The sequence below is a fragment of the Bos javanicus genome, chromosome 14 (assembly GCF_032452875.1).
Source record: "Bos javanicus breed banteng chromosome 14, ARS-OSU_banteng_1.0, whole genome shotgun sequence".
NCBI classification, from domain to species: domain Eukaryota; kingdom Metazoa; phylum Chordata; class Mammalia; order Artiodactyla; family Bovidae; genus Bos; species Bos javanicus.
Genome location: NC_083881.1, coordinates 44495816 through 44639994, shown reverse-complemented (window position 1 = coordinate 44639994; position 144179 = coordinate 44495816). Strand labels below are relative to the sequence as shown.

General features: G+C 39.5%; 3 long non-coding RNA genes across 4 annotated transcripts in view; 2 read left to right on the top strand and 1 right to left on the bottom strand.

Moving 5' to 3' along the window:
* LOC133260582 (uncharacterized) overlaps window positions 1-2491 on the top strand; it is a 13879-nt gene extending 11388 nt beyond the window's left edge. The window contains exon 3 of the long non-coding RNA XR_009740876.1: window positions 1-2491. This exon is cut by the window's left edge and continues 321 nt beyond it. This is a non-coding gene — a long non-coding RNA (uncharacterized LOC133260582).
* A 37939-nt stretch (window positions 2492-40430) lies between these two features.
* LOC133260579 (uncharacterized) lies at window positions 40431-100595 on the bottom strand. The gene is made up of 3 exons (XR_009740875.1): window positions 100522-100595; window positions 99033-99074; window positions 40431-41507 (listed from the first exon to the last, which is right to left on the bottom strand). It is a non-coding gene; the product is annotated as an uncharacterized LOC133260579 (long non-coding RNA).
* Window positions 100596-100619: 24 nt separating this feature from the next.
* On the top strand, window positions 100620-103909 carry LOC133260578 (uncharacterized). 2 transcript variants are annotated; one of them, XR_009740874.1, is made up of 3 exons: window positions 100620-100792; window positions 101039-101346; window positions 103415-103909. It is a non-coding gene; the product is annotated as an uncharacterized LOC133260578 (long non-coding RNA). The 2 variants fall into 2 exon arrangements; XR_009740873.1 differs by lacking the exon at window positions 101039-101346.
* The last annotated feature ends 40270 nt before the right edge of the window (window positions 103910-144179 follow it).

The following is a 144179-nucleotide window of genomic DNA, read 5'->3' as shown; positions in this document are numbered from 1 at the left end:
GTTGGACTGTGAAGAAAGCTGAGCGCTGAAGAATTGATGCTTTTGAACTGTGGTGTTGGAGAAGACTCTTGAGAGTCCCTTGGACTGCAAGGAGATCCAACCAGTCCATTCTAAAGGAGATCAGTCCTGGGTGTTCATTGGAAGGAATGATGCTGAAGCTGAAACTCCAATACTTTGGCCACCTCATGTGAAGAGTTGACTCATTGGAAAAGACTCTGATGCTGGGAGGGATTGAGGGCAGGAGGAGAAGGGGACGACAGAGGATGAGATGTCTGGATGGCATCACCAACTCGATGGAGATGAGTTTGAGTGAACTCCGGCAGTTGGTAATGGACAAGGAGGCCTGGCGTGCTGTGGTTCATGGAGTTGCAAAGAGTTGGACATGACTGAGCGAATGAACTGAACTGAACATTGTGAGATACACAACTTGCGTAATAAAATCTGCCAGTGTGCAAGTCACAACAGGGATTCTCCACCACCCCAGCCAAGCTGGGCAAGGACCAGAAAATCCTGCTGTATTCCCTTTACTGTGTCAATGACATCCTCTTTGGAAAGAAGAGACTCAGAAGCAAAGCTTAATAATTTTCCCACACATCCTCTGATACCTTTGTCTTTCAGTAGAAATTATAAGTATTTCCTGGAAGAAGAATATGACTCTGTTATGACAAGTTTGATTGTATTTATCATACAATACAAAATGTTATTACTTCTGCAGCTATATTATCAGTATATCATACAAAGTAATAAAAACTCTAGTCAGTCAAGGAAAACACACAAAGCTATCATAACAAATCCTCTGAGAAGTCACAGACCCACACCAGTCTTGCAACAGACAGGCCCCTTAAACTAAAATAGACCCTAACTTCCTTTCTTGTCTGCTATTCTAGAATAGGACCAGCTTCTGGAAACAGGAATGAATGTCACTTACTGATGTCCCTTTGAATGTTACTTACTACATGAAAGTCATTTTATGCCACTTACTATATGAAAAACACAGGGGGGTTTTCCCCTATTATATCGTCCATCTTTCCATTTTATTTTATTTTTGCATTTTGGTTGACATAATCATTTCTGAGATATATTTACAGAAACAGAAGTTGGGCTCCATTAGGAACAGAAAATCATAACTGCCTAATATCTCATTTTGAAAGCAAGTAGGGATATAAATTGGGCTTCTTAGGTGGCTCAGCGGTAAAGAATCCGCCTGCCGGCACAAGAGATACCAGAGGTACCGGTTCAATTGCTGGGTCAGGAAGATCCCCTGAAGGAAGAAATGGCAACCCACTCCAGTATTCTTGCCTGGAGGATCCCAAGGACAGAGGAGCCTGTTGGGCCAGTCCACGTAGTCACAAAGAGTTGGACATGACTGAACAACTGAGCTCTCATGCACAGGGATATGAGTCATAACCAGAAACAAAATAAAAATCACTTCAGAATTCAGTAAACCTTTTGTTTATCACTTGCCAGCATACACGGTCCTTGTGAAGAATGAAGCAACAGGCTCCCTTTCACTTTCATCCTTCCCGAGCTAGTGGCAGCCGCCCCGCCATTTGTAGAGCAGGGCTCCATTTCTTTCATACACTGACTTTCTCATCCCCAACCCTGAAGGCCTCTACTCTGAGGAAATTGAAGTCATTTTTGCATATCCAGAAGTTAAACTTGATCTCTGGCTCCCACACCCAAGTCACTGAATTTTTATTTGCACATTTTGGCAGTAATTTCTAGTCAAACCTGATCGCAGTCCCATTAGCCGTCAGTTACGCCAACATGTTATCAGTAAATCCCTGAAAGTCAGACAGTTTCATTTCTGAATGGGAATGTATGATTAGAAATCAGAACTAAAGGAGGATCTTAAAATTTTAGAATTTGGACGAATTATAGACGTCTTCTACTTCAATGTAAGCCCATTCAGATTTCTCTTGCTGCTAAGCTGCTAAGTCACTTCAGTCGTGTCCGACTCTGTGCAACCCCATAGACGGCAGCCCAGCAGGCTTCCCCGTCCCTGGGATTCTCCAGGCAAGAACACTGGAGTGGGTTGCCATTTCCTTCTCCAATGCATGAAAGTGAAAAGTGAAAGTGAAGTCGCGCAGTCGTGTCCGACTCTTTGCGACCCCATGGACTGCAGCCTACCAGGCTCCTCCGTCCATGGGATTTTCCAGGCAAGAGTACTGGAGTGGGTTGCCATCTCTTACTTAAATCCTTCTGGGGACGGAGACGTTTCTTCCCAACAATAAGTCCTTTGTGCATTTAACTGGGGACAAGCCATTATCATTGTGTACTGAGATCTTCTTTCAATGATGTCTAGCTATTGGTCTTAGTTTGACACTTTGAAATAACATAGAATGTCTGCTCACTGATTTTCTCATGGTAGACCTATAAGGTCTGTATGTATTTGATGATGATACTTAACACAGACAGTTGCTTAGAAATCCAAATATATTGTATATAAGGTACTTTGGATAAAGAGAGAACTATAAATAAAATTATATAAAATATACATTGTGTGTATATAAATGTGTATGTACATATATGTATATGTGGGTGCATGTGTATATATATATATATACACTATATATGTATATATATACGTGGAGAGAGAGAAGTATTAATTACAGAAAAAGGAATAGTGAAAAAAATAGTAATTCTAATTACATTTTAAATTTAGACTAAGCTAGAGGCTAGAAAGGGCTTCCCAGGTGATGCTAGTGGTAAAGAACTCTCCTGCCAAGGCAGGAGACATAAGAGATGTGGGTACAGTCCCTGGGTCTGGAAAATCCCCTCCAGTGTTCATGCCTGGAGAATCCCATGGACAGAGGAACCTGCTGGGCTACAGTCCATGGGGTTGCAAAGAGTCAGACATGCCTAAAGCGACTTAGCACACAAGCAGAGGCTAGGAAGGATCACATAATAATAACTAAAATCTTGTTTAGTGTGACTATTACAAAACATTTAGACAAAGAATCATTTCCACTCTACTCAACATAATTAGAGTATTTCATAATCTAACTGTGACTATTGCCTGGGAATGCAGTTTTTCCAGAGGAAGTAAGCAATAACAGCATCCCAAATTACAGGTTTACAAAGAATATTGGATATACTCAGAGATTATTTAAGTATTAAAAACACTTTATAGGGAGAAATATTAAAGTGAAAAGTGAGAAGAGGATTAGCCTAAATTATTTCTATCAATTCATATTTGGCTTATGAAAATAATAGTTAATAATTGAGATTAGAGCAATACTCATGTGTGGATTTTAAATAGCTTTGGGAAACAACACCAAAATTAATTATGCAGTTGTTTAGCCTTCACCCTTATTCCTTAGGAGAGGAATGTATCAAAATGACAATATGCATTGTATAAACACACACATGCTCACTATTTAAACCATAACAAGGCCTTTATGGTTTCTTAGAGAAACGTTTTTTAAAATGTCGTAATTACTGTGGTCTCATTTCTCTTTTACCTTCCCTTCGATTGAATAAGCTTATCTTAAAAAGATTGTTTAAGAATTGAGTTAGAGCAACTTTCGTCTCCTTCTTAACTCTATGCAGCAATATTTTAAGATACGACAAGCATAGAAACACTGACATCACTCATGAAACAATACTTTTATTAATTATCCCTAATGGCACAATATAGATGAGAGAACAGTGTCCTAAAAATGTAGGAAACCCTAGTTTTAGACTCTTTTGTCCTGCTACAAAATAACTGTGTAAACTTAGATTTTTATTTCCTCATCTGAAAAATGAGAACAGAATAAATCAAATTTTCAAGGATATACATATTAATTTCACAAAGCATTTCTTTGACAACCTAAAAGGAAATCTGCATTGACAAAAAAGAACAAAAGAACTCCAAGTTGTGTCCTTTAATCATTTATCAACTATTTTTAAGGGTTAATATAATGATAGGAAAAAAAAATACATGCCATTGGCTGTTTTCAGATCCCACCACCTGGGCAAATCCTTACTATTGTTGTCCAGCCTGTCTACCCAGCAAGAGAGCTTGCTGAAGGGGCATTCCAACCAGAAATTGAAGAATTCTCTGCGTCAAGAAAATTGCAAGTAAGAAATTCTCAGTGATAAGAGGTGGGGATGGATTCTCCAAAGAATCCACAGTTGCATCTTATGTGGGGGGAAAAAAAAGTAGGCAGCTTTAAATACTCACCAAGAGCAATTTGCTGTTCATTTGCCAAGTTGTGTCCAACTCTTTGTGACCCCATGGATGGCAGCACACAAGGCTTTCCTGTCCTTCACCATCTCCCAGAGTTTGCTCAAACTCATGTCCATTGAGTCGGTGATGCCATCCAACCATCTCATCCTCTGTTGCCCCCTTTTCCTCCTGCCCTCAATCTTTCCCAGGGTCTTTTCCAATGACTCAGCTTTTCACATCAGGTGGCCAAAGTAGTGGAGCCTCAGCTTTAACATCAGTCCTTCCAATAAGGATTCAGGGTTGATTTACCTTAAGATTAACTGATTTGATTTCCTTGCTGTCCAACGGACTCTCCAAAGTCTTTTCCAACACCACAGTTTAAAAACATGAATTTTTCGACACTCAGCCTTCTTTATGATCTCACTCTCACTAAGAGCAAACAAATGCCAAATATATTTTACCATTCAAATGTAAATAAGTTTCACCTCTAACTATTCTAGTCAAATAAGATTTTTTTCTACTCTTTTTTTTTTCCCCTCTTTTCCGCAGCATGAGAGCAGCCAGAGGTAGCCTCAAGGAGGCAGGATGATGATTGAGGAGAGGTCTCCATATTAGCCCGTAGAAGTTTTCCAGGCTGTGCAGAAGCTACAAGAGGGCAGGAAACTGCTTTCTTCTTCCACAATGAGAAGGTCCACTCTTTAAACCTTTCAGTTACATGTGTATTCACTTAACACCTGTGAAATGTGCAAGAGTTACTCCCATTCCTCCTCCTCATTAACCCCACTCTCTCTTTTTTCCCATGTAGCAGGAGATTTCTATCATTTCTTGAAATAATTGCCAGGGTTATGCCAGATATATAGATCAATTAAGTCAAATGGTGCCTCTGAAAACAAATGGTAAGAAGACAGTTTCAGTAGATTTGAGCATGAAAGCCTCACTTTTAGGGATTTTTTTTTTTTTTTTACCATCTCCAGACACTTGATGATGGTAATACCATCCTTCATATGACTCCATGTGCCAAAAAAATGGAGTTAAAAATGTGCATGCATGCATGTTAAGTCTCTTCAGTCTTGTCTGACTCTTTGTGACCCTATGGACTGGAGCCCACCAGGCTCCTCTGTCCACGGGATTTCCCAGGCAAAAATACCGAAGTGGGTTGCCATGCCGTTCTCCAGGGCATCTTCCCCAGCCAGGGATCAAACCTGCATCTCTTATATCTCCTGCATTGGCATCAGGTTCTTTACCATTGGTGCCACTTGGAAAGCCCAATTAAGAATGTTGGTGTTCTGTTAGAAATTGGCGAATTATAATTGACCATTCATGTAATTAGAAAAGGCAAGCAAGAGGTTGAGAATAGATTTTGTGATCAAAGAAACTTCGGGTGCTGGAAATACCAATGGAGATTAATGGAGATTAAGCCTCTGTTTATCTTCTGTTTATTAAGGATTATATTACCTTATCTTCTTTACCTTTTAAGACATGGGAGGCTGGGAGGGGACATTCTCTTTCAGGCTACATGTTTAACTTGCTTGAGTTTCTCCTTAACAGTAAGTAACAGGATGAAAAATTGTGTATACATATATAACCTCACAAAAAGAATATCATTCTCTTTTCTTCCTCATACCATCTCCACTCTCACCGAACTTCTCCGAGATGAGCTAAAGTAATAAATCTATTTCATTTTGCAAATGTACTTCTGGAATTGTCCCTGGCATCCAGGATTATCCAAGGTAAATAAGCATCTCTTACAGGTTTTCTCTTAATAAAGTGAAAAGTAAGTATAGTTTAGAAGAATTTCTGAAATAAGATTATTGGGATTTATAAGGAACTTTCATAAAAGAATCTGACCTACTGAAAAGAAATGGGACAGAAGTTTTCGGCACCTTTGTTGATTCAATTAACGCTAGCTTCTAGAATGGTGCATTACAGAAGCCCTGGCACCTTTAGAACGTCCATCCAAACACTGTGATAACCACGGAAACTTTAGGAAGACCTCAGCATTCATTTGTGCTGTGACTACAACACAGTGTCCAGGCTCCTACCTTCTGAATGGCTTACTCTGATGTTGCTGTTTTCAGACCACTGAATCAACAATACAAAGGTGATTTTACACTGGTTACTCACACCTAAGGTCATCACTGGTGCCCTAGATAGGTTATTAATTTTTTCCATTTACAGCATACTCCAGAAAACAGTTCCAGATAGAGGGCCAACCCTTGCAACTAGGGAGTAGGTCACAATGACTAGAGTCCAGGAAAACAGTTGAGTCACTGTGGGTGGAAGATATAAAACCTATACTAGGACAGGAGTTATGCTTCCAATGAGCACCCAACCTTATTAACAAATATCAACACTCAGGACAAAAGGTTAGGGCAGGAACCCTCAGAAGGCTGGCAAGGTTGAACGTCAGTATAACCACTTCAAGTATCTGTTTGGAATTATCTGCTATAACTGAAATTTTACACCAAGAGACATACAAAAATGCTTATGGTAGTGTTATTTGTAACACCTCCCCCAAATGGAAAGAACTCAAAGGTTCACAACAGAAGAATGAGTTTTTTAGTGTGACATACAGTGTCTCCTACAGCCAAACTTTCAAGTTGCAAACTTGCAAAGAGGCAAGCATTCATTTGCATGTCCAATTGTGTAAGTTAGTTCACGCATCTGGTGTACATTGTCATGCGTGGGCGTCCTCTACAGGTGGTTGTGCTTTTGTGTACTTTACTGTACTGTACTGTATAGAGCACTGTAGTGCTCTTTGTTTCAAGCCCAGGATGTCCGGAAGCAAGAAGGTAGGTAGAACTAAATCCAGCAAGGAACCAGATACTGAGCCATCAGTGTCAGTCATGAGTAAAATTACAGCTTGCCCTCCATCTCCTATGCTGACAGTCCTTCAGCTCTACCCTCTCCTACCCCTTCTCCCTCCTCCAGTCAGTTACTCTTCTTGCCTGGTCACTTGATGCCAGCCCCTATATGCCAGCTGTTGTACTATAATTATACTACTGTACTTATCAAGACACTGTCAGACTAAAAATGTTCCCTTTATTTTTTGTGTTTGTTTTCTATGTATTACTTGTGTGAACTCAGTATAAACATATTATAGTATGGTACTGTATAGCCGATTGTGTTACTGGGGCACCTAGGCTAACTTTGTGGACTTAAGAACAAACTGGACTTACAAATGCCCTCTCAGAACTCATTTTTACATAGGGGACTTGCTGTATTCATACCGTGGAATAGTATTCAGCAGTGAAAATGAAAGAACTACGGCTACTTGCAACCACTTGGATGAATTTTGTAAAGGTGTTGAGCGAAAGAATCCACACAGAGACTAAAAATGTAAACATTCTACTCAACTAAAATTCAAGTGAATTCCCTGGTGGTCCGGGGGCTAAGACTCTGCACTGCCACTGCTGAGAGACTAGGTTCAGTTCCTGGTCAGGGAACCAAGATCCCACAAGCTACCTGGCACAGCCAAAAAAAAATTCAAAAATAGGTAAAACTCACCTAAGGAGGAGCTATTGTTAAGGGAATGAGGGGAAATTCAGAATTCAGAGTGCTGGGAAAGCTTTCTGTCTGAATGATTACATGAAAAATTTCATGTTGGTGATATTTCACCAAGCTGTACACATAGAGTCTGTGTATTCTTCTCTCTTTAATGTTAGGCTTTAGTTGGGAATGTTTATTAGTGAAAGAACTATGAAATATCTTGTCTCCAGAAAAAAAAAAATTTGCAAGTGGGTCAATAAAATTCTACATGTATTATTAATCCAAATTATGAAAGAATCCTCATTGTTTTAATTGTTTTTGTTGTTCAGTCGTTAAGTCGTGTCCAACTCTTTGTGACCCATGGACTGCAGCACACCAGGCTTCTCTGTCCTTCACCATCTCCCAGAGTTTACTCAAACTCACGTCCATTGAGTCAGTGATGCCATCCAACCGTCTCATCCTCTGTTGCCCCCTTTTCCTCCGATGAATCGTTTCTTCACATCAGGTGGCCAAAGTATTGGAGTTTCAGCTATAGTCTCAGTCCTTCCAATGAATATTCAGGGTTGATTTCCTTTAGGATTGACTGATTTGATCTCCTTGTTGTCCAAGGGACTCTCAAGTCTTCTCCAGCACCATAATTCGAAAGCACCAATTCTTTGGCACTCAGCCTTCTTTAGTTCGGGGCTATCTAACTTTTTACTTTATCAATTTTAACCTGTCAGTTGAGTACAGCTAGAGTTGGTTAAACTCAGCAGTTAAGGAAGTGTATTTTGAGGGAACTACACAGTACTTGGGCTTCCCTGCTAGTTCAGTTGGTAAAGAATCCACCTGCAATGCACGAAACCCTGGCTCAATTCCTGGATCAGGAAGATCCACTGGAGAAGGGATAGGCTACCCACTCCAGTATTCTTGGGCTTCCCATGTGGCTCAGCTGGTAAAGAACCCACCTGCAATGCAGGAGACCTGGGTTCGATCCCTGGGTTGGGAAGATCCCCTAGAGAAGGAAAAGGCTACCCACTCCAGTATTCTGACCTGGAGAATTCCACTGACTGTATAGTCCTTGGGGTCACAAAGAGAACATGACTGAGCAACTTTCACTTTCACACAGTATCTTGATTTTCCACTTTACAAGGTTACACTGACAACAGTGGGGGTGACATGTGACCAAGAAGTATCTGAGGACTGCTTTTGAAGACTGCATGATAGAGTGGAAAAAAGTTGGAATTTGGAGCCAGAGGGAACAGAGTCTGAATTTTAATTCTGCTAGATAGATACTAGCTTTGTGATCTTGAGCAAGTCACATACTTTGTTTCCTCGTCTTTAAAGAAGATTCGTGATATCCATTTAATTTAAGGCTGTATTACGTGTATGCATGCATGCTCAGTTGCTTCAGTTATGTCCAACTCTTTGTGACCCCATGGATTGTAGCCCTCTGGGCTCCTCTCTTCATGGGATTTTCTGGCAATAATACTGGAGTGGATTCTCATTTCCTCCACCAGGGGATCTTCCTGGCCCAGGATTCAAACCTGCTTCTCTTAAAACTCCTGCATTGGCACACAAGTTCTTTACCACTATCGCCACCTGGGAAGCCCTTTCATGTGTATATTATATGTGTGAATATAGTGCATGTTATCCAGTTAATAGGAACTACCATTAGAAATAGAACTACCTAACCTACTTGTCAACAAAGTAAATAAATGGAACCAACATAAAATGTAAATTTTATTTTGTTCTCAAGGTTTTTACCATAAGATAAAATGTTCCAAAAGCATGATCTTGGGCCCCAGGAAACAACTAGGCTATTTCAGAAGTCTGAAGCTGGTAGTCTCTGTGGTCTCAAATGCTTTCTTCAGGAATCTAAGTAACCAACATGCCTCTGAACCTTGCTTGGCACAACACTATAACTAATGTCTCCCAGATGAGGGCTTTGGAAGCCTGCAGTGATTTGCACTTGAACTTTTATCACAAGATGCCTCCAGGAAAAGGGTAAAATGGAGAAGAGGGCAGACATGAGCAGCAAAGGGGCAAAAAGATCATTACCATTAACATAAGGAGGGACTGGAAAGAAAATATGTAATTCCAACATTTCGATCTAATCCACTGAAAGAAATGTTGTAATATAGGATTTAGTGCATGGTATTTAATTCCTCAGTGGCTCAGGGGTAAAGAATCTGCCTGCAATGCAACAGAAGCTGGTTTGATCCCTTGGCTGGAAGATCCCCTGGAGAAGGAAATGGCTATGCAGTCCTATATTCTTCCCTGGGAAATCCCATGGACAGAGGAGCCTGACGAGCTACAGTCCATGGTGTTGCAAAGCGTAGGAGAAGACTCAGTAACTAAACAATCACAGCATGTTATAGATGAGCTTGAGTATCAACTGTTCAACCAATAGTACACAGCCTAAGCCTTGGTATCTAAAAGTTTTAGTCTCGTATATACAAAACGGATATAATTAGAGCTTTACAATTTTTCCTTGGCAAAAAGAAATGGTTTAATTCTTTAATTGTTCAACAATTATGTTAGTCTTTTATTGCCTGTTTTTTACATTTTCAAAAATATACATAGGTCATTATAAAGAGAGGAGATTTGTGGAATTAATACAGATGACTTCCCTTCCCATGAGCCCCAGGTATACTGGAAGTGATGTCATTTGTCTTAGGGGCCTTGAATTCCATTGAAAGCAGGCCTTCTCATGACCACAGATGTTTACAGATAAAAGAAACTTTAAGAGCTTATTCTGGTCCTGTAGCCAGAAAAACAAGGAATTGTGCTTTCCATCTTGCTGCTGCTGCTGCTGCTGCATCACTTTAGTCGAGTCTGACTCTGTGTGACCCCATAGACGGCAGCCCACCAGGCTCCCTCGTCCCTGGGATTCTCCAGGCAAGAACACTGGAGTGGGTTGCCATTTCCTTCTCCAGTGCATGAAAGTGAAAAGTGAAAGTGAAGTCGCTCAGTCGTGTCCGACCCTAGCGACCCCATGGACTGCAGCCTACCAGGCTCCTTTGTCCATGGGATTTTCCAGGCAAGAGTACTGGAGTGGGGTGCCATTGCCTTCTCCGGCTTTCCATCTTACCTATCTCTGAAACTTCCTCCTAAAACTTTTTTGACCTAAAAGTATTGGTTCTGACATAATTTAATTAAGCGTGTGTGAAACTGCAGTGTTCCAGAGTCTGAAATTGATATAATTAAAGTGAAATGCAAAGTGTGGACTCTCTGATGCCATTTTATAATGTCACACTCCATCACTCTGTTTAATATCAAATCACAAGAGATATTTTTCATCTGTTAATTGCATTTTACATGCCCTTCACATCACTGGCCTCAAAGCAATTAAATTTGAGGGAAAAAATTACTGAAGCAATGAGTAAGGTCCAAAATAATCAAGTTCAGTAAAGTTGCCTTCTCTGAGTGATGTCTCTAGCAGATGAGTTACCATAGTTTCATTCTACTATAGCTATTTCATTCTCAAAAATACATAGATTAAAAACTGAGGGATCTAGACAAGGTTTTATTTCCCAGAGTATTTGGAAATCTAGCAAAAAGAATGAAACCTGCTGATTTATAATACTGTATTATAAAATGATTATTCTTTACATAGAGTGTAAACTATCAGCAAACACTAAAAATGAAATTAATTCTTGGTCAGTTTTCATTATACTTTATCCATGAGTCTCATGAACCACAGTGTTCTTGGCAGTTTTATGCTTCAGATACTCTCTCCTAGACTTGATGTGCATTCATGACAAATCACTTCAGTCCTGTCCAACTCTTTGAGCCCCTTGGACTGTGGCCTCCCAGACTCCACTGTCCATGGGAGTCTCCAGGCAAGAATACTGGAGTGGGTTGCCACCTGGCACCACTGGCGCCACCTGGGAATAGATGACAAAAAAGACTTGAAGATCTGACTTCTAGTCAGTAGGAAACCTAATATATGATATTTGGGGATATTGGGTTAAATAAAATTAAATTATCATATTTGTAATAAAAAATGGTCACATTCAGGAAATTCTTATATGATAACAACCAAAGAGCTGACAGGTGTTGAATACAAGCATCCTTTTCCCACACCCACTTCCTCCTTCATTCCCTTGAGTGGTTACCTTCTAATCTATTAATCCCAAAGAAACTCCTCTCTCCAAAATCAGTGATGATCATTCAGGAAATTGTCAAATCCAAACACTTCTACAAAGTTCATGTCATGCTATGTAATCTAAGTATTTTACAAATCTTAAGTTATTTGATTCTCATAACAACCTTATGATGTGTACTACTATTGCTCTTATTTTTATGTAAATGAGGAAATTGAGGCCCAGGGAGGTTAAATGATTTGACCAATGTCACACAGCTAGTAAGTAGCAGAGGAAAAAAAAACTCTTCAGACTCTTTGCAACCCCATGGACTGCAGCCTTCCAGGCTCCTTCATCCATGGGATTCTTCAGGCAAGAATACTGGAGTGGGTTGCCATGCCCTCCTCCAAGGGATCTTCCCAACCCAGGTCTCCTGCATTGCAGGAAAATTCTTTACCCCTGAGCTACCAGGGAAGCCCAGTAAGTGACACAGTCAAGATTCAAATGCAGAGTCTGGGTCCAAAGTCATTGCTGTTGGCCCCCTCCACAGTGAGCTGGATTTGTTTATCTCTACACTCTCTGTCTGGAACACCATCACCCCACTTCTGGTAGGTCCTTCTCTATTGGATCTTTCTTAATCCCTCACTACTGTAATGAACTCAACTTCTCTCTCCTTTGAAAATCCTCTGTAATAAATACAAACAGACTTACACTTATTTCCATCTGCATTTCCCTTTCATATAACCTCCTTGACACCCACTGTTTTACTATTTGCCATGGTTTTCTCTGACTCTAAATGCTGGATGGTCCAAGGTTAAAGACTTTGAGCTTTTTCTCTATACATAACACTCATCTTCTCAGTGATTCCATTCACTTCAAGCTGCAAACACCATCTGTACAGGACAGCTCCCACATCTATAGCTCCAGCTTAGAATTCTGTCCTGAACTCCAGTCCCCTATATATATAACAGACTTCACTTGGTCATCTAGCGGGATCTCACAGTTAACATGTGCAAACAAAACTCTTAACACTTGCTCCCTCCCATAAACTCCATCTCAGTTTCCAACCAACCAGTGATAACACCATGCTTCCCATTGCTCAGGGCCAAAAATGTTGGCATCAGTTTTTGTATCCCCTTCTCTTTCAAGCTCTACAATCAATCAGGCACCAAGTCTAACTGGCCCTACTTTCAAAATAGATCCAGAATGCAACCGTTAGTCTCCATTGCTATTCAAGACCAAAAATTTGCCTTGAACCATAATCCTTTCTCACCTGAATTAGGCTCCTAACAGCTTCTGTTCTTGCCCCTTTAGTTATTTTTTCCCAATGAAAGCCTAAGTGATACTATAAGAATATAAGTCAGATCATATCAGTCCTCCACTAAAATCTTTCCAGCAGGTTCTTATCTCACTCTTAGTGAATGCCAAAGTCACTTTCACTGGCCCCTGTTCCCTCCTTGACCTCACTTCCTTCTACTCTAACTCTGCCTGAAATACTGGCCTTTTTGCAATTCTTCCAGTCCTCTGGAAATGTTTCCACTCCAGGGTCTTTGCAATAGTGTTCCTGCTGCTACTTGCTGCTCTGCCTGGAACTTTTGTTTCCCACATATCGTTGCTCCTTAACCTGCATCTGGTCTTTGTACAAATATTACTTTCTCAGTGAGGCCTTTCCTGGTCACACTATTTAAAATTGATAGTCCCTAATTCTAACATTCTCTATCTTGCTTTCTAGCCTTACTTTTCTCCATATCACTACCTAACAGGATATATTTTACTTATTAATTTATTTTCTATCTCTCCCACCAGGATCTAAGTTTCATCAAAATTCACTATTCCAATCTCATGCCAGGCAGTGCCTATCATATAACAAATACTCTAAAATGTTGGCAGGTGGTGCTAGTGTTGTTAAGAACCTGCCTGCCAATGCAGGAGACATAAGAGACATGGGTTCAACTCCTGGGTTGGGAAGATCCCCTGGAGGAGGAAACGGCAACCCACTCCAGTATTCTTGCCTATAGAATCCCACGGACAGAGGAGCCTGGCAGGCAACAGTCCATAACGTCTCACAGAGTTGGACACGACTGAAGCAACTTAGCATGCTTGCATACAACCTACTCAGCCTGTAGCTCAGAGCAGAGACTACATCGGTCTTTGACAAATGGTATTGAATGGATCTGTTCATTTGTGATTGAATATATTTTCTTTTTATCATATATCTGAGCTATCCTAAGATCACTCTAAAGGAAACTCCAATCCCTAGTTTTATTTCAACTCTCTATTTTCAAATTTCCAAACCTGAAAATTGTAGTACCAACAGCCTATTGTTTATATCATCCTAGACAGTATAGATCCTCCAAGTTCTAAAGGTAAACACATCTCTAATCACTCACTGCCCAAGCTCAATTAGCTTTCTACTATTTTTATCAGTGCTCAGTCAACAGTCATTTTTGTATCTGCTGAATTCTATATCCCTGTATCCAAATAATTAGCAAACCCTGAGAGTCTAGCTGTATGTACAATGCTTCTTTACTATGTCTCTTTCTTTCATTCATTCATTTCATACCCCTTCATCAGACTTCGACTGTTTCTTTATCCCATCAATTCAATCAGTTATTCAGTCCTTCATCCATCTCTTCATCCATCAGCAAACGTTTATTGAATCTCCACTGCACTAAGCATTTGGCCTATACTGAACAAAATGCACAATCAAATGGTGTCCTTGATCAGAAAAAGTGTCACTTGGTAGGACAAATTGATGCAATACCATTTGCTTCAATCCTTTAACTGTATTATTTACCTGATAAACAAAGCCAAGTCCTGAATCTGTGCCAGTCATGGGTTTTGAATTTTCCTGAAGGTAAAGCCAAGGGACAGTACAGTCCACTTGCCACCTGTGTGCTGGTCCCTCACCCATGGGGATATCCTCTCTGGCATTGTGTAAACGTTCTCTTTCTTGCTAACAAACTGAGTAGTTTGATTAACACTTCCTACTTCCTCTAGTGTTATGGTAAAAAAACATCATTCAGTTCAGTGCAACATGCCTCAGTTCCTCCTGTGACCACTCATATCATGTACCCAAACGGCCACTTCTAGGAAATGTACCGAAACATCTACTTGTTGCATCTACCTCAGTTCCTCTCTGATCTTGGTAAGGGATCCTATTCTATATAATTAGATTTATTTACTTGCTTCTGTTACACCTGCTCTCCCCAGAATCATATATTTACTGAGAACAGGGTCTGCGTTTTAGGAGTCTCTTGTACCATCAACATTGTTTAAATAGATTAGGGGGTCTGTGAATGTTGGAAGTATTGAAAAGAATTGCTTACAGGTTACACTCAGTTCAAATATATCATACTGCTGGCATTAGAAAGAGATGTATATAACATGGACAGTGGAAACTATACATCCAAACAATAATATTTTATTATACTCAAGGATGATTTAAGAGGTGGTTCTTTGAGTCAGCCAATGGGAAAGAAATTCCCCTGATATTTAAGGATTAGAACACCAGCTCCCTCTGTTGGTCATTTTAGAAATGACATGGCATTTGAAATTAATTTGAGTAGCCATAAAGATAGACTCCCCAAAAGTAAAATATTAAACTTGAATAATCCAGTAAACATACACTTGAAATTTTATTTATCCAAGACTGCCATTCTGAATATGTGGAAAAGAAATAAACAATACCATAGTAAGTGACAATTTCATCCAGTGTCTCCTTTCCAGTTGATTATTATGATCAACAAACATATACTGTGTTCAGGAGATCAGTAGTAAAGGAATCAAACATATGATTTCAGGCTCTTTGAAGATAGTGGTTACCAAGTTTTAATCTGCATAAGGAAAATCTGAATGAGTGGTTCAAAAGCTTTGATGTGCTTCAGAAATCACCTGGAGGGCTTGATACAACATGAGTTGTTGGGTCCGGCCCACAGCATTTATGATTCTATACGTCTGCCTTGGAACTGAGAATTTGCATTTATCATATTCGCAGAACCACTTCTCTGGGTCAGGCTACTAACTGTGATCTGCAAGGCGGCGGCAGCAGCATCACCTGGGAGCTGTGAGAGACAGGCCCACCCCAGACCTTCTTTCCCAAAGAAATCCTGAGTGATTTGCATGAACATTTGAATTTGAGAAGCATTGGCTCAGAGTAGGGGTGGCAAACTTTTTCAGTAAAGGATAGTAAACATTTTAAGCTGTCTGGGCTGTAGAATTGCTGGCACAGCTACTCAGCTCAGCTCCTTAGCACAAAAGCAGCCACAGACTATAAATGGCTTTGTGTCAATAAAACTTCACTTCCAAAAACAGGCAGTGGGCTGGATTTAGTTCAATGGTTGTAGTTTACTGACCTCTAGCTAGTACATGTCTGTGTTGTTACGGTTTTTTTGTTTATGTTTTTTTTTTTAAGTAGTTTTATCTCTCACAGTCTCTGTTTCTGTGGTTCTAGGGTTGGACCTGCTATTTGTATTTTTAACAAGCACCTGAGGAAATTTTGATTTATGTTGTCAGCACCCCACACTTTGAAAAAAGTATGCTGCCATCATTTTCTCTTATGTATTAGATGTATATTGTTTTCTTGTAAATAGCTCACAACAAGAAAAATTTAAAGTTCTGATCCATTATTTCTTTCAGCAACACCTTCTACATTCTTCCAAATGCTTCCCACACGGAGTTGAACTTGTTTGTTTCAGTTCAGTTCAGTCGCTGGAGTCATGTCAGACTCTTTGCGATCCCATGAATTGCAGCGCACCAGGCCTCTCTGTCCATCACCAACTCCCAGAGTTCACCCAAACTCATATGCATCGAGTCGGTGATGCCGTCCAGCCATCTCATCCTCTGTCGTCCCCTTCTCCTCCTGCCCCCAATCCCTCCCAGCATCAGGGTCTTTTCCAATCAGTCAACTCTTGTTTGTTTAGTCGTATCCAACTCATTTGCCACCCCATGGACTATAGCCTGCCAGGATCCCCTGTCCATGAGATTTTCCAGGTAAGAATACTGGAGTGGGTTGCTGTTCTCTTCTCCAGGGGATCTTCCTGACCCAGGGATCGAACCCACATCTCCTGCATTGCAGACAGATTCTTTACCGCTGAGCCACCAGGGAAGCCCCTGGACTGGTGTTAACCGTTTGCATTTTTCCCCAACAGAGCAAACTGAACTCCTGGAAGAATTACTACTGCACATATTTGTCCATCAGGAGCGAGGACAAACTGCATGTACATTTAAACAGAAAATTCATTACAGAAGGAAATTAGAAGCCACGAGAAGGAAGCATTCTTCTCCTTTATTGCTTCTCTAAATTTTTCAAACCAAAACTCAACTGCTCTAGCTAAACTCTTCAGGGAATAGTTTTATGATTAAGGCCAAAAAGAGAGAGAGAACAACAGAGAAAAGGAGGGAAAAAGCCAGCTGTGAAATGGACTTTGTGCTTATTCTCTAAATGGCTAGCTGTTTCTTTCATGCACATGTATACCTGTGATGGATTCATTTTGATATTTGGCAAAACTAATACAATTATGTACAGTTTAAAAATAAAATAAAATTTTAAAAAAAAAGTAGACTTGAATTTACTTTTTCTTCCCAATTATCCCATCCCTTCTCATCAACTCTCCTTTCTCCCAAAGACACAAACTCTAAACTCTATGACCTTTTCTGCTGCCATTCTTATTTTGCTTAAGGGTTCTAGGAAGCAATACATGAAAAAACTTAATTGCTAATGAACAGAGATGCACATTATAAATGTTATGTTTTTAACATTTTCTTCAAAGATGTGTTTTTCTCAAAGTGTATAAAAGGATGTTTAGGAGAAGGCAATGGCAACCCACTCCAGTACTCTTGCCTGGAAAATCCCATGGATGGAGGAACCTGGTAGGCTGCAGTCCATGGGGTCGCACAGAGTCGGACACGACTGAAGCGACTTAGCAGCAGCAGAGTTTTCTTAGCCATTTTTTTCCAGTTGTCTTAAAGTATAGCTTTAAATTTTCAGGCTCTTGGGGAATATTTTCAGTTCCGTTGCTCAGTCGTGTCCAACTCTTTGAGACCCTAAGGACTGCAGCATGCCACGTTTCCCTATCCATCACCAGCTCCCAGAGCTTGCTCAAATTCATGTCCATTGAATCAGTGATGCCATCCAACCATCTCATCCTCTGTTGTCCCCTTCTCCTCCTGCCTTTAGTCTTTCCCAGGGTTTTTTCCAATGAGTCAGTTCTTCGCATCAAGCGGCCAAAGTATTGGAGCTTCAGCATCAGTCCTTCCAATGAATATTCAGGATCGATTTCCTTTAGGATTGACTGGTTTGATCTCCTTTCTGTCCAAGAGGCTCTCAAGAGTCTTCTTGAACACCACAGTTCAAAAGCTATTTTATGTAATTTTTTCCCTAATGATTAAAGCAATACTGTTCATTGATGAAATTTTTCAAATACAGATAAGTGATGAAAGAAATCACACATATGGGACTTCCCTGGTGGTCCAGTGGTTAAGACTCTGCACTCCCAAAGCAAGGGGCCTGGGCTGGATCCCTGGTCAGGGAACTAGATTCTATATGCCAAGGAGTAGATCATGGAGGCAGCAAGGAAGATCCCCTGTGATGCACTGGCACAGCCAAAAAAATATAAATTAAAAAGAATAAATCATGCACAACACCTCTACTTAAAGATGGTCTCTACTAACTTTAAAAAAATAATTTGAGATAAAATTCACAAAACATAAAACTAAATATTGTTTTAAAATTGTATTGAAATTTGATGTACTGTATGTTTACAGGTGTACACAACAGTGATTTACAATTTTTTTAAGTTATACTCCAGTTACAGTTACTATAAAATTATCCCCATTCCCCATCTCATACCCCCTGCTGCTGCTGCTGCTGCTAAGTCGATTCAGTCGTGTCCGACTCTGTGCGACCCCATAGACGGTAGCCCACCAGGCTTCCCTGTCCCTGGGATTCTCCAGGCAAGAACACTGGAGTGGGTTGCCACATACTCCCTAACAACCACCAATCAGTGTTCTGTCTCTGTGGGTTTATCTATTCCAGATGCTTCATACGAATGGAATCATATATATGTGACCCTGTGTGTCTGGCTTCTTTCACTTAGTATATTTTTTAAATTCATACACATCACAGCCTGTATTACTAATTAATTCCTTTTTCTGACTGAATAATATTCCATAGTAGGGATATACCACATCTATTCACTCATTCATCCACAGATTGGATGTTTCCATCTTTGGTACTGTGAAATAATGCTGCAACGAATATTGTGTATGCAAACGTGTTTGAGTAAATGTTTTCAGTTCTTTTGGATATATATTGAACAGTGAATTTGCTATGTCATATGGTAATTCCACGGAGAAGGCAATGGCACCCCACTCCAGTACTCTTGCCTGGAAAATCCCATGGACGGAGGAGCCTGGTGGGCTGCAGTCCATGGGGTCGCTAAGAGTCAGACACGACTGAGCGACTTCCCTTTCATTTTTCACTTTCATGCGTTGGAGAAGGAAATGGCAACCCACTCCAGTGTTCTTGCCTGGAGAATCCCAGAGACAGGGGAGCCTGGTGGGCTTCTGTTTATGGGGTCGCACAGAGTCAGACACGACTGAAGCAACTTAGCAGCAGCAGCAGCAGCAACACGGTAATTCCATGTTCGACGTGTTGAGGCACCACCAACTGTATTGTTGTCAGGGAAATCCCATGGAGAGAGGAGCCTGGTGGGCTACAGTCCATGGGATCTCAAAGCCTGTTTAGTATAGTTCTCCATGGTTTTATACATGAGGAAGCTGTAGCTCAGTCTGGTGATAGAGGTTAACAGAAGTCATAGTGAGTCAGGGGCAGATCCAAGATACCACCATACTTCTAATAGGCTAATGTTGTGGTTTGTATAGCAAAGGAAACAGTGAATGAGCTTCAAGACTATATACTCCTTCTATAGGTCTCAGAGGCTAAAAATGTCTGCCACAATCCAATCATTAGAACAAGTAATGGGGAAAATTATGGACCATTTCAGCTTTGCTAAATGTGAAGTGAAGCCCCAAGTGAAGGCTATGCAGAAATTTCAGGTCCTTCAGAACAAATAGTTCTTCTAAATATTTTTTCCACTTATACTAACACAGGAAGTAAAGAAAGCAATGTGTTGTAGTAAAGAGCTTAATCCTAGATTCAGAGATCCTGAGCCTGACTGACTCAGTCTTTTGCTAGCTAGATACACTTTAAAGCAATCGTTTCTCCTGTAAAATGGAGATAATACTATTCATTGTATCCACAACTAATAGGATAGTTTGCAAATTTTAAAAGTAATGCCCATAAATGCTTAATTAGCAATTAGCATATGATGATAGTGAAGACAAATGACTAAAAGGGCTCTTTAAAATATTTTAAAAATTGCAGAATGTATGCAGTATACAGTTCATTCACCTAATCTTATTGGTAGGGGAAAATTGACTGTTTCCAATTTGGCAACATGTTTTTATTTTGTTTAGACTCCTTGTAGATGGAGCATTTTAAAAGACACATGTCACTTGGGTTTTTTCTTCAACATAATGTCAGTTTCTTTAGCAACTTTGGATATGGAATAATATTCTCATTATAAAATTACTCAAGACATTACATGGGAACAAAACTATTTTAAAAATCTACAATGCATGTTTGAAGATGAAAAAAACCTTTGATAATAAGTTTATTAAATAGTTGATAAAGTTTATATATGTCATTTTAATTGTAATTTGGAAATACATTTTAATAAAATGATAAGAAATTACAGACTCAAGAATTAGAGAATTATGAAAAATATTATCTTTACATTTACTTATTAATATAGAAAAATGTCAGACAATAATTAATGGAATATGAAACAAAGGTAATAAAGAGAAATTATTCTAACATTTGAAGCTAATTATAATTTTTTTAACTTTCAGATCATACCAAAATCCATAGTTAATTAAAGTGAAGAGTTTTTTTTTTTTAAAGAAGTGATAAATAAGCTTTTGGAATTTTTAATAGTGAAATTAGGTAAGAAGAGTAAATTATACCAACACATTGTAAAAGATATAAAATTCTTGCTATATACTAACATTATAGCAAGAATTTGCTATAATGTTATAGCAAATACTATACTATAATATAGTATAGTATTTGTACTATAATGTACAAATATACTATAATGTACTATAGTATTCATAGTACAATGTTAATTTGAAAAATTCCATTGTTTTTGTAGATTTTGTGATGTTTGAAGTGTATCTCAGATTTTTTTAACATGTAATTTGTTGTGTTTTTCTCCTCAATTGAAATAAATATTCATTTTCATAGCTAATTCTATATTTGTAATTTGTATTATCTTTCATAAAGAAGAATTTCTGAATTGTGTAAGTTTCAAGCCCACAAAAGCCAGATCTGTACCTAGGTAGAGATGTGAAGGTTCAAGGAAGGAAACTGAGGGGCCTGGATTCTGGAGGAGTCTCAGATATCAGCTGAGTCTACACAGCTGCTAATGCAACTTCCTTGGCTGTTAAGTCAGTGACGTGCTGTGTGCTTTTCACAAGCTCCCCACTTTTTCTTCCATATTTGCTAACAACAGTTACAACGGTAACAACAGTTACTGCTGTTACATAGATCACTGTTTGCTAGACACTGAGTCACCTCAACCACGTCTGACTCTTTGCAACCCCATGAAGTGTAGCTCGCCAGTCTCCTTTGTCCATGGAGTTTCCTGGGCAATAATACTGGAGAGAGTTGCCATTTCCTACTCCGGGAGATCTTCCCCACCCAGGGATCAAACCCACATCTCTTATGTCTCCTGGCTTGGCAGCAGGTTCTTTACCACTAGCTCCACCTGGGAAGCCAAATTGTGTGTGGGAGGTGGAATAAGAGTACCTTTGGCTACAGGTAAGTGTAAAGATCAGTGCCAAAGAGAGTGTTTAGCGGAATGTAAGAGGACTTGGCCTCTTGAATGTTTGAAAGAGCCTGGGTAAGGCAGATGGGACAATATGAAATAGGCAGTGACAGATGGAATAGTTCCTGCCATATCAGTGAACAAAGATGGCATAGTCATCAGCAACTGCAGCCACAGCCTATGGCAAACTGGTGAGCCCTGAGAGAACTTAGAAAGGAAAGAAGATCTACAATCTAGCAACCGTTACTTCATGGCAAATAACTGGGGAAACAATGGAAACAGTGACAGACTTTGTTTTCTTGGGCTCCAAAATCACTGTGGACAGTGACTGCAGTCATGAAATTAAAAGATGCTTGCTCCTTGGAAGAAAAGCTGTGACAAACCTAGACAGTGTATTAAAAAGCAGAGACATTACTTTACCCCAAAGGTCCATACAGTCAAAGCTATGGTTTTTCCAGTAGTCATGTATGGATGTGAGATTTGGACCATAAAGAAGGCTGAGCACTGAAGAATTGATGCTTTTGAACTGTGGTGTTAGAGAAGACTCTTGAGAGTCTCTTGGACTGCAAGGAGATCAAACCAGTCAATCCTAAAGAAAATCAACCCCGAATATTCATTGGAAGGACTGATGCTGAAGCTGAAGCTCCAATACTTTGGCCACCTGACGTGAAGAACTGATTCACTGGGGAAAAAAAAACCTGATGCTGGGAAAGAAGGCAGAAGAAGGGGCCGATAGAGGATGAGATGGTTGGATGGCATCACTGACATGAGTTTGAGCAAACTCCAGGAGATGGTGAAGGACAGGGAAGCCTGGTGTGCTGCAGTCCATGTGATTGAAAAGAGTTGGACATGACTGAGCGACTGAACAGCAAAAAACAGGCATCAGGCTGAAGCCTCTCCCTATGCTGATCCTTGAAGAAGCTCAGTATGTGAAAACAGGATACTGGCCCCAGATAGCTGATGCACATGTCAAAGAAATTATATCAACAAGCCCAGACTCTTGTATCTTCTGATGCATAAAAAAAGCGTTAAAATCCTTAACTTCGCATAGCTGGGTTTTTTTGTTTTTGTTTTTGTTTTTTTTTAATTTATTTGGCTGTGCCAAGTCTTTAGTTGTAGCATGTGAACTCTTAGTTGTGCCACTGGGATCCAGTTTCTGACCAGGGATGGAACCTGACCCCCCTGCATTGGGAGCAGGGAGTCTCAGCCACTGGACCACCAGGGCACTCCCTGACTTTCTTTAACTAACAATAGTCTTTTGGAGTTCAGATTGCCTGCCCTTTGTTGCAAAACTCCTATACAGCCTGGCTCTCATCCTCACCTCCCTGAGCAGTTTTCTGAGGGTTACTTGAGAGGGGGCCTCTCAGCCTTGAAGTCCCCTAAATTTCCACCAAATAGAACTCTCAACTTTTAGGCTGTGAATAATTCTTTAGTCAACTGCAGTAATGGATCTAAAGTTGACCAGTGAAGACTACTGAATTTCTATACAGGTTGATTATCTTGGAAAAGTGAAGATAGGAGACATGTAAACTCAGTTTGCATAGATAGATCTATCTGTGATTTAAACAGTTATGTTGTTGGGAATGGTTTTCAGCCTGGAGGCAGCTGGTGAAAACTCTGTGGAATAAGGGGTGGGGTAAAGGACCTCCTTGCCCATCCCAGGGAGCCTGCCCTGACCTCTGGCTGCAAGATATTAGCTATAAGTCATCTTTGCTGCTGAAATTACTTATCTTGTTTTGTTTTGTTAACCAAATGTAAGACCTCTAAAATGTGTATGAACACAGAAGTTTGAGAACCACAAAACTATAAAGAAATTATTTTGCCTTCAAATGTAAGATTTCACTTTCTTCGGAGCAATTAACTACAGAGATGCCTTCAGTTCATGCAAAGTTCTCTGTTCCTTAGTAAATGATGGACTTTACAAAGTAATTCAACACAAATTCATTTGTTATACACTTAGTGGACCCAGACATGGTCCCTGCAACTGAGTGTACAAAGAACAAGATGCAATTAATTGAGCTTTTTCTACCAGACCTCGTTAAGCAGGACCCAAATAAGTAATAATGTGGCAATAAACATTCAGAGCTTTAGGAAACACAAGGCTAACAGGAATGTTACTGTGTTCAGTCTGTTCTGGAAAACGACGGGAAGAAAAAGGGCTTTTGTTTTTTATGGAAGCAGAATCACTGCCTAAGAGAAAAGGAACAGGAAGGAAATTATTCCATGGTGAGAATGAAGGTTAATTGCTTATTTCTCCCTCTGGGAAGTCTTTGTAAAGCAAGTAATTTTTTTATCTTCAGGGGCCTGACATATTTTAATTAATTTATACTAATGTCCTAGTGTTTTAATGTATTTTTCTTCTGCTAGAAAAAATTATGCTTTATTAATGCCTTGAGGCCATACAGGGAACAAAAACTAAGGAGGGCCTCAAAAACATCAGGCTAGTAGAAAACTAACTTGTCTCACCTCATGATTTTGATGAAAATCAGCTAAGATTGCATCTTCTTACTTCTATTCCATTAAAAAAAATTTTCTGTTCCATTAAGTTTTAAAAAATAAACCACCTTATACTTTTATTGATTTAGACAAAATCCTCCAAAGTTATTTTTGAAACCTGATTAAGGTTTAATTTAAGCTCCTACTTTTAAGAGACAAGCATTTTTTTTTTTTTTTTTTTTGCTGAGTTTCAGCGAGAGTTTAGCAATCTCCTTGATATTTGTAAATCTCATCGAGATTATCACAGTAGGAGACGAACCATGCCTTGGTTTGCATATCATTTTCTCTGCAGCTAATAACCAGCACAGTGAAGAACTAATCATCTCGGCAGGGCTGTACCTGCTGTTCTAAGCTTGGGAAGAAGATAATTGCAGCTTAAAGTATCAGAGGAAAGAAGGAAAGAAATGTCATATTATTTCCCTTTGTAGCGAACAGAGACAGTGGCAGGAAAGAATTAGAGAACTGTGGTTTCTGAATTATTTATCTGGTGTCACAAATGTCACAGGACTTTTTAGTGAAGTTTTTGGTCATTACTTAACAGGAGTGTTTAAGATGCACAATCTCAAGACTCGCTTAATAAAATTCAAGTCATTAACTTCCCTTTTAAGAATGGAAAATAAAGAGATTGCCGCTGAAAACGCCGCATGGCTTGGAAAGTACAGCCAAGTAAAGAATACACAGAAGAAAAGAGCCGGGCATTTCCACAGAAGTGGGGGCTCAGTTCCATATGGCTTGGCGTGGTGCGGAGCAGATGGCCTGGGCAGCGTGCTGGAAGAGATGACGGGGCCAGCAGGCAGCTCATGAAGCCTGCCATATGAAAAGGGTTTCAATCAGTTAAGGCAAGGAAAAGTGACGATTTTTATGTTTATGATCCTTCACTTTATGCTTTTCTAAGAGTGAAATAAAATGGCAGGAGGACAGATGTGAGGATAAGATAGGATTATCTCCTGATAGGTGGACTGGTGCCAGATGGCCAGGAAAACAGCTCTGGGTGCTAAGCCAGAATCTTAAATGTCTCCCAAATAACAGCTCACTTTTGTGTGGTGCTTTTTATGCCAAGCTTTTAAAATGTCACAACCTTACTAGGTAGGTTTGAATTTTGTTCTTCATTTAAATTGAGAAAATGGGGCCCTCAAAGAGATAAATTGATAATTCATCCTTAGTGAGTTGTGGAGCTGTTTCTGACTTTAGGCTCCTTCCCTGATGCTAAGAGCCAAATAACTGGAAAAGAATCTGATCCTGGGAAAACTGAAGGTGAAAGGAAAAGAGGCCGAGGATGAGACCATTGGATGGCATCACCGACTCAATAGACATGAATTTGAGCAAACTGCAAGAGATAATGGAGGAGAGAGGAGCCTGGGGTGCTGCAGTCCGTAGGGCCAAAAAGAGTCGAACACGACTGAGCAACTGAACAACAACCACAACGTCTCTGGAAGACGTGTACTTGGTTAAAGGCAGGTCTCCTCTATCACATATATAGAGGGAAGGACAGACATCGTTCCTTCATTCATTCAACAGGTACTTACATCTGCAATGCGCCAGGTGCCATCAACACTTTGTGGATATTGGAGGTGTGAGGACTCACATGGATTTATAATCCAGTGATTCTCCATAAGTAGTTTTCCTCCATATAGAGAATTTACCGTCATGGTCCTTCTAAAGAGTGCCCAGCACTCTGCCCTGCACTGTAACTTGTAATGACTGGCTTTGCCATTCTGAGGCCCGGCTTCTCTCCTGCCTTGCCCCCTCCCTCACCTGTACACACCTTCTGAGCCCCCTAAACAGGACCGCACCTTGCTGTCTGCTGGCATGCCCAACAGCCCAACATTTGCCTTCTTAACTTTCTGCCTGGAATTCCTCACCTCTCATTCACCTCAAAATCCTTCTTGTCCAACTTCAATGTAAGTTTCCTCTAACAAGTGCCTCTGGGCTTCGCCCATAGGCTACAACCAGAAGCACTGTCCCCTCCCTGGGAACTCCCTGGACATCTTGACCACATCTCTGGGGTCACTGTGTCAGCATTGTGGTTATTTTGTACTGATCTTATCAACATTTCTTGATAGAGAGCTTTCGAATAAAAGGTTTTTAGTTCGTCCAAGTTTGTGGACCCCAGGATATAGCAATGTTGTGAATAGATGCCCTGAAAACAATTGTCCTTGAACACAATTATCTGTATGTTAAAGATGATCCTATGATTAAAAACTAAATTATGCCATTACATACTGTAGCAACTCTAGATACTGATCCCCCCAAACACACACACTTCAAGGTTTTCTTGTTGTTGCTATTGTTTCTGCTTGCTTCTTCATTTGCTTTATGCTTTGCTGAAATTTTCTATTTTTGTTACAACCATACTCAGAATGGAAACATATCTATATTGCTGCTTTAAAATCTTGATCACATAATTCTAACATTGTCTTCCTGGCATTTTTAAGAATAAATTATGAGAATATGGGAAAATATCTATAAAATGATCTAAAAACCCCCCTCCAAGCAAAACTAAGAGATTTTTTAGAAAATCAGATTTTGAGAATGAATGTCATTATCAAAAACCAGATTTTGAGAATGAGTGTCATCATCCAAGACCAATCAGAGATGGATAACTTTCTTCTATAACTTTATAAGAGTCCTTGAAAGTCAGTACCACAAATGGGGACATTTTCAGTCTTTTTAGTGAAATTTATCTTTTTCCAGAATTGCAGTGATTTTCTTTTTATCTAAGCCTTCTCCCTGTGGCTATTACTTTTATAGCCATTATCCCCTCCGTGTTCTGACCTCATCACCTCAGTCCTGTATTCTTGCAACATCTTCACAAATGGACCCTCTGATTTGGGACTCTTTATCTCCTATAAATCACCTCTGTCCAGAATCCAAAGTGATCTTTCTTAAATATAACTCTAAAGGTGCAACAGACCACAGTGGTCAAGAGGCTGGGCTCTGCGGTCAAGGATACTCAGGATACTCAGAGATACTCTGTATCTCTGGACACTTAGGAGCTGTGTGACTTTGAACAAATTACTTATCTTATCCAAGTGTCATTTTGTCCTGTTCCGCATTATTCAAGAAAACAACTGTACTGTCTGATAGCACTGATGTGAAAACTTCTCTTGTAAAAATACTCAAGCAGCATGCCTGGCCTAAAGTTTCAGTTACTTAATGCTGTAACTTTCATGTCATTTGTTTACTTTAGGAGGAGGAGAAGAATAAGGAGGAGGAAGAGAAAGGGCAGGAGGAAGAGAGAGGGAGGTGAAAGGGGAGGAAGAGGAAGAAAGAGGGGTTGGGGAAGAAGAATAGGAAGAAAGAGAAGAAAACTTCAAATGGTTCCTAATAGATTGCAATATAAAACGCACACTTCTTGGCTTGGAATTTTAAAATATGAAACACTTCATAATTTAACTCATTCTATCTCTACAGCATAATTTCTTGCTCCTTCTTTCGATGGAAACTCTCTCTTCAGTCACAAAAAGACCTGCACGCTTGCCATTCTTTCTCATACCCATGAATATGTTGGTCTGCCTGACTGTAACTCTTCTGAAGCCCACCTGTTAAACTTCTACATCATTCAAGACTCAAGTATAAGCTCCTTGGTGAAGTCTCCTTATTACCCCAGATAGAATGAATTCCCCATTTTGCTCCCAAAGCCATGTTATTCTTACTTCTGTAAGGTAAGTTACATGTGGCATGAAAGTGAAAGGGAAATCGTTCAGTTGTGTCTGACTCTTTGCAACCCCATGGACTTAGTCCATGGAATTCTCCAGGCCAGAATACTGGAGTGGGTAGCCTTTTCCTTCTCCACAGGATCTTCCCAACCCAGGGATCAAACCCAGGTCTCCTACATTGCAAATGGATTCTTTACCAGCTGAGCCATAAGGGAAGCCCAAGAATACCGGAGTGGGTAGCCTATCCCTTCTCCGGTGGATCTTCCCAACCCAGGAAACGAACCGGTGTCTCCTGCATTGCAGGCAGATTCTTTACCAACTGAGCTATGAGGGAAGCCTTATATGGCATGGTCATAGTCTATTTGTCTTTTTCTCGTTAATCTATAATAATCCTTTCAAGAAATGTCTCATTAATGCCTGGTTAGACAACACCTGACAGGAGTGCCTGGCATAGAGTCGACGTCCATCAGTGTTTTTAAATGAATAATAAATGTACAAATGGATAAATTTAGGAACCAAAGCAATCATTCTTTGTGGAATAAAGATGTAAATTTGGCTAACACATATTGTTGTGTAGTTGCTCAGCAGTGTCCAACTCTTTGCGACCCCATGAACTGTAACCCAACAGGTTCCTCTGTCCATGGGTTTTCCCAGGCAAGAATACTGGTGTGGGTTGCCATTTCTTCTCCAGGGAATTTTCCCAACCCAGGGATCAAACCCAGGTCTCCTACATGGGCAGGCGGATTCCTTACTGCTGAGCCAGTGGGGAAGCCTAACACATATTGGGCCTGAGTATTTCACTTATAAAATGAAACAACAAAATACACACACACACACACACACAAATGTGCAAAGAAACAATGAATAACTATACATAAAATACATAAGCAGCAAGGAAGTATATGTAATATCTTTAAATTATAATGGAAAATATTCTGGAAAAACGTTTCTATATAACTGAATCACTTTGCTGTACACCTAAAACTAACACAATATCATAGGTCGACTATACGTCAATACAAAATTTAAAATAAAAAACACAATTTAATATCAGGGAATGGTTTTAGAAAATAGTGTGCTTTTGTGCTGGCTCAGTCTAATCTTATAAAGCCTTTCTTCACATCTTCAATAAGTTCTGAGAGGTCAAAGTTCATAATGGGAACCAAGAGCCATTAAGTCTAAACCCATTTTCTGGTTATCTTTCTATTAACAAGACATTCCGTTTATTATAAGATTCCAATTCTTGGTCTATCGGGGCTCACTATGAAAAGAAAGGCAATAGAGATTTTACTTCTGGGACTTATAAAAGCAAATAATCCTAGCCAAAGAAAACCTTTATGCCCAAAGATATATTTTGTGTTATTACAACTTAACAGCCAAAAAAGATATATATACAAACAAGCTTAATGCCTGAAATATTATGATGTTAAGTATACTTTGACACATTTATTCAGTGAGATTCTGCTTTTTCAAATGATGATGCCTTTAATGTGCAAATAGTTTAATGTGAAAATATTTTTAATATGCTAAATTTAAAAATCAGGGTATATGATTGCAAATAAACAAGGATCACAGTTATGTAATGAAAGCATTGTATAGGCAAAATATTGAAAAATATATCAAATATTAATAATATTTGGGTAGTAGAGCTTTTTTTGCTTTTTGGTAATTTCAAAATGTTCTTTAATAAAAATCTATTATTATTATAAATATTACTTAATTTTTAATCCTAAAGCATATAATGATGGACTACTGCCAACTAAGACCATTAAGCCAATTTAGTCCAATATACATTAGAAGATTCTAATAGTCATTCAGCCTTCTCAAAAAGTTGCTCTACGTATTCACTTGCCAAACTATGATTTCAATTCAACAACCTTCTATGGAGCACCTATTGTGCGAAGTCTTTGTGTTACACATTGAGTTGGGAGAGAGAAGATAACAAAGAAAACACGTAAGACCTCACAGCAAGCACCTCACACTCTAGTTATGGGACTACATACACCTGGGTCCCAGCTCTCCCCAGCACAGTCTGTCTGTGTCAACCTCTCTAATAGAGATGAGAGTAAAGGGCTGCGTGAGATTTAACCCTGCAACAACACTAAGGAGTATGTACAGAAAGCTACACTTTGAGTTAGGAGTGAAGGATTGAGAAATGTAAAGATGTGAGAGAGGATAGTCCAGAAAGAGGAAGAAAGGCGTTAAAATGTGAGCAGAGTACTGAGTTGTCTGCTGTGTTGAAAGCATTCAACATGAGGTGGGAGAAGACTTGGGAATGAAGCTAGGATAATTGCAATAATGCATTTGTTGGCAGTGTATACAAAACACCTAAATAAACCTGCTTCTCTTCCAAGCTTCAAATATTATGCATGCATGCTAAGTCGCTTCAATCTTGTCTGATTCTTTGAAACCCTATGGACTATAGCCCACCAAGTTTCTCTATCCATATCATTCTCCAGGCAAGAATACTAGAGTGGGTTGCTATGCCCTCCTCGGGGGATCTTCCTGACCCAGGGATCGAACCTATGTCTCTTATGTCTTTTGCAATGGCAGGCAAGTTCTTTACCACCTAGGAAGCCCATAAATACTATAGAATTAATGTATTCTGAAATACTCATATATCCATAACTTGATTTCCTATGTTTTGGCTTATTTTTGTTTTCATATTTAGACTTGCATCATTTTAATTATAATAATAAGAAATATAATAACAGCATCAAACCTTTATTCAGGATTTACCCTGTGCCTAGGCACTCTGATTCTCATTTTCCATATATTGTCTCACGTGAATCTCATGAAAATCACAGGGGTAAGCCCTTCTCCCCATTCTACAGATGAATAAACTGAGTCTCAGAAATATTAAATAATTTTCCCAAGGTCACACACATAGTAGGTCGAAATGAAAAGACTCGAAGGCCCAAACTGATCACATAATTCATTAAATGAAAATTCTCTGGGCTTGAGGAGGCCAGAGTAGGCCATGCCCTACCGATGTAGTTTGTCAGGGTAGTCGCTAGATGGCAGAACCGGCCCACTTTGGACAGAATTTGGACTGGGCACTGTTGAATCTTGGAAGCCTTTATGGGATCTTTAGAGCTTGTTAGAAGTAACTGTTTCTCTTCAAATTAAGTAAACTGGAGCAGAAATAATAAGTCTCACTCTGTAGTTAAGCTGTAAAAGGAAATTTTTTACTTTTTAAGATGGAGAATCACAATCAAAATCCTTTCCCACATATTTGGAGATGTGTAGTCTACAAAATAAAATTAAAAAGGATGCACGTCTTCTCATTTCTTCCTTCACAGAGGAGGGGGATATTGTGAGCTGACAATTTTAGATGAAGCTCTCTCTGGTTTCAGGTTATCGTGCCTTTGTCTGCTACAGTAAATCTAGAGAATAAAGAATCGTGAGGGACTGAGCCAGGTCCTTACTACCCCCAGAGGTCTGACTTGGGCACAACGTGTCTACCTGGAGTGGACTTTTATATATTACTCCACCCTGTCAGATTTGCAACTATAATAGGTACAAGTATTTAACAGGGATGATTAAAGAGAAACAACATCCAGAAAATGAATTTAGGGCCGAACTTAATTTTTATCTTTTGTCGTGTTTTTCAGGTTGAAATCAAAACTCAAGCAGGTTTTACCCAAAGAGCTAAAATAGTCATATCTATGAATGGCACTGACTCTAAGGAAATTCACTCATAGAAGTGCCTGGCCTCCTCATGGGAATAGATCAAGAGGATCTATTGAGATAACAATCCTTGAGATAACACAGACTCCACCCAAATCATCATAGTCTGAGGCTTTTATGACAACTAAAGGTTTACAATAGAAATACTCTAAATATGTGATGGATATATGAGGTCAAGTCACGTCAAGTTCACATGACAGCTCACCTACAAACCATGAAAATCCTAGATGACCAATTTCCTGTTTTCTAGAAAGAGCACAGGCCTGCAGCCACTCACTCCCCTCCCAGGCCCCCTGTCCAGGCCCCAGTCCTACTTAAAAAAATTTAAAAACCTACTCAGGAAACATGTCACAGAAGAACACAAAGAAGAATTGTAATTGCCAAATGTGAAATGAGAAGAACTATTCAAAGCCATGTTGGCTGAAGCAGAAAGTATGTCTCCCATTATACTTTTGCTAGAACGTGCCTGAGGCATTTCTCATAAATGGGAACAAGAAAATCTACCGTTTTCCCCCTTCTTCAAAAGAAAGAAATACTAATATCATTGTATCAGATTCCAGAGTATTTCTAGAGACATGTTTTTAGTAGATATTTAATCAGCTTTATTGAGGTATGACTGATATAAAATAAAATTCGGGAGTTTTAAGGGTATACTTTGATGAGTTTTAGCGAATGTATAGGGCTGTGTATCCACAACCACCACTGTGAACATTTCTTGTGACCAAAAATTATACATTGTCCTGAGCAACCAACCCCTTCCTCCCACCCCTCTCCCAGCTCCTCAGCTCCTACTCTGTCCATCTAGTGTTTCTTTTTCTAAATTATCAGAAGATAAAATCATATAGCATGTAGTCCTTTTTTCCTGGCTTCTTTCACTCAATACAATGTTTTTAATATTCATCCATGGTATCCTATGTATCAGTGGAGGGTTTCTTATGAAGGCATAGTTCACTTACAATATGGTGTTAGTTTTGGATATACAGCATGGTGATTCAGTATTTTTGCAGATTGAAGAGTCTTGAGAGTCCCTTGGACAGCAAGGAGATCAAACCAGTCAATCCTAAAGGAAATCAACCCTGAATATTCATTGGAAGGACTGATGCTGAAACTGAAGCTCCAGTACTTTGGCCACCTGATGCAAAGAGCCGACTCATTAGAAAAGACCCTGATGCTGGGAAAGGCTGAGGGCAGGAGGAGAGGAGGATGACAGAGGATGAGATGGATGGATGGCATCACCAACTCAATGAACATGAGTTTGAGCAAACTCCAGGAGATGGTGAAGGACAGGGAAGCCAGGCATGCTGCAGTCCATCGGGTCACAAGGAGTCAGAAACAACTTAGTGACTGAACAGCAGTGAACAAATATTTCATTAAAGGTTATTACAAGATAATGAATGGGTACACTTCCCTGGGCTAAGTAAATCCTTGTTGCTTATCAATTTTGTGTATAATAGTTTATATCTGTTAACGTGTAGTTAGTTGCTCAGTCATGTCTGACTCTTTGCGACCCTATGGTCTGCACCCTGCCAGGCGTCTCTATCCATGGAATTTTCCCAGCAAGAATAGTGGAGTAGGTTGCCATTTCCTCCTCCAGGGGATCTTCCCTACCCATGGATTGAACCTGCCTCTCTTTGTCTCCTGTATTGCAGGCAGATTCTTTACAACTAAGCCACTGGTCTCCCCCTAATTTATCCCTCCTCACTTCCTTCTCCCCTTTGGTAATCAAAAGTTTGTTTGTTATGTCCATGAACCTGTTTCTGTTTTATATATACATTCATTTGTATTATTCTTTAGATTAATGGGGTTTTGCTTTTTTTTTTTTTTTTTTTTGCTGAGTAACATTACATTATATACATACTTTACAGTTTATCTATTCATCAGTGCCGAAAATTTCTTATCTTTAGTTTTCATCATGAATATAGCCACTAGGAACACTCAAATACAAGTCTTTGCAGAAATATGCTTTTCATTTATCTTGGGTAAAATTTTAGGAGTGGGATTGCTAGGTCTTCTGGTAAATGTATGTTTAATTTTTTAAGACTCTGCACCACACTTTGGATAGGAATTTATCTACAGTGTGTAGTTCTTTCTACATCCTGTGTCTAGAATAGTAAGGGAGCAAAGGGTCTTTACCACAGGAAAGGTGCTTAGACAACATCTTCTCCGGAGTTTCAGATGATCACTATCATTTGTATCTTGCTCTTGGACAGGGAGTGATAAAATACCAAGATTTTTATCCTAGCCTGGGAAGATAGAGCTGTCAGGCCAGCGCTGTCTCCCTCACATGTCTTAGGCGGGGGTGGACACTGCTTGCTCTAGTGCATTTTACGAGCAACCCTGCACTGGGATCTGAACCACCCATAATAAAGCTGTCCTCAGTTCTTTGTCAGTGTTTCTCTGCATGTGCTCCTCCCAAGGGAATGCCAAGGGAGAAGAAGAGCTTGTATACTAAATCCCCTAACTGAATGCTCTCCAGTTGCTCCCCTGTGGACCTTAATAGCCAGCATCTATATATAGAAGTATCTGGTGTATAAATGCTAATGTTGACAATTATACTATTATCAAAAATCAGGTTTTGTAGTAGCTCAGGCTGAATTTAGAATTTGGAGATCAGAATTTGGACTATCTAGGACTGAAAAGAGAAATTAAAAATAAAATAAATGTATAAGACTTCCCTGGCGGCTCAGATGATAAAGAATCTGCCTGCAATGCGGGAGACTCAAATTTGATCCCTGGGTCGGAAAGATCCCATGGAGAAAGGCATGGCAACCCCCTCCAGTATTCCTGTCTGGAGAATTCCATGGACAGAGGAGCCTGGCAGGCTATAGTCCATGGGGTCGCAGAGGGTCAGACATGACTGAGTGACTAACACACACAAATGTATAAGAGGCTATTGCCTTGATTATATTTATTAGTGTACTGTAGGTTATACTCCCTGGAGGAGAAAATGGCAAGCCACTCCAGTATTCTTGCTGGGATGATCCTGTGGACAGGCTACAGTCCACAGGGTCGCAAAGAGTTGGGACACAGCTGAAGCAACTGAGCACACACGCACACACAGTAGGTTCTACTCAGAACTGGGCACTGGGCATTTAGCAGCAAACAAGGAAGACAAGACCTTGTTTTCAGGGAGCTTGTTTTTTAACGGATTGAGAAGATAACCTGTTCATCAATGAATGGGCAAACACACACACACACACAACACAACAAGGAAAATATCAACACCAGGCAAAGAATAAAATCAGGATGATGTGCTAACAGGGATCTGAGGAAGCCTCTCTGAAAAAGCTGCACATATATGGATCACAAAAAGTGCGTTCATAGGTCAAAGAAGCAAGTAATGCAAAGGTTCTGGGTAGAACAACCCTGAGGAACAGAAAGAAAGCTGCTGGGGCAGAGCCTGGTGGGGGAGGTGCGGGGCGGGGAGGGCTTGAGGGAGAGAAGGCAGGAAGTAAAGGTTTGAGGTTTTATACAATAGATACTCTATATTCTGCCTCCAAGTCCAATGATTATTTTAACTCACAGATAAGAGACCTAAGAAGAAAATTAAGGTTAAAGGAATTGAGGTTAAGAATGAATTTATAAAACTCTAATAGATTTTTTTTATCAGTTCAATGAACAAAAAATAGATCAAGAACACCAATCTTGCCTCCTAAAGACATTACCTTTCTTTCTCCCTTCTTTGGCATTTCTCCTCAATTTTATTATCCAATCACTTTCTCATAGTCTTAAAGATTTTCCTCCAGGTTTTTAATCTGATTTTATTTGCAGTTGTGATGGAGTAGCTCATGAATGTTAGACTGTGCTCCAATGTTATGCAAATTTATGCAAATGAATGAATATGTTTTTGAAAAGTTGTATCCCTGAATGACACACAAAAACAATATGTGCTATTTAAGCACTAAATCACGAGATAAGCAGCATGAAGATCATTTATTTTCATGAGGTGGCAAAACTATGACAGATTATGTACAGGACAGCCAAGGGGCAGAGAAGTAGAGAGGCCAATTGCTTGTCCGTCTCCCTGACACTGAGTGAAGCAGGCTGCTCAGATGTGGCTGATTTTAGTTTACAATTTGGAACTGCCAGCGACTTGCACATATTTCATACAAAATTGTTATGGTTCATATGTGGTAAGCAAGTGAAAGTCGCTCAGTCGTGTTCAACTCTTTGCAACCCCATGGAAATTCTGGTCCATGGCATTCTCCAGGCCAGAATACTGGAGTGGGTAGCCGTCCCCTTCTCCAGGAGATCTTTCCAACCCAAGGATTGAACCCAGGTCTCCTGTAGTGCAGGCCGGTTCTTTACCAGCTAAGCCACCCTCATATGTGGTACACAGAAGTAAATCTGCATACTGTAGTAGAGAGTTTTCTGGTTAGAAAGGACTTACTTGGTTGAAATTCTTGGTAAAGAAATGTTATAATTTAAACATATCATTTCAAAGGATTTTTTAATTAAAAGATAATTGAGTTTATAAGATTACAGTTTATTCCTGATTAATTCCAATTAATTATAATAGTGATTTACTATCAATTTATTTGGTCAAGCACTATACTACACATTCGTTGGTTTGCTTATTTATAACCTCATTTAATTCTCCCAACAATCTTATGCAAAAATTGTCACTTAGGAACGTGAATTAACTTGTCCAATCTCACACTGGCCAGTGATTCCATGGCCAGAGTTTTAATCCAAGTCTGTCAAAGTTCAGAGCCTCAACTCTTAACCTCTACATTCTATGGTCCCAGAATGAGGAAGAAACAGAAAATCATTCTGGCCATAAAGACCAGATGTCATAAGGACTATTGAAGCTATTTAAAAATAAATTACATCTTTTGAGTGGGCTTCCCTGGTGGCTAAGATGGTAAAAAATCTACTTGCAATGCAGAAGACCCAAGTTCAACCCCTGGGTCAGGAAGATTCCCCTGAAGAAGGGAATAGCTACCCACTCCAGTATTCTTGCCTGGAGAATTCTATGGGCAGAGGAACCTGGCGGGCTACGGTCCATGCAGTTGGCTGGAGATACATTTCCATATTTCTGTTCACTCATTCATTCAGCAAGTATTTGTTGATCACTTACTATTGGCCAGTACGGTATGGGCACTGTTCTCTGCATGGAAAGCTACAGCAATGAACAAAATACAATCACTTCTCTCCAGGAGTTTACATTTCAGAAGGGAAGATGTGTTGATTTCCTTGGGCTAGCATAACAAATTAGCACAAAATGGATGGCTTGCACCCACAGAAATTTATGTTCTCACAGGTTTGGAGACCAGAAATGAAGGTATTAGCAGAGCCATGCTCCTTCTAAAGGCCTTGGGGAGAATTCTTGGCTGTGGCTAGGTGACCTCAGTCTCTGCCTCCTTCACATGGCCTTTCCTGTGTGTCTTCTCCTTCCTTATCTCTTATGAGGCCACTTCTAATTGAGTTAGAATCCACCAAGTTAAACCCACAATCTCAAAATCCTTAACTTTTCACCAACTGTATGAGGGTTCCCTTCTCTTCACATCATCACCAACATTTGTTATTTGTGGTCTTTTTGATGATAGCCATTCTGAAAGGTGTGAGGTGAATCTCACTGTGGTTTTGATTTGCATTTCCTTGATTCTCGGTGATGCTGAGCATCTTCTAATCTGCCTGTTAGCCAGCTGTATATCTTCTTTGCAAAAATGTCTATTCCCATCTTCTGCCCATTTTTTGATTGGTTGCTTGGTTTTTATTTTGTTTTGTTTTGTTTTGATATTAAGTTGTATGAGCTGTTTATATCCTTTGGGTATCAACTCCTTGTCAGTCATTTAATTTGTAAATATTTTGTCCCATTCAGTAGATTGATGGTTTCCTTTCCTGTGCAAAAGCTTTTAAGTTTAATTAGGTCCTATTTGCTTATTTTTGCTTTTGTTTTCTTTGCTCTAGGAGATAGACCCTAATTTGAAAAGATACATGCATCCCTATATATATATATAGCAGCGTTATTTACAATAGCTAAGATATGAAAGCAACCTAAGAGTTCATCAACAGATGAATTAATAAAGAAGATGTAGTATATATACCAAGGAATATTATTCAGCCATAAAAGGAATGAGATTTTGCCATTTTCAACATCATGGATTGATTTGGAGGATATTATGTTCCGTGAAGTAAGTCAGACAAGGACAAATACTCTGTTATTGTTCATATGTACAATCTTAAAAATAAAACAAAAGAATATAATAAAACAGAAACATACTCACAGATATAGAAACAAACAAGTGGCTACCAGTGGGGAGAGGGGACGAGGGAGGAACAAGATAGGAGTGGAGGATATGTGTAAAATAAACAAGCTATAAAGGCATATCGTACAGCACAGGGAATATAGCCAATTAACTTCTAAGAACTTTAAAAGGAGGATATTCTATTAAAGTATCAAGTCACTATGTTGCACATCTAAAATATAATACAATGTTGCATAATATTTTAAATATTGTAAACCCGCTACACCTCAATAAATAAAATAAAAATAAGAATAAAATAAATGCCGGTCACACACTAAGAAGGATTACCAATGACAGCTTTGCAGTTTTATTTATTTATTTATTTTGGGCCACACTGGGTCTCCACTGCTGTGCCTGGGCTTTCTCTGGTTGTGGTGAACAGGGGCTACTCTCTAGCTGTGTCACACGGGCTTAGTTGCTCCTCTGCATGTGGGATCTTCCCGGACCAGAGACGGCACCCATGTCCCCTGTATTGGCAAGCAGATTCTTTACCACTGAACCATCAGGGAAGTCCCCGATGACGGTTTTTTCATGTTGATTGCAAACAGTTTTTCCTTCCTGTGAGTTTTTTGGTGTGACTAAAGATTAGCTTTCTGGCAAAAAAAAAAAAAGTCTTAATTACATCCGCACAGATCCTTTATCCAAATAAAGTCACATTCACAGGTATGGTATGGGGAGATGGTAGTGGGGAGATGGAGACGACAGTTCAACTCACTACAGATAAACAATTTTTAACAAGTAACAAATGTATAGTGACAATAAGTCTATAGAGAAAAGGAAAACAAGGAAGAGGAACAGTGAGTATAAGGAAGGTTTCACTGAGGAGGTTACATTTAGGAAGAGACCTAGAGAATGTGATAGAAATCGGATGGACTGGAGTGCGGCAGAGGTGGTTAGCCACTCACCAGAAACTTTTCCCTTCCTGGCTCACAATGAACATTTCCAAGCCCCCTTCTATCAGGTGTGCCAGTGGGACTGAGTTCTAGTGAAGCAACAGGAGTGGAGGCATTGACCAGAACACGCAACCTGTCCCGGAAAACCTCTCCCATGAACTCCTTTCAGCCCTTCTCATCTTCCAGTTCGCTGTAAAGGAGTGCCCTCCAGAGCAACTCAGGAAGCCTCACATCCAATGTGGCAGAACTTCCTTTAGCCTGGGTTCCAGAGTGATAACATGGAAGAACATTAGATGAGAAAGAAAATATCCACTGTGTTTGAGCCACTATAGAATTTTGGATCTGTTCATTGCAGCAGGTATTCATTAAGAAATACACAGCGGGAAGAGCACTAAAGGAAGCCCGTGTAAAACGCCCTGGGCAAGGGCATGCTTGGTCTGCTTAAAGAGAAGTAAGGCAGCCAGTGTGGCAGGCACGGTGGGCAATGAGGAAAGTGTGGAAGACGAGGTCAGGGAGGCCCACACTGTACCACAGCAGCCCTCTAGAGATCGCTGTAAATTTTGGAAGCCATTGCAGAATCTAACATCACAACGATTCCCATGGCTGCTGTAAGGAAAGGAGAGTGAAGCGGAGCATGCGCCGAAGCAGGGAGCCCAGGTAGGAAGCTACTGCAGAAATCAAACTCGAGCTGATGGTGGCTTGGTCTAGACCTGCTGCCGTCCATGTGAGAGGAGTAGAGAGGTGATAGATGTGTTTGAAAAGTAAAGTTGTCATGATTTCCTGAGACACTGGGTATAGGGTATGAAAGGATGAGAGAACATGTGGATGACCCTAGGGCTTTTGGACTGGTCAGCTGAAAGGATGGCGTTGCCTTGTGATCTGTTTTGATAAAGACAGCCCTGATGTCAATATCCCGTGTACACTGACAGTAATAATGATGCAACCTGCCCAGAGCCAAGGAAACATCTGATTAAGGATTCTTGAAGAACAATAACAAGGCTAAACAAGGTACTGCATCCTCTCTTTGGAATGCTCTCCCAGTGTGCATCCACCCTGACACACAAAGGATGCTATTTTCCTTTTAAATGAACCATTTGTTTTATCTTTGACACTTCTGCGATTTTACCATGTCATTTTCAAGTTCACATGAGCAGCTTCTATCTACCTAAAGAACAGGTTTACAAAACGTAGGAACCATTTCCATTTGAGTACTTATATACTGTCTACTCAGGTACCTAATACAGTAAGTGAGGAACTTAAATATTTTTTTTTGAAAACTGAGCACATCACCATCTTGATGTGTTAAAAAAAAAAAAAAAATGTCCTGATATAGATAGCCTACCCAGTCCAAAGAATGGTCCCTCAAGAAACAAAAGAATTCAGCAGGTGATGATGACTTCTTTAGTATAAAAAGATTCTAGAAACAATCATAGAAGATAATTTCCCTTCTATTCCCAGAAAGTGAAAATTCTTTGAAGATAAAGACTAAGTTTCATGTATATTTCATAATTCGAGAATCCTTCTCTCCTGCTTTCTAGCTGGGACTTTCCAGGTGGCACTAGTGGTAAAGAATCCATCTGCCAATTCAGGAGACATGACAGACACGAGTTTAACCCCTGGGTCAGGAAGATCCCATGGAGGCGGGCAAGGCAACCCACTCCAGTATTCTGCCTGGAGAATCCCCATGGATAAAGGAGACTGGCAGGCTACAGTCCATAGGGTCACAAAGAGTTGGACATGACTGAAGCGACTTAGCATGCAAGCAACCTTTTCCTACCACTAAATAACAGCATCTTTTAGATTGAAACAGAAGGAAATGATTCAGAAAAGAAATATTGACAGGTGAAATCACTTATGTAAAAGTTCCTTTGCAACAGGAACTTCTTGCAATAGCCAACTATAGCTGAAAAGAATTCTTTTTAATGGAATAGCTCCAATCAATTTTGGATACAAGTCTGAATGGGATATGGACTCCTGGACTATCACCCTTTAGGTCACTGAAGCAAGAACAGAAGAGGAATCTGGAGAGTAGTACAATTATTTCAGCAAATCTGTACCAAGAACCTAAAAATACAAGGCAATCTGCCTAATATTCAAAAACAAAGACCTAAACCCTCTCCTCAATGGAGACAGCAGACCTCAAAACTAGACTTTAATTTCCTGTTTTCCACCTGTGATATTTAGGGTAGGCTTATTGCATTACAAACAAATGCATAAGTGTAATGCCTCCAAACAATAGTTTTGTTTTCTCTAAATTTACAGTCCGGTATTGAGTTTTTTTTCCCACATCACCCTCTGTACATGGTGGGCCCAACTGTGGGCCAAGCCTCTCCTTGTGGCTCCTCCCTTCCCCTCTTCTGAGTCAGTCCTGGGGGAGGAAAGAGTGAAGGCAAACTTGTGGGTGAGTTTTCATGACGGTCTTAGAGAAAGAACATATTTGTACCCAAATTTCATTAGTTAAAACTCAGTCACATGGCCACAGTTAACAGCAGAAGGTGCACAAAGTAGCCGCGTGCCTAGGAGGAAAAGGAAGTGAGTTATAGAGAACACATCACAGTTTCATTTGTTATTTCAAAACATGGAAATTGCCCCTGTTGTTGGCAGAATCTTGATGATAAGCCTTTACATATTACTGTTGGCTTTGTTGATTTATTTATGAGGAAACGTCACCCAGCCAAAGATAATAAAAAGAAACAGAAAAATATCTTGAGGCAGTCACAAGAATGTTTGAAATGGCATCTTTGAGTTCTTTTGTCCGTTTCTCATTATTTATTATGTTAAGGAAAAGTTAAGCATCCCTTCTCTTCTCTTTTAAATATTACTTTTCTGGGGCCTCCGAGTTAGTTTTTCTGGATTTTGTGTAAGTTCATCATCTCTAGTCTTTCCAGGCTCTTGACTCTTCATAGGAAATCAGTCATCCTAGAGAACAAAGCAGAAGTGTGTTATAATGAAGTAGGAGGTTCATCAGCCAGATTATCTTAATTAAGTGTCTCCAAAAATGAGACTGCTGAGACTAATTATTGTCTGGAACTTGAATGAATAATACGTCTTACATAGGTATACTGGCTTTATTTTGTTGGATTTTTCCTCTCAAATTTATGTGGATAATATTAGAGACAAATTAAATTCAAAGGTTTGATTATGAATTTTCAGTTGAATAATAAAATTCTTTAATTTCTCTTGTATTAAAAAGAAAGTCATTGTATTCAGTAAGACTAGAAATGAAAGCTTCATTCCATGTTTTAGGGTCAAAAAAGGAAAGTAAGAAGCCCATTGCAATACAATTCCATTGAACTCAGGGTGGCGGTCCCCAAAGGCACACACTAGCATCCACGCAAAACAGGGACAGAGTCTAGCACAGCATCACCACCCCTGCCCCCGCCGCCCACCGCCTGATAAATCATCCTCTTTGACTATGTCCACAGCACATGGAGGCCTGTACCCTCCTCTGTTACCACCAACCCAAAGATACATTTCAAAGTAAAATTGGCACCAGTTATTCTTCTATAAGTCGACAGCCTCAGCTTAGGAAAGTTCTAGCAGAGGAATAAAAGGCAAACTGGTATATTTTAATCTGGAAGGTGTATTTTGTATCCCAGTGTATTGCTACAGCTCCCTTGGGTACAAGGAAGTAGCTCAGCCTTGGGCGATGTCATGGACCTGTGTGCCACCCCATAGCGTTTACTCAAACAGTAAACTTGATGTGGTGGACGTCTGTAAACGTGCTATTCAAAGCATGGTGCCTCCTGCTTGTCAGAAAAATCTCAGTCCCCACCCGAGAGTGATTGCATCAAAGTCTGTGTCTTGACAAGTTTGCCAGGTGATCTTCATGCACATAAAATATGGGAATCACTGTCTTACAGGGTCCTGTGATCTCTTTGCCACCGTTTCATCTCTTATTAATTTCTTAACATGATCATCATGTGAAAACTCAATTGTGTTTTCTTCATTACCTCTTTATTAGCATCACTAAGAGGAGCACATCACTAGTTACACAATCCAGCTTGATGAAATAGGCCTATTAATTAGGGCACAAATGCTTCATCTAGGATTAAACTGTTAATAGTGGATTTCTTTGGTGGAGAAATGTATAATACTTACACGCTTTACAAAGGATGAAGGATTGTGACGGTGGGGTGGAGGGGCAAAGCCAGTAATCCTGATTTTCTTCAAAATCTGCTTGTCCTAAATATTTTAAATCTTTTATTAATACTACTCAAGAATTATAGTCAGCAAAATGAAATTTCGTCTTGTTGCTAAAAGTTCACACTCAATTATTAAAGTTATGAAAGCAAAATTATAAACAATTCCAGCATATATATTTATTTGATTGGGAAATCCTACAGAATGCAGGGTAAATACCATTTCCAAGAAGAATTAAGAGAAACTCTACGAGTTACAATCCACTCCAGTATTCTTGCCTGGAGAATCCCAGGGACAGAGGAGCCTGCTGGGCTGCCGTCTATGGGGTCGCACAGAGTTGGACATGACTGAAGTGACTTAGCAGCAGCAGCTACGAGTTACATATGCATTTATGCAAACCAATTTATAAATGCCAAGATTAGCAAAACACATTTAAATTTTTTTAATATTTTGTTGTGACATTTTATAGATAGCATTATTCAAAAAGTATTGAATTTTTCAAATTTTAATTGGCAAAGGTTATAACCACAACTATCATCCTTGAGACCGCTTTTCTACCTCTGGAAGTACAAACCTACAATTAGTATGAATGGATTCTACTCTTTTAAAAATGTGAGAGCAATTATTCTCATGGCCGATGAAATCCCGAATGACCTGAAGTGTTCCCACAATGTATCAAGGACATTTCTTCTGCAGAAAGTGCCAAGAACTTTTCCAAGAATGTCTTATGAAAAAGAGAATTTTCCCACAGTAGAAGAGAGGAAATGCATGCTGAAAGGCAAGTACTAATAGGCAGTATAAAGCATGTGACCTACTTAATTATATGCCCTTGGGACATGCAATGTGTTTGCAAAGCAACGAAGGCCTTCAAGGTCACATTTGAGGAACACAAATCAGATGTAAGAAGGATGAGGAAGGAATCCCAGTTACGTGGCATCTTAATGAGATGAAACATCCTCACATCTTTATAGTTTATGGCTATTGACTGTGACTACAAACCCCCAAGGGAAGGGACAGAAATGCTTATTAAAACAGTGAGAAGCAGGCTGCGTGTACAAATGAAGTACGCTGCCATTGAACAGTATTAACCAAGAATGGAATTGGGCTGTTTTCCCCGTTTAGGTTATAAATTTATAAGTAAAATGAAATTACATTTTTCTAATCTAATGTTTTCCTATTACAATCTTCAGCCCCACTCTGTGGAAAAAGACACAAGGATCATAGTTCCTTGCCAAATTACATTTTTAAAAATAAGTGTTCACAAAATAAAAATCTTAAAAATTTCCCTCATGTAAATAATTACATGGAGACTCACAGATCCCCAAAGAGCCCCCATGGGTACTGATCCTCTCTCTATGTCTCTGATAGCACTAAATAATGTGGGCAAAACAGTTGTTTTCCCACAAGTTCAGTATCTGTATCTCTAACACGGCATTTCCCAAAATGAGTGTGTGCTTTTAATGAATTACAAATGCTCATGTACATATGAAAGATGTGTTCTATGAAGGCAACCCCAGCAACTATAAATGGAACAACTGTAATGACTGTCAAAGTCAGCCCAAAGCTCATGAAATAATAATACCCTGTACTTTGTATTTTTCTCTGAGGAGCCTTGCACACTTTACATGCCTGGAAATGTTTCTCTTTTTAGTAAAAGAGTCCTTTAAAGGCTATTCCTGAGCATTGAGCGAGATAAATTACACTCATTTCAGCAAACTATTGTGCAATTCTCAGTATTCTATTCACAGTGTATCAAACCATTCTTCCAAGTGCATTTTTTTATGAAGATGAAGTGAGAACATTTCCTGTTTTTCTTTCAGTCTGTCTTAATTCATCTTGGGCTTCTTATATTTAATTAAAATATTCTTTTGTAAGTTTTATACTGATCAAAGAGACCAGACAAGGAAATATATGCTACAGTTGAATTTTAATGCATGAAATACAATCGCAAAGCTTTGCACCTACATGGGTTTTCTACTCTTCTATATTTAAAAGCCAAATTTTCTAGAGAAAGATTACATTTGTAAAGTTGGACAGACCCTTGTTTAAGTCATGTGCTTTGTACTTGTTTTGGAGGTGGGGCGGGTTTAAATCAGATTCACTTTATACATAATAAAATTTTTCTTTTTAAGATCAATGAATTTTTGTTAATGTGTTTGTAGTTATAGCATCACTACCACAAACAAAATATGTAGTATTTTTTTTATCCCAGAATGTTTCCTCAATGTCCTTATGTGGTCACATTCCCCCACTCCCAGACCTGCTTTTTTTAAAATATTAAATGAGATCATAAAATATGTGGTCATTTGAATCTGGTTTCTTCCACTGAGCATAATCCTTTTGAAATGTTCTTATATTGTTGCAGGTATCAATTCATTTCTTCTTATTACTGAGTGGTTCACACTTTGATTCTCCATGCAACAGTTGACGGGCTGTTTTCAATTTGAGTGATTATGAATAAAATTGCTATAAACATTCACATCCAGATCTTAGTTTTGACACATCTATTTATTTCTCTTGGATAAATACATAGGAATGGGATGGCCAGGTCACATGTTAAGCAGATGTATACCTTAAAAGTAACTGGTCAACCCATCACCCAGAGTGGTTATGCCATTTTGTATTTGCACCAGCAATGTTTGAGAATCACAGTTGCTCCCATTTTTATTCACACTTAACACTATCAATTTTTTATTAAGGCCAGTTTAGGTATGTATAGGATCTCACTGCACATATCTTATTGATTTTTAAGAATTATAGGTAGTCTGAATACAAATCCTTTATCAGACATAAGCTTGTAAATATTTGCTCCCAGTTGGACACTTTTTTTCATTTTTTAGAAGAACAGAAACTTTAATTTGATTAAATTTAATTTATTAATATTTCCTCTAATGATCTATGCTTTCTGCCCTCATTTTCACTTTCATATGCTCTCAATATTTAAAGACTATCTCTTGAATATTAGCTAAAATAAAACAACCATTATATGTATCCCTTTCTATTTTCAAGTCATCTCATGTCAGGCATGTATTAGCTTCTTACTGGTGCGATAACATAAACCTATGAATTTTTTTGGCTTATAACACACACTTAATATCGTATAATTCTTAATGTATAATTCCCATCACTTCATGGCAAATAGATAGGGAAACAGTGGAAACAGTGGCAGACTTTATTTTGGGGGGCTCCAAAATCACTGCAGATGGTGACTGCAGCCATGAAATTAAAAGATGCTTACTCCTTGGAAGAAAAGTTATGACCAACCTAGATAGCATATTCAAAAGCAGAGACATTACTTTGCCAACAAAGGTTCGTCTAGTCAAGGCTATGGTTTTTCCTGTGGTCATGTATGGATGTGAGAGTTTGACTGTGAAGAAGGCTGAGTGCCAAAGAATTGATGCTTTTGAACTGTGGTGTTGGAGAAGACTCTTGAGAGTCCCTTGGACTGCAGGGAGATCCAACCAGTCCATCCTATAGAAAATCAGTCCTGAATATTCACTGGAAGGACTGATGCTGAAGTTGAAACTCCAATACTATGGCCACCTGATGCAAAGAGCTGACTCATTTGAAAAGACCCTGATGCTGGGAAAGATTGAAGGTGAGAGGAGAAGGGGATAACAAAGGATAAGATGGTTGGATGGCATCACCAACTCAATGGGCATGAGTTTGAGTAAACTCCGGGAGTTGGTGATGAACAGGAAGGCCTGGCGTACTGCAGTCCATGGGGTCACAAAGCGTCAGACACGACTGATCAACTGAACTGAACTGAATTCTTAATGTCAGAAATCCAAAACAGCTAGGCTAAAATCAAGGTGTCAACAGGGCTACGTTCCTTTCTGGAAACTCTAAGAAGGAATCCATTTCATTGTCTTTTACAGCTTCTGGGGACTCCCCACATACCTATTGGTGGCCCCTTCCTCCATCGTCAAAGCCAGTAAAAATCTGTCTAGTCCTTTTCACATCGAATCACTCTGACCTCTTTTATTCCATTTTTAAGGAGCTGTGACTATACTGGTTCCATCTGAGTAATCCTGAATTACTTCCCTGCCTTAAGATCAGCTGATAAACCACCTTAGATCTGTTCATATCCTTAATTTCCTCTTGCTGTGTAATATAGTCAGAGGTTCTGGAGGTTATAACAAGACATCTTTGTGGGCCATTATCCTTCCTACCTCAGGCAACTTGGTAAGAAATCAGACTAAAAGCATCTGTGCTATCATAACTTCTAAGCTGTCTTCTTAAAGTACTTAAGAGACACACTGCACTGCCCCAACCCATTTGCTTGTCTGCCTTCAATCCTTAAATTGTGAGCTCTTTGAGGAAAGGGACTGGACCTTTTTTTTTTTTTTTTAATCTCTGCAGCCCTTACAGAGATAGGCCTGCCATATAAAAGATAATAAAAAATATTTAATAGTTAATAAATGAGTGAATTAATGAATGAATAAATGAATGAATGAAATTTCTTCAAATCAACCTGCTCTTCTTGCTCCCATCTGTTTTCATTATGAGGCTTTAGGCTGAATGGGTTAAACCTTAGATCTATTGCTTATTTGCTCCATAACTTTGAGTTTCTGGATTCTATTTCTGCTGCAGCTGTAACAGATTACCACAAATTTAGCAACTTAAAAGGATGCCCATTTATTATTCCACAGTTCTGTAGTTCAGAAGTCCAGAGTGGCTCAGTGGGGCTCTCTGCTTCAGGTCTCACAAGGCCAAAACCCAGGTGTTGGCCAGGCTCTCATCTGAAGAGGCCAGGGGGAATTCATTTCCTCTTGGTTGCTGGATTGAGGCCCTGGTTGCTGGCTCTCCACCAGGGTCCACTCTCTGCTCACAGGGGCTGCCCACACACATGGGGCCCCTCTATCTTTAAAGCTGCGGAAGCAAGGCTGAGTCCTCACCCCTCAATTCTCTCTGGATTTTGGAATCTGCCCTTTGGAGACACATGTGATTAGATCAGGTCCATCTGGATAATCTCCATGTCTTAAGGTCAACTGACTTGGGGCTTTAATTACAGCTGAGAAATCCCTTCACAGCACTACCTAGATTAGTGTCTGATTAAATAACCAGGGAATTGGAATCATGGGTTGGGGTGGGGCAAGGTGGGGGAGAATATAAAGATTTCTGTCTACCTGACTTCTGACTTAACTGAACTATACTTTCCTTCACTTTTATAAAAAGTGAGGGTAGGACTTACCCCTACCTTGTTTATTGCTATGGGAATTAAATACCATAATCCATGTAATATGCCTCACACAGATCCTAGATCAAAGTTGAAATTCATAATATATTCATTTTGTAATGTACAACACAATTAATATCATTAGCACTGCTATATGTTATATATGAAAATAGAGTAAATCCTTAATTCACATCACAAGAGAAATGTTTTCTTTTATTTTGCCTTTATATGAGATGATGTTCACTAGACTTGTAATCATTTCATGATGTGTGTAAGTAAAATCATTATGCTGTACACCTTAAATTTATGCAAAGTGGTTTGTCAATTATATATCAATAAAACTGGAAGGAAAATATATATTCATTTTCTTACAAAAGTATATTCATTTCCACAAATATCTACATTGTTTTTCTATTATTCTAGAAGCTTTTGGCAAAATGTGTGCAAAAATAAACTTGACTTTTTAATAATTAAAATTGAGTTTACTCTCTGAAAAACTATATTTTGAATGAAAAATAAAGAACTTTTCCATATAAATTTAGATGTAGTGTTTTACATACCATTTTTTACATATTTGCAAACTTTGAATAAAGTGTTCTAGGCATAATTTTTAAAAAATCAAATAGTCTCATATGTTTTACCACCAGTAACAGATTTTCTAGGAAACTTCACTGCTCCAATTCATTTTTATTATTTTGTACTTTCATTATAGGGAAACTCCTGTTGTGGTATGCATTTTCTTTATACCAGGAACTAATTTGAACTAACTTAATCTCTTTAATAATTCCATAATTTATTAAAGAGTCTTTCTAGGTCTTTGATGTGGAAAGACAAATGATCAACAGCTGTTCTCACCAGAGAGTTCCTAACCTCTGACATGGGCTGAGTGAGTTAATCTATAAAGCTGTTGACCTTTTGATAGCTAGTTTGAGGGCTTTTAATAGGTAAAACACTTCTAAAAGAATGAATCGGATATTTCCGTCTCCAAAAATTGCCTCCTGTTCTCCTCAGGCCTTTGGTTCCTTACTGACTTTGTCTTCCACATAAAATGAGAAGGCAGTTTTATAACAAGATAGCTGTGGTTTTTGGTTATTCCCAGTATTTTTCCAATGTCCTATTTTATGAAATGAGTTTTTCAATAGTAAACATTCTACTTACATATTAACAGAGAAAAATTCATTTAACTATATTTATGTAAAAATATTCAAGTTAACACAGAACAAAAATCCTAATAACTCACCTGGAATCCTTTTCTCCTTTTCTTATTTCCATATTTGTTGTTTTGTTTGTAGAAGGACATTTGGTCTACTTACGTTCATACAGTTCTTAAGACAATTTTCCATTATTTCATTTGGTCTTTAACCACAGCCCCTTTGAGAGGTCAGATGACTGTTATTATCCCTCTTTACCAGTGAGGAAATGGGCTTAGAGAGGATAATTGACTTGGTTATTTTCATGTTAGCTGGTAAGAAGCCGAGCCCGTCCTCTGATTTTTCATCCTGCATTCTTTCCTTAATGCAGTGCACCAGTTATATTCAAAACATCTCTCAGTTGACAGACTTCTCCTTAGGTGTAAATTATTTAGCCACATGTTATTAGCTTTGCTAATTTGTTTTAGCACACTGTATTCTAAAAAACGTTAAAAGTTAGGACTCATACTAAAGAAAACCTAAAAATTTGTGCATAAATGTGAAATTTAAAAATTCTATTGTGAGATATGTTATCATTAAAAATGCATTTGTTATTATTATCTTCTCATGGTAAACTGCAATAACTGTTTTCTAAATGCTACGTTTTAATTCTAATTTATACAGTTCTAATTTTGAAAATCTCATTTTTCACCCAAAGTTCACAAAGCTATCTTAGCTACACTAAGAAGTACCATGCTTTTCTGGGGGCGGCGGGGGTGGGGGAATGTTAGTAAAAACTAGACTGACTGTTTCATTTATCATCCAAACAAAGACACTTTTGAGAGGGAAAGAAATGCTAGCAATAATAATTGTTATTATACTAGCAATAATTATTATTATTTCCAATAATAATTGGAAAAAGAGGTGTAAAAAAGAGGTATAAACCAGGTTGGGCCCAAGAACACCAGGATATATAGTCACTCTCATAATAACCCACAAAGATCTCAAAGATTTTCAGTGTCTTGAGTGATAACAACCTTTTTCTTCATTACCTTCCCATGTAGGTGCCTACATTTAAAACTGGGCCTTGTACCTTGTCATCACCCACTAGTTTCATTTCCAAAATTTTGAAATCCAAACTTTTCCTTCCCCTCTCACTGCCTCACTGTTACTGATTCTGCCTTTCATCCTCCAATTCCTGGACCAACTCTGTTCTTACCACCTATCCACCAGACTGCAGACTCGTTTGTCTCCAACCCAGTCATGCCCTATGGGGAGCCGTTGCAGTAAAGCTCTCACTGGAAACTTTGATCTCTTCTACCCTGTGCCCTTCCAATGAACCCAGCTTTTCAGTTCTTCATCTTGAATTATGAAGGATGAAGGATAATAACTTCATATTGTCTCTTCCCGTCATACCATGAGGCTGGGGGGCATAGCCAAAGAAAGTCCCCAAACCAAACTCATTTGTTTTGGGTTTTGCTTTTCAAATGCATCCTGTCTGTTAGCACTGACCCCTTCCCCTATGTAACAATCCTTTCATTTATCATTAATTAATGTGCTTTCTTCCATGCTCCTCAGGAATAAATCAGACATAATTTCTGCCTTCCAGGAGGATAAAAATAGTAGGACAGTCATAGGTTCAAAAAGTGCAATTAAAAATTACAGACACAAGGATAGCAGTATGTTGGATCATAAAGAAAGAACATAAATAGAGAACAGGATGAAACGAGCCAGGAAAGATTTCACAGAGGGTTACTGATTGAATTAAGACTTGAAAAGTGAATAGGCATTCTCAAGAGGCAAGGGAGTAAAATGAAAGAATATTCCAGGCAGAAAGAGCTTCATGATCAAAGACAGGAAGATATGAAATTGCCTAATGTACTTGGAGGATGGAAGGCACATCTGAATGGCGAACTGTGGAATTCAGATGAGGCTGGAGAAGTGTGGTCACTATACAGAGGACAGTGGGGCCCACTGACCAAACAGGAGACTGGTGTGGTCAGTCTTACATTAGAGACAGATCACTCTGGAGGTGAAGTGAAGGATAGACAGGAAGGAAGGATGCAAGACGTGAGCCTACAGTAGCAACGAAGTGACTATTGCAGATGATGATATGTCTGCATTAGGCCCCTGACCACAAGGTGGGCAAGGAGGAAAAGGAAAAATGAAAAATTAAGGGTGGAGAGAGTTGGGTTTTGGATTAGCTGCTAAGGAGGACTTAATGGGGAGACTTGATGACCCCTTAGCATCTGATGCGGGTTACTAGACAGAAGAGCAATTTAAAAAATGTAAGAAAGGCAAGAGAAGAAATACATTTATGGAAAAGATAATAGAGTTTTTACCCATTCCAGTATTCTTGCCTGGAGAATTCCGTGGACAGAGGAGCCTGACAGGCTACAGTCCATGGAATCGCAAAGAGTTGGACGCTAATGAGTGACCAATGCACATAGACACATTAGGTGCCTGTATAATGAATATTGTACTGAGCTGCCCAAATTCCCCTTCAGGGTTGCAGGATTTACCCTCTGCATTGCTGGGAATGAGTGGCTTCTCATCCTAGTCAACATATAGATTCACATATCACAACGCTGTATCCCTTTTTAGTTACTGCCCTCATGTTACGGGCAGCCAGCATTCCATGCTGGTCAGTGCAGAGGTATAAAGGCCCAGCCCCTTCCCCCCAACTAGAGACACTACTGAAGGACCATCCCAGCCTCAGAGCTCCCTCTGAAGTTGCCTCTGGCTTTCTGAATGCACTACAACGTAACTTCTACTTCCCTCCAAAGTGCTTCCTTCTTTCACCTTCTAAAGATATTGTTCCCAAGAGCATTTCCTAACAAATGGGTACATGCAAATTTTTAGTGTGAATTGCCAGAGACTCTGACCTACAACATTGCCTGAAATTGATGGGACTAGAGATGTCTTAGCACCTGAGCCCAGAACAGACGATGAGTTTGGCAGAAGATGTTAACTGAGCCCATTGGATGGAATGAGCTCACTCAGGGAGGCATACCCAGTGAATAAGTAGGAGCGTCAGGGAATCTTGAGGTGTAACAGTTTTTAAATAAGGTGTTAGAAGAAAAGATAAGAGAGAGAAATGATGCTTTGAGGGGTCATAGAATTAAGAGACGGTGAAGGCAATGGCACCCCACTCCAGTACTCTTGCCTGGAAAATCCCATGGACGGAGGAGCCTGGTAGGCTGCCGTCTATGGGGTTGCTAAGAGTCGGACTCGACTGAGCGACTTCGCTTTCACTTTTCACCTTCATGCATTGGAGAAGGAAATGGCAACCCACTCCAGTGTTCTTGCCTGGAAAATCCCATGGACGGAGGAGCCTGGTGGGCTGCCGTCTATGGGGTCGCACAGAGTCGGACACGACTGAAGTGACTTAGCAGCAGAATTAAGAGAGGGTCCTATTTAGGAAGTCAAAGGTGGGATAAAGTGGTCCACAAGTTGCAAGGAAAGTGTGTGTTAGTTGCTCAGTCGTGTCCGACTCTTTGTGACCCCATGGACTGTAGCCCACCAGGTTCCTCTGTCCATGGGATTCTCCAGGCAAGAATACTGGAGTGGGTTGCCATTTCCTTCTCCAGGGTATCTTCACGACCCGGGGATCGAACCTGGGTCTCTGGCACTGCAGACAGATTCTCTACTGGCTTGCAAAGACTCTAATGGTAGTAACAATTAGGGAACCAGTTGTCACTTGGATGGAGCCATTCACACAATGGTAAGGGCAAACCAGTCTACACTGGTTGCAGAGGGTTCATGATTTAAAAGAATGAGCTTAATTATGAGGAGGGAAGAATCAGAGCAGTAACCAAAAAGGATGCAGCATTGTGATGTGTGAATAATAGAGAGGGTATTTCTGTAACTCAAAGGCAGAAACAGAGCCAGGCTTGGGGGTTTGGAAGACAAGGAAGAAAACCTTAAGGCATCACTTGCTCAGGGTTTTTGCCCTCTGGATCCAAGTGATTCTTCTTCCTTGATTCGTACTTCCTCCTAAATGGATTAGCTTTCACTGTTTCTTTATGTACATGAATGCCTCATACCTGTTGGATTTCTGTGTTCCCAGCTCAAGGGACCAGCCTAGGTTGAGACCGGTACAGGTGGTGCAGTGGTAATGAGTCTGCCTGCCAAGGCAGGAGATGCAAGAAACACATTCAGTCCCTGCGTGGGAAATATCCCCTGGAGTAGGGAATGGAAACCCACTCCAGCATTCTTGCCTGGAAAATCCCATGAACAGAGGGGGCTGGCAAGCTATAGTTTGTGGGGTCGGAAAGAGTCAGACACGACTGAACACACACAAACAGCCTGTTTCAGTACAGGAGACAGTTGACCTTCACCTTCTCTAGGAAACTGTCCTTAATCTCTCTGTTAATAAGGATTTCTCGGTCCTCTGACTCCTAAGATTTCACCTGTCCTTTTCTCATATTCTTGTCATTTTCTTTCTCGTATAATGTTCATGAACATGGCTTTTATGGACTTTATTATTCTGTAACTCTTTTGGGGGAAAATTCAGGAAGAAATTACCTTGGAATAGATAAAACTATCTTGAATGCCCTATATAGTAGTACTTAAGAGTTGATGCACAATACTTTGAAGAAAAGATACCAAATAACAAAATCAAGAAGAGAGCGGGAATGTGTTGAGTCATTGAGGTGCCCTCCATTCTCACTAATATCTCATTTTGGAGAAATAGAAAAAAGAATTATTGTCATCTGCAGATAAAATAAGCTTATGGAACCAAGAGCTAATTAATATTGAGTCAGATAGGCTTGAGAATGTTGCTTTAAACTAAACTAGCTCTTTGGGGCAGAAATAAGACATCTAGTTAAGGATGTCAGTTAATCTCCTTAAGGTGCCAATGAATGCAGCAATGTGATATACACTAAAGCATTTCATGGCTAGGTGTCCAACAGTACTAAGAGTTGTCAAGATGTTAGTTTCATTAGGAAATATATTTCTTAATGGGCTTCCCTGGTGACTCAGATGTTAAAGAATGGTCCTGCAATTCAGGAGACCCAGGTTTGATCCCTGGGTCAGAAAGATCCCCTGAAGAAGGGAATAGCAACCCACTCCAGTATTCTTGCCTGGAGAATTTCATGGACAGAGGAGCCTCACAGACTACAGTTCATGGGGTCACAAAGAGTCAGACACAACTGAGTGACTACACACACCCAATGAACTAACACCTGAGAATTCATCCAAGAAGGCTGATTTATTTACAACAATTTTCCTAAACCATACCAATTCTTTAGTATAGGTTTTGGTTAGAAAAATTATAGGGTGGAACTCAGAAAATAATTGTAACTCTAGCATTCAGTCCAGCCTCTTAATATTTCCTTTCAAAAGTGAGTTGCAAATGACTGGGTAGGAGAAAGTAGAAGAAAGAGAAAATCTATATTCAGTTTCTGAAAGCTGTGAGTGAGTGAACCAGAGCAGGGTTAGATCAGCAGTACCTGTTGTTTTACTGAAGTCTTTTCAATTGCTTCATCTCTCTCTCTCTCTCTCACACACACACACACACACTTTTCAGGGAAATTAACATTTTCTGTAAGTTTTCCTTTTCACTTTCCTGCTAATGGAAATACATTTGGGCAGATCTTGCAAATTTTGGAATATTTCACATAGAGTTATCTTACTGGTGTTCAAGTTTCCTTCTAGATTTGGTCCTTCTGTGGGAAACAAAAATTTATAAAACCAATTATATGTACATATCTCCTAGCTGAGTTAACCCCAGTGGCTCAGTCGTAAAGAATCTGCCTGCAATGCAGGGGCTGCAGGAGACATGGGTTCAATCCCTGGGTCGAGAAGATCCCCTGGAGGAGGGCAAGACTCCCCACTCTAGTATTCTTGCCTGGAGAATCCCATGGACGGAGGAGTCTGGAGGGCTACAATCCATGGAGTTGCACAGAGTCAGACATGATTGAAGTGACTTAACACACACACATGCATCTCCTAGCCAAAACACTTTTTTAATTTTGAAATTCTCTTATCTGGACCTTTCCCTAGAAGAGATCATTGACTTCTGAATCAAAACAAGCTTTTCTAATTGGTGAAACAGGAGTAATATTTGAAGTAATCAGTTGTGACAAGCCATAGATATTATAATTTAGGCAGTTAAGATGTAGAAAAAATATTAGGTAGATAAAAAAGAATACTCAGAGATACACAATTGGAATTGCAATTTTCAAATAAAATGAGCTATTTTTCCAAATAAATTTAGAAAATTTTTAAAGTTCCTTGAATACAAACTAGAGCCACTTTAAGAATTAACAACCTAAACCAAGATTTATAATATTAATTTTATGATAGAGAACACTAATGAAGTCAGAAATGATTAAAAGTTATATTTTGGGGTTAGGGGGAAAGTTATACTCTGAAATTTATTTGAATTAAAATATTTATGAAGAGTATAAAGCTTGGAATGCATAAGATTTAGCTGTAAGATATAGCTGCATATTATAAAGCATGAAATATGTAAAAACATTCAGTAAATTCCAGAAAGAAGATACACTTGGTATTGCTTTATTTATGAGAAGACTTTACTGTAATAAATTAGTTATTTTGAAGACATGTTATCAGTTTATGACAAAATTTCAAATGCTTTGAGTCTCAGTGCAAACTGAAAATTGCTCAGTCATGTCTGACTCTTTGCAACCCCTTGGACTATACAGTCATGGAATTCTTCAGGCCAGAATACTGGAGTGGGCAGCCTATCCCTTCTCCAGCAGATCTTCCTGACCCAGGATTCGAACTGGGATCTCCTGCATTGCAGGCAGATTCTTTACCAGCTGAGCAGTTAGTTATTCAAAGGACCCTGAGTCACACCTACTTGCTGATTTGGGAGGGCCTTCTGGAGAGGCAGGAAGCAACTGGGACTCCCTCTGCAGACATAGACCCTGGCAGCAGCCATTTTTGGAAACTCATCGCAACTCAAGAACACTGGTGCTGGCAAGAATCATTTTGGAGTCCTCTCACTGGGCTTCCCTGGTCACTCAGATAGTAAAGAATCTGCCTTCAGTGCAGGAGACCTGGGTTCAATCCCTAGTTGGGGATGATTGCCTGGAGCAGGGAATGGCAACCCACTCCAATATTCTTGCTTGCAGAATTCCACGGACAGAGGAAACTGGTAAGCTACTGTCTCAGGGAGTCACAGAGTCTCACACACACACACTCCAGTCTATATGCACTGGGGGCATATCTGCCAACCTTAAGCTGTCACCACTCCTGGTAACCCCAAGGCCCACAACCATCTGTTTGGGTACCTGGACCCACCCACCAGTTGTACTAGCATTACCCTGGTCTCCCTCACACCCCACAGCCAGTTGCCTGGAGACCCAGCCCCACCCATCAGTGGGCCAGGAACCAGTGGACACAAGATAGACCTGGCAGCCCACCAGGCTATGAGCCAGCCCCACCCACTGGCACATCTACAGTACTCAGCCCCACTAGAACAGAAGGGCTCACAGAGACCACTTAGGGGACACTCCTGGAGCATATAGCTCTGATGACCATAAGGGACTGTGTTACTGGCCCTACAGAACATCTCCTATATAAGGCTACTCCTCAAAGATTGGTAAATGTAACTGACCTACCTAATACATAGAACTAAACACAGAGAATTAGATAAAATGAGGAAACAGATGGATATGTTCCAAACAGAGAAACGAAACAAAACCTCAGGAAACTAAATGAAGTAAAGAAAAGAAATTCACCTGATAAATGATCAGGAAGATACTCAGTGAACCTGGGAAAAGAATGGATGGTTGATGTATGGCAAAACCAATACAATATTGTAAAGTAATTAGCCTCCAATTAAAATAAATAAATTTAAATTAAAATAAATAAATAAATAAAAACAACAGTAAAATGATAAAAACAAAAAAGAATGGATGAACTTAGTGAAAACTTAAAGAAAATATAAAGTAGAAACAAACAGAGCTAAGGACTACAATAACTAAAACATAAAAGTATGCTAAAATAAATCAGTACTATTGAGATAATACAAAGTAACACATCAGTGAACTGGACACAAAGTAGTGGAAACCACCCAAATCAAGCAGAAAATAATAATTTTTGAAAGTGAGGAAAGTTTAATAGACATATGCAGATGACACCACCCTTATGGCAGAAAGTGAAGAGGAATTAAAAAGTCTCTTGATGAAAGTGAAAGAGGAGAGTGAAAAAGTTGGCTTAAAGCTCAACATTCAGAAAACGAAGATCATGGCATCCAGTCCCATCACTTCATGGGAAATAGATGGGGAAAGAGTGGAAACAGTGTCAGACTTTGTTTTTTGGGGCTCAAAAATCACTGCAGATGGTGATTGCAGCCATGAAATTAAAGGATGCTTACTCCTTGGAAGAAAAGTTATGATCAACCTAGATATCATATTCAAAAGCAGAGACATTACTTTGCCAACAAAGGTCCATCTAGTCAAGGCTATGGTTTTTCCAGTAGTCATGTATGGATGTGAGAGCTGGACTGTGAAGAAGGCTGAGTGCCGAAGAATTGATGCTTTTGAACTGTGGTGTTGGAGAAGACTCTTGAGAGTCCCTTGGACTGCAAGGAGATCCAACCAGTCCATTTTAAAGGAGATCAGCCCTGGGTGTTCTTTGGAAGAAATGATGCTAAAGCTGAAACTCCAATACTTTGGCCACTTCATGCGAAGAGTTGACTCACTGGAAAAGACTCTGATGCTGGGAGGGATTGGGGGCAGGAGGAGAAGGCGAAGACAGAGGATGAGATGGCTGGATGGCATCACCAACTCGATGGACGTGAGTTTGAGTGAACTCTGGGAAATGGTGATGGACAGGGAGGCCTGGCGTGCTGCAATTCATGGGGTCGCAAAGAGTCGGACACGACTGAGTGAACTGAACTGAACTGAATCGCTAAATCACGTCCAACTCTAACATTTTGTGACATGGTAATGTTTAGGATACCAGTTTGGGAAATTCTAGCTTAGGTCTTTAAATAAGGACATTTAATTTTAAGTTAATTATTACAACTAATAGCTTTCATACTACTCTTTCAGTCTAATTCTGTGCCATTGGCTACTTTAAAGCTTTTAAAAACATGCTTAACCAAATTCTTCACATTATCAAACCTAAGAATAAAATTTCCCTGCATTCCACTCCTCCCTCCCTATATTTGAAGTTTTAATATGTGAAATATGTGATTCTAGACCAATTTTTTTCAATAAATTTTTCTATATGATACATCTTCTAGTTTAATGGTTTTTACTATTTTGTACTTGTGCATATCTTTTTGCTTGTTTGAATGAGAAATGAACATCTTGTGAATTGCTCCCGGGAAGAAAATCTACAGCCAATAATAAAGAAGCTAAATCACACTTGTGAAAGTTTAGGGAATCCAGAGAGATAATCAGAGAATGAAGCTTAGACTTTGTTGAAATACCTCTACTCCGTTGCCAGACTGTTAGTACTAAGGATTGAGATGAGGAAACAGCTGGAACTGCTCAGTAATTGTGGCTGGGGGCGGGGTGTGGCAAGGGGGTGAGGGAGCATACAGTGTTGGGATTGACCACTCAAAGGCACTTGGCTTTATCTCTTAAAGTGAAGTAGGAGCAAAGGGCTATCTCCCCATCCACAACACGCGAAGACTTGTCAGCCAATATTTACTCTGAATACAGAAGCCACACTTAGAAATTGCAGTTAGGAATGCATACTATTAATACATTACATGCTGAAACTCAATCCAAATGCTGCTGATATTTCAAGGTCAGCTGCTCACCTCTCACTGTTTTCTAAGATTCAACAAAAATGTCTCCGTTCTCAAATAAAGCTCTGTCAAGGCTCAGCCTCATAGAGAGGAAGATGGAGCTATTCCAAAAGGAATAACCAAACCGTCCTGTTCCCGGGCTGGTGCTTCCAGTTCTTGGGGAAAGATTCTTTGCTCTATCCCGATAGTTTCCTATATGGAGAGAGACTTAACTTGAGCTGGGGAGCCTGCCTCAGGACAGAGATCCACCATAGCTAAGCTTAAGACTATATGTCATCATGGCTTATGGAGGAAACTTGGGAGAAAATTTTCTTTCCCAGTTTGTGAAGACTTCCTAGGGGAAAAATAGGACAAGATAACTTGTTCACATATTAATTTTTAAATTAATACACTTTACTTTTTATATGAGAAATTTTCTGTTTCTCATATTGAATTTTCTTTTTGATGATCTGACAATAAGTTATGATCAAGTCTAAGGAGCCTAACCCAGACCTTGCATACACAAAGACCTCAATAAATATCATTGACTGATTTTCTAGACTTTCTCAAAGGCTACCTTTAAAGAATTAACTGTTAAAAGTTTGATGTCAACCTTATATGTGAAACTGTTTTCTCTGGGATTTGTGATCTGCCAGACTTAAGTTTTGCTCCACAGGGATATGATTAACCATCAAGTTCTATTAGGAGCTTGTACCAAATTAGTCTATTATATTCAAATGGAGGCCTGATTTGCCACTTCCATACCACATACCACTCTTCTCTTGACATCATGTCAATACTAATCTTCCTATATGCTTTCTTTAACTCAGTTAGGCCCTGGGCTGACATTAGCATAATTGACCTAGAAATTATAGATAATAGAAGCAAGAAAAGGTTTTAACAGGCTGCTGCTGCTAAGTCTCTTCAGTTGTGTCCGATTTTGTGTGACCCCATAGACAGCAGCCAGGCTCCCCCGTCCCTGGGATTTTCCAGGCAAGAACATTGGAGTGGGTTGCCATTTCCTTCTCCAATGCATGAAAGTGAAAAGTGAAAGTGAAGTTGCTCAGTCGTGTCTGACTCCCAGTGACCCCATGGACTGCAGCCTACCAGGCTCCTCCATCCATGGGATTTTCCAGGCAAGAGTACTGGAGTGGGGTGCCATCACCTTCCCAGTTTAACAGGCTAGACAGTATTATTTAGTCTTTTTCCACAATGCCCTTTTTATTACTGTTATTTCACTCTCTTTAATCTATTTACCTCCCCTTGTTGAAGCAGTGAGGCCTAAGAGACTGCTATGAAGCTCCCTTTTCCTCAAAGACGAGCCTCCTTAAGATGTCATCAGTCTTGACAACAAACTTCAAGGTCAGTTCCTTACTAATTTTATGTTGCGAAGAGAAATAGGAGACTAGGTTAAATGCCCTTCCCAGACTAATCAGGAGCACAACTGTGGTCCGAACTCTTGTCCTCTGGCTCCCAGCTAAATCAGTTAGAAAAACAGTGCATTCCTCCACCACACCCTTGCTGGGACTGCTACCAGGACCACTCAAAATGTGTAATATAGTGTTCTAATTGTGGGCCTGTATTTTAACTATAAAAAATGTGAAACCACACTCCTTCTCAGATGGGACCTGAATCCAGATGCACCTCAGACTGGGACTTGAACTCATGATCTCTGACTTAGAAGAGGACTTAATCCCACTGTCTTTTAATTGAAACTGCTCACCTGGGGTCAGGACTTACTGAAGCCCAGGTTCTTTTGTCTCATCACAGAAAGAATTCAGCATGAGCCAAAGTGGCAGGCGAAGAGTGAATGTATTAGCATTGAATGCTTAGGAGAGACTTAAGCAAGCCAGTAAGGGAACATAGCCCTGAGAACAAAGAGGGCTACACTTTTATAATCACAGAAAAAGAAGGGAGGGGGAGAAGACCACCTCCTTCCTCATTCTTGGTTAAACGTCAATGCTAATATTGTTAGTTCCTCCTTTTGGCCCTATGTGGTCTAACTGGGACTGCGACGGTTCTATTTAAATCACATGTATATTAGCAAGAGTGTGGTAACATACACTAAACTATGGCAATTCATCTCAGGTTTCAGTGTAGTGTCCCCTTTTACCTAGTTTCTTACCCCTTTCACCTATATTCCTGACTTGGTTACATGCAGAAATGCTATTCTTCAAAGACCATTAATTCCCTGACTTTGTGGAATAAGATTCAGACTCTGTATCTACTGTCTTGTATATTAACTATCAGGGTTTTTGGCTTGAATGTGGTGCTTGAATCTTCCTGGTCTTTCTTCAAGGTAGAGTAGATTGTTGCTAGGTTACTGGATTCTTTTCTTGAGTGGTCATTAGCCTACAACAGTCTCGCAAACTCCCTTAAAATTCCCTTTCCATCTTTAATTCCCTATTGGGATTTCTAAACTATTTAATTATCCTACTCTATCCCTATCAAATAGGCATGCTTATCCCTTTTAGGTGACCATTCACTGGGCCTCGATCTTTCAACTTAACTACTAGGGTTTACATCAGGATTGAATCCCGGGCACTGCATGGAATTACAAGAATAAATACCTTTTGATTGGAAGCTTTCAATCAGCCTTAATGTTGAAAACTCAGAAAGCACACTTCTTGCCATAGGTGGAGCAGGATAACCTAGTTAATGAACATGGAGCCTGTTCTACTGGCGTATATGCCCCTCTGGCTCTAGTCCCATCAAATCTTAGCAACTATCCAAGGTCAAGTTTTGTCAACATTTAGATGGAAGTCATCCAGAGAACAGCCCAGGTGTGGCAGGAGATATGCTGATGATTCAGTAGTTGACATTATCCCTTCTGAGTCAATAATTAATCCCAGCATGCTATTATTGGCATTCTGAAGACTTCTGTAATTTGCATGGCTTAAAAATTAGACTCAGTAGAAACTATTGTTGGTAACAGTAGTCAAGAGAAAACACCAAGCCTGGGTATAACTACATTTCAGAACTAATTGACTACATAAGTTTTCTCAAGATCTTCAGGATTTTCTGTAGAGAAATTTTTTGCCTTAATTTAACCATAAAATTATAATTTCCTAGGAAAAATTACTGTGGACAAGAGAGCCATGAAGTAGCATCTTGACAGAGTTGTGGGAATAGTTTTCTCATGCCAGAGAATTGCTTGAGTTTCCCGATAAAAGATGGCCCTCTGTGAGTTGCTTGCAATTGAGCAGTGAGACTACAGAGACCCTTCTCTTCAGGAAAATGTATGTATTTGAAGAAACAGTAGCTGAAATACTTATGCCTTTTTATTCTAGTCATTTTCACTTATATTAAGAATGTAGATACTTAAGTGTCATATCTTCCTTCCATTGAACCATAACATCCTGATATTTAGGAGCAACAGTCTCACTACTCCTCTTACATAAGGGATTAACAGGACAGCTATACTGAATAAACAACAGTACATGCAGCCTGGGTTTCTTCCTGGTTCATAATCCAGATGATACATTCTAGGTTAACATGTTTATGATGGTAAAATGTTCAAGCAGCTTAAGAAAATCACTTTCAATAAAGATTTCTGAGGAAAAGAGACTAACCTAAAGGAAGCATGCTGCTGCTGCTGCTAAGTCACTTCAGTCGTGTCCGACTCTGTGTGACCCCATAGATGGCAGCCCACCAGGCTCCTCTGTCCCTGGGATTCTCCAGGCAAGAACACTGGAGTGGGTTGCCATTTCCTTCTCCAATGCATGAAAGTGAAAAGTGAAAGTGAAGTCTCTCAGTCTTGTCCGACCCTCAGCAACCCCATGGACTGTAGCCTTCCAGGCTCCTCTGTCCATGGAATTTTCCAGGCAAGAGTACTGGAGTGGGGTTCCATTGCCTTCTCCAAAAGGAAGCGTAAGGAGGTGTAATTGATCCAGACATATTGACTCTACCAAGAAATATTTTTTTATGAAAGGCCACAGTTAGAACTGGACATGGAACAACAGACTGGTTCCAAACAGGAAAAGGAGTACGTCAAGGCTGTATATTGTCACCCTGCTTATTTAACTTATATGCAGAGTACATCATGAGAAACGCTGGGCTGGAAGAACCACAAGCTGGAATCAAGATTGCCTGGAGAAATATCAATAACCTCAGATATGCAGATGACACCTCCTTTATGGCAGAAAGTGAAGAGGAATTAAAAAGCCTCTTGATGAAAGTGAAAGAAGAGAGTGAAAAAATTGGCTTAAAGCTCAACATTCAGAAAACGAAGATCATGGCATCTGGTCCCATCACTTCATGGGAAATAGATGGGGAAACAGTGGAAACAGTGTCAGACTTTATTTTTGGGGAGCTCCAAAATCACTGCAGATGGTGACTGCAGCCATGAAATTAAAAGACACTTAGTCCTTGGAAGGAAAGTTATGACCAACCTAGATAGCATATTCAAAAGCAGAGACATTACTTTGCCAACAAAGGTCCGTTTAGTCAAGGCTATGGTTTTTCCAGTAGTCATGTATGGATGTGAGAGTTGGACTGTGAAGAAAGCTGAGTGCCGAAGAATTGATGCTTTTGAACTGTGGTGTTGGAGAAGACTCTTGAGAGTCCCTTGGACTGCAAGGAGATCCAACCAGTCCATTCTAAAGGAGATCAGCCCTGGGTATTCTTTGGAAGGAATGATGCTAAAGCTGAAACTCCAATACTTTGGCCACCTGATGCGAAGAGTTGACTCATTGGGAAAGACTCTGATGCTGGGAGGGATTGGGGGCAGGAGGAGAAGGCGAAGACAGAGGATGAGATGGCAGGATGGCATCACCAACTCGATGGACATGAGTTTGGGTGAACTCCAGGAGCAATTCATGGGGTCGCAAAGAGTCAGACACGACTGAGCGACTGAACTGACTGACTGACTGACCAGAATTTGACATAGCTGGGAAACAACTAAATTAAGAGGCCACTTAGAAGCCAAAATAGTAAATATATAAATATTTAAACTTCTCTAATAAGCTCAATAATTTTTGAAAATTTCAGCTCTACTGAGGAATAACTGACATTAAAAAATTGTAAGATATTTAAAGTGTACAGTGTGGTGAATTGATATTCATATGCATTGTGAAGATTCTCACAATCAAGCTATTTAGCACACTCATCCCCGAACATTTTTATATTTTCTGGGTTTTGATGGAACCATTTAAGTTCTATTCTCTTAACAAATTTAAGTTATACAATACAGTGTTATTAATGATTGTCACAGTGTTTAACATTAAATATTATATCCTCACCACTTCCTTCAGAGAAGGCAATGGCACCCCACTCCAGTACTCTTGCCTGGAAAATCCCATGGATGGAGAAGCCTGGTAGGCTGCAGTCCATGGGGTCGCTAGGAGTCGGACACGACTGAGCAACTTCACTTTCACTTTTCACTTTCATGCATTGGAGAAGGCAATGGCAATCCACTCCAGTGTTCTTGCCTGGAGAATCCCAGGGACGAGGGAGCCTGCTGGGCTGCCGTCTATGTGGTCGCACAGAGTTGGACTCGACTGAAGCAACTTAGCAGCAGCAGCAGCAGCACCACTTCCTTGGTGGCTCAGATGAGAAAGTATCTGTCCACAATGCAGGAGACCTGGGTTCAATCCCTGAGTCAGGAAGATCACCTGAAGAAGGGAATGACAACCCACCCCATTATTCTTGCCTGGAAAATCCATGGACAAAGGAGGCTGGCAGGCTACTGTCCATGGGATTGCAAAGAATCAGACACAACTGAGTGACTAACACTTTCACTTTCACTTTCATTAGATCCTCAGACGTTATTCGTCTTATAGCTGAAAGTTTGTACAGTTTCACCAACCTCGCCCTAATTCCCCACCCCCAGTCCCTAGAAATTAGTTTTCTACTCTCTTTAACTATGAGTTTAACTTCAATTTTGGGGTTTTGGGGAGGGGCTTATTTTTTAGATTCCATGTGTAGATGATACCATACTTGTCTGTCTGACTTACTCAGCATAATACACTCAAGGTTCACCTAAATTGTCACAAACGGCAAGGATTTCCTTCTTTTTAAAGGCTAAATAGTAGCCCATTCTTTCTTCCTCTCTCTCTCTCTCTCTCTCTCTCTCTCTCTATATATATATATATATATATATATATATATATATAATGTCTCTCTATATATATTTCTATATCTCCATTCATGTATCTGTGGACATTTAGATTGTTTCAATTTCTTGCCTATTATAAACAATGCTGCAGTGAACATGGGACTACAGCTATCTCTTCAATATCCTGTTTTTACGTCCTTTGGGTATGTACCTAGAAACAGGACTGTTGAATCGTCTAACAGTACTGTTTTTAAGCTTTTGAGAAACCATCATACTGTTTTCCATAGTCAGTACATATTACCACTAACAGGGCGCAAGTATTCTCTTTTCTCCACATGCTCATCATCTCTTATCATTTTGGCAGTAGCCATTCTAACAGTTGTGAGTGATATCTCATTATGCTTTTAATTTGCATTTCCATGATGATTAGAGATATGGAGCATCTTTTCATTTACCTATTGACCATCTGTGCTTGGAGAATCCCAGGGACGGCGGAGCCTGGTGGGCTGCTGTCTATGGGGTTGCACAGAATTGGACAGGACTGAAGTGACTTAGCAGCAGCAGCAGCAGCATTGACCATTTGTGCATCTTCCTTAGAAAAATGTTCAGTTTTTCTGGCTGTTTTTTAATCATATTGTTTGGTTTTTCACTATTGAGTTTTATGAATTCTTTGTATGTTTTGGATATTAACCTCTTATCGGATATGTAATTAGCAAGCATTTTCTCCCATTTCGTAGGTTGCCTTTTCATTTTGTTGACAGTTTCCTTTGCTGTGCGGAAGCTTTTTAGTTCGATGTATTCCCACTTACTTATTTTGCTTGTTTTGCCTTTACTTCTGGTGTCAAACTCAAAAAAATTATTGCCAAGACCAATATCAAGGAGTGTATCCTTTGAATTTTCTTCTAAGAGTTTTATGGTTTCAGGTCTTATGTTCAAGGCTTTAACCATTTTGACTTGATTCGTGTGTGTGGTATAGGATAGGGGTTCAGTTTCGTGTTTTCACATGTGGTTGTTCAGTTTTCCTGACACCATTTCCTGAAGAAACTATCTTTCTTTATTATATATTAACTGACTATATATTTATATGTTTGTTATATATTAACTGACTATATGTTCACAGGCTTATTTCTGGACTGTGCTCCTTTGATCTATGTGCCTGCTTTTGTGTCAATATCACACTGTTTTGATTGCCATACCTTTTTAATATAGTTTGAAATCAGAAAGTATGATGCCTCCAACTTTGTTCTTCTTTCACAAGATGGCTTTGGCTACTCAAAGTCTTTTGTGGTTTCATATAAATTTTAAGATTGTTTATTTTTGTGAAAAATGCCATTAGAATTTTCATAGAAATTGCATTGAATCTGTATGTTGCTTTGGATAGTATAGACTCTTTCACAGTATCAGTTCCTCCAATCCATGAGTATGGAATATTTTTCTGTTTGTGTTTATTCTTTCTGTTTCTGTTTATTCTTCTTTTTCTTTAATCACTTATATCTTTCTTATAAGTTTCTGTGTACAAATCTTTCATCTCCTTAGGTAAATTTATTCCCTGGTGTTTTATTCTTTCTGATGCAATTGCAAATGGAATTGCTTTCTCAACTTCTCTTGCTGATAGTTTGCCATAGTATATAGAAATACAACTTATTTTTATATATTGATTTTGTATTCAGCAACTTTACTGAATTTATTACTATTAATTTATTGGCTCTAATAGTTTTTTTTGTGGAGTCTTTAGGGTTTTTACATATAACATTACATCATCTGCAAATTGAGATAGTTTTATTTCTTTTCCAATTTGGATGACTTTTATTTTCTGTATCTTGCTTAATTGCTCTAATTGTTTAATTCCAGTAGTATGTTAAATAAAAGTTGTGAAAGTGGGTATTCTTATCTTAGATTTCAAAATTAGATATGATGCTAACTGTGGGCATGTCACATATAGACTTTATTCTATTGAAGTATGTTCCCTATGTACACAGTTTATTGAGAGTTTCTATCATAATTGGATGTCAAGTTTTATTAAATGCTTTTTTATGCATATATTGAGCCGATCAGATGAATTTTATCCTTTATTTTGAATATGGTGTATCACATTGGTTGTGGGTATTACATCTACATCATCCTTGCATTCCTGGAATAAATCCCTCTTTGTAAAAAATATGTATTTATTTAGGTCTTGGTTGTGGCTCATGGGATCAACCATTGAGGCAGGTGGAGTCTCGAGTTGTGCACAGGCTCAGTTGTCCTGAGACTTGTGGGACCTTAGTTCCCTGACCAAGGATCAAACCCACATCCCCTGTATTGCAAGACAGGTTCTTAACCACTGGACCATGAGGGAAGTCCCTGAAATAAATCCCTTTTGGTCATGGGGTGTGATTATTTTAATGTACCATTGAATTTGGCTAGCTGATATGTCGTTGAAAAAGTTTTTACATCTAAGTTTATCAGGAATATTGAACCGTAATTTTTCTTCTGAAGCACTAGATACTAAGTCCAAACCCTTTGCCACTCAAGGAGAAGCTGGGAGTCGTGAATTCCCTCCCAGTAGTATGTCATTGTGCCAGTGACAGGAATTACAATGAGACTGTGTCTTGGACTTTCCTGTGCATTTTGATATGGGTGTCTTCTCTTTAACCCAATGTGTAAGCGTCACTCAGCTAGCTTCTGGCTTTCTCTCAGAAGCAATTGCTCCATGTGGAGTTGTAGATTAGGTGCATCCACGGAGGAAATGAGCCCAGGAGTCTCCTACATCACCATCTTGAACCAGAACTAAATTTTTTTTTTTTTAATTTTAATTTAAGAGCTGGAAGGGGTCTTAGAGATTAGTTCATACTTGAAGTATAAAATTAGGAAAGTAGAATGTGTGTATATTCCTGACAACTCTAAGCAAAACGAGGCAGTGAAGGGGATTTATTCAGAAAGCATAGCCAGCCTCTCTGTAGTCAGGCCCTCTTCCAATTCTAAGGCTCTCTCTTCAACTTTTTCACTGTAACATCCTTTTCCAGACTATGCTTATCTGAATATTTTACAATGTGCCTCCCCTGAAATGTGCCTACTTTAGCTCCACTTCCCCTCAGTACCGGATAGAAACTGGATAATCTAATAGACTCACTATGAAAAAAAATCTATCAATTGTTAATAATAACATATTATCTCCTTAATGTTACGTTTTGAAAACTGCTACCCATTTTTAAACATTTTAATGTTCTCTGATTAATGTCCTTTCGATACATGGGTGATGACTAGTGATAGTATGAAAGGCTTATATTTTACTTCTGTTTTTGGACAAGTGAATCTGAAAAACTGTGGGGTATTCATTTTAAAACAACCATTTTTAGAAACCATAATGTGTTCACTGGTCTTATTAAAGAAAAGCAAGAGAATTAGGAGGTGGGATAATATGAGTGGAAAGGAGTAAGGAGAAGCATTAGGAAGGAAGTACTGAATAAGAACAAGGAACAGTGCCATTAGGAAAGGACAAAATAATTATATATAGTGGAAGCAGAATGCTGTTCTTGTCAAATGAAAAGGAACATATAAATGCTTGCCTGAAATTAAGAGACTTAGTTAAAATTAGTAAAATATTCTTGAAAAAAAATAACCACTTCTGAAATTATGCTGGCAATTTAGTGTTATTTTTATGTGTTACTTGTAGTAACCTAGAAAAAGAATTTTGGCTAAGAAGGGACTCTAAAAAGTGATTAATATAAGTCCCTTGCTTATACATGTAGAAACTGAAGCACAGAGAATTTAAATGACTTGCTTAAGATTGAACAGCAGCAGAATTGACATGTGAGTACATAGCCCCTAATATAATGCTTGAGCTTCCCCTGTAATTCAATTGGTAAAGAATCTGCCTGCAATGCAGGAGACCTGGGTTCGATTCCTAGGTCAGGAAGATCCCCTGGAGAGGGAAATGGCAACCCACTCCAGTATTCTTGCTCTGTCCCATGGACAGAAGACCCTGGCAGGCTATAGTTCATGGGGCCACAAGAGTCAGACACGATTTAGAGACTAAACCACCACCATAACGCTCAGTGGTAGATTGAATAATGGCCACCCAAAGATGTCCACATCATAGTTCCCAGAACCTGTGATGTGTCACCTTAAATGTTAAAAAAAAAAAAAAAAAAAAAGACTTTACAGATGTGATTAAGGATTATGAGGATTATGAGATAGGGAGATTATCCTGGTTTATCTTGGATCCAGTGTAATTACAAAGGTCCTTATAAGGCAATAACAGATGGGTCAATGGGTCAGAAGCAGAAAAGAGATGTGATTATGGAAGCAAAGCTCAGAGTGATGTCTTTTGAAAATGGAGGAAGGGGCCACAGTCAAGGAATACAAGTGGCCTTGAGAAGCTGGAAACTCCACTAAAGCCTCCAGCAGGAATGAAGCCCTGCCAACACCGTGATTTTAATCCATAAAACCCAATTCAGATTTCTGACCTCTAGAAATGTAAGAAAATAAATTTGTGTTATTTCCAACCACCAGGGTCATGTGAATTTGTTATAGCAGCAATAGGAAACTAATATGCTTTCCATTTAAACAGCTTACTTCCTTCCTTAAAATAATCATGAGTGTTATTAAAAGGAACAGCAAAATGCAGGAACTTTACTGAAAATTCAAATTTCCGTTACCAGATAAGCTGTGATACAGTCAGATGAACCAACTAGCTAGTTTCCCACAGGCTGACATATGAACTAGACTCACCATTTTAAATTAAAAAACAGTAACAGCAAAGTTTAAAACAAGGTCCAAAATATGATAAAAGGATTTTAAAATAAAATGGAAGAATCACTTTGTTAAAAATCATTTGGTTACAAGGAAACAAATTAACTCTGGCTAGCTTGAATACAATGGAAACTAGAGGCTGGAAGGGAAGCCAAACTATAGAAAGAGCAGGGAATCTTGTAGGAATCATGGTCACCACTTTTTCTTTCTGTCTCACTCTCCATAGTCCTTTGGTACTTCCTCTCTTTGTGCACAGGCTTACCGGAAGCCTACCTCTTCTCATTCCAGGCAATCATGACCACCCAATTTTGACTTTTTCTTATATCCCAACTGCAATCTAACAGGTATTGATTGAAGTTACTTCCTTCAAATCTGATCTTCTGATCTTCAAGGAGAGAAATATCTGATTAGTCCACTTGGTCAGATGCCCACCACTCCAATTAGTTGGGACTGGTTGAGTCCCGTGGGGACCAATCATGGAATTGTAGGGTTCTATGTTTCAGCTCATTAGAGAGTTCAAGGGCACAGGATCAGAAAAGCGGAATATGCAGTATAGATCAAATGACCAATATGTCAATTATATCTCTAAACAAGTAGAGTGGAGCTGGATTCAGACAAATTTATAATATTAACCACAATTATTGTTTTAAAAAAAATATATATATATGAATTGAATTTCTCATTAAATATGTAAAAGGATTCACATTCAAACAAAGCAGTGTAAAACAAAACACATCAATAAAAAATAGACAAAATGTAAGATCAATCACCTAAAGTATATGCTCAAAATTTTTTATGGAATGAACCAAATGAAAAGTTAAACCTCATTAAGTCGAATGAAGAAAGAGCAAATGGCCAACAGAAGTAAATAACACTACAAATAAGACATAAAATACAACCACAGATACCCAGAAGAATTAGAAAAACAAGAGAGTATCATGTACAACAAATGGAAAAAAGGCGAAAGTTATTTAAAAAATGATAAAATATTACTCCAGTTCAAATGGAAAACCAGTAATTAAGAATTTTTTAAATGTAAATGATAGCTCTCTTCCCATATTTTTTCTTGTCTGCTACCCAGTAGACAAAAAATACCTCATAATATATTTAGATGAAAGGCCACTGTGATTTGACAGAACTTACTCCATATTATCATTTAGCCCGTATCTATTCCCTACTTACTCATTTCTAGCTCACAAATAAGAAAGTCTTACTTAACCAATGATTTGTTTAAGCCCTCTTAAAAAATGGTGTTTTCATAAACTACTGTAGAAAATACTAGAATCTGTACCCCCTTTTTCCTTTCCTTGAAGTTATTGCTCTTCTGAAATTTTAATGTCTTAACCAGATAAGTTTCCCTGGTACCTCAACAGTGTTGGAAATTGGACTGGACAGAAATCCTTCCTCAAATAACAGAAATCCTTCTAAATAACATCAAAGAAACTGCAGAAAAATTATCAAGGCTGAACAATTAAATAATATGAGTTCTTTGCTACTGTCTTCCACCAAGGATTTCCTGGCAAATTCTAGATTTTACCTTGTTTCCTGGAAGGTGCAGAATAGTAAGTCAACAGCACATGTTATCTACATTTAGCAGATGGTAGAGATGAGATTCTGCAGAAAAGCTGATATGCTCAGCTTCTCACATCAGTGGTAGAAAGGAGGAACAGTATTCAGAACCTCGGAATCCAACTACATGACTCATTACCTGGACTATCCTTTCTAAGAATTAAAAATATATTGCAATTGAATACCAAAAAATTATATTCCTTTAGAAAATCTGACCTCAGTTGGAGTTGGAAGAGTAGGTAACATTGTAGTTTTAAATATTCAGTCTCCGCACTACCTCTGTAGGAGGAGTATCCTTCCCTGTCTCTAGATTAGGTTTGCCACACAACTTGCTTTGACTAATGAATGAGCTGTTGGCAGATTTGATGTCAGCAAGAGCTTGAAATGTGTTTGTGCGGTTATCTTCCTGTGCCTCTGCATTCCCCATAAAAAGAGATTTCGCTGTATATGTGTTTGTCCCAAAACAAAGACAAGTGGGGCCAACGAAAGCCAAGCCTGCAGCTCAAAGCAGAGCCATCCAGCTGAGTCTACATCTGCCAACAAGCAGACCCATAAAAAAATTGTTGAGTGGCGCTGGGATTTTATGGTCAACTGGTAGAAACTGACCAAATGTGAGAATGTATGGTCTATAGGGCCTGAAGAGGTTTGACTGCTTTTCAATTCTGTTGCCTGAGTTACTTTTCCTAATTTTCACTCAGGAGCTTTAATTTCCCCAGGCTAAATTAATTTGCTCCAGCTCCCAGCCATTTCTTTAATTTTGCACTCAGCTTTGTTGTCAATACTACTGCTCCAATATTTACAGCTTCAATGACCATCAGCTCTGGGTTGCCTGTTGATTGCCTTTGACTGCTGTTGCTGAGAGCAATTCACAGAATCCCCAGGAACGTTGAAGGTATTTACGGATTTGGTGTCTGCATACTTTGTTTTAATCTTCTGTTATAGTTATAAGAAGGGATTCCCTGGTGGCTCAAACAGAATTTGCTTGCAGTGTGGAAGACCTGGGTTTGATCCCTGGGTAGGGAAGATCTCCTGGAGAATGGGATGGCTACCCACTCTAGTATTCTTGCTGGAGAATCCCATGGACAAAGAATCCTGGAGAGCTACAGTCCATGGGGTCACAAAGAGTTGGACACAACTGAGAGACTTTCACTTTCTTTCTTTCATAGTTATAAAAAAAGATGTTTCTAAGGTCACTATTTGTTCAGGATGGTTTTCATCACTGTGAAAATCTTATTTTCACATAACATTTAGAAAGTACATATTTATTAAATGATAGAATCTAAGTAGAATCCCATATGATTAAAGCTAATAGGATATAAAAATTGCTTTATTATGTTATAGTTCAACTTGTGTAGCTATCTATTGAAGTACATAAGAGAATGTAATTCAGACTTTCAAACTGCTGAGTTCTCAATCTCAGCACTGTTGACATTTGAGGCCAGACACTCTGTATTAGGAGTGGCTGTCCTGTGCATTGTTTAACAGCATCCCTGGCCTCTACCCACCAGATACCAGTAATACCCCGCCCCTAGCTATATCAACCAAAGATATCTCTATGTATTTCTAAATGCCCTTGGGAAAAATTATCCCAGTTGAACACGTTAGTCTCTCAGTTGTGTACAACTCTTTGTGACCCCATGGACTGTGGCCTCTGTCTATGGAATTCTCCAGGCAAAAATGCTGGAGTGGGTAGCTGTTCCTCTCTCCAGGGGGTCTTTCTAATCCAGGGATTGAACCCAGATCTCCCACATTGCAAGCAGATTCTTTACCATCTGAGCCACCAGGGAAACCCAGGTGACAGCTGCTGAATTAAAAAATACTCTATTTTCATTATCAACTAAAAATACTTAACTCAGAAATTACTCCAATTTCCCATTTCTCCCCAGTGACTGTGCTAATCTGACTGGTCTCTATACTCTCACCAAACTCAAAGGTAGTCAGTCTTTCCTCATACCTGTCAAAGTTTAAAAAAATGTTCCATAGCACTGAAGTCCACTTGCAATGCAGTGATAAATGTCAAAGCAACTTTCATGCAGATAAATTTTTAAATAGGCAGGACCTGGTGAACATAGCATCATTATGCTAACTTTATATTGAAGCCAGATCAACAGAATATTGTAACTATGGGTCATATATAAAAAAGCTGCACATAGTCTTACTAAAGAGATCTGGAAATTACTATAATATTCATTAAAGTGATATTTTACCTGTATTTCATTGTCCTCAATTGTACAGAGTCAAATTCTCTATTGATTTAAAGCTTTGCACTCCAGAACAGCTACAACTAGTCTGATTCTTATAATTAGACGGTATAAGATTTTTGCATGCAAACACCATAATCATATTTTGCTTTCAATAAAAAGCCATCTGTTTTCTAAAGGATGCACTCCCAGGCATGCAATATTTCATTTAGATATTATAGTGTTGCTGTATTTTTCCTTGCCATGTGAATCACAGTCATTGCAAGTGTAAAGTCCACACGGTTTGTGTTGCAATAAGGTTATCTCCTTTTCCAGTGTTAGTTTTGAGGCAGCATATCAATATTTTATGCCTAGACTGACATAGCAAATATGGGAGTAATTAAAACAGTTCAGTGGAGAGCCAGCTACACTGGCAGGTGGTGAAAGCTTCTTCACCAACCATTTTTAAGCAGAGGCTATTAAGTCAAGCATGTTTTCTTTGAGAGAGCATTGGCTAATCTAATCTCCACCATTCCCTGAGTCTAATATTATTATACTATTCTTATTTTTAAACACTTTGATTTCATTCAATGAACCATTCAACTGTTCTTGGGAACTAAGTGCTAGGAGAGGTAATGCCTAATATTTATCACATAATTATCTCTTTTTGTCCTCTGATAGCATGAGTATTGTTGTCTCCATTTTACAGATGGAAAAATTGAGGCTTAAAAAGATTAAGTGCCTCCTTCCAACTCAGTGTCAAAGTAGAGATTTAAGCCCAGATCCGATCTGGCTGTCCCACCACTACCCTGAAGTCATAGACCAGAGGTCAGAGTCATGATCGTGTGCTGAGTTTGTCCAGCTCATAAGGTACAAGCCACAGATCTTTTCCACACACAGCACTGTCCATATTTCTTAAAATCTTGTGCCTTATATCACTTATGATAAGGTTCTATACTAAATAAAAACTGATTAGGCAATGAAGAGAACAGTGTTACTAAGTGTCCTGTGACAAACGAAGCTTTGTTCTCTAGTTTTTAAGTAATCATATTGGTTCAAAAATATATTTACATGCTCTGTGCAAAAACTCAGTTAGAAGGGAAGAACAAAACCTTATCATTTTAATTTTGTTATTTCCTTTAAAACTGCATATACCAATTTAGCAAAATGGTTTGTATGTATAATTTGCATGTGTGTATATACTTTTTAAGAAGTTAAGTTTTGAGTCTTAGGTTTCATGTTTATGCCATTCCTTTCCACATCGGTACAAAGATTTGTAAAGAAACACAACTAAAAATAGATCGAGAACCTTGTTTATGGTACAACTTTTTTCCTGAGGGAAGTCAGAAAACTATAAAATGAGACAGCTTATTGTAGTGTATATATTATTTCAGAGTAAGATGAAGAAACATAATGTTAAAACCATGCACTAGAAATGCTATTTCTGTATAAAAATAATGAAATGTCAGGATCAAAAGGAATCCTATAAATCACTATTATTCACTTCTGCTCCTTATTTTATTACTTGAAATGCATGCAGCTATGAATCTGAGACCTTTTCTCCTATTAAACTAACAATCGACTAAATTGACACAATTCCACACTCTCATTAATAAAAAAGCCATCCTATCCAAATTACATGATTTAGTTTATCCATTATTTGACCTTTTCTTATCTCGTATTTCTTGTTTATAGCTTCAAGCTTTGAAAGCTGGCTTGATTTATAAAAATATTTTCCTCACAGCAAACAAAATAAAGCAAAACAGTTCCCACAGAGCACTTTATTGTATTTGTATCTCATCTTGTTCCAAAAGATATTTGAGAGGACTTACAAAGTGATGGTACTAATATGACAATATTAAAAGAGATAAAAAGTCAGAGCCAAATAAAATAAGAATAACAAGAGGGGAAACTTTATAATGTGATTTACATAAAAAGTGAAAGTGGTTGACCACTGAGTTGCTATTATTTAATATTATAAACAAAAGAACAAACTGCAGATGTATGTGCTTCACTGGTTGTACTTTACTTTTCTCTCTTCTTATGGTCCACTCTCGGGGCTTCCCAGGTGGCTCTAGCACTAAAGAAGCCGCCTGCCAATGCAGGAGACATAAGAGACTCAGGTTCGTTCCCTGGTTTGGGAAGATCCCCGGAAGGAGGGCATGGCAACATACTCCAGTATTCTTGCCTGGAGAATCCCACAGACAGAGGAGCCTGGCAGGCCATGGCCTATGGGGTCATAGAGAGTCGGACATGACTGAAGCGACTAAGTGTCCTTCACAATATCTTTAAAATTGTCTGCTTCTTTTCATTCCTATTACCTGACTTACTGCCAGATCCTTGTGAGCTGATAATTATAATAACCCCAGGAGGTGATAATTGAAGTAACCAGTCTATATACTCCACTGGTCTCCAGCATTTCTTCACTTCCATCCATCATCCATGTGACTGTCAAATTAATCTTTCTAGACACCACATCCATTCCTCTTGCATGTACAAATTGTTGATGGCAATTCCTTATCTTTAAATTACCTTCCAACCCCTGCTATAATTACTGCATTATTTTAATACTCCTCAAAGGAGCTGAAATTTTATTACCATCTTAACATACCAAACACAGTTCCTCCTCCATACACTTTGCCCAATTCATTCCTCATTCACTCAGGACCTCCTGAGTCTCCGCATATTTATAGTATTTAAATCCTTGTCATGCATCACAACCCAGCTCAAGACTACATTCCTGATATCTCTGATTCACAAAATGTTGCCTGCTTAAGATGTTCACCATAAGAACATAGGCAAAACACTTTCTGACATACATCACAGCAGGATCCTCTATGACCCACCTCCCAGAATATTGGAAATAAAAGCAAAAATAAACAAATGGGACCTAATTAACCTTAAAAGCTTCTGCACATCAAAGGAAACTATTAGCAAGGTGAAAAGACAGCCTTCAGAATGGGAGAAAATAATAGCAAATGAAGCAACTGACAAACAACTAATCTCAAAAATATACAAGCAACTCCTACAGCTCAACTCCAGAAAAATAAATGACCCAATCAAAAAATGGGCCAAAGAACTAAATAGACATTTCTCCAAAGAAGACATACAGATGGCTAACAAACACATGAAAAGATGCTCAACATCACTTATTATCAGAGAAATACAAATCAAAACCACTATGAGGTACCATTTCACGCCAGTCAGAATGGCTGCGATCCAAAAGTCTACAAATAATAAATGCTGGAGAGGGTGTGGAGAAAAGGGAACCCTCTTACACTGTTGGTGGGAATGCAAACTAGTACAGCCACTATGGAGAACAGTGTGGAGATTCCTTAAAAAACTGGAAATAGAACTGCCTTATGATCCAGCAATCCTACTGCTGGGCATACACACTGAGGAAACCAGAAGGGAAAGAGACACGTGTACCCCAATGTTCATCGCAGCACTGTTTATAATAGCCAGGACATGGAAGCAACCTAGATGCCCATCAGCAGATGAATGGATAAGAAAGCTGTGGTACATATACACAATGGAGTATTACTCAGCCATTAAAAAGAATACATTTGAATCAGTTCTAATGAGGTGGATGAAACTGGAGCCTATTATACAGAGTGAAGTAAGCCAGAAGGACAAACACCAATACAGTATACTAACGCATGTATATGGAATTTAGAAAGATGGTAACAATAACCCTGTGTACGAGACCGCAAAAGAGACACTGATGTATAGAACAGTCTTATGGACTCTGTGGGAGAGGGAGAGGGTGGGAAGATTTGGGAGAATGGCATTGAAACATGTAATATATCATGTGTGAAACAAGATGCCAGTCCAGGTTCGATGCACGATACTGGATGCTTGGGGCTAGTGCACTGGGACAACCCAGAGGGATGGTATGGGGAGGGAGGAGGGAGGAGGGTTCAGGATGGGGAACACATGTATACCTGTGGCGGATTCATTTTGATATTTGGCAAAACTAATACAATTATGTAAAGTTTAAAAATAAAATAAAATTAAAAAAATAAAATTAAAACAAAATAAAATTAAAAAAAAAAAAGATGTTCACCATACATTGCACAATGAATAAAAAGACAATACCAGTCTGGAATTAAAAGAAAAAGAAGCTATCCATAAAAGATTTCTGAACTACTATTACACTTAATACTTGCTACATTCATCTAGAAATAAATAGCATATATCTTTGTATTTTCCACCAATGAGAATATTTCTCTATAGGAATTAGCTGAAATAGAATGCGATTACCAGAAACCTCTGGAAATTCCATCTGGAATTGTGAATGAAGGTGGGTCATTAATAAACCAGCTCTAATCAGATCATGCCAAGATAATTGGGTCAGAGTAAACGTGTTGTAATTTAAAATAGAAAGACAGTGGCACTGCCTGCAGTTGTTTGTTTTCCTTGCCATTGTTCGATATTGTAATGCTTAATTGATTAAGGTATATTTTCTACACAACACTTCACTAATAAGAGCAAGCACAGCTATCTTTCACTTAAAGTAACTTTATGCGTCCCTGAAAGCTCTTAAAGCCCTAAGGGCCAAGCCCACATAATGGTACTTCTCTAATTGCACATACACAGAGCAAAGTCCAAAGAGCACCTCATAAAGTCATTTGTAATTTGTCCAACCCAAAGACTGGTAACAATATCACGAAACTTCTTCATGTTTATGAGTCTCTTCTCCCTCTTTAATTTGACTGTCTCTTGAAGTCAGAAACCAGGTCAAATCATGCATTCAATAAGTATTATTCAACATTTGTTCATGAGGATTCATTGGAAGATATGAAGCTAAAATGTATGAAGTATTCAGAGTTCAGAGTTGTAAGTAACAGAAACGAACCCTGGCCAATTTCAGGAGAAAAGGAAAACAATATATTAAAAAAGCCATTGGGTGCCACACATACAATCATGTGGGAGACTGGTGAACCAGGAAGAGAGAATAGGCAGGAAGGAAATTGGGCCCATAAAATTGACTGGGCAAGAATATTGATGCCCCACATATGACCATGGGACATGGCAACTTTGGACTCTGGAGGCCACTCCTGGCACTTTACCTGGGAGACTAGATGTTGCTGTCACTTGTTGCGTCGGATTCAGGTTCTATACAGGCATGTCTGATTGGACCCATAACCTGGGTTATGGGTGTGCACTCAGCTGCAAGAGGCTGGCAAAACCCTGACAATTCTTTTGAGCTTCAATAGCAAAAGGCAAAACAGGTTGATTGTAAGAGTAAGATCCAGATGTCCAGACCAAAAGTTACTTTTTTCAAAACGGTATGTATCCACTACCATGTATTTTGATCATTTGCTCTTTAGAAAGATCACCCTAGTCGGAATGTTCAGAACAGATTACAGAAGCAAAACCTGAGTTTCAATCTGAAGTTGCATGCGAAAGCTACAAGGAAACTGAGGAAAAAAGGAATTTGAGAGAAAATGAAGCGATCACCTTGACAGAAGCTGGAGACCGGTTGAACCTGATAAGCGAAGGACAGTTGTTGATAATTTCCGACTTGGGGGACCATATGAGTTAAAACCAGAGAAGGCAATGGGGATGGAGGAGCCTGGAGGGCTGCAGTCCATGGGGTCGAGAAGAGTCGGACACGGCTGAGCGACTTCACTTTCACTTTTCACTTTTCACTTTCATGCATTGGAGAAGGAAATGGCAACCCACTCCAGTGTTCTTGCCTGGAGAATCCCAGGGATGGGGGAGCCTGGTGGGCTGCCATCTGTGAGGTCGCAAAGAGTCAGACACAACTGAAGCGACTTAGCAGCAGCATGAGTTAAAACAGAAAATTAAAGAATATCAGCAAATTTAGGGAAGATAATAAATATTATTTGGGGGCAGATCAAGTATAAGGTGCATGTGATAGTTTGATTCAGAGGCTGGACTCAGCTGGAATTGTCCACTGAAGTATCTGCACACTCACAGTGTCTCCATTCAGTTTGGGCTTCCACAATGGGTTTTATATAAGCAAGAAATGAAACTTTCTTGTGCTAAACCACTAACACTTTGGGATTTAATACTGTAGCAGAGCTGTACTTACCCTGGCCTAACACAATGATTTCCAAATATATAGCTACATTATGGTTGTTCAGTCACTAAGTCATGTCCGACTCTGCAACCCCATGGTCTGCAGCATGCCAGGCTTCCCTGTTCTTCACTCAAAGAAAAAGGCTCCCAGAATTTGCTCAAACTCATGTCCATTGAGTTCAGTGATGCCATCCAACCATCTCATCCTGTGTCACTCCCTTCTCTTCCTGCCAGCAATCTTTCCCATCATCAAGGTCTTTTCCAATGAATCAGCTCTTCACATCAGGTGGCCAAAGTATTGGAGCTTCAGCTTCAGCATCAGTCCTTCCAATGAATATTCAGGGTTGATTTCCTTTAGGACTGACAGGTTTGATCTCCTTGCTCTCCAAGGGACTCTCAAGAGTCTCCTCCAGCACCACAATTGGAAAGTATCAATTCTTCAACGCTTAGCCAGCTGCATCATATAATGAAATATACCTTCATTTGCCTTGTCTTCTTGTACCTATTAGCCTAGAGGCCAGTCTGAGGGAGGCTCTTCTGTTCCACCATGAGCAGTCTGGAAAGTGAGCTTCTGCTCAGTGTGGTACCTGAAATACACATGATACGGGCCTGGGCGCCCATCCTGTCATGCTACCTACAAATAGTGGAGCCTTGGATAAGTTAGAGAATATTTCTGGGCCTCAGTTTTCTCATCTGAAGAAAAAGAATAATGATCATAGTACTTGTCTTAGAATTGTCATGAGAGTTAAACAAGATGAGATATCAATTATGTGGAGGGTGGAAAAAATATGGCCATAAATTTTCTTAGCAAGACTTGGAGCTTGTTTCCCCATTCCTTGAAATAAATCTGTTCAAATGATTCAGTTTGACTGATAACAGAATGTGGCAGAAGTGACATTACTGGCAAATCTCAGAGGCAAGCGGTCTTGTAGTTTCTGTTTTCACCCTCTTGGAACATCATCATCACCTTGTGAAGAAGTTCAAGCTAACCTTCTGAGGACAAGAGATCACATACAGACAGATAGATCCAGCCATTCCAGCATTCTCTGCTGAGGTTGCAGATATGTGAATGAGGCCATTCAGACCAGCCAACTGCAGCCACCCAAGTGATTCCAGGCAAGACTGGAAGAACCACTCAGTTGCAACCTGCCTACATTGCAGAATCATGAGCAAGTAAATTATTGTTTGTTAAAGATACTACAATTTACAATGGTTTATTATATAGCAATAGAACTGATATATTGCCCATAGAATATCCAGAGCAAATGTCTATCTGGGAGTTGGATATGAATCTAGAGCACATAGGAAAGATAATATGATCATCATCATGACAGTCAATGCCAAGAACTGCATGCAATAATCCAGCGTGAAGTCATATGGTTTTAGTCATGGGCAAAGGTGATCATTGAAACTAACATTTAAGATATGAGTAGAGAAAAGAAATTAGTGAAGGAAATTTTAAAGAAGCAGCCAGTGATAAGTCAAGCAAATCCATTAGATTAAACAAGTAGGAAGTGACTTTGGTGGAAATAATGTTTTTGAGTTGGTATGAAAACCAAGTGGAGATAGGTTGAGATATCAACGGAAAGTAAAGAAAGAGACACTAACAGATATTTTTTTGTACATATTTTCTTATGACTAATAATAAACAATAGGGTAGAAGTTGAGGTGGTTTTTTTCCCCAAAGATGAAAAAAAAGTATTAGCTTGCTTATAAAATGGCATGAAATTTTTTAAAAATATACTCAAATTATTCAAAGGTTTCAATGACACGTAAGGTCCCCAAGGAAAAAGTAGGAGATGGGAATAGGCACAAGGGTGAAGAGAACAGCCTTTTTCAGGAAGAAGAGCTATAAATTCACTGACCCTGGCATGAAGAGTAAAAGAACAGGTATCAGAAAGGCTGACTCCTGGGAATGGTGCCAAGGACTGGGGAAGGGGAGGGGATTTACAGTAGATTAGATTTACAATCTACTATAAATTAAGTGCCAGGTGGCAGCACGAAAGAAACGTCATTTATGCCTAAGATCCTCTGATTTCTCTGTAAAGTTAGAGCTCGTTTACCTTCCAAAAATGGAGATATATGCAGTGCTAAAAGACCCAAGGGACATGGCAAAGATTTGAATAGGCAATGGGACATAGTGTCTGTGGTAATTTAAATGTGGCCATGAATTCCTGGCAGTTCTTAGTAAGAGCTGGAGTCTATCTCCCCAGCCCTTGAAATCCAGTCAGTCTTATGACTTGTTTTCATGGACACAATTCAGTTCAGTTCAGTTCACTCAGTCATGACTAACTCTTTGCGACCCCATGGACTGCAGCATGCCAGGCCTCTCTGTCCATCACCAATTCCCAGAGTGTACCCAAACTCATGTCCATTGAGCCGGTGATGCCATCCAACCATCTCATCCTCTGTCATCCCCTTCTCCTCCCACCTTCAATCTTTCCCAGTATCAGGGTCTTTTCAAATAAGTCAGCTCTTCGCATCAGGTGGCCAAAGTATTGGCGTTTCAGCTTCATCATCAGTCCTTCCAATGAATACCCAGGACTGATCTCCTTTAGGATGGACTGGTTGGATCTCCTTGCAGTCCAAGGGACTCTCAAGAGTCTTCTCCAACACCATGGTTCAAAAGCATCAATTCTTCGGTGCTCAGCTTTCTTTATAGTTCAACTCTCACATCCATACATGACCACTGGAAAAACCACAGACTTGACTAGACGGACCTGTGTCGGCAAAGTAATGTCTCTGCTTTTTAATATGCTGTCTAGGTTGGTCATAACTTTCCTTCCAAGGAGTAAGCATCTTTTAATTTCATGGCTGCAGTCACCATCTGCAGTGATTTTGGAGCCCCAAAAATACAAGGTGGCTGAAACAAATGTGACTGGCAAGTTGGTTCAAATGCAAGCTCTGCCACTTTGAGATGTGGGACCCATGGTAAGTGTATTCATTAATTCATTCATTCAGCACCTATTTGTTGGATAACAGACTAAGTGTTAGATATATAGCAGTAAAAAAAAAGGCAGGGGGTAACAATAGATCACTACCTGCTATGGTCTGAATGATCATGTCCCCTCAAAATTCACTGCTGTATGTGAAAGCTTAATACCCAATGTGATGGTATGCATAAGTGGGGCTTTTGGAAGATGCTAACAAGCTGAGAATGGAGCTCTTATGAATGGGATTAGTGCTCTTATGAAAGAGTTCTCTAGCTCCGGCCACCATGGGGGGATCCAGAGAGAAGCTGACAATGCATAATCCATAGAGGTCCTTCACCAGAACCCCATCATGCTGACACCCTGATTTTGGACTTCCATCCTCCAGAACTGTGAGAAGTAAAGTTTTGTTAATTATGAGCCATTGTTGTAGCCACGCGTTCCGGGAAACAAACTCACTCAGAAGGACAATGCAGATAGTGGAGTGCAGTTTATTACACTGGTGGCCCAAGGCAGAGTCTCCTCTTAGCCAAGGACCCCGACCAGTTTTTGTGAAAACCTTATGTACCCTAAGTGTACGTGCTCAAACCCACCTCCCCAAATTCTGTGAAACTAGTCTGAACAAAGGAAAAGAAAGATACAATCAAAGTTAACCCGTGATTCGTATGCCTTAAGCCTAGGTAGTTAACCGTGGACAATTATCAATAGGCCTGTGGTCATACCCCAATAAGCATAATAGAATTTATGATTCTATTTGGTTACAAAGATAATTAGGGTATTCTTTTAGGCGATGGAGAGTCTAGGTACGAGCCCTGGGGCTCTTCCATGGTGGGGGGTGGGTGTGGGTCTGGTTTTCCAGTTGGTAAGTCATTTCCATAGATACTGGGCATAGAGCTCAAAGTCCACAGTCTGGCTGAAGACAGAGTCCTGCTTTCATGATGGAGCCTGTTCTATCTGTTTCCTCCTTCACCATCAGTTTGTGCTGTTTTGTTATAGCATCCAGAACAGACTAAGGCACTATCTTTACGCAATTTACAGTCCTTGGAAATTACTTACTGTGTCTCATTTGTCTTTCTGGAAAATGTGTCTTAAAAATGTAACTGCTGGTAGCTAGCACTTCAGTTCAGTTCAGTTCAGTCGCTCAGTCATTTCCGACTCTCTGCGACCCCATGAATCACAGCACGCCAGGCCTCCCTGTCCACCACCAACTCCCGGAGTTCACTCAGACTCACATCCATCGAGTCCGTGATGCCATCCAGCCATCTCATCCTCTGTGTCCCCTTCTCCTCCTGCCCCCAATCCCTCCCAGCATCAGAGTCTTTTCCAATGAATCAACTCTTCGCATGAGGTGGCCAAAGCACTGGAGTTTCAGCTTTAGCATCAGTCCTTAGTGACCATTAAACTATGTGTATAACGCCACTCTCACCCTTAATTGTGCTATTTTTTTCTATTCTCTCAACAGCACTAAGAAGTAGGTACTTTTATTTTTCCCATTTTGTAGATGAAAAAACTGAGATCAAGAGGTTAAATAACTTTTCCTAAAGTCAAACATCTGGTAAGTCGTGGAGCTGGATTTCAAATACAAGCAAACTCACTCCAAAATCTCCCTTCCTATAAGGAAATTTTATATAAACTCATCAATTAATGTTAGTGGAGAAAGGAAAAGAAGAACAAGGGGAAAATGAGAGACTCACCAGAAAGAAATTGCCATGAAGCAGAAAAAATTGTGACCAACTATTTAAGAATGCATTAAAGCCAGGGGGTGGTTGAGGGGGTGGGCGGAAAAGGCAATGACACCCCACGCCAGTACTCTTGCCTGGAAAATCCCATGGACGGAGGAGCCTGGTGGGCTGTAGTCCATGGGGTCGCTAGGAGTCGGACACGACTGGGCGACTTCACTTTGACTTTTCACTTTCACGCATTGGAGAAGGCAATGGCAACCCACTCCAGTGTTCTTGCCTGGAGAATCCCAGGGATGGGGGAGCCTGGTGGGCTGCTGTCTATGGGGTCGCACAGAGTTGGATACAACTGACTCGACTTAGCAGCAGCATCGGGGAGGGAGCCTAACAGAACAATCACCACTATGAAACAAACGCATAAGACAGAAATGCAGGAACTCAGAAAAGAGACGGTCGCCTGCTAAGCAGGAGACTCAGGTTCAATCCCTGGGTCGGGAAGATACCCTGGAGAAGGAAATGGCAACCCGCTTCAGCATTCTTGCCTATGAAATCCCAGCACAGAGGAGTCTGGTGACAGGCTGCAGTCCATGGGGTCGCAAAAAGTCAGACATGACTTAGCAACTAAACAACAAGAAGATAACAGGAAAGGACGAATTATGAGCTAGAGGAATTTAGGAATACAGTAGGAGAAAAATATAATAACAGAAATAAATGTAAAATTTGAAGGGGATTCAAGGGAAACGAGCATTGATGGAAGTCCCATGATAGAAGCAGAAATTAAAATTTCACAAATAAGCAAAATGAAACAGAAATAGTTACTCAAGAAAATTTTTCTGAAATAATGATTTTACACATATTGAAAATCAACCATTCCCCAGAGTAAATTTACCCAGAATGATCCATGCTGAGGAATACACTCATAAACCTAATAGATTTTAAAAGAAAGAAAATATTTGAGACATGCAGAAAAATTCAGCTTAGGTTGGCTTCAGACATTTTTACACATTTCAACATCAGAACACAAGGGAGGAAAACCTACAAAATCTTCAGGGAAAAATTGTGACTTTAGCATTTTATATTCAATTTAATTGCTTTTCAGTTGTAAGGACAACAGACAAATTATCTTGAACATTCAGGGAATATTGTTCCCATAAATCCTTATTAAGGAATCAACTAGAGGAAAGACTTCAGCCAACCACTGGCAGTGAGAATTGCAACTAAATGACTCTGAGACTAGAATAAATATAGAAATAGAGTGATAAACTGGAAAATTTTTAATTTCTGACAAATTATAAAGGGCATAATGAAAAAAACAGTAAAAGAGGGGAAAGTTTAGATATAGAATAATTACTTAAGCCTGGGTTCCTAGAAAGGAGAACTTGCCACAAAGGCTTTTGTGTAAGTATTTATTGGAGAGTGTGATCTAAAGAGTGGAGAGAGGAATAGAAAAGGAACAGAAAGGGAGTGAGTCCATACAGAAATGTGTTATTGTTTTATAGACTGTTACAGATCCCACCAACTTATCCAACATGGTTCATTGAAAAGTCTATCTTCACTCTACTGATGTGGGCTGCTGCCTTTTTAATATGCTAAATCCTTTTATTTTAGACCTGTTTCTTGTTTTTCAGCTCAGGAACTTGTACCAAACTGTTTTTATTTTTGAAGATGTAAAATATGCTTGAATACGTGGAAGCACCGATCCTTCCCACAACTCTTCCAGATTTTTCTTGTCTGTTCTTCTTATTTTTCCATTTGAACTTTAATACCAGCCTGTCTGACTCCAAAATAAAAATGCTGTTGCTATTTTTATTGAATCACATCTTTATGATGTGGATTTTTTTCATCCAAGAAATGATACACCTTTCCATACGTAGTTTCAGAAGCATTTTAAAATCTTAAGTAGATCTTTATATAGACCTCACTCTTATTCCTCAGAGAAGGCAATGACAACCCACTCCAGTACTCTTGCCTGGAAAATTCCATAGACGGAGGAGCCTGGTAGGCTGCAATCCATGCGGTCGCTAAGAGTTGGACACGAATGAGCGACTTCACTTTGACTTTTCACTTTCACGCATTGGAGAAGGCAATGGCAACCCACTCCAGTGTTCTTGCCTGGAGAATCCCAGGGACGGGGGAGCCTGGTGGGCTGCTGCCTATGGGGTCGCACGGAGTTGGACACGACTGAAGTGACTTAGCAGCAGCAGCAGCACTCTTATTCCTAAACATTTTATTTTATTGTTGTTGAATAGAGTTTTTCTTCCCTTATATCAAATATGTAGACTGTTTATTCACAACCTTGCATGCATGCATGCTAAGTCGCTTCAGTCATGTCTGACTGCAACCCTACGGACTGTAGCCTCACAGGCTCTTCTGTCCTTGGGATTCTCCAGGCAAGAATACAGGAGTGGATTGCCATGCCCTCCTCCAGGGGATCTTCCCAACCCAGTTACGGAACCCAAGTCCCCTATGTCTCCTGCATTGGCAGGTGGTTTCTTTATTACTAGGGCCACCTGGGAAGTCCATTTACCACCTTATTAAGCAATCTTATTTTGACTGATCTCTGAGTTTTTGTTAAAGAATCCAAACTGTGTCTATATTGATTAAACTTTGATAGATATAATGTGTCTTGAAGTCAAGAGCAGCAGCAATCCTTTGTATATGATAAATAATATTACTTGAAATCAGATCACATCTTCTATGAAGGCATTATTCATCCTAGTTTAGGTATATAATGTTATGATTGCTATTGATTTGTTTGCTTTTCTTCAAAATCAAAAACAATACTCAGCTGCTATTTTTGATCATCATTAAGTAATCCATGAGTATTCTGGGAACATATTTACTATAATGTAGAACTTTATCTCTGGAGAAGGCAATGGCACCCCACTCCAGTACTTTTGCCTGGAAAATCCCATGGACGGAGGAGCCTGGTAGGCTGCAGTCCATGGGGTCGCTAAGAGTCGGACACGACTGAGCGACTTCACTTTGACTTTTCACTTTCATGCATTGGAGAAGGAAATGGCAACCCACTCCAGTGTTCTTGCCTGGAGAATCCTAGGGATGGGGAAGCCTGGTGGGCTGCCGTCTATGGGGTCGCACAGACACAACTGAAGTGACTTAGCAGCAGCAGCAGGAGAACTTTATCTCAAGAGGAAATATGTGGCTTTTACCATTAAAATGTTTCAATTATTCTGAGCTATGTCTTCTCTCTTATCATGAAACATCCAACTGATTTTCCACACAAGCCTCAAGCTATACCAAATCCTTCTCGAGCAGCAGGAATCAGAAGCATTGACTCTTTGGAGCCAGGAATGTAAAGGCTCAAGCAACTATCACTGATCAGAGCTAAGTGAATTGATGCATGTATAAAGGCAGGTAGGTGAATTGATGCATGTATAAATCACAATAGTCAGAAACCAAGCAAATAGATAGTAATCCAGGGTGAAAGGGCAGTACTGAATAGAGAATGAGAAAAATCAATGGCAGAAAGACTAGGCAGAAGCATCATATATAACTCATGAATGAAGAAAAACAAATTGTCCAACAGAAAAGGAAGAACCATCAATAAATGTGATGGGCTGTTATGCAGCTGTTAAAATGACAATTCTGGTAATTGGTTAGAAACACTGAAATACCATGATTCTAAATGAATAAAATACAGGACACTGACAACAGTATTCAGTATTGTTGTTTTAATAAAAAAATCAACTACACATGGACAAAATTTGTAAGCAAACATGAAGAAATAAATATTAGAGAGTTAGAATCATGGTTAGATTTAAAAAAAACTTTTCATTGGTTTAACAATAGTTTTTAAACTCTGTTACTAAGATATGGATTTAAGAGAATGTGAAAAGTGATGGCAGCAAGAAGACCTTTTACTAAGGCAGGCATCTGCCTCAGTCAAGACATTTTATATATTTCCTGTTAGTAAGAACGAATGCTTTTTAACCATCTCCTGTATACTAAGTCTTTCAAGCAAAAGTCAGTTCTTAACCACGGTTAATATCAGCTTTGCAAATATCATTCCTTGCACTCTGATAAGAAATGGATAACACGAATATGCAGACAATGAGAGAGGGAGGGAGGAAGTAAAATAAAGACATTTCATGCTATTCTCTCAAGGAAGGTATGAAAGAAATGTATGATGACATCTGTTCTCAAGGCACTGAGAATTTAGGTGAGTGAGGGAGAAGGAGAAATGGACTTGAAATAATTGGCAGTAAAATACTCTATTTCCTGTTATCTCAAGCTACAATAACAGATTAAACTAGAAAATAAACACATAAACGCAACCCCACCCATGTTTCTTAAGAGCAATGTGGGAATTTGTAGCAGAACAGTTCTACAATTGTGCAAGACTGTTTCATGAATTGCAAGATGGTTTACTCAGTATCTGAAACAGTGTTTCTCAATTTTTATTTCATTATTCCTATTAAGACTTTTCCAGACATGTGTCTTTATAAATCCACTGCTTTTTGCATACCTGGAAACATATAGTCTATACCTAATACTCTTTAAATGAATAAAGGTTGTATCTATTCAAGAAAAGTTTAAGAGAATATAGAAATCAAAGTAAAACTGAAGGTATACATGGATTCTGCAAAGGAGAAGCATTTCTCAGTTGAGGGACTATTAGGAAGTTGTTGTTCAGTCAGTCAGTCGTGCCCAACTCTTTGTGACTCCTTGAACTGCAGCACATCAGGCTTCCTTGTCCTTCACTATCTCCCGGAGTTTGCTCAAACTCATGTCCATTGAGGTGAAGATGCCATCCAACCATCTCATCCTCTGTCACCCCCTTCTCCTCCTGCCTTCAATCTTTCCCAGCATCAGGATCTTTTCCAATGAGTCGGCTCTTCGTATCAGGTGGCCAAAGTATTGAAACTTCAGCTTCGGCATCAGTCCTTCCAATGAATAGGGTTGATTTCCTTTAGGATTGACTGGTTTGATATCCTTGCTGTCCACAGGACCCTCAAGAGTCTTCTCCAGCACCACAGTTGGAAAGCATTAGGAAGAAAGATTTTCAACTGTGTGTTGGGGAACACAGAGAAGTCATATTAAGTATATGAAGAGGAGATCTGACTATGAAAAGCCTTAAAAACAATTCTTGGGAGTTAGGACTAAAAGCTGAAAGTGAAAAGAAAGAAGCCATTATAGGACTTTACAGAGAAACATGATAAAAATCATCTTTTAGGAAAATTGACCTGGCAACAGTATAAAAGATGAATCAGAAAGAGCAGAGAATAAAAGAATGTAGATTAACTAGAAGACTGCCAGTAATTGGATGTACACTTAAGAGATGACAACTGTAAGGGGGGAAAATGAGGAGATTGAGATTCTCCCAAAGAGAACATGGCAGAAAATTTCCTCACTGAAAGCCCTTGGTTGCAAGTAACTGAAACTGGCTTAAACAACAAGGAAAAGTATGGACTCCATTGCTGGATATCAAAGGAAGTGCACCCTTTCGGAGGAACTTAATCCAGTTTCCTTAACTCCATTTCCTCGAGAATCATTGACTCAGCACTCATCCACATGTTGGATTCACTCTCAAAGTGATGTTAACATAATGACCTCCTTTCCAGATGTCACATCCATACACGAATATATCCTGAGAAAAAGCAGGAGAAAGAAAAAAAGATAATCGCTTCCGAAAGTTCTCCTGGAAGAGTAAGAAAGAATTTCCCCAGAATCCCCAACGAATCTGTCCTTGAATCTCAGGAAACTGAACTGGTTTATATGACAATTGCTAATGCATTTGGGCAAGAGGAAAAAATTCTCCTTAGATCATTCTGGTGCATTCCTGGACTTGGGGCATGGCAACCCACTCCAGTATTCTTAGTTAAAGAATCCCATGGACAGAGGAGCCTGGCAAACTACAGTCCATGGGATGGCAAAGAGTTGGACACAACTGAAGTGACAGCATGCATGCACACATGTGGGCTACCTGGGAGAAGATTAGCTGATGGGTTAATCAAATGGACAGTCAGCAATGATCCTGGAGCCTAGGGAAAATATCAGAGCTGGAAACAGAAATGTAACTGTCACCCTTATAGAAGGGAATGAGCTCACCAAGAGAGTAAGTATAAAAAAGGAAATATGACAATTCTTGTTCTCATATTAGAGAAAGGAAAAAAGAGATACTAGTGGATCTAAAAGAAAAAAAGAGCCGTCAGATCAAAGGAGTAGTAAATGCAGTATAATCATCAGGAAGAAAATGTCAAATGGTCCAAAGAGATATGAAGAGGAGGGCTGATAAAGCCAGGTTTGGGGCTAGAGAGGTATGAGAAGTATATGAGGAAGTCATTTAAATATTCATGAACAATTTCCAAAGAGTATCTAAGGCTGAATTCAAGTTCTCAGTGTAAATTTGCAATAGGTCAGGTAAGTTGGGTTTCTCTCACAAACCAGTACAACTTCTGCACAAACAACAGCAACAAAAGGATGATTCCATCATGGGGGATGTGTTATTGGGTTTGGGAAAAGATACGTAGTGAGAGAGTTTAGAGTCCTGATAAAGCAATATTAGGGAAGGGCTTCCCAGGTGGTGCTAGCGGTAAAGAACCCACCTGCCAATGCAGGAGGTATGAGACTCAGGTTCAATTCCTGGGTCAGGAAGATCCCCTTGAGAAGGGCAAGGCAAGCAAGCAATCACTCAGTCGTGTCCGACTCTGCAATCCCGTGGACTGTAGTCTACCAGGCTTCTCTGTCCATGGGCATGGCAACCCACTCCAGTCTTCTCGCCTGGAGAATTCCATGGGCAGAGGAGCCTAGTGGCCTACAGTCCAAAGGGTCGCAAAGAGTCAGACACAACTGAAGTGACAGCACGCACTCACGCGAGGCGATATTAAATAGTTGACCATGGAACTTAAAGTGGAAAGGGCATTGTAGGCCAAAGGGTGCTGATGGACAGATTTCCCTTGTTTATCAGGTGACACAGACAGCATTTTCCATTTAATTGAATTTGCACTCTAACAGAGTAGACTTGCTAGCTTTGTGTTTTACTTTGAGTTACTGTGAAAATACAGCTTGAATAAGAACTTGGGTCCAGGTAGTTTTTTCAGAGGCAAGTCTAGAAAGAAGAGAGGGTCCCAGGAGTAAGACAGGGAAGTGATTAAAAACCCATAGCTTATTGTTACTGATTTCATCCAGCTTTAGCAGACAGTTCAGTATAGATACCAACATCCCACCTCAAGCTTCAGTGGTGCTGTCTCTAAGTTTCTAACCCAAATCTTTCTCTGAAGCCCAGCAACAGAGCTGAAATGGCAAAGGTGTTGACAAACCTGGGGCAACCCTCGGCCAGTGGGAAGTGGGACTGGATCAGTCAATGCCACTGGGTCAGTCAGGGTCTGTTGCACCAGTTGGTTACCAATGTAGGCAACTGATTTGATCCCTAGGTTGGGAAAAGATCCCCTGGAGGAGGGCATGGCAATCCATTCCAGTATTCTTGCCTGGAGAATCCCATGGACAGAAGAGCCTGGTGGGCTACAGTTCATAGGGTCGCAAAGAGTCAGACATGAATGAAGTGACATGCAGGTAGGCAACTGAGACTCAGCTCATCTGGTTCACGCACAAAAATTGTGTGGAAGGCCTTCAAGTACCCCATCACGTTGCACTCTGATAGAGGATTGCCTCCAGGTGTTCACTCCCTGCCGTTCGGGCTGCACCTGCGCTGGTGATTCAGAGAAAGCCCCGAGGCAGAAAAGCAGAGTCACAACTTCAGGTTCTGGTAAGAGGTTGGCCAACGCAGACCACAGTCCAGCACAGCTGCTCTGAGATCAGTCACCGAGGGAGCTGTGACACAGGCATCACACGCAGCTGCCACTCTGGGTTGGGGTTTCTTACCCGCATCACTGGTGACATTTTGGACCACTGAGAATTCTTTGCTATGGGGGCTTCCCTGTGCATTGTAAGATGTTTAGCAGCATCCTCGGCCTTTCCTCCTTAGATACCAGTTGCCCCCTGCCCAGTTGTTACAACTTAAAATGCCTCTAGACATTGCTAAATGTCCCTAAGGAGGCAAAATCCCCTTTTGTGGAGAACCAGTATGCAACACTGTAATTTTGGGCAAGTTTCTTCACTTCTCTAAATCTCAGTTTCTCATCTGTAAATTGAGAGTAATAGAGGACCAACCTCAGGGGCCCTGTGTGTGCATGTGCTCAGTTCCGTCTGTCGTTTCTGACTGTGACCCTGTGGACCATAATCCACCAGGCTCCTCGGTCTGTGGGATTCTCCAGGCAAGAATACTGGAGTGTTTCGGGGAAGGATTAAATGACATGGAGAACGTTCATTACAGAGCAGAGTACCTGCTACACAGTACTTGTTAACAACAACAATAATGCAGAAAACTTCTGTACTTGACATTAGTGAATTTTTATAGCTAGAATTCAAGGTTTATTTTCCCCTTCTCTGATTAAAAATAATGATAACAAAATACTTATTCCTAATATCTGTTTCTGCAAATGAAACAAAGGCTGAATTTCAATGTGAGTATATCAGTAAAAAGTCAACATCAATCACTTTTGATCTTCTTTCATTACCAAACACCAATTAATGCTCCTAAGTTAACATGACTATGTGTCATTTGTTGGAGCTAAGTGAAAGCAGGATATAAAGGAAATAACTCTGCTTAAGATGTGACCAGTCCAAGTTCCATGAATGAAACAGGGCACTCAAAGCCAGTGCACTGGGACAACCCAGAGGGATGGGATGGGGAGGGTGGTGGGAGAGGGATTCAGGATGGGGGACACATGTACACCCATAGCTGATTCATGTCAATGTATGGCAAAACCCACCACAATATTGTAAAGTAATTAGCCTCCAATTGGAATAAATAAATTAATTTTTTAAGAAAGAAGTGAATAGAAAATTAGAATATCCTATTCAAGAATCACGGAGAAGGCAATGGCACCCCACTCCAGTACTCTTGCCTGGAAAATCCCATGGACGGAGAAGCCTGGTAGGCTGCCATCTATGGGGTCGCACAGAGTCAGACATGACTGAAGCGACTTAGCAGCAGCAGCAGCATTCAAGAATCATCTTGCAGTGTTTACACCTCAGTATTTTGCAAAATACAGATGTAAAATGTACATTTACTGAAATAAATTTTTTTAACATAGTCAGCAACCTCAGGCTTAAAGGCATGAATATTTCATGTTTATTAGCATAAACTGAATACCAGCATGCAAACACTGAAATGAATTTATGGAAATTTTTAATGATTCATTACATAGAATAATTAGATTTTTGTATGATCTGAGCAAATGCATTAGCAAAAACAATTATGCACTGATACAATGAAAAACCGCTCTCAGGGAAAAAGCCATTAGTGTAATAAAAAGGACATTTTGCAGGGGCTCCTCCTGTACTTTTTTTTGACTCAGTCCCAAACAGCTGTTGCCATCTGCCAGGGAGAGCCCTTGGCAGATATATTTGACCAACTTCTGCTAAACCCTTTTCTGTTGAAAATGCCTACCCCAAAACTCTCAGAGGCCCAAGATCTTTGAGAAGGAGCGAACGAATACCCAACTCGCTGACTTATCTCATTCTAAAGGATTGTAAGAGAAAAATGAAACAACGTTAAGAATGAAAAGTATATTCATGGGAAATTGCTTGTGGTTTCTGAGTCTGTCTCTCTCAAACTTTTAGCGGGTGTGTCTTTTTGCCCACAGTGGACTCACTGTTCAAACTTGTTGCTTCATCTTGTAACTCCTTCTTTTCTTTTCTTTTATAGGTTATTACAAAATATTGAGTATAGTTCCCTGTGCTATACAGTAAGTCCTTGTTGATTATCTATTTTATATATAGTAGTGTGTATTTTTAAAACCCAAGCTGCTAATTTGTCCTTCCCCAACCCTTTCTCCTTTGGTAACTCTTTGTTTTCTACGTCTGTGGGTCTATTTCTGTTTTTTCCATAAGTTCATTTGTATCATTTTTATTTCACATGTAAGTGATATTATCTGATATGTCTTTGTCTGGCCTACTTCACTTGGCATGAAAATCTCTGGGTGCATTCATGTTGCTGCAAATGGCATTATTTCATCCTTTTTTATGGCTGAATAATATTCTATTGTATATATACACCACATCTTCTGATCTACCCCTTTGTTGATGATATTTAGGTTGTTTCCAGTGTTGGTTATTGTATATAGTGCTGCAGTAAACATTGGGGTGCACATATCTTTTCAAGTTATAGTTTTCTCTGAATATATCCCCAGGAGTGGGATTGCTGAATCATATGGTAGCTCTATTTTTAGTTTTTTTAGTAGCAGTTTTCTCGCTGTACGCTGCCACCCTGTTTGCTTAATCTATACACTGAGTACATCATGAGAAATGCCAGCCTGGATCAGTTACAAGCTGGAGTCAAGATAGGTGGGAGAAACATCAACAATCTCAGATATGTGGATGATACCACCCTAATGGCAGAAAGCGAAGAGGAACTAAAGAGCCTCTTGATGAGGGTGAAAGAGTAGAGTAAGAGAGCAGGCTTAAAACTAAATATTAAAAAAACTAAGATCATGCCATCTGGCCCCATTACTGCATGACAAATAGATGGGGGAAAGGTGGAAGTAGTGACAGATTTCCTCTTCTTGGGCTCTAAAATCACTGCTGTTGGTGACTGCAGCCATGAAATCAGAAGATGCTTGCTTCTTGGCAGGAAAGCTATGACAAACCTAGATAGTGTGTTAAAAAGCAGAGACATTACACTGCCAACAAAGATCCATATAGTCAAGGTTATGGTCTTCCCAGTGGTCATGTATGATTGTGACAGCTGGACTGTAAAGAAGGCGGAGCACTGAAGAATTGATGCCTTTGACCTGTGGTGCTGGAGAAGACTCCTGAGAGTCCCTTGGACAGCAAGGAGATCAAACCAGTCAATCTTAAGAGAAATCAACCCTGAATACTCATTGCAAGGACTGATGGTGAAGTTGAAACTGCAGTATTTTGGTCATCTAATGCTTGCAGCTGACTCATTGGAAAGGTCCCTGATGCTGGGAAAGATTGAGGGCAAGAGAAGAGGGCATGAGAGGTTGAGATGGCTGGATGGCATCACCAGTGCAATGGACATGAAATTGGGCAAACTTCGGGAGATGGTGAGGGACAGAGAGGCCTGGCGTGCTGCAGTCCATGGGGTCACAAAGAGTCAGAAAGGACTGGATGACTAAACAATATGTTTTCTAGTAGTAGTTTGTAACCACTTTTTAACGTGACTTCAAACTCTTAAAGTGCTGGCATCTAGAGATTGTCATATTTATAATCTGGAGCCCTGGCACAGAGCACTCAATAGATAATGAATGAGTGAATGAATTAATAAAAATGTCAGTTAGTCCAACTCATCATGACTGGTGGAACAGGCCCTAACATCAGTTAAGAACTTAAAATATCTAAGTGTTCACAGGGATATCTCTGTAAGTACTATACCTCAGAACCACCCAGCCTTCCTATCATGGCTTAGCCTTCCTAGAATAGATACAGTCTGGGGCAGCAGGAAATGAGGCAATCATGTGTAGACACTGAATGCTCAGAGCCCTGTGACATGAACGAGATCTACGCCCCTCCATCCCTGCCCAGAAAAGAAGTTAGGCGATCTTCCAGATCACTGAAACAGACAAAGATGTCTGCCAGGAATTGCCAGTTAACTCAGGCTAAGTAGGTTTTTGTTTTTTTTTTTTTCCTGCTCAAATTAATAGTATAATTGCTTTAATTCTCCATTTCTCTATTCATGTGCAGACATAGCTTCAGATGAAATAATTTGAGGTGGCAAGTCCTGGGGGAATAAAAGGGAAGGAGCCCAGAGACAAAGGAGGAACTTTCAAAACTAGCTCAGCTGTGTCACAGAAGAGGCTGAGTGCATCCAGGTGGCAGTCTGGAAATTATGAAGTGAAACTGGATCTACATAAATGATTAGGAAATGCTTTTTTGAGTTGTACAAGTAAGAATTATAGCGATTTTCATACTGTGAACCATTTGATTTTACCTGAATCTATCAACATTTCAAAAGTAAATCCCTGTGTCAGTTCTTTCTGTCTGACTGCAAGGAACCTTTCCTGTAAGAATTCAATCTGAAAGGCTGCAAACAGTGGTAAAGATAAGAAAAAAACTAAACTTAAATAATTCTACTGTCTTCCAGAAAGTAACTCTGAATAATAAAAAAATCAAATTAAGTACAAGTAGAGTCTCACATTGATGTCATCTTGGAAGTTGGCTCTGAGACTGTGCTAGAGATGGACAAGTATTTTAACGAGAGTTCTGGGTTTTCGTTACCAATCTCAGTTATATTTCATCAAGATAATGCTCCCTCTACTGCCTTGGTAGTGTTGATAACCAGTCACGAACTGCAGATTATGAACAATCACAGCATAGTTTAAAATCTGACAGAAAAATAAGCAGGCACCATATAAATTACAATGAGATAATCTGTGAGAAAGCTTTGTGAACCACAGCACACCATGCAAATCTGAGTTATTATGGCATGGAAGGCTCACTGGAGTATTTTTTTTTCTCTTAATAAAATGATGTGACTAATTAGAAGGACAAAACCTCATTAAATTGTTTAACCTGATTTTCCTTTTTAATTATTGGAAGCTTATCTACTTTCTTAGCAGATTTCTTTTCTGAATGGAGATCTCTCCCTGCTGTGATTAGATTTCACAGAGATCATGAGATACATCACCTCTGGAACTGTTTGAGTCAAAGGAATATAGGATTAGTCTACCTGTGTTCATTTTAATTCACCGTGGAGACCGTAGACCAGGAAAAAAGTGTATGAGAGAAAAGTAAATCCAGATTACTGACTCTTGAACCCAGGTAGTTCAAATTATGGCTAAGATCTCCTTGCTTGAGATTCTATTCCTGGGCCTTGAAAAGAATTCACAGACATACTCTGAGTCAGATTTGGGGCATAACATGAAATGACTGTTATTGTCAGCTAAATGATCTGAAAAAAAAATTTTTTTTTTCCTGAAGCCTCAATCATTTATTTTCCAGACCTAATGGCTTTAAAATGATTTGTGAAAAAATAAAATAAAATGATTTGTGAAGCTGACATATATTTTAAAGCAAAATACATAAATGTTCATGCATTTAAAAAATAGACTTAAGGAATCATAAGACCTTGGTGAATAACATTATAAACCAAATAGTAATTTTCTTTGTTTTAATTTTCTTTTTCATTCTTTAGGACATTTTTTTTTTCTCTTCAAAGTTTGCTACTCTGAGAGGGAAAAGTATGCTTTTAAATGTCTCATCAGATTAAATAAGTTTTAATGGGAAATTCTTTTGAAAAATTTGTCCAAATACTTTTGAATTCTCTCACCAGTTTGTTTTTTTTTTAATGAACCTGTCCCCAATTGACCTATGTTAAAACACTCATAAAAATAGATATTTTAAAGATGTTTTAACAAAAATATTTCATCCTAAGAAGAGATAATCAGCCATTACCTTGCTATTTATTTTCTTTTCCTTCACTGTGCCCTGGGCCTTACATTGCTTCTTAAATTGCTTCTTGATGCCTCTATTGCTACTCTGAGTCCCAGCTAGGAGATACTGATACTTGGAACACATTATGATACAGTTTGCAGCAATGCTGTTTTACTAGAGTTCAGTTTTTCTAAGACCTAGTTCAAATTCAGTTCAAATAACAGCTCATGGGCTAATCAAATTCTCTTAACTAAAATTTTGTAGAATTAATATTCTGTAAAATGACTGGTCTCTTATCATACATTTAAATTGCTTTGTTCAGAAATTTGGGTCACGATATTGGTCTGGTAAAGTATACTTGGGAATATCTATTTTTATTCTTACCAGTTTCACTTTCTTTTAGATTTTGAAGAAAATAAACAGGAAAATTAAAAAAAAAAACTCATGCACAACAAAGGAAACTATTAGCAAGGTGAAAAGACAGCCTTCAGAATGGGAGAAAATAATAGCAAATGAAGCAACTGACAAACAACTAATCTCAAAAATATACAAGCAACTCCTACAGCTCAACTCCAGAAAAATAAATGACCCAATCAAAAAATGGGCCAAAGAACTAAATAGACACTTCTCCAAGGAAGACATACAGATGGCTAACAAACACATGAAAAGATGCTCAACATCACTTATTATCAGAGAAATGCAAATCAAAACCACTATGAGGTACCATTTCACGCCAGTCAGAATGGCTGCGATCCAAAAGTCTACAAGCAATAAATGCTGGAGAGGGTGTGGAGGAAAGGGAACCCTCTTACACTGTTGGTGGGAATGGAAACTAGTACAGCCACTATGGAGAACAGTGTGGAGATTCCTTAAAAAACTGGAAATAGAACTGCCTTATGATCCAGCAATCCCACTGCTGGGCATACACACTGAGGAAACCAGAAGGGAAAGAGACACGTGTACCCCAATGTTCATCGCAGCACTGTTTATAATAGCCAGGACATGGAAGCAACCTAGATGCCCATCAGCAGATGAATGGATAAGAAAGCTGTGGTACATATACACAATGGAGTATTACTCAGCCATTAAAAAGTATACATTTGAATCAGTTCTAATGAGATGGATGAAACTGGAACCTATTATACAGAGTGAAGTAAGCCAGAAAGAAAAACACCAATACAGTATACTAATGCATATATATGGAATTTAGAAAGATGGTAACAATAACCCTGTGTACGAGACAGCAAAAGAGACACTGATGTATAGATCAGTCTTATGGACTCTGTGGGAGAGGGAGAGGGAGAGGGTGGGGAGATTTGGGAGAATGGCATTGAAACATGTATAATATCATGTATGAAACGAGTCGCCAATCCAGGTTCAATGCACGATACTGGATGCTTGGGGCTGGTGCACTGGGACGACCCAGAGGGAGGGTATGGGGAGGGAGGAGGGTTCAGGATGGGGAACACAGGTATACCTGTGGCGGATTCATTTCGATATTTGGCAAAACTAATACAATATTGTAAAGTTTAAAAATAAAATAAAATTTAAAAAAAAAACCTGAACTATCATCTGAGGATCCAAATGTTAAACCCCTAGTTACTGTTTCTAAGTTAACTGGAACAAATAAACAAGAAGGAAAGATAAAAAAAAAAAAACTCACTGTCATGTTGACTCTGATGCTACTGTTCCCTATATGTGGCATCTTAAAAAAAAAAAAAAAAAGATGATACAAATGCACTTATTTACAATTAGAAACAGACTCACAAACGTAGAAAACAAACTTACAGTTACCAAAAGGGAAAGGAGGCAAGGGGGAATAAATTTGGGGTTTGGTATTAACAGATACACATCACTATATATATAAAGTAGATAACCAACAAGGATCTACTGTAAAGTACAGAAAACTATATTCAATACCTTATAATAACCTAAAATGAAAAAGAATCTGAATCACTTTGCTATACACTTGAAGCTAACACAACATTGTAAATCAGCTATACTTCAAAAATTTTAAAATAAAATTAAATAAGAAATAAAATACTTTAAACCATACTTAATAAAAAAAGTTTACTCAAATATGTCTAAACATGTGGATGTTATATGTTACTACAAGAGGAAATAGTATGGGAAAATTACATTTCCAAATGATTCTGAATGATCACATATGAACACACATCTATGACTTTTCCCCAAAGCCTAACCAAGAGCCTATAGTAGGCTGAGGTCCTAAAATTAAATTATGTTAATAAGTGCAAGGGATTAGAATGAGATCTTCCAGTCACACTGATTTAAACCTAAGTGCAGTCTGACAATGGATTCTATTCTTGCACTCAAAATTCAGACAATGTGTTTAAAAATCAAATAAAAATAGTGTTTAGAATCATATAGTCATTACCATGTGTGATCCACATCAGACATGGTTTTCCTTTCCATAGATAATCAAGAGTTGGACATGTATTCTATTTATCAAGAGTTGGACATGTATTCTATTTTTGACCATATTTCTGATCCAGTTAAGTTGGTCATAATAGAGGAAAATTCAATTAATGCTTTTCAAGGCTTAGCCCTTTTTCTTTAATGGATTATCAATGCTTGGGTAACAGCTGAATGAGGAAGGGGCCTTAGATACTACTGTCCTAATGAGAGGAAGGAAATACATTCTATCAAATGTTCAGATGTACCTATTCTTAGGTTTTATTCTAACTAATTCAGTAACATTAAAAATTAATCTTTTCCACTCTTTAGAAAAGTGAAAATTTTAGATGGGAGATTAGAGAAAAGATTTATGTACGTATATAATTATTTATGTCTATAAATGCTCCTACAGTTATAAATCAGTGCGCACAGAGCTTGGTGCTTTGTGATAGTGAAGAAGAGGTTTTGGAAATCTGCATGGGGTGCTGTAAAGCATAGGTATTACCCAACATCTTTATGGTAAGCAGTTTCCTAGGGCAAAGGGAAGCCATTCTTCTAAGGGTGGGTACTGTATTTCATAGATTTTTGCTACAGCCAGTTTCATAATTTATTGCACCAGCTTTGTTCCTAACACACCAAATATTTCCCACCCTCCTTGCTAAGCAACCCCCACAGACTGAGAAAGAAATAATCAAGGGACATATGTCTCTTCTTTGATTTCATCTGCTCCTCACCTGCCTGCTTCCCCAGCTCACCTCCTTTCTGAAGACCACTTACTACTGACACCTAACTACCAGTATCCTTTATGACCTCAGAAAGACCCCATGGCAAAGCAGAGGGCTCTCAGAAGTACAGACAGGTCTGAGAACCTAGAATATGGCCTTCACCTACTGAGCTTCAGGAAACCCCCATATACACCATGATCACAGCTTAACTCCCAGGGGTTCCATGATAGTATTTTATCCTTCTGAAAATCTTTTCAGGATTTAAGTGAATTTCTCACAGGTAAGTAAAGAAATTGACATGAGGGTAACCAACTGGGGACTAGAAACCAGAAGTAGGTTTGGATTAGGAAGATTCCAGCTACTGACAGGAGCCAAACTGAAATCTCAACTGTTCTAAGAAAATGATGAAAAAAGAAAGGTCATCTAGATGAATGATTTGTGAGCATGAAGTAGGTGCTCTCTTTATTGGCACACAGACACTTGTATCATGCTTTCTCTTTCTCTCTTCCTCCACTTTCCTCTTTAGGAGTGAAGACTGAGGAGGAAAAGGCAGAGATCAAGTGGCGAAGGGGCAGAGTCTGGGACTCCACACGAAAATGCTAAGGTTTCAGGTCTCCAGCAGTCAACTTCCTGTGTTTCAGTCATCTTACCTCCCAACATACTTCTCTTATTTTCTATAAGGCTGAATGAACTGGAACACTCTCTGGAGGAGCTTTGCTTATTTCACAGATTCTCTCTATTAACAGAAAACCACTTCATCATCATCAAAGAAAGAAGTCACCAAATGATTATGCTATGATTCTTCTTAATTTAAATGTTGTCAGTTTCTAGCAGGTATTGCAACACCTCCTTCAGTTGCCTCCCTGGATTTCATCTGCTTTCTTTGTAGTAGTTGCTGTTGTTCATCAGACCACAGGAAGATCATCCTCCATATTCATGATCCAAAGAAAAAAATAACTGATGGCCTATTTATAGCTGACAATTGTTGCCCTGTAGAAGAATGAGGAGGGAGGGTTTCTTAGGCCAAGGCCCTGCATCCAAGCAGGAGAGGACGGTATGTCAGTGATTCCAAGGCGGCACTGCTCTATCTCTAATTACCCTGATTCATCAGCTGTTAATTCTGTCAGGAATTTTTGACAGAAAACCAACACATCAGAGACAAAACTGAAGGCATTAATTCTGGTCTTTTAAGCCTAAGAATATTAACATAGCAACCAATCTGATGGAGGGGATCAGGCTGAGGGGGAGGGGATGACACCACAGCTGCACAATTGCCTGTTGTAATCACTGCCGTTATCTTCTGTGCTTTATATTCAACAGTTCTCTGATAGTTCTCTGTGCTGATCACTGCACATTGATTTGGAGAAGAAGAAATGAGTTTCTGAACACATAAGGCCTTTCTGGTATACTTAGAACAATTCACTTCCCTTTTTTTCTTTTCTGATGCATTTTCTGACTTCAAAGATCACGTGACTCGCTTATTTTTAACTTTTTTTTTAACATAATTTATCAGGCCGGACGTTGGATGGGGTAAAGCATGCAAAATAAAATTTAAATTGAATTAGAAATGAATTTTGTCTTAATAAGAGCCCCATTCAAAGTTCACATTTAAATGTTCTGAGATGGTGTGTGGGATATTTATGTGAATCATCCTACTCAGACATCTAAAAGGGACAGGAGGGCGGAGATTATGTTAAAAAGGCAGCACTTTGACTCCAACGTGAGGCTCTATAGCTGGAAGCCTCAATGTTCTCCAACAGGAGATTTCAGGTTGTCAGCAAGCGCTGCTGACTGTCACTCATACCCCCCTGGCATTTCTGTCCCTGGCTGCAGACACGGGAAATGTATGTTTTAATGAGGGTGACTGGGGTGCTCATTGTCCATGGAGAGGGCCCGAGAGCAAGGAGCACCTTGTCTCGAGGGCAGCGGCACATAGAGCCCAGCCCTCCGTCCAATATGACTGAGCTTAAAAAGAGCACCCTACGTGCTAAATTCTCTCCTCTGAGATGATGAAAGCTAGCTCGCATTGTTGAGTGCTAAGAGTACCAGGCATAACTTCAGACCCTTGACTTAAGAAGCTAATTTAGTCCTGAAACAACCCTGCGAGGTAGGTTTTAATATTAGCCCCATTTTAGAGATGCGGAACCTGAGGCTTAGGAAGATACAATTACTAACCCAAACTCCCTGGGCCAGAAAGAAGTGACAATGAGATTCTAACTTATGCTCCTAACCAGGCGTAACCATCGCTGCTCTGGACTCTTCCCCGGCTGTCTCCCAACATGCTGCCATTGTGCTGAGCAGGAGTTCGTGTCTCGAGAGATGACCCCAGGATCTGTTGTCAGACAACCTGCATCCACACACCTGCGATGCCTCTTTCTAGAGCGTGTCCAGGGTGTGGGGCTGTTCCCCACCCCTTGCCAGTAGCATGGGGGAAATTAGAGTTATTGCAAAGGACTGCTGGAAGAATTAAATTCCTTTTCCAATTTGATAGTGGCTCAATTAATGGTTATTGAGTCTGATTCTTTAATTCTATGAAGAAAAATATATTTGTATATTTTATATAGCTTCTCATTACATAGCAATCAGATACCAGCTCAGAGTTCATCTCTCATTGTAACTTGATAAAGCCTCAGCTTATCTTTGAGAACATAATTCTCCACTTTATTCTTATCTGTACATGGAGAACCATACACTTGCCCAGGCATTGGTTCCACATTTAGAGCTCACTTTCTCAGTAAAACGTTCCCACATATGTCAGGAAGATGCAAGCACTTGGCTCAGAGCCCCACCAGAGGAACTCAGTGACATGTTATTGAACCGAATCTCAGGCTTGTCAGTGAACTCTGCCCAAGCTTGTATTTACACACACCCATTTCCTGACGTGACCTCTTTGACCACGCAGGGTTCCTGCTCTTGATTGTTTGCACCTCCTCCCAACTTGCAGCCCACAGAACTTCACTGTCCCCACCTCAAGAAGGAGAAGACGTTGCTAGCAGTGTTAGCTGGGGTGAGAAGATAAGTTGCACCGGGTGACAGAGAGACCAAGAGCCAAGGAGCAAGAGGAGATGCAGAATACAAGGATGACTTTGGCTTCCTGAAGATGATGAACTGGCTAAGATGGGATGGAGTGAGCGGTGCCCATGTGCTGTGAGATAGAGGGATCATGAGAATACTCCCAGCCTTTGTGCCAACGGAAAGGTCTGCACAGAACTGTAGATCTCAGGACCTTTGCACAAGTTCTGTGGAAATCCCTTCACTGCAGGCTATGCAGCCAGTGTCTTCTCCCTAGGTGCCTTCTATGACTTCTTTATTGAAAGCAGTCATTATCACCCCCATGATATTGTGTCATCTTTGTAGCACCTTATCATGGTCTGAAACTAAAGTGTTTATTGAGTTACTTGTTTTCTGATTTGTCTTCCTCTTCTAGAGTCCAAACTTCTTACTACGGCCTTCCCAATGTCTAGAATGACTCAGTGCATATTTATACAATGAATGAGTTTTACCACTGACTTTTCATCCCCTTTAAAGCTATTAATTTCCTTTATTTTAGGAGATCTCCACTCAGATATCCCATTTTTATTTAAAACCAAGCCTCAAAATTGAGCTATAAATCCTCCTTTCAGTCACCAAAGAGCCAAGATACGTTCTGTCTCACAGCTTTTGCTTGTTGTTCCCTGCCTGCAACCTCCTCGCTGCTTTTCTTCCCACAGAAAATGCTCTGCTCTGAGGATGGTTGTCTTTGATTTTCATCAAATTCAATGCTATTTCTCAGAAAGAGCTTCCCTAATCACCATGATCAAAAAGTCTGTCATTATTTTCTGTCAGAACAACCTGGATTTTTTTCTTTTTCCATATTAGTTTCAGATGCACAACATAATGAATCGATATATGTATATATTGTGAAATGATCCCAGTAAGTCTAGTTAACAATCATTACAGTCTGGTTACAAATTTTTTGTAACAAAAGGTGCAAACTTCCAGTTATAAAATAAATAAATCCTGGGGATGTAATGTACAACATGATAATTATAGTTAATAATATTGTATTGGATATTTGAAAGTCTCTTAAAAGAATAGGTCTTAAAAGTTCTCATCACAAGAAAAAAATTGATTTCTTTTATTTTTGTTTTGTTTATCAATTGTTTATTTATTTGTTTGTTTATCTATGTCCCTTCCTGGGCTTCAAGTTTTACCAGGGCAGAAACTGTGAATATTTCATTTTATAATGCATGCTTAAAATATGGCACAATGCCTCGAACAGAGTGGGTACTAGGCCAATTGTTGAATGTATGAATAATCTTAAGTCTGTCCACTTTTGAATTAGAAGGCAAATCTTACTTCCAAATTTACTAATACTTGAACCCCTTACCTCTTTTAATGTCTACATAGACTATTTCTTTGCAAAAGTGAAAAGTGAAGTCACTCAGTCGTGTTCGACTCTTTGCAACCCCATGGACTGTAGCCTACCAGGCTCCTCAGTCCATGGAATTTTCCAGGCAAGAGTACTGGAGTGGGTTGCCATTTAAAGGACAAGTTAAAATTCTACTTTGTCCATGGAACTTCACTAAATTACTCTAGCTGCTGTCACCTTTCCCTCTGCCAGACTCATTGGTTTAATTTATAAAGTGGTGCTCAGGTCTGTAAGGGATAGAAAGATACATCGGATATGGTTCCTGATCTCAAAGATATTTAAATATTTATCACACACTTTTCGACTTCAGTGTAATGCATATGTGTTGAATGAATAAATAGATGAGCTTAATTATAGCTTTGTTGACCTCTTAAATCATTTTTCATGATACTGAACACAAAGACAGCTTCTTCCCGTAATTTTTGTAGGAAGGCTCAAGAAAGATCATACTTACAGAAGAATTGAGAAAGTGGCCCATTTGCAATGAAGAATCAGTGCTGGGAAATAAAGTAGCTTTCTAGCATCTCCTAAGTCCTATTTATACCTTTTTAATTCATATTTAAATGAACTTCCCGAATACCACACCCTCATGTGCCAAGTGCCAAGTCACTTCAGTTGTGTCCAACTCTTTGCGATCCCATGGACTCTAGCCCACCAGGCTCCTCTGTCCATGGGATTCTCCAGGCAAGAATACTGGAGTGGGTTGCCATGCCCTCCTCCAGGGGATCTACCCAACCCAGCCACACCCTCATATTTAAATATAAACTTGAAAACATTTTCCAAGCCAAAGGTAAAGGTTTTTAATTATTAATAGTTTTCCTATGAAATGACTTCCTCTCATTAGTGTCTTAACCTTTTATCTCCCCCTGGTTTCTCAGGTCATATATGGTAGCACTGTATTAGTGCCCCATCAATTTGGAACCAAATTTGAAATCAAATCCAGATTTTTTTCCCCTTTCTTCATCCATTACATCCAATCCTTGAAGAAAGTTTTCTGTCTGTAGCATTAAAAAATCTAGCTAAAATGTGCATGTGTGCACATTCAGTCATGTCCAACTCTTTGTGACCCCATAGACTGTAGCCCGCCAGGCTCCTCTGTCCTTGGAATTTTCCAAGCAAGAATAATGGAATGGTTTGCCATTTCCTCCTCCAGGGGATCTTCTCGACCCAAAGATCAAACCCTTTTCTCTTAAGTCTCCTGCACTGGCAGATGGCTTCTTTACCACCAGCGCCTCCTGGGAGGCTCTAAAATGTGGGAAATGCAGTCCGTCTATTGGCTACTTTGTCTATGTGAGGCTCCACCCAGGGGTAAAAGACTTTCCTCTGCATTTGATTAATGGAGTGGTTGTTTCGGTAGCGTCTTGGCGGGATTGTTGGGCTACCAATTTTCTTTAACGTTTCTCAGGTGTTTTTCTTTCCAGTGTCATTTTTTTTAATCACTTTCAACTGCAGGCTGCTTAAGTGACCTCTCCTCCTAGTTTCTCCTTTCTGCCCCACACATCTCAGCCACAGGGATCAAATTCCAGTATCCTATCTGCCTGTAATTTCCAGATTACTCCTCCTCACTAGCTCATCAATTCAAACTTCCAAAGAACAGACCTTGGGAAGCTCATCGTTAGTCCTCACCTCCTATAATGTCCTAGTGATATTTTCTACTTAACTAAAACCAACCCATTTGTTACCCTCTGCTGTCCACTCAGTGTTCATCACCTCCTTAAATGCTTCTTCAAGGCCTGTCAGTTCCCCCCACCAGTACAGCCTTAGTCAAAGCTGCCCTCACATCTCTCCTCCACTTGGACAAGGCCTCCCTGACCCTCTTCCACCACCACCTTCTGCAGAATAAACGTGAACAACTCTGCAAACTTACTTTCTGAGACATAAATCAGGTTATGTCATTCCCCTGCTGTAAGTGTGCTGGCATCTTCTGCTTGTATCCAGGATAAAAGTTGGACTTGCCAGTCCTTCACCCCTTACTTCTGGACACACTGGCCTGTTTGGCTCTCCATAATTCCCTTCTTAGGACCTGAACTTGCTCTTTCTTCCCCTTGATGATGTTCTCTTTCATTGTATCAGCATGCGGCTTCCTGGGCCTCACAATCTCATATCAATTCCAGCGTCACCATCTCAGAGAGGCCTTTTCTGTCCTCTTAGTTAAGCGACATCCCTCTTCTCCCTCTATGACGTCTCCTCTTCTGTTGTATCATTAGCACCCATCTGTGTGTGAAATCATCACACTTCTTTGTGTATTGTCTACCTCTCCCCTCTTAGAAGGCAAGCTGCCTATGGTCAGGTTGACCGTGAGTAGTATTCACCATTGTTTGTCTAGCATCTAATACAGAATCTGGCACATAGCTGGCATGCCTTTCATTCACTCAACAAAGGCTTATTTGGCAATGTCTATATGACAACCACAGTCCCAGACACTAGGATATAGCTGTAAATAAAATTGAAAAGTGCCTATTCTCAGAGGGTCTATGTAACATTTTGATGTGGCTAGTGCTCACTGTCAAAAAAAAAAAAAAACTTAATAAACAACATGTACTATATCACGTGATGGGAAGTACTCTAAAGAAAATGAGTAGCAAAGGGAAGTAGGGGGTATCTTAGGGAACATCCCCCACTCCAATAAATAGGGTGAATTACTCCTGCCTTTATTTCCATAGCACCTTAGATACAGTTTTTCCCCCACATTTATCACATTCATCCTAGTTACATGTTTACAAGACTTTCTTCAGGTAAACTCATCTGACCATGTGTTCTAAAGTTAGTGATGATGTTACACCTATAATTCTTTATGCCTGGCATATAGGAAGACTCAATTCAGACTTCAGTGCAGTTGCTCAGTCATGTCCAACTCTTTGTGACCCCATGAACTGCAGCACGCCAGGCTTCCCTGTCCATCACCAATTCCTAGAACTTGCTCAAACTCATGTCCATCAAGTCAGTGATGCCATCCAACCATCTCATCCTCTCTCGTCCGCTTCTCCTCCTGCCTTCAATCTTTGCCAGCATCAGGGTTGGTGCTGACAAGAGCTGATGTGAAGAGCTGACTCTTCATATCAGGTGGCCAAAGTACTGGAGTTTCAGCTTCAGCATCAGTCCTTCCAGTGAATATTCAGGACTGATTTCCTTTAGGATGGACTGGTTGGATCTCCTTGCAGTCCAAGGGACTCTCAAGAGTCTTCTCCAACACCGCAGTTCAAAAGCATCAATTATTCGGCACTCAGCTTTCTTTATGGTCCAACTCTCACAGCCATACATGACACTGAAAAAACCATAGCTTTGATTATACAGATCTTTGTTGGCAAAGTAATGCCTCTGCTTTTAATATACTATCTAGGTTGGTCATAGATTTTCTTCCAAGGAGCAAGTGTCTTTTAATTTCATGGCTGCAGCCACCATATGCAGTGATTTTGGAGCCCCCCAAAATAAAGACTCTCACTGTGTCCATTGTTTCTCCATCTATTTGCCATGAAGTCATGAGACTGGATGCCATGATCTTATTTTTTTGAATGCTGAGTTTTAAGGAAGACTCATAAATGCAATGGAGAAGGCAATGGCACCCCACTCCAGTACTCTTGCCTAGAAAATCCCATGGACGGAGGAGCTTGGTAAGCTGCAGTCCATGGGGTTGCTAAGAGTTGGACATGACTGAGTGACTTCACTTTCACTTTTCACTTTGATTCATTGGAGAAGGAAATGGCAACCCACTCCAGTGTTGTTGCCTGGAGAATCCCAGGGACGGGGGAGCCTGGTGGGCTGCCGTCTACGGGGTTGCACAGAGTCAGACACGACTGGAGCGACTTAGCAGCAGCAGCATAAATGCAATTATATAAAAGAATTAAAGAATTACTGTTTATGTTTTCTTCTCTTACCCTCTAGAATATATTCCATGTACAACTTCATGAAACAGCATTCCTAGGAGACCTGGAGAAATATTTATGATATTCAAGCACACCATCAGTGCCACATGTGCGGTCTCTGTGTTTCATTTACTGTCTCTGTGCTACATTTGTTGTCTCTGTGGATCAGTGAATGGAAGGAAAACCTTGTAACTGCTGTGTATTTTCTTTCAGCTTTTTCCCATTTTCTTTTTTGTAATTAGTTTATTTTAATTGGAAGATAATTACTTTACAATATCGTGATGGTTTTTGCCATACATCAACCAACATGAATCAGCCACAGGTATACATCTGTCCCTTCATCCTGAACCCCCCTCCCACCTCCCTCCCCACCCTATTGTTAAAGCATCCTCTTATCATGAGTGGACAAAGGTCCGTCCTCCTTTCCTTCAGGCCATGGTGCTAGGGCTCATGCTCATTTACCCTTTATATGGCACAGACTGAATGTGTGCCCATATGGATTTCCCTGGTGGTCCAGGGGCTAAGAATCAGCCTGCCAATGAAGGGATACAGGTTCGATCCCTGGTCTGGGAAGATCCCACATGCCACAGGATATCTTCTAAGCCATGCGCTGCAACTACTGAGCCTGTGCCACAACCACTGAAGGCCCTGTGCTCTGCAACAAGAGAAGCCACCGCAATGAGAAGCCTGCGCGCTGCAGCTAGAGAGTGGCCCCTGCTCGACCTAACTAGGGGAAGTCTACAAGCACCAGTGAAGATTCAGCACAGCCAAAAATGAAGAAATAAAATGTAAAAATAAATAAATAAATGTGCGCCCATAAAGAAGATACATAATACATATCATGAGCTCATTTGGCTTCCTTTGTGGCAGAGAAAATCATCACAGAGCAGAAACTGTGTATTTTGTACTTCTAATCTAGGTCCTTGGCACGCAGCCACGCATCAGGGATAAGTCCAATTTTCCTGCAGAAATGTTGTGATGGATCTGAGGTCCTTCTTCAATGACATTACACTGCTTTCCTAGACAAGCAAAAGCAAACGTCTTTCTTTTTCTGTGCTTCCAGTGTATTTCAATATTAGAAGCAATCAAAGGCCTCGAGCCCTTTTTTATTTTTTGAAAATTGGTTCCCAGGTTGCATCTTTGATATGGCCAAGGAAACTATAGATAAAAAATAATGAAATCTGACTCTATATCCAATGAGGGATAATAAAAGGCAAATTGAGTTTTCTCTAAGAATCTGAGTGGTTGGAAAGCACATCAGGAAAGCAAATGCTTCATTACCAGCCAAGCAGTTCATTTCATTATAAAGACTCCTCATATACCCTTATGAACAAGAGAAAAAACAGCCTATTTCTCTAGTAAAAGGATATAGTAGTCACTATATGCTGTGGGATAGAGAAGAGGAAGAGATAATTTTGATGCATATTATACCGGATTTCAAAATACATGTGGTTTCCTGCTAGAAACTTAATTTCTAGCCCTGTCTCCAAGCAGTTTAGGCTGAGTTGTTACGGATTTCCTGTGTCCCTCTCTGATAATATATTTATAAAAATAGAAAACGAGAAGAAAACACTTCTCAGCCAAAATATATCATATCGTGTTTCAAGTGTCAGGTAAGAGATTAAAAGACTACACTGTTAGTTAAATCTCTTCTACACATTCAGCTTTTATGCCCTTCAGACTATCTTCCTAACAGTGATTGGTGTGAAATACCAGAGACCCTTGGATCGAGCACCTATTTGGCAAGTGTGATCCAAGCATCTGGAGAAGATCTGTTTTACAAAATAGCCAGGGAAAAAACAATGCAAGTATGCATGCAATCTATATGGAAAATAGTATGGAATCATTTTTGCTTCAGGCCCTATAAATGAGTGACCATTTCATGAGGCCTGGAAATGTGGGTCTTTCATGCCAGTCTGCCACTGGTATGGGAACCACTAATAAATCCAACTAATCATCTTTTAGCTGGCTCATAGATGGGATCCTTAGGAATACTTAGCAAATAAAGCTTCCTTTATTCATCCATCTTTGACTAGCCATTCTACACAGTTCACATCTTGTTTGCTAGGCCTGTGAAAAGAAGTTCTGAATGATTAACACTATTGTCGAGGATTTTCCATATATTTAGAGTTTTAATTATTACAGGTATTTGGTGAAAGAACTTCTCAGATGCAGTCAATTATTCTGCAACTCTGTAGGTTAGAGAGGGATGCACACATGTTAAATGAAATTGCATCAACTCAGATTGGGATGTTTTGACAGCAAGAGACAGCAAAAGGTTATGCTGGTATTACAAACCAGTGAAGCATAACAAGTGATTTACGATGGCAGCAGAGGCACAAACTGAATCACAATGAATACAGCAAGCTGGCTGTTAAAAATATAGAGTAGTTAATAAAACTGCATTTCATTAGATGAAAATTTGGGGGATCCTCTCTGTTCTAATAAAGTCAAGTGGATTTTTGAATTTTTATTTATAATACCCACTCTTAGATGGATCCTCTAGCTATATGTACAGTAGTCCAGCAGAATTCAAGTATGTCAAATTGTCGAGAGAATCCAAGTTCATTTTTATCAGGAAAATCCTGATTTAACAGATATGCTTCATGTAACGCCATGAAGGACAACATTTTCTGAGTCTAAAGAACAAAATTCCAGAGACTTTCATTTCTTTATAAAACTCTTCTATTCTCAATCCTTAACTAAAAGACAGTTCAGTCAATTCTCATTTTTGACTTTAGAACAATACATCTTTTCCCTAAGCCTAAAGATAATTGAATGGCATCCAGGAGAATGGCAAATATATGTGATTTTCGCTATTTAAAAAAATTTTATACGAGATACAGGAAAGGAGTATGTGGGTGGATATGAAATGGGTTAGATCAGATGGAGAGAATGTCATGGATGAAACAAAAAATAAATAAACAGAATCTGTGATCAGCCTGCGGGGTAATAATGCTTTCTATTTTTTTTTAACATTATGTTGAGGAAGCATGAACTAATTTATGGAGGACAAAGAGAGTGATGGATCCTATTTTGGAAAATGTGTTTATTTTTTAGTATGTGTTTTAAATTTTTTAGTGCAGCAGTTTCACTATTAACACACAAAAGTAAAATCTCCCAGTTGTTGCAGCCCAACATTGCAACGTTAGGAATTAATAGGAATCGCTATTCTTCATCTTTTTTATACATTCTTTTAAAAATATTTATTTATTTACGTGGCTGCGTTGGGTCTTAGTTGTAGCATGAGGGAACACCGTTGCATCATTCGGAATCTTTCATTGTGGTGCATGGACTCTCTAGTTCAGTGCCAGCTTAGTTGCTCCAAGGATGTGAAATCTTAGTTCCCAGACCAGGGGTAGAACTCATGTCCCCTGCATTGCAAAGCAAATTTTAAACCACTGGCCCACTAGGGAAGCACTGAAACCACTGTTCTTCTTGATGCTACATGTAGACATTCCATGCTAAGTGTCAAGAGGGGATGCTTAGGAAGAAGCACTTTTTATTGTTTTTATTGAGATATAGTGAATTCACAACGTCATGTTAGTTTCAGGTGCACAGCATAATGATCCGGTATTTTGTAGATTACATCCCATTATAGATTGTTACAAGATATTGGGTGTAATTCCCTATGCTCTGCAGTAAATCTGGTTGCTTATCTATTTTATGTATAGTGGTTTGTATCTGTTAATCCCATACCTCTATTTGTCCCTTCCCCTCCCCTCTCCCCTTTGGTAAGCATACATTTGTTTTCTACGTCTGTGAGTCTGTTGATGTTCTGTGTATACATTCATTTGTATTATTTTTTTAGATTCCACATCTAAGTAATATCATATAGGATGTCTTTGTCTGATTTATTTTACTAAACATAATATTCTCTAAGTCCATACGTGTTGCTATAAATGACAATATTTCATTCTTTTTATGGCTGAGTAGTATTTCTCTCTGTGTGTGTACGTGTGTATAACATCTTCTTAAGCCAGTCTCTGTTGATAAGCTGCTTACATGTCTTGGCTATTGTAAATGGTGTTGCTATAAAGATTGGGATATGTGTTTCTTTTTTAATTAGTGTCTTTGTTTTTTTCTGGATATATATCCAGGTGTGGAATTGCTGAATCATACAGTAGTTCTATGTTTAGTTTTCTGAGAAATCTCCATACCACTGTCCATGGGGGCTGCACCAATTTACATTCCCACCAACAGTGTACCAGGGCTCCCTTTCTCCACATCCTCTCCAACATTTGTTATTTTTAAACTTTTTGATGATAGCCATTCTGACTGATGTGTGGTGCTATCCCACTGAGGTTTTGATTTGCATTTCCCTATTCAAGTCAAATAAGTGCTTTTTTAAAGTGGCAGAAATTTTCATTCTTTTTTTTCCTGAACAAGCAATATGTTATACGATTGTTCACGTGATAATTCTCTCAGAAGCACATGAATTTCATTAATTTTGTTGGAGTTAGTAACCAGGTGATATACAGAAAAACATGATTACCTCTCAATTGCAGCAAAAAAATAATCTCCAGGTATAATGAAATAGCCCATCTTATTGCAATAAAAAGCAAGAAAACCAGGGCACTGAGACTTGATGCTTTCTGTAGTTTATGTCCCTGAAGACCTCTGGAGGTAATAATCATTCCATCTTCCATTGCCATAGTGCCTGATGGTTTGCAAAGTACTTCATATATATTATTTCATTCAAGGAAAAAAATGCATATTCTATAAGATCCATTCCTGAAAGAAAATAAAATGTCAAATAAATGAAAACCACTCTTAGACTGAATAATTCAGGGAGCTGCTCTGTCAACACAGTGAATCACTTCATGAGAAATAGGGGAGCCAAAACAATAAAACAAAATCATCATTATGAGTATAACTGTGAAATATATGGGCCTTGTTAAATGTTTTTTATTTTGTTCATGATTCGGGGACTGTAATTTTTTCCAGATTTGTTGAAATTAGGAAAAAGATGATAGACATCCTAAATCTTAGATGCATTGCGGAATTGTAATGCTTTGGCACCTGAGGCAAAATGTGTATGTATTGTTTGGTGGTAATGACCTTCCTTCCTTCCCCTCTGATTCCATCCAGAGCCCACTCTGATGTGATACATGCTCCATACTTAGTTCTGTGTACTTTCCGCTCCATCCAGGCCAGAATGTTCCCTTTGACAAAAATGTACACATTCCTGCCCCATGCCATTCTTCATATCTAAAAATCATCTTTCTTCCTCCAAGAATGTTCCCATGCTACTCTGAGCTACACTCTCCTTTTTTTGTCTTCCAGTAGTTCATATTTTTCATTCATTCATTCAACCACTATTTAAAGAGAATCCACCACACACAAGGCATAAACTAGGAAATGGAATAATGAATGAAAATGAAAAAGACAAACAAGATCTCTAATATTGGGGAGCTGACATTCTCTGCGAGAACAGACAACAAACATATGTACAGTAAAAGATTATTTTAGATGCTCTCAAGTGTTATGAAGATCCACAAAGGGGTGATACGATTCAGTGGCTGAAGGAGATGGCTCAAACCATAAAGACTCTGCCTGCAATGTAGGAGACCTGGGTTCGATCCCTGGGTCGGAAAGACCCCTTGGAGAAGGAAATGGCAACCCACTTCAGAATTCTTTCCTGGAGAATCCCATGGATGGAGGAGCCTGACAGGTTACAGTCCATGGGGGTCACAAAAAGTTGGACGTGACTGAGCGACTAACACACACACACACTGAATGGAATGAAAGGAGTCAGCCCTTCAAAGTTAGGGTGCAAAGTTTTCCAGGCAGAATGGATCTGCAAAGGCCCCAAGGAGGGACCAAACATGGAAGTTTCCAGAAGGAAAAAAGACAGGAGGTATGGTCAGAGAGTAGCAAATGATGGGAAGCTTGGCAGAGATGGAGCTTAGAGGTAAGCTAGTGCTGGATCACGTAGGAACTTAGTGTTTAAACCGAGTGCATCCAGAAGCCATGAAGAGGGCTTTAGGCAGGAGATGATAAGACAGGATTTGTGTTTTTTGAAAGCTCTCCATGGCTACTGTGCAGACAGTGGACCGCAAGGGAACAAAATTAGAGTGAGGATCACTAGCAAGGAGATTGTTGCAGGCCCAAGGGGTACAAGTGAGGGAAAGACTAAGGTTGTATGTGAAGATGGAGAAAAGTTGACAGACTTGAAATCTATTTTGTAGCTTAATCCATCAGGATTTATGAGAAAATTAAATGCAGAAGGAAAAAGAAACTCAAATTCATACTCTACCCCATCTTAATTAAGCTATTTAATGTGTTTGTACATGTGTTCCAAACAAGATTATGATTACTTTGTAGCCAGAAATTACTTCCATCCTTCTTTTTTGTCTCAATCACAGAAATGAGGATGGCTCTTTGCAAAAATGAGCACACAAGAAAGGCTTAACTTGGATCCAGTGAATATTTTTACCTCTTCTGTGGGGCCAAAAATAATCCAATCCAACTGACCATTGCAAATTGTCTGCCTCCATTTTTTTTTTCTGCATGCTGCCATCCATACCTTCACCTCCTGCTACATTTTCGGTATCTGTAATTCTCTCTGTGATTTCTTGGCACTCACTGTCTACTGATGAGATCTCTGCCTTGGTCAGAGTGCCCACTTCCTTGCTTACTGCACACAACTCTGATGTGGCTCATTGCAGCCACTAACTCTGCACTCACTCTCTGCCATGCCCTCGGCAGGTGATGGGAACCCAAAGATAACCAAGAAGAGGCATGAGAAAACTTGCCATCTAGTCTTCACTAAGAACTAAATGGGAGAATTCTGGACTACATGGGTATACATAAGAAAAAAAGGGAAGAATTATATAAGAAAATGCAAACATGAGTCTCTCTAAGGGCTGTATGACATCATCAAGTGACTCAGTGGTAAAGAATCCACCTACCAATGCAGGAGACACAGGATCGACTCCTGGGTCAGGAAGATTCCCTGGAGAAGGAAATGGCAATCCACTCCCACATTCTTGTCTGGGAAATCCCACAGACAGATTAGCCTGGTAGGCTATAGTCTATGGGGTCACAAAGAGTCAGACACTGAGCAAGCAAGCAAGCAAGGGCTGCTTAAAAATGAAGCTCCAAGTGCTTCCCCATCCCTTAGCTCTTTTGTAAACACACCATGACTTTAGTTCCAGAAAACGGAATCTTGAATCTCTCCACAAGAGGCAAAGAGGATGAGGTGAACATGTGTGCAGAATTGTCTTTGAGGTTGCTGGGATAACTCCATCTTTCATTCCCCCATCCTCTCTTCTCAAAAACAAATGTCCTTTCTTGTATTGGAGTTAGTTTCTTTTCAATAAATATTTATCAGATTACAAATAACATACACAAGACCCCAGAAGGGTCCTAGAAACGTAGTCCTTGTCCACTAAATCTTTGAAGAAAATGTGTTAAACAAAGTATAAAAGAAATGTACGGCAAATAAACCACTGCATAGGATGTTTGGCACAAGGGAAAGGTGCGAGAAGACCACAGACTGCTCAATACAGACAGGGCGGAAGGGGAAGGTATAAAGGAAGTAAAAGAGAAGGGAATGCTTGATGACAAAGAGCGTGTTTGCTTGATCATCTACATCCTGAATGGATGATTCACAAAAGATGCTTCAGAGGAGAAGCAGTTGGTGTGGATGTAGAAAGGTGAGTACTACTGTGAGCAGTTAAGAAGAAGAGTATGCATGTAGAAGGCCAGCTGGAGCAAATCTCAGAGATATCACACTGCTTTGGAGCACTGAGGAATGGTGTGGAGTTGTCTGACTGGAGAACAGGAACCAGGGTGAGTATGCTAAAAGCAGACAAGGTAAATGAATCCCATATCAAGGCCGCACGTTGGACATTATTCTGTAGCCAACAGGGAGTTCTCACAGACTTTCAGATTGGGACGCACCATGAGCTGGTCCAGAATAAGGATGATAATTCTGGTGGAGCCATAGGAATGCCTCTCTCAGGTCTCCACTTAAGAAAATCTCCTAGGCATAGAAGATAATTTTATGGTTGCCAAAGGGAAAATGGGGAGGGATAATTGAGAGTATGAGATTAAGAGGTGCACACTACCACGTGTAAAAAAATAACAAGGATTCACTGTATAGCACAGGGAACTATATTTAATATCCTGTAATAAACTATAGTGGAAAGAATTGAGAACAAGGACTATATCTAACTGAATCACTGCTGTACACCTGAAACTAACAAAATACTATAAATCAACTACGAAAAGTAAGTGAAAGTGTTCGTCTCTCAGTGGTGTCCAACTCTTTGAGACCCCATGGACTGTAGCTCGTCAGGCTCCTCTGTCCATGGGATTTTTCAGGCAAGAATACTGGAGTGGATTGCCAATTCCTTCTCCAAGAGATCTTCCTGACCCAAGGATAGAGCCCAGTCTGCCACATTGCAGGCAGATTCTTAATCATCTGAACTGTCCAGGAAGCCCCACAAGTATAGTTGATTAAAATCAACTGTACATCAACTTTAAAACAGTAAGAGAAAGAAAATCTCTTGGGGAGCAGAGATGATTGCCGGTCTCCAGAAGTCACTCCTTTGAGTTCGCCCCAGTGGTGAACACCCTAAAGCTGCCCATCCTGATCACAAGGAAGCTCTTCAATGGGAAACTTTGTCTCAGCTATTTCCCATCATTCTGACTGAGACTGTCTCCACCCTGGCTGTTCTCTATGGTTCTGGGTACCAATTCTTCCTCCTCCTTTTCCATCCACAGCTGTCAGGGCTGCATGGCAGTTAGAGGCTCCCCCCACCCCCATCTGTTCCCGCTCCCTCTCCTTGTTTTCTCCATAGACAACACCCCAAATAAACCTCTTGCACCCTTGCCATTGGCTTCCCAGAAGACCAGGCTGACACAGCTGCTGACATATGAAGGATGAGTAGTACTGATCCACCCATTTTGGGGGTAGTAGCTAAAGGACCACGGATAGGTTGGTAGTGTCAGGGCAGAAGGGAGAAGTAGAAGGGAAGTGAAAGAGAAGGGAATGCTTGATAGCAAAGAAGAACGTGTGTGCTTGATCATCTCCAATGACCTTGTGGGAGGGAGATTGCTATTTTCAAATCACTCAGTCATCAATGTATTTTTCAACTATGGTGGGGATGGATAAATATTTGTGTTTTTGTCACTGGTGAGTCATTGCCTGTTCCCTTCCCACCATTTATGTCCCTGACCCGGTAACTGTGCTTTTAGTGTGGGATTGACTTAGTAACTTGGATCAAATGTAAGTAAGAAAATGTTTGTTATTGTAAGCTTTAACATTTGTGCTCTTTTTATTAATATCGATAGCAACATGAACTAACAATTTAGGTAATCAAATTTTCCTAATTAAAGACTACTACTACCATTTATTCATATGCTATGGGGCATAACCTTGAAGAGGGTTTTTAAAGAATACAGTTAGACTTTCTACTTTCACAGAAGAAATCATAGCTTTACAAAAGTGTTTAGTTGAAAAAAGAAATAGCCTATTTAAGAAACTACCTTTATTTTCTTATTCCAAACTATTTTTAATGTTTAACAAGAGAAGACTAATTATAATACATTAAGCCAATGTAGTGATTTCCAAATATTTTCTTTAAGTTTTTATCAGATTACTTTTCAAATTTAATTATGTAGACTTCATTGTGGACTTTCTATTCTGACTTTCTATGTTTCCATTTGTTTCTCTACTAAATAGATACATATCAATATTCAGAGTGAAGAAATATGAACTTATTGAAAAACTAGATGGAGTAATTTATAGTTCTCAACTACTCTGATTTGATGAGAACAAAGATTACTTTACAATTAAGAAAAACTGTGTAGGTCCATTAAAACTATGGAATATTTGAGCTGACCATATGACCACCTAATTAAAGATGTTTTGAAATTCAAAACAACTTGACAGTAATTGTACAGTCACTCAGTCAGTTCAGTAGCACAGTCATGTCCAACTCTCTGCAACCCCATGGACTGCAGCACACCAGGCTTCCCTGTCCATCTCCAACACCCGGAGCTTGTTCAAACTCATGTCCATCGAGTCAGTGATGCCATCCAACCATCCCATCCTCTGTCATCCCCTTCTCCTCCCACCTTCAATCTTTCCCAGCATCAGGGTCTTTACAAATGAGTCAGTTCTTCGCATCAGGTGGCCAAAGTATTGGGGCTTCAACATCAGTCCTTCCAGTGAATATTCAGGACTGATTTCCTTTAGGACTGACTGGTTTGATCTCTTTGCAATCCAAGGGACTCAAGAGTCTTCTCCAAAACCACAGTTCAAAAGCATCAATTCTTTGGAGCTCAGCTTTCTTTATGGTCCAATTCTCACATCCATACATGACTACTGGAAAAACCATAGCTTTGACTAGATGGACCTTTGTTGGCAAAGTAATGTCTCTGCTTTTTAATATGCTGTCTAGGTTGGTCATAGCTTTTCTTCCAAGGAGCAAGCATGTTTTCATTTCATGGCAGCAGTCACCATCTGCAGTGATTTTGGAGCCCAAGAAAATAAAGTCTCTCACTGTTTCCATTGTTTCCCCATCTATGCTCTTGTGTGTAAATATGGAATTTTTAACTAAAAAAGAATTATTTGTTCATCCCACATGATTCTTCCTAAACTGTCACATATAAACTGGTTTCATAACTTGTTTTCATCTCCACATCCTGTGAAGTACTTTTGTTTATAATATTCTTTTTGAAGTAAAAGAAAGCCTTGCAGATGAAAGAGATAGCACGAGCTCGTACTCTAATATCATAAAGTAAATAAGTGGAGTTGTTCACTTGATCCGTAGCTGTCACTTTGAAATAATTTTCCACTGAGTCCAAAGTCTTGGAATTCTTTGGAAGAGAGCAGTCACTCCTAGAAACCTTTATAAACCACAGAGACAACTGAGTGGTTGATTGCCTTTGGCATATGAAGAAATTCACATTTTAATAGTATGTCAACATTTAACCTTCAAAATATAATCCACATGGATTATACTGCATTTATAGTTATTATGAAATATTGACTATATTCCCTATGTTGAATGATATAGTCTTGCAGCTTATTTATTTTATGCATAGCACTTTGTATCTCTAAACCCCACACCCCTATCTTCTTCCCCCGCCTTCCCTTTCCCATTGGTAACCCCTAGTTTGTTCTCTGTACCTCTAAATCTGTTTCTGTTTTGCTATATACATGCATTTGTTTTATTTTTTAGATTCCACATATAAGTGATGTCATACAGTATTTGTCTTTCTCTGTCTGATTTATTTTACAGAGTATAATATTCTCTAGATTCATCCTCATTACTGCAAATGGCAGAATTCCATTTTTTTCTTTTTTTATGACTGGGTTCTATCCCACAAGAACTTTTTTCCTCCAAAATTCTGCTCATCAAAATGGCTCAGCTCAAATGAGAAAGTTTCCTTGAACTCATCAGTCCCCCACCATGTTCCCTTAATGCTTTTCACTAGCCTCATGTTTACTGAGCAGGCCAAGGGATACTTGAGGAAAGGACTCAATTCCTATTCTTTGAATTATTCCAATACCATTATACTGTTCCCGGTAGATAACACAGTACCAGAAGCACTGGGACAAATGTTTCATATTTGTTAAATCTTACATTTTCAAAACTACTTTAGGAGATAATCTTGATCCAATCTCAGTTTTTTTCATTGAGAGGATTTCCTTTTAACTGAAGTCATAGTCCTTCTCCACCTGACACTCCTAGATTAAGCTATATATAGATATAGCAACAGTCTTTCTGAAGGACAGTTTACAGCAACAGTTATAACTTTAAATGTATATAATTAAAATTTTAGACATATATAATTTTTATTCTAAGAATTTCAATTCTAGAAAGTTAGCCTAGAGATATATCATACAACTAGTCAAAGACATTTGCACCTAGATATGGATTACAGCATTGCTTATAACAGCAAAAACTGGCCACTCTATAAGTGACATGTTAAACAAATTATGGCACATCCATTTAAAAAGAGAATATTGTGCTACTCTTTAAACAAACCAGAAAGTCTATGTATGGTGACATGTAAGGACTGCCAACATATATCACTAAGGAAAATAATTTGGTTGTACAAGAGTATATTTTTATCTCTTTTCAGTAAAAAATACATACATTGAAATAATCAAGATGAATAAACTATAACTTATAAATCATGATTAGTTCTAAGGTTGGGATGTACTATCTTAGATTTAGATATTGGTATTGAATGGATTGCTGTAAGCCATATGTATACATTATCTATGATGAGAAACACATTACTAGAGAAACAGATCTTCGGCATTTGTTCTCAATAATGGGAGGAGACCAACAGCATTTGGAGGGGTGCTGTCTCTAGGCAGAAAAGAATAAGCAGGTTAAGTTTGAAATGCAGGATAGAGAAGGGCTGGAAATGGGCAGTAAGGCTCGAGGTCCAGGGAAGGAGAATATATGATGAGAACTGTCCAAAAATGGAGCGAATTGCCTTGTTAAGTAGTGAGCTCCCCACCCATCCAACTCTGTAAGCAAGAAAGACCTCAGAATGTTCCTTTTTACCTTTCTCTCCCTTCTTTCTCAAGATTCACTTAACACAGACACTTCTCCCCATATCTTTCAACATTACTTTTGTCCTGATAATCAACCTCTCTTGCTTGAACTATTAGAATAACTTTCTAACTGGTATCCCTATATCAAGTGTAGAGATTACAGTACTCAGTCTCTAAGTCGTGTCCAGCTCTTTGCAACCCCATGAACTGTAGTTCCACCAGGCTCCTCTGTCCGTGGGATTTCCCAGGCAAGAATACTGGAGAGGGTTGCCACTTCCTCCTCCAGGGGAGCTTCCCAACCCAGGGATCGAACCTGTGTCTCCTGCATTGGCAGGAGGATGCTTTACCGCTGAGCTACCTGGGAATATCAAGTGTAGCAGGCAGAATTTGGGCCATGACCTTTGTCCCCAGTGTCATGACTATAAATAACTTCTGTGCTGTGCTTCATCACTCAGTTGTATCCGACTCTGCGACCCCATAGACTGTAGTCCACCAGGCTCCTCTGTCCTTGGGGATTCGACTTATATTACATGGCAAATGGCCTCTGCAGATGTAATGAAGGTTATTAATGAGCTTGGCTTTAAAATAGAGAGAGTATCCTGGATTATTCAAGTGAACTCAACATCATCACATGCACCCTTTCAAGTGGAGCTTCCAGCCCAAGACAGAGGAGGAAATAAGAGAGAGGTAGCAGAAGGGGAAGTTGGAAAGATTGGACTTGACCTGGGGGAATTATTGGCTCAAAGACCAGAGGGGCTTGGAGGTGAGAAAGAAACGAATTCCAACAACCTGTGAGCTTGTGATGAGAACCTCAGCCGCACCAATACTTTGATCCCTGTCTGGTGAGATCCTGAACAGAGAACTCCTCTAAGCCTTGCTGGGCCTAACCTCCAACCTGCAAAAAATGTGATACTGTTTTAAATGCCTAATTTGTGATCATTTCTTTCAGCAGCCATAGAAAACTAATATACCAACTGTGGCCCATCTTTGGTCAATTTTTCCAAATGCAGAGAGACTGATTTCTTTTTTCTCAAAGTACAGATCTGGTCATGACATGCTTATTTACAATCATTATTTGCTCTTCTGAAACCCTGTGAATCCTAATCCGAACCTTAATCCCTCACACAGCCTTCAAGATTTGTGTGGTTTGTGTGGTTTCCAGCTCACATGACAGAGAAGGCGATGGCACCCCACTCCAGCACTCTTGCCTGGAAAATCTCATGGACGGAGGAGCCTGGTAGGCTGCGGTCCATGGGGTCGTGAAGAGTCGGACACAACTGAGTGACTTCACTCTCACTTTTCAGTTTCATGCATTGGAGAAGGAAATGGCAACCCACTCCAGTGTTCTTGCCTGGAGAATCCCAGGGACGGGGGACCCTGGGGGGCTGCCGTCATAGGGTCCCACAGGGTCGGACACGACTGAATCGACTTAGCAGCAGCAGCAGCAGCTCACATGAACCTCTCCAGCCTCATCTTCTATCAGCCCTCAACTCTGAGATTTAGCCATTCACTGACTGCAATGCTCCTTTGCATGCATGGCCTTCACAAAAGCTGTTCCCTCTGCCTAGAATGTTTTTCTCTCTTATATTCATCTTCTGGCCACTACTATTCATTCTTTGTTTTCTGTTAGGGTTTTCTTCTTTTTGATATTTGAAAATATTTATTTGTTTACCTTTTTGAATATAACTAATACCTTTTCACTTTGGAATAGTTTAAGATTCACAGAAGTTGCAAAAACAGCACAGTTATTACATTACCTTCCCCTCTAGCGATAATAGCATATTCTTTTTGAATTGCCAACAAAGAACTACTTAACATATTCTGCTGCTGCTGCTAAGTCACTTCAGTCGTGTCTGACTCTGTGTGACCCCATAGACGGCAGCCCACCAGGCTCCCCCGTTCCTATGATTCTCCAGGCAAGAACACTGGAGTGGGTTGCCATTTCCTTCTCCAATGCATGAAAGTGAAAAGTGAAAGTGAAGTCGCTCAGTCATGTCCGACTCTCAGCGACCGCATGGACTGCAGCCCACCCACCAGGCTCCTCTGTCCATGGGATTTTCCAGGCAAGAGTACTGGAGTGGGGTGCCATTGCCTTCTCCTACTTAACATATTCATTACTTTTAAATACTTTTTACCTATCCAAGTTCACAGCTAATTCAGAAGGTAGTCGTTTCACAATTGTATTTTTTTGTGTGGTTTAATGTTTTATTTTTTTATTTATTTAAAAAATTTTTATTGGAGTATAGTTGCTTTACAAAATTGTGCTAGTTTCTACTGTACAGCATTCATCCTTTGAATTTAAGTCCACACACCTTCTGCTCAGAGAAGTCTCTCATGACCTCTCTGACTAAACCAAACACAGAAATTACAGGCTCCTGTAGAATTACATATCTATTCTTCCCAGCAATTGTCATAATTACAATGGTTTATGTGATTATGTGACAATTTGTTGTTGTTCAATCGCTAAGTCATGTCCGACTCTTTGCAACCCCACGGACTGCAGCATGCCAGGCTTCCCTGTCCTTCACTATCTCCTAGAGTTTGCTCAAACTCATGTTCATTGAGACAGTGATGATATCCAATCATCTCATCCTCTGTTGCCCTCTTCTCTTCCTAACCTCAATCTTTCCAAGGATCAGGGCCTTTTTCAATGAGTCAGTTCTTCATATCAGGTGGCCAAAGTATTGGAGCTTCAGCTTCAGAATCAGTCTTTCCAATGATACTCAGGGTTGATTTCCTTTAGGACAGACTGTTGATCTCTTTGCAGTTCAAGGGACTCTCAAGAGTCTTCTCCAGCACCACAGTTTGAAAGTATCACCACACTGTAAACTCTGTAAGGACAGGGAGTGGTTTGTCTTTCCTTACTTGTCTTTCCTTAATTACATAATCAACAACTCTTAGTAGAGTGTCCAAAGCATAATCAGTTCTCAAATTATATTTCCCGCCTGAATAACTGAATCAATGAGGCACACTGAAGCAATGAATTGGTGTTCTAGGATAGAATAGATGAGAACATAAATACCAGCCACAAGTAGAAGGATGAATCAGTGACCACATATTATCCTACTGGCTCTGAGATTGCATGATGTTTAGTATTTTGTGGCTGTCCCAAAGTGTAACTGCCATTTAATTTTACCTTTCCCAGGGAACCTTGGTTTTTCTAATGAAAATAGCTGTCAAAACATCACTTTATCACCAGTATATGTCCTGACTCACCAAATAAACTTAAAGTAAATATTTAATGGGGAATGACCAAGTAGATGGCATCCCACTCCAGTACTCTTGCCTGGAAAATCCCATGGACAGAGGAGCCTGGTAGGCTGCAGTCCATGGGGTCGCTAATAGTCAGACATGACTGAGCGACTTCACTTTCACTTTTCACTTTCATGCATTGGAGAAGGAAATGGCAACCCACTCCAGTGTTCTTGCCTGGAGAATCCCAGGGACGGGGGAGCCTGGTGGGCTGCCGTCTATGGGGTCACACAGAGTCAGACATGACTGAAGTGATTTAGCAGCAGCAGCAGCAGACCAAGTAGAAGACACAATATGTGTCCCAAATGATGTAACATGCCCTTGATTATTGATGTGTTCATCTTATTTATTGAATTTCACATTCATAAAATACAATTTTGCAAATATCATCTCCTTTAATCCTCACAATAACTTTGTAAAGGCTTAGCTTGTGGGTTTTTTTGTTTGTTTGTTTTAAGCTTTTTTCAGTTCAGCACGGATCAAATCAGAGATTCACTGCTCAGAGGTTAATTGACATGTTCCAGTGAATTCCATCTCAGGTCTTCCTGCTCCATGGCCAGGTTTTAACAGCATAGATTTTCCATTTAGGAACTAAAGCCTTGCGTTTTCCTGTGTATGTTATTTCTCTCTGTCCCCACTCGCTGGTGCTCAGCCCAAGTGCCTCAGACGTGGTCTGGGCATCCATCGACCACACCTGGTGTAATTTCTATTTACATCTGCCTCTGCACTTCCCAGAAATGAGAAGAGGAACCATGGCGGGCAATCAATAGTGTTTACCAAATGGATTGTCTGCTTTATCCTCACAATTCACACTCACATGGTAAGCAATTATTCAAGCCTTAAGCTTCTCAGTGAATGTAAATTTTTTACACAGGAAGCATTCTCATTATTGATTATTTTGGGGTTGACTTTAGAGCATGCCTCTTCTTAAACAGTTATATCTAGAGGGAAAATACTGGTGTAGTTTCAGAGGGATGTGTTCTTTTTTTCTTATGAATTTATATCATGATATCATAGATCAATGTGGAGTGGTCCTTACCCAGAATAAGTGGAACTGGAACATAGAAATGAGCTCAAAGATAAACTTCTACTTTATTGAAGTGGATAGAAGATTCCAATAATTCTGTTGAATGCACTGGGAAATCCAAAACTAAGTTATAGAAAAACAGTTTTAAATAATTAATTCTGAAATAAGGGCATAGTTTCACCTCATAATCACTTTTTAAAAGAAATTATTCTTATTTGGATTCTTCTTGTATGTTCTATTTTCAGCAAGAAACTTAAGATTGGAATTAAGTCAAAGGGCACAAACATCTTCTATATAATTGTATTTCTTTCTGATTGTTACAGTAATGCATGTTTCTGTAGAAAATATAGAAAATACATAAAAGTGTCCAGAGGGAGAGAAAAATTCACTTATAATGATCATTATTCTATCCTGAGGCAAATATTAACATCTTGACACATTCATCTCTACAATAATCCTGTTTATTTTTCTTAGTCTAAATGTAGTCTATTTTTTTTTCTACTTAAAATTGCTTTTTCACAATGTTTTTTCAATGTTTTTCATTTGGGTCAATGCTCTTAATTAAAACTGCTATTCCTCTGAATTACAATTCAAAAGTTTGCCCAGCTGATGTAACCACTGTTAAAAATTTGGTATGCACATCCCTTACTTGGGCTTCCTAGTTGAGGCAGTTAGTAAAGAATCTGCCTGTCAATGCAAGAGACATGGTTTCAATCCCTGGGTCAGGAAGATGCTCTGGAGAAGGAAATGGCAACCACTCCAGTATTCTTGCCTGGAGAATTCCATGGACAGAGAAGTCTAGCAGGCTACAGTCCATGGGGTCGCAAAGAGCTGGACCCAACTGAGCACACACTTCTTCCTTACTTATTTCTTTGCTAAACTATTAATAACATGTACAATATACATATGAATACCACTGCTCCCACTGTTTTATTTTTACAAAAATGGAATTGTACATATAACTAATTTTTCTTAATATCATCACATTTTTCCAATCTCTTCGAATACATCTATCTCATTCCATCAAATAACTGCATAATATTCCATAGAGTAAAAGTATAATAATTTATGAAACCATTTCCTGTTGATGAAAGCTCGTGATTTTTTTCTTATTTTTTTCCTATTGTAAGAAACAAAGCAATAAAAATCATAGTACATATATTTAAATAATGACACTTTTAATTTTAGAAACTATTTCTTTGCTAACAATTACAATTTTACTAACAAGTGTAGTTGGGTTCTTTCCATTGTTTTCCATGATGTTATGACCCATATTTGTTCAGTTCATTGCTCTTTTGCCCAAACAGAACATAGAGCATATAGAACATATAGAAAGCCTGAGTCAACTAAATATTTGCCCAATTGAACTGAACAGATGATATTATTGTGGGAGTCCTAAATTTAAGAGTGGTCAAGATGTGAGCTGTGCTGTATGTTATTTAGGTAGGACATCATGGGCTTACCCAGTACATTCAAAACCCCCATCTACATCCAACTTGGCCATCAATGGGCAGTATGTCTCTGAACTTGGTCTCCTTCCACTTCATCTTTTCTTTATTTATAAATTGGTTAACTGGCATGCATCTCATGTAGCATAGACTTGTTCTACTTTAATACTCATTTTATTTTTATCAGATGTCTGATGACAATGTACTGTAACAAGTTCCTTCAGCATTAAAGTAATAAGTTAAAATAATACATTTGTAATTATGAGCATACTCACTGAGATCTCTTTATAGCACATTTCACACACAGAGGATGAAATGATGATTAAATTAAATTCTTCCCACTCATTGACCGAGCTTTAACATATTCAGAGTCTCTGTGAGAGTCAGCTCCTTTAGTCCACAGTCACCCTGAAAAATAATGGACCATCAGAGGATGATGAGAGAATGATGCGAATGAATCAGTATAAACTCATCAATTTGAGCAGGAAAATCAGAGGGCCCTTGGGGAAGAGTGAACATCTTCTTGAAAGTCAGAAATCAGAGGTACTCAATAATGAATGTCTTTTTTTTCCTCACTTGAAGTGCAAATAAATTAAGACATAGATAGAGAAGTTAGGGAGATAGAGGCCACAAGGAAGATTCCCTGGAGGAGGGCACGGCACTCCAGTATTCTTGCCTGGAGTATCCTATAGACAGAGGAAGGACATCACAGTCAGACAGTCAGATATGGACTGGTGGGCTACAGTCCATGGGGTCACAAAGAGTCAGACATGACTGAAGCAACTTAGCATGCACCAATGAGGATATTAACAGAGGAGGTGACTTAACACAGCAATATTGGCCAGAAGGCATTCTGATACAGCCGGTTTGCCTTCTCCAGAATTAGAAGCTTCACCCCACTCCAGTACTCTTGCCTGGAAAAATCCCATGGATGGAGGAGCCTGGTAGGCTGTAGTCCATGGGGTCGCTAAGAGTCGGACACGACTGAGCGACTTCCCTTTCACTTTTCACTTTTCACTTTCATGCATTGGAGAAGGAAATGGCTACCCACTCCAGTGTTCTTGCCTGGAGAATCCGAGGGATGGGGGAACCTGGTGGGCTTCTGTCTATGGGGTTGCACAGAGTCGGACACGACTTAAGCGACTTAGCAGCAGTAGCAGCTGCCCTGCTTCGGGTGCGGGGGTGGGGGAGTGGGGGGAGGGGTAAACTCCCAGAACAGATCTGTCTCATCATACAACCCAGAGAGGAGCACCAAAGATGGCTTACTTCTCAGCAGCTTCCACCTAAAAGAGAAGAAGAAGAGGTAGACTATACACTTCCTGTTTCTTCTTCCAGCCTTATCAGTTAGAAAGCCACTAAGCTCTTCTGGCTACTATTTTTCCTTCACCTTGAGAATCATGCAAATGATAAGTGACTTGTCATGGATTACCCTGGTTTACCAACAGGGAGGAACAACTGCTGCTTCTTCTCAAACAAAAGAGCTGAGACAATGGAGGTCATGTCAGTGTCATGGAGTTGGAAAGACTTACAGGAAGGAAAATAACAATAATAAGACATTGCACTTATTTATTAGATAAGCAGCAGAAAATCGTGGTTGAATTCATGGACTCTGGAGCCACAGGACTTGGCTTAAAATGAGTGGTGGTAATCTGCTGCTTGCCAGCTGTGTGATCTTGAACAAACTACTTAGTCCGTATGTGCCTCAGTTTCTTCATCTATAAGATGGGAATGCAGTAATTCACATATGAAAATTAAATGAGTTACATATATAAAATGCACAGATCTCACCCAGCACACCAGTACTTTCTGGTTGTTATCTGAGCACTTTCTAGGTTTCAGAGACTGCCAGAAGTTTAAAAACCATTATTTCATTGATCATGTAATTAAATATCAATTAAGAAAAGCCATTGCTACATTTTGCAAATGAGAAATCTCGAGACAGTGAGAGTAAAAGCAATTTGATTAAGAGTCTAGTACCTGTCAGTGGGGACTTCCCAGTTGGTTCAGCAGTAAAGAATCCAACTGCTAATGCAGGAGATGCAGGTTTGATCCCTGGGTTAGGAAGATCATCTGGAGAAGGAAATGGCAACCCACTCTAGTACTCTTTCCTGGAGAACCCCATGGACAGAGGTGTCTGGTGGGCCACCGTGTGTGGGGTTGCAAAGAGTCAGACACGACTGAGCGACTGAGCATGCACATACACGTCAGTGGAGGCTTACAAACCAGGGTTATCTACCCCCAGAGCCTACCCTGCTAACCACTGTGCTGGGGGCTGAATTACTGGTTCTCTCTTTCCCACAAAAAAAGAGAAAAACTGCTTTGGGGTCCACACTGTTGCAGGCACAACCACGCCTTTTTTCTACAACAGGTCACATTTTTTCTAACTAAGCTTCCATCAATTCTCCTGTTGCCCCAGGAGTGTGGACCTACAGCAGGCCATATCATTCCTGAATTAGAAGAGTCTAGATTGGTCTAGACAGTGAATTCTGGAATTTTGGAATGGCTCTAAGTGGGTCTCAAAAGATAACTGTACTAGACTCCCCTGGAATTAAATACTGTTGATGTAATCAAAATCAGGCCAATCTCTGAGGGTTTCTTTTAAACACTTAAGTCCCCAAGTCCTCCATACCAAAGCTTACATGGAACAGACATCCCTACTTATCCAGGAGTCTTCTGGAAAGAAAGGACCATGGACTTTCTCTTAATTGCAATGTCTGTGCTTAGTCACTCAATCATGCCCAACTGTTTGCCACCCTTTGGACTGAGAAGGCAAGAGACCCTTCCCAGGCAAGAATACTGGAGTGGGTTGCCATTTCCTCCTCCAGGGGATCTTCCCAACCTGAGGACCAAACCCATGTCTCCTGGGTCTCTTGCACTGCAGATGGATTCTCCATCCACTGAGCCATCGGTTGCTTAACTGCAAAATTTTCACAAAAATCTCTGCTCTGACTCAAAGAAAGCCTCACAAGTACGTCTAAACTTAAGACTCCAGGAAACAATCCTTTCTGTCCGTGTTTGCCATTTTAGATAAAACTCTTAGGGAAATGTGCTGAGAATCAGCCTGTTCATGCAAGTTTATTATCAAGCTTGTTAGTACTCAGCATTGGGTTAAATAAACCTTGATGCTTCCTACCACACATTTGAGGGCAATTTAAAGCTCTTAATGGACATGATTGCATGTTGTCAAATGGAATGTTACGGTAATGACTCTTCCTTAACTCCAGTTGCTGTCATTTTCAGAGATTCTGTTAGTAATAAAGTAAAAGTTTGGTGCAGTAGAAAAGCAAGTGATTACTTCTGAAGGGTAACATTAAATCAGATAAATTAAAGCCATATGTCTCTTCTGTTCTCCTTCCTGAAATAAATTGTTAGTCGGTATCCCTCAAAGTCATTAGAAACTCCTCTGGTTTCAAAGTTATTGTTTCAGTTCTGATATAAAATATGAAAAAGACTCAAAGAGTGAGTCTAGCTGCAATTCAATAGAGCCAACTAAATTTTAACCTGCTAGAGAGGCAATACAGTTATTTCTATATACTCAAGATCTTTTTTAAGTGTTTCTGTTTTGTCAATGCTTGAACTCTATTTCTTTTCCTTTTTAAAAGTATGTGTCTTAAGCTAGATTCTTAACATTTCCTATCAGTATAAGTGACTCACCAACTTAATTTGGCAAAATGAGTTTAATTACTAGCATAAACATAAGGCTAAATGAAAAATTCAAAAATGAATGACAAGCTCACTATGAATAATAGAATCTGTTTCTGAACTTCAATGGCTATATCACTGTCTATTATCATTCATAGAATTATTGGAACTAAGAAAGACCAGTAGCTCTTAATACTTAAGGAGGGTGTGATAAGCTAAGTCACAAATGAAGCCCAAATGGGGTGGACTTTTAATTTCAGGTGTGGTCCTGACTTACTCTGAGATTTTAGGAAAGAGGCTTATCTATGGATTATCTTTTCCTATTTGTGAAATAAGGAAATGAAAAAATATAAAAGTAATATCTGTAGAAACAAGATTGTTAAGTAGGCATGAAATGAAAAAATGAATATTATAATTAATAAGTACTTATTTGTATATCATCATATCAACCATAAAGCATGTCATTAGTACTTAGAATTTTTTAAGATAATTCATGAAGCATGGTTTAAAATATGAAGACATAGGAAATGTGGACTTGACTTCCACAAGCACACAATCCAGCTGGGGAGACAGAATGCTCATACTAAAATGTGTTGATTACTTCACTGACCACCAATCAACTTGATCAGATTGACTGGTGTGGACATGAAAATACTGCTATAATTGCTCTCTTCCTCATCTTGAGATGCTGTCATTTCTGCTCGATGATAATCAACACTATAAATAAGACAACATAAAAATATGTGTATTTTAATTACACAGGGTAATTCTGTGTTCTGATGCCAATTCCCTGACACCAACTGGGAGTCCTACAATTCAATTCAATTCTAATAATAACTGCAGTTAGCATCAGATACTATAAGCTAAAATGCAAAGTCCCTAACAGATTTCCCTTACATCAGATGCCAGCTGCAAGAGGGGTCTCCAGGCTACCTATACTCTGTCTGACTTGGCTACAAATTCAGAAGTTCCTACGATGCTACTTCAGATTCAGTAATTGGCTAGAATGACTCAGAGAACTTAGGAAAATATATTTAGGATTATCAGTTTAGTATCACCTTTTTAAGGTTCTGAGACTATTCTCATTGTATTTTGGTTAAAACCCCAAATAAGTGTAAAGTAGGACAGAACAACCAGGGTAAGGTACTCAATACAGTAACGTATAGGAACGTCTGTCCATGTGAGGTCAGGTGCATGACCCTCTGAGTCATCGATATTTGCATCAACCAGGAAGTTCCTCAAACCTTGCTGCCTTGAGTTTTTCTTTCTTTCTTTCTTTTTTTTAATTGATGTTTCATTGCACAAACATGCCTGATTAAATCATTGGCCATTTATTGAGCTCAGTCTCCACCTCTTCTCTCTCCCCTCGCCAGGGTCAGGGAGTGGAGCTGAAAGTTCCAACTTCTAAGCACATGGTTGTTTTTTCTCCGTATCTTACTACCAGAAACTCCAGCATGGCCCAAAGAGGTTCATTATGTATATCATAAAGCACTCTTATCAATCAAGAAAGTCCAAGGGTTTTTGAAGTTCTGTGCTAGGAACAGGGAGAATTTGGAATTAGTGCCATGGGGATGATATAGACAGTAGGTATTATAGATGCCCACAGGAGTAGAGATATCTCCAGCAAGGGAGCCAGAATGATCAAGGTCAACTACATGGACATGTGGAGACATGTATTAGACATTCAAGTATGGCTAGTATTTGAAAGACAAGAGGTTGGAAAGGAGAACTTGAGTAAACCACAACAGTAAAGAAATAAAGTATATATTTTTTTAAAAACTCAAAACACATGTGAAGATTAAGCATTATGCTGGTAAATAGCCAATGGGTCACTGAAGGAATCAAGGAAGAAATTAAAAAAAAAAATACATGGAGACAAATGAAATTGGAAACACAATGACTCAAAATCCACAGTAAACAGCAAAAGCAGTTCTATAAGGGAAAAGAGAAAGTGAAAGTCACTTGGTCAGATCTGACTCTTTGTGACCCTATGGATTATGCAGTCCATGGAACTCTCCTAGCCGGAAGACTAGAGTGGGTAGCCTTTCCCTTTTCCAGGAGATCTTCCCAACACAGGGATCGGACCCAGGTCTCCTGCATTGCGGGCAGATTCTTTAGAGCCACAAAGGAAGCCCAAGAATACTGGAATGAGTAGCCTATCCCTTCTCCAGCAGATCTTCCTGACCCAGGAATCAAACTGGGGTCTCCTGCATTGCAGGTGGATTCTTTACCAACTGAGCTATCAGTTTATAGCCAAAAAAGCTACCTCAGGAAAGAAGAAAAATCTCAAAAACAACCTAAGCTTACACCTAAAGGAACTAGAAAAAGAAGAACCTACAAAACTCAAACTTGGTATAAAGCAAAGAAATCATAAAGATCAGAGCAGAAAAAATGAAAATAAAGATTTTAAAAAGTAGTGCAAAAGATCAGTAAAATTAAGAGCTAGTTCTTTTAAAAGATAAACAAAATCAGTAAAACTTTAGCTAGATTCACCAAGAAAAAAAAAGAGAAAGCTCATATAAGTAAAATCAGAAATGAAGAAGTTAAACCCCAAGCCACAGAAATACAAAGGATCATAAGAGATTATTATAGAATGAGCAACTTAGAAGAAATGGATAAATTCTTAAAAATGTACAATCACCCAAGATTGAATCAGAAAACTAGAAAATATAAACAGATTGATTAAATTGAGTCAACAATTTTTTTAAAAGTCCTAAAAAACTAAAGTCCAGAACCAGACAGCTTCAAAGGTGAATTCCACCAAACATTTAAGGAGCTAATACCACCCTTCTCAAATCCCAAAAAACTGCAGAGGAAAGAACATTTTTGAACTTATTCTATGAGGTCAGTATCATTTTGGTGCCACAGTCAGTCAACAATACTACAAAGAAAAATGGAAAATTACAAGACAGTATCACTGATGAACATAGAGGCAAAAATCCTTAACAAGATACTAACAAACAAAATTTAAGAATACATTAAAAGAATCATACACCATGATTAAGTGGGATTTATTCCAGGGATACAAGAAGGGTTCAATTCCTCCAAATTAATCAGTGTGGTTTACCCATTAATAGAGTGAAGAAAAAAAATCATATGATCATCTCAATAGATGCAGAAAAAGAGTCTGACAAAATTCAACATTCATTTATGACAAAAACTGCTAACAAAGTGGGTACTGAGAAATTATACTTCAACATAATAAAGGCCATATATGACAAACCTAGTCAACATTAAACTCAATGGTAGAAAGCTGAAAGCATTTCTCCTAAGATCAGGAAACAAAACAAATGTGCCCACTGTTGCCACTTTTATTCAATGACAATCAGATAAGAAAAAATAAAAAGAGTCCAAATTGGAAAGGAACAAGTAAAACCATCACTGTTTTCAGACTACAGTAAAGAAAGTCCTAAAGATACCACCAAAAAACTATTGCAAGATACAAAAGTAATATACAGAAATCTGTTGCATTTCTATACACTAACAGCTAACTGTACTCAGAGATTATAAGACATTGATGAAAGAAGTTGAAGACAAGAAAACAAATGGAAAGATGTTCATGGATTGGAAGAATTAATAGTTAAAACTATCATACTCCCTAAGGCAATCCACAGATTCAATGAAATCCTTATTTTAAAACTAGTGGCATTTCTCAGAACTAGAACAAATAATTCTAAAATCTGTGTGTGCTTAGTCACTCAGTCATGTCCAACTCTCTGCGACCCTATAGACTGCCAGGCTCCTCTGTCTGTGGGGATTCTCCATGCAAGAATACTGGAGTGGGTTGTCATGCCCTCCTCCAGGAGATCTTCCCAACCCAGTGATCAAACCCAGGTCTCCCACATTGCAGGCGAATTCCCCACCTTCTGAGCCACCAGGGCAGCCCCTAAAATTTGTGTGGAAACTCAAGATTTCAAATAGCCAAAGTGATCTTGAGAAAGAAGAGCAAAGTTGGAGGCATCAAGCTCCCTGATTTCAAATTATACTACAAAGTTACAGTAGTCAAAACAATATGATACTGGCACAAAAACAGATATATAGCTCAATGGAACAGAATAGAGAGCCCAGAAATTAAGCTACACTCTATGGATGGTTAATCCATGACAAAGGAGGTAAGGATTTACAGTGGGGAAGAGACTGACTTTTCAATAACGATACTGGGAAAATTGGGCAGCTCATGCAAAAGAGTGAAACCGGACCACTGTTCCACATCATGTACAAAAATAAACTCAAAATGGAGTAAAGATTTAAATGTAAGACTTGAGCCCAAAAAATACCTAGGAAAAAAACATAGCCTTAGCCATACATTATCAAAAAAAAAAAGCCATAGCCAGTACATTATCAACATGGGTCTTAGCGATATTTTGGGGGGATATGCCTCCTCAGGCAAGGAAAACAAAAGCAAAAATAAACAAATGGGACTACATCAAACTAAAAATTTTTTGCACAGCAAATGAAACTCTCAACAAAATGAAAAGACAGCCTAATGAATGGGATAGATATTTGCAAGTGATATATCTGATAGGGGATTAATATCCAAAATATACAAAGAACTCATAAAAATAAACACCAAGAAACACACACACACACACAAAAACAGATTAAAAAATGAGCAGAGGACCTGAATAGACAATTATTAACATGACAACAAATAAAAAGTGTTTACAAGGATGTAGAGATAAAGGAACTCTTGTGCAACATTTGTGGGAATGCAAATTGATATGACTACTGTGAAAAACAATATGGAGTTTCCTGAAAAAATTTTACATAGAACTATCATATGATCTAGCAGTTTCACTCTGAGTGTTTTTCCAAAAAGATTAAAAACATTAATTCAAAAAATATATGCACCCCTTTGTTCATTGCAGCATTATTTACAATTAGTCATGATAAGAAAGCAACCTAATCGTCCATTCATCAGTTCAGTTCAGTCGCTCAGTCGTGTCCAACTCTTTGCAACCCCATGAATCGCAGCATGCCAGGCCTCCCTGTCCATCACCAACTCAGACTCATGTCCATTGAGTCAGTGATGCCATCCAGCCACCTCATCCTCTGTCGTCCCCCTCCTGCCCCCAATCCCTCCCAGCATCAGGGTCTTTTCCAATGAGTCAACTCTTCGCATGAAGTGGCCAAAGTATTAGAGTTTCTTCAGCTTTAGCATCAGTAGTTCCAATGAACACCCAGGACTGATCTCCTTTAGGATGGATAGATGAATGGAAAAGAAGGAAAAGAAACAAAATATTAGCCATAAAAAAAAAACGAATCTTGCCATTTGTAACAACATGAATGGACCTAGAGAGTATTATGCTAAGTGAAATAAATCACACAGAGAAAGACAAATACCATATGATTTCACTTATATGGGAATCTAAAAAACAAAACAAGTGAATAAACATAACAACAGAAACAAACTCATAGATACAGAGAACAAACAGGTAGTTGCCAGAGGAGTGAGGGTAGAGGGATAAATGAAATAGGTGAGGGAGATTAAGAGGTATAAACATCCAGTTACAAAATAAATGATTCATGGGGATGAACTGTACAGCACTGGGAGCATAGTCAATAGTATTGTAACAACTTTATATGGCGATGTGGGAACTAGACACATCCTGGTGATTATTTTGTAATGCATAGAAATATACATATATTGAGAATGCTCAAACTACCGCACAATTGCACTCATCTCACATGCTAGTAAAGTAATGCTCAAAATTCTCCAAGCCAGGCTTCAGCAATATGTGAACCATGAACTTCCAGATGTTCAAGCTGGTTTTAGAAAAGGCAGAGGAACCAGAGATCAAATTGCCAACATCCGCTGGTTCATGGAAAAAGCAAGAGAGTTTCAGAAAAATGTCTATTTCTGCTTTATTGACTATGCCAAAGCCTTTGACTGTGTGGATCACAATAAACTGTGGAAAATTCTGAAAGAGATGGGAATACCAGACCACCTGACCTGCCTCTTGAGAACCTGTATGCAGGTCAGGAAGCAACAGTTAGAACTGGACATGGAACAACAGACTGGTTCCAAATAGGAAAAGGAGTTCGTCAAGGCTGTATATTGTCACTCTGTTTATTTAACTTATATGCAGAGTACATCATGAGAAACGCTGGACTGGAAGAAACACAAGCTGGAATCAAGATAGCCGGGAGAAATATCAATAACCTCAGATATGCAGATGACACCACCCTTATGGCAGAAAGTGAAGAGGAACTCAAAAGCCTCTTGAAGAAAGTGAAAGTGAAGAGTGAAAAATTTGGCTTAAAGCTCAACATTCAGAAAACAAAGATCATGGCATCTGGTCCCATCACTTCATGGGAAATAGATGGGGAAACAGTGGAAACAGTGTCAGACTTTATTTTTCTGGGATCCAAAATCACTACAGATGGTGACGGCAGCCATGAAATTAAAAGACACTCCTTGGAAGGAAAGTTATGACCAACCTAGATAGCATATTCAAAAGCAGAGACATTACTTTGCCAACAAAGATTCGTCTAGTCAAGGCTATGGTTTTTCCTGTGGTCAGGTATGGATGTGAGAGTTGGACTGTGAAGAAGGCTGAGCGCCGAAGAATTGATGCTTTTGAACTGTGGTGTTGGAGAAGACTCTTGAGAGTCCCTTGGACTGCAAAGAGATCCAACCAGTCCATTCTGAAGGAGATCAGCCCTGGGATTTCTTTGGAAGGACTGATGCTAAAGCTGAAACTCCAGTACTTTGGCCACCTCATGCGAAGAGTTGACTCATTGGAAAAGACTCTGATGCTGGGAGGGATTGGGGGCAGGAGGAGAAGGGAACAACAGAGGATGAGATGGCTGGATGGCATCACTGACTCGTTGGACGTGAGTCTCAGTGAACTCTGGGAGTTGGTGATGGACAGGGAGGCCTGGCATGCTGCGATTCATGGGGTCACAAAGAGTCGGACACGACTGAGCGACTGATCTGATCTGATCTGATAGAAATATTGAATCACTATGTTGTACACCTGGAATTAACATAGTGTTCTAGGTCAATTATATTACAAGTTTTTAAAAGAGGGGAAACAAATAGTTAAAATGGGAAAATTTTATCCCTGTAAAAGTCAAATTGAATATAATTGAATAATGCAAGGAATCAAAAAACTAAACAGGGAAACACACTAAAGCAATAAACCTCAAAGGATGTGAAGCAATGAAGAAGAGCAAACCAGTTTGACCAAAGCAGAAGAATCCGGGTGGGGTAAAATAAAAGATAAAGTAGGTTTTAATCACCATTGTATACCCAAGGCTCTTTTTATCAAGACGCCCAATCATGTATTTTCAGAACAAAATTCTAATTGCTAATATAGACAAAGCAAACCACTATCAAATTGCCTATAATTGGTTTTTTAAATCTAATAGGCTAGCATTTTCTGGGGAAAAGAAATCACTTTAGAATGGCATTGTAGTTGGTTGGATACTGAACATTCCTTGAATAAGTGATTTGGAGAAAGTTTGTCAAAGGAATATAAATAATATTTAAAATTGCTGTTACTGGCTCTACAAACCAAAATCATGTCTCTTGGGCTCAGCTGTCCATTGTATATATAAACAACACAGCCTGTACACTTTGTTTCTTTTCTAGCCAAGAGAAATTAGGCTCCCATGGCTTCAGACAGCTGTCATGTGTTTCCCGGACTGCTGCCACATGAGCGTCAGGCTCTGCAGATCATTACCAACACCAACATCTGGCTCTGCTGTCTTTCTTTCAAGCAGAGCTTAATTTTCTTCTGTTTCCAGAAACAGGAAATGCCATGTGCACTTCAGTGGAATTTGGGATTAAATATTTCTGAAACCAACTGCTGTTTTTACAAGATGTCTTGGAGTGATGGTTTATTTTATGGGTTTTGCCTCTGGGAATTCTTCTGTGTGAATTTCTGTGAAATCTCCAAGGTCTACTGTTGTATCGGGCTACGTGCTTGTGCTTTTTTCCATCCCTCAAAGAATACGGTTGGATTCCACTAGGAGGGTGACCACCAACCGTACAAGTAACATCTCAAATTCTAAGAGCTTCAGTAGCTTGTTCAGAATAGTAGGTTTGGCCACCAAGTATGTGGAAACTTTGAGGGGCCCTCATTCTCCCTAGTCTTTCCTAACACCCCACTCTAGAAAGTGTTTTCCTCTTTGGGCATAAGGAAGGGAAGAGAGTTCAGCAGAAACTAAATGCTCCTTCTTCATGGGGGAGAAGGAACAGGTAAATAGCTGACTCTTTCCGAGAATAATAACAGCCACCTTAAACATTCTCATTTTGCAGATAAGTAAGCTTAGGCAGACTGAGGAAGAACTTCAAGTAAACAGCACATATCCCTCCAGTCCTAAATGGACTTCGTACTTCCAACTGGAGTGTGTGAGAATTACATTCTATGGAAGTGATGAAGACAGAACAAGTAAAAAGTGAACAAAGGAATCTCTGTCAATATTATGAGTAACACATCCTCCCATTACTTTTAAAGCCACAAACCTTAAGCAGTGACATCAAGATAGAAATTTAAGGACTATGTAAGGTTAGGATGACAAAGGGTGATGGGAATAATCTGTAATATAAAGACATCTCCTTAAGGCACTCTCTGCTCTCACTTTTATAAGTACTGTCTCTTTTCCCACCATAATTTCTTTCTCCCATTAGAAAGATCTGGAAGTGTCAAGTCCTAAGCCCTGCCTTTTCCTTTGCAGTACGTGTGAGGCCACAGAGTAACATTAGCAGGCTTTGTCTTGATCTCCCCTGAAAGCCTTTTCTACAAGGTTTCCCTATTCTCAGAGGAGCCCTAAAGTCACTCCTAAGTCTTCTGTCAAAAAGGGAAAGCACTCTCTGATGAACCACAGTTAATCACTGCTTACATTAAAATGATAAAACAGGCATTAGGAGACATCTAGCTGCAGATTTTGACTCTAGGAGGAAAAAAAAGTTAATTCTAATATCTGGCATTCATTAGGAACTTACTATGGGCTTTCCAGGTGGCTCGGTGATAAAAAATCTGCCTGCCAATGAAGGAGATACAGGTTCAATCCCCAGGTCAGTAAGATCCCCTAGAGCAGGAAATGGCAACCCACTTTAGTGTGCTTGTCTGGAAAATTTCATGGACAGAGCAGCATGGAGGGCTACAGAGCGTGGAATCACAAAGAATCAGACATGACTGAGCACACATGCATGTGCTTAAAACTATTGTTACTCCATGTTAGGTAATCAAAGATGGTAGTCATGTGATTGTAGCTGACAGATGGGGATACCAGAAGCCAGGGCCAGCCAACTATGTGTGGTTCTAACTGTGCCCATGGCCTCTCCACTGGCCACCTTCTCCTTCTATTAGTGGGTAACATGTCTGGGAGAGAGGGGTAGGTAATTCTCAGACATTAAAATTTAAGGTACATTTCTGTAACAGTTCTTTAAAGTATTTATCCATTTGTAAGGGATTTATAACCTATTTAGTAGTCTCTGATCATTCTTTCCTATAGATTAAGACAAATGTGAGGCCCTTTACACTTTTACTAGATGTAAGCACTAAGCTGCAGGTCCAGTTTCAACTGCTATTTCTTTTCTTGGTCACAGGCCAATAGTTATCCCAAGTTTATCTCAGAAGCTACTGATAAACAATCTTTATCAGTCTCTGCTTCTCAGCCACCAAGACCATAGGCAGTCTTCCTCTTTGGCCCCTAAATTTCATTCTCCCCTGCCCCAGACCCCACTCATCATTGGGCCAGAACCTTCCCCCAGCACCTATTTCCTTTCAGGCTCGGAGTTGCCATTGAACACTGTATTAATTTATTGTAAAAAAACATTTTGGAGCTAGCCTGAAAATCAGGCTGCTCTAAGTTCTAAAGAATTTAGCACAAACAATTGAGAAGTAGCATTTGAAATTCAGGCACTTCTTAATTTTCCTATGTCAGGGAAAGAGGAATTTAGCTTTTCAATAGATTCCAAAAGTTGCTCAGGATAAAAAACAGAACAAAACAGAATGTTCACCTAACTATCCCCAGTCTCACCTCCTCCTACCCCCATATCCCACCAGGGATTCAGTTATGATTTCTAGGGAATTTACTAGCAGCTGCATGTGTTCAAACAAGGCAAACTTGGTAATAAGCCATGTCCAGAAATCAAGCACAACTTGTATTAACCTTTTATGGCAACCTCATTCTTTCCAAGTGAAATCTAATTCTATGTTCCCATTTTTGTCTCAGCTTTGCCAGTCACCTGGACTCCCCACAGTTCTCTGAGCTGGACTGTAACTATGAAGCAGGCAGAAGGTAGAAGATTTTCATGTCAAAGAATCTCTTTGAGTGAGATGGATAAAGAAATGTAATTAACAAATACAAAAAATTGGGGGGCCAGAACCTCTCAGCGCAATGATCAACCTGTGATTCTTAGCAGAAAGAATTGAATAAGAATCTATTCTAGGTACAGTTTCTTTAATGAGCAGAAAATAGGTTCAATGGAGTTGCTAGCATCTGTATAATTGAAATCCTTACCATTGGGACTTTTAGAGGCATTGAATGAAGAAATTCTAAGCCAAAGAGCAGGCTTTGCTGACCCATAAGGAAATCAAATCTCAGAGGAGGGGAAAAAAAAAACATTGCTGCTATTCTTGCCAGACAACAACAGAAGCTAATGAGAAACAAGTTCTAAATCAGACACAATCAATATTAAGACACGGTCAATATTAAAGCAATGTTATATATTTCATGTGTTTAATGCCAGTGATAGTGGCTCAAAATACAATGGCAGTGGGTCAAACTAATTAACTTTTTATAAAATTAAATCCTGGTTCTCAAAAAGTCAATATTCAAATGAATTCATACATTCTACAAATAAATAATTTGACTGGAGTTTCTAACACTTCAGAAAACAGGACCACAAGTTGGGACACCTCTCCTAAAAATCCCAACATGACTATTATGCTGACTTTTTTATGATTTTTTTTTCTTTAAAATATTTTCTTATTAAAAACTGAACTAACAGAGTTCCACAATCAACTCCCTAATTTACAGAGAATTCTCTTTTAATTAGGGTGTTCATTTATTAATTTTTTCATAATCACAGAGAGGAGTAGCTCTAATTGAAGTAAAGATGTTACATTTTCTTTACATTGGGAGTAAAATGGACTGGAATGGGTGAATTTAACTCAGATGACCATTAGATCTACTACTGTGGACAAGAATCCCTTAGAAGAAATGGAGTAGCCATCATAGTCAACAAGAGTCCAAAATGCAGTACTTGGATGCAATCTCAAAAACAACAGAATGACCTCTGTTCATTTCCAAGGCAAACAACTCAATATCGCAGTAATACAAGTCTATGTCCCTACCAGTAATGCTGAAGAAGCTGAAGTTGAATGGTTCTATGAAGACCTACAAGACCTTCTAGAACTAACACTCAAAAAAGATGTCCTTTTCATTATAGGGGACTGGAATGCAAAAGTAGGAAGTCAAGAGATACCTGGAATAGCATGCAAATTTGGCCTTGGAGTACAAAACAAGCAGGTCAAAGGCTAACAGAGTTTTGGCAAGAGAACTCACTGGTCATGGCAAACACTCTCTTCTGACAACACAAGAGAAGACTCTACACATGGACATCACCAGATGGTCAATACCAAAATCAGATTGATTATATTATTTGCAGCCAAAGATGGAGAAGCTCTATACAGTCAGCAAAAATAAGACCAGGAGCTGACTGTGGCTTAGATCATGAAATTCTTATTGCCAAAATCAGACCTAAATTGAAGAAAGTAGGGAAAATCACTAGACCATTCAGGTATGACCTAAATCAAATCCCTTACGATTATACAGTGGAAGTAACAAATAGATTCAAGGGATTAGATCTGATAGAGTGCCTGAAGAACTATGGACAGATGTTCGTGACATTGTACAGGAGGCAGTGATCAAGACCATCCCCAAGAAAAAGAAATGCAAAAAGGCAAAATGGTTGTCTGAGGAGGTCTTACAAATAGCTGAGAAAAGACAAGAAGAGAAAGGCAAAGGAGAAAAGGAAAGCTATACCCATTTGAATGCAGAGTTCCAAAGAAAGCAAGGAGAGATAAGAAAGCCTTCCTCAGTGATTAATGCAAAGAAATAGAGGGAAACAATAGAATGGGAAAGACTAGAGATCTCTTCAAGAAAATTAGAGATACCAAGGGTACATTTCATGCAAAAATGGGCACAATAAAGAACAGAAAAGGTACGGACCTAACAGAAGCAGAGATATTAAGAAGAGACAGAATACAAGAAGGCAAGAATACACAGAAGAACTATACAAAAAACATCTTCATGACCCAGATAACCATGATGGTGTGCTCACTCACCTAGAGCTAGACATCCTGGAATGCAAAGTCAGGTGGGCCTTAGGAAGCAAAGCTAGTGAAGGTGATGGAATTCCACTTGAGCTACTTCAAATCCTGAAAGATGATGCTGAGAAAGGGCCACACTCAATATGCCATCAAATTTCAAGAACTCAGCAGTGGCCACAGGACTGGAAAAGGTCAATTTTCATTCCAATCCCAAAGAAAGGCAATGCCAAAGAATGTTCAAACTATTGCATAATTGCACGCATCTCACATGCTAGCAAAGTAATGCTCAAAATTCTCCAAGCCAGGCTTCAACAGTACATGAACCGTGAACTTCCACATGTTCAAGCTGGATTTAGAAAAGGCAGAGGAGCCAGAGATCAAATTGCCAACATCTGTTGGATCATAGAAAAAGCAAGAGAGTTCCAGAAAAACATCTATTTCTGCTTTATTGACTATGCCAAAGCCTTTGACTGTGTGGATCACCACAAAACTGTGGAAAATTCTTAAAGAGCTGGGAATACCAGACCACCTGACCTGCAATGGCACCCCACTCCAGTGCTCTTTCCTGGAGAATCCCATGGACAGAGGAGCTTGGTGGGCTGCTGTCCATGGAGTTACAAAAAGTCGGACATGACTGAGCGACTTCACTTTCACTTTTCACTTTCATGCATTGGAGAAGGAAATGGCAACCCACTCCAGTGTTCTTGCCTGGAGAATCCCAGGGACGGGGGAGGTTGGTGGGCTGCCACCTATGGGGTCGCACAGAGTCGGATACGACTGAAGCGACTTAGCAGCAGCAGCAGCAGACCTGCCTCTTAAGAAATCTGTATGCAGGTCAAGAAGCAATAGTTAGAACTCAACACGGAACAAGACTGGTTTCAAATTAGGAAAGGAGTACGTCAAGGCTGTATATTGTCACCCTGCTTATCTGCTTATTTAACTTATATGCAGAGTACATCATGAGAAATGCTGGGCTGGATGAAGCACAAGCTGGGATCAAGATTGCCAGGAAAAATATCAATAACCTCAGATATGCAGATGATACCACCTTTACAGCAGAAAGCGAAGAAGAACTAAAAAGCCTCTTGATGACAGTGAAAGAGGAGAATGAAAAACTTGGCTTAAAATTCAACATTCAGAAAACTGAGATCATGGCATCTGGTCCCAGCAATCTACTTCATGGCAAGTAGATGGGGAAAAGTGTA